This window comes from Centruroides vittatus, unplaced genomic scaffold (genome assembly GCF_030686945.1).
Source record: "Centruroides vittatus isolate TY-2023 unplaced genomic scaffold, ASM3068694v2 contig_709, whole genome shotgun sequence".
NCBI classification, from domain to species: domain Eukaryota; kingdom Metazoa; phylum Arthropoda; class Arachnida; order Scorpiones; family Buthidae; genus Centruroides; species Centruroides vittatus.
In genome coordinates this window covers 6,132-150,310 of record NW_027122450.1, presented here as the reverse complement: position 1 = coordinate 150,310, position 144,179 = coordinate 6,132, and the positions used below count along the sequence as shown (strand labels likewise).

The following is a 144,179-nucleotide window of genomic DNA, read 5'->3' as shown; positions in this document are numbered from 1 at the left end:
TCTTCACAATTAAATGATTTCATATATTAAAAGTAGCCTATATTAATGTACCACTTTGTAGATCGCCATTCTTTTTTGATTTTCAAACATATTTTAAAAATTTAACTCAGGTTTCTCGTTCCTTTTTTTCAAATTTAGTAATATCTGACAATTGTGTAGTTAATTCATCTGATTTGTTTAGTTCTTGCAGCTCGGAAAAATGGACACATTATCGTGGACAGAGAACCCATTAAATGTCGTGTATAGGAAGAAAAAGACGCTAAATTAAACACAGAATTCTGTGTTTTGAAATGCCGTGAACGTGGAGCTGCAGATGGATATTGCTGTTTCGGAGGCTGCTTTTGCCAAGATGTTCCAGATGAACAAATAGTGGACGATAGTCCATTTCGGAACAGAATTTGTAATTATCTCACAGAATTTTCCAGAAAATGAATAAGGAACGATATCAACACTCTCAAAACATTCGAGACGAAACGAGAAGATTGACTCCTCACATTACAATTTGTTATTGAATAAATGAATATTAAAAGATATGAACACGAAATAATTTAATTTATTTCGCGTTGACATTTGTGTACAGAAGCGAAATAATACTTAACAAATAATACGATTTACCCAATTTCTCAAATATTTTATCCATTTATAATAGTTTCGTATCGTTTACATCGACATTTGAATCTCCTTGTAATATTGTATTGAGACTACTACCAGTTACACCAAACATAAGGTATGCAGTACGAAGCTGAAATTAGGAAATCATTTCGAGAACTAACATTTCTCGCGAATAATTACAAAGAAAATACTTCAAATATCTGTAGCATTAATATATTATATAAAGTTAATTAAATTTCATATCAACATTCTTAAAATTTACTTGTCATTAAAGAAACTGAAAAATTCGTAAAAATAAAACATTTACACGATTTGAAGTGAAAAATACAATACAAGTTTTATTATTTTAGCATACTTGTTATGTTTATCGTGGAAAGTCGAGCAGATCAATCCAGGAGAATGAGGCGTCCGGACTTCCTGTCTATCAGTATACTTTCCTCGCGGTCCCAAAAAATAAGTATGAAAAATTTCGTACAGATTGTGCAAATAAACCAAGAACAGAAAGACACAAACATTCTGCCTACAGTGATAGAAAAAAGGTCTCATATGGAGATTTGCAAAAACCCCAGAGGGTCAAATTTGACACGACTCCGATATTTTCCTTCTTCCGTGTCCATAACAGTCAGAAAATCAAAACGGACATTATTTTATGAATATTTTATTTCTAAATCATTCGGTTTGTTTTAATTAATGAAGTAAAAGTAATCGCAAAACGTAGTCATGTGATAGTCGACTGAACAATAATATATTAAAATTATTTTAAAAATGGGCTCTTGTTTTCATAAAAATTTAAGATTTTGAAATAACACCTTCAAAAATGTCAGAAGAGAGCTGATCGGTACTCGACAGAGATATTAAGCATATGCACACTTCATCTAGATTGTTCGGAAGCATAGGGTCCTAGTCTCTTATGTTATAAATATAGGTGCAACAGGATGACAGAAAGTCCAAAATGATTTAACAAATACGAGTAAATTTATTCGAAATTTAAGATGTCCATAGTATTTGTCGTGTACTCTAAAATTTACACTAGTTCAATTTCGATCGTTTGTTCTAGGTGACACATTAAAAAAATGTGGCCCCTTTGAAAGGACGTAAATCCAGAGAAGGATATAATCGGTTTTTTATTAAGTGTTGGGGGAAAAAATATAAAAGTTTCTTCACATGAGTTTATGCGTTAATTTTTTTTAATAAAACGAACGTGAAAAATTTTATAGCCTAGAAAAAGTTCACTAAATCAGGGCTCTCACGATAATATAACTTCTTTCTGAATCTAGTTTCTGTTCTTAACTAACATAGCTCATTTAAATCCTAAGCAATACTGACTGATTTCAACTTTGGCCTCAAGATTTTAGCCTATTAGCATAAGTTTTTAGTCGCCTTATTAGTCATCTTGCCTTTGTCTCGGATCAGAAAATACGAGCCGCTGCGAGTTCCAGCCTTCTTCATAATAAGAATAGGAACAGAAAGAAAAAGTTCTTTGTAAATATGTAAATTATTGTAAGCTCTTCCCCAGTAAAAGGTATTAAGAATCTACGTAGTTCATCATTTTTTGGATTTAGTTACTTCGAAGTACATTATTTAGTTAATATAACTGGAGTTGTTATATACTTGATCTTACTGACTTATTATAATATATTGTATGCATTGTATCTGAATAAGTAGTTAGTATAGTTATTAATGTATTTATCTGCTTCCCATCTCACGAATTGACTCAAACTACTCTTCGAGTGGGAGTAGTCACCACTATAATTGAAGATAGAGTGAAGGGAGTTAGGACGCGAGCATTGTTTATCCTAACTGGTGTCAGGACTGACTGAAGACAAAGATTTTACAATCTTCCAGGCTTCCTTTTAACTTTTCAATTATAGTCATTCTGTATAGTGAGCGAGGTCTCACGTTTCCCGTTGTCACACTAGTCAATAGTCAGTTAGCAATCGCAGGTTATTTTTCAATTCAAGTGTAGTTAGTCTAAAATTATCTTTTCGAATGGGCAAGAACAGATTTTTCAAGGCAATCCTGACTGCACTTGGAAGTGAAAAAAAGGGGGATGAAATGGAAATTATGCTGCTGTAATTGTTACTCTGCCAGATCCAAAACTAAAGTGGAAGACAATATTGCCTTCTGACAGTACTGGTTTCCAACCATTTCCAATTGTGAGACCATTGAAAATTGTTATACGTGATTCTTTGAATACGATCTATACATCATATTTGTTCTTGTCGTGCTGTTACGGGATACCTTAAAGAGATTAAACCATTTAGGAATAACTTCAATAAACTAAGCTGTAGTTACAACATTTCTACTCCAACCAAACTTATCAATCACGTATCACAATGCAGAACTAGTATTACGATTAAATAATTTCAAGGCAACATTAACTGTCATTTTCTGAAAATGAGATGTACTAAGTTGCTGTAAAGTAAGTTGAGGTGCTATCTTCAACTCACAATCACTTTGATAGTTAGCTAAATTAATGACACGATGCAGCTCCACGACATTCCTTGGCAGATTATATTTATAAACAGTTTCAACTGATAAAATATTCAAATTATTTAACAGGGCAGCCCAGATATTTTAAAAAACGTCGCGTATCATCTATGAAGTACATAGATCTAAATGAATCATAATCCGTAGCAATATTTTGCATTATTATTTAAGTTGTCACTTTAAGCCCACCATTGACCAAGTGGGTAAAATCACGGAGTACTGATAGTTTGGTCATGGATTTGTACTTAACCAACTTGCTAGGCACGTGGAGTTTTTCTGGTTTGTTCACGTTAATATAACACGTATGTAAAAATTAGTTTCCCATAATGCCCACAAAACTCCTCCGGTAAGGAATCTTCACTTAGCAGATTGCCCATATGTCGCGTTGCTATATACAAATAAATTAAACATTACAGAAGTATGCTGGATAAAAAGTCTTTAAGCTCGCAACCATTTGTTTCTTTGTATTGCAGTGAAAGATCAGCACTGAAAGACAATCTGTTACTTTCTGCAAAAGAATACTTTTCTTTCTTCTCTCTCTTACACCATTTGAAAAAATAACATAATAATAACATACTTCATAAGTTCCCTTGAACAATCTTTCAGTCATTTAAGTATATTTTAATTAATTCGTATAGATATTACAGTATATTTGCTAGTCAAATACGAGGTTAATTTCAAAAGTAAAGTGTTTTATTTTTTTGTAGTACAAAGAAACTTTTATTTTCAATAATGTTCACATCACTTTAAATCTTGAACATTTGTCTATTTTTCTACATAATCACCATCTCGGTCGATGCATTCTTGTAGGCGCTGTGGCAATTTTTGTATGCCTATGTAATTCCAGCTCGCCGCCATGTCTGGGACCCATCTAGCGCACACTTTTCGATACTGCAACTTTTTTGTTAAAATTATATGAATGATTCTTCGAGAAACCCCAAGAACCAAAATGCAGAGATCATTCAGATTGATTCGCGAATCTTCACGCATGATTTGCTCAAGCATCGCGATTGTCTCGTCGGAAAATGACGGTCTCCCGCTTCTTTCTTCGTTGTGAATTTCAGTACGTTCAGCTGCAAACTTTTTTCACTACTTCAGGACGCTTTTGACAAATATTCACGACTCGCCATACACTTTTATCAATTGGTGATAAATTTCAATCGGTTTAACACGAGATGGCGGCGAGCTGGTATGACATGGGCATACAAAAATTGCCACAGCGCCTACAAAAATGCATCGACAGAAACGTCGATTATCTAGAAAGATAGATAAATGTTCAAGCTTTAAAATGTTATGAACATTACTGAAAAAAGTTTCTTTGTATTTTTTAAAAAATAAAAAACCTTACTCTTAGGATTACCCTGGTATTTATGATGAAATTTCTTAAAGGTTATATCTTTCAATGCCACTTCAAAACAATTGTTAAATTTTTGTGAATGTTTAATTAATCTGATATTTATGACCAAGAGCATTCAAACTACAAAAGCAAAAAGAATAAACTATGTGATACTAGTTTAGATATCAGCATATGTTATTTTTGTAGATAGTGTGAAAATTCAGAGTAGAGAACACTTTTATTTTAATCAGTTAAAAATTTATTCAATTCATCAACAAATTAAAGCGACATTTTAACGTCGAAATATGACAAGTTTTTTGTCACTTTGCGTAAGAAAAAGAAAGAAAACTTACTTTGGGAAAAATGTTATAACACATTTCTGTCGAACGTCTGTTTATTTGCGTTAAAAACATATCCCTTCAGATGTTACGAATACTAAAAGCCGATTAGATAAGAATTTAGAATAAAAGACAGAGAAGTCAAGGGCAATCACCGATAATAAGAACCTGCTATAATAGAAGACAGATGACCATATAGAAGCCATGCAATAAAAAAAGCAGATGAACCAGGAACGACCCTGCCATATAGAAGTGTGGACCCGGGCATAAGAAGCCAACGAACTCTTTTCAATACAGAAATCCAACCCTCTCCGAAAGTAACTCCATGCATCAAGAAGATATCGAGTGACCGGAAGTATTATTATTTGAATCAATTGTAAACTCTCTCATCTACAGGTGTATGTAGCTTAGCTACTCAATAATTTAGTTCATTCCGTTTTGTCGTTTCGTACCAAATATATATAATTATTAAATTCTTTGTGATTTGTTATCTAACCTCTCTGATCCTTTGACTTTTACTGGCCTACGATCGCGACTTTACCACTCGACAATTATACAGCCCTACTTTTAGTCACCTGGTGGATGAAATTGGTGCTGCTGGTAAAAATTCCGGCCTTCCTATAACTAATGAAGTTCTTAATCAGGTGGAATAGGTTCTTAGGGCAGTGGTGAATTTGAAGCTCACAGAGAATAGCCGGCCACCAGGTTGTAATACGTTCTACGGACTTCAATAGATGCCAGTAGCGTGTGCCTACCATCTTCTTTAGCACGCCTGATATTGTCAGTAATATTACGTAAGGCAGTGATGGTGGAATTCCCCGGCGTAAAGCCGTGTTGGCAGGGGATAAGGGCGTTCTTTCTCCCGAGGAAAGTGAGGATCTTGGTGATGACAGGCTGGTCATCACCAGGATCGGAAGCAGACTAATAGGCCTATAGTCACTCGCAGATTGGGGAAAATCATTCGGATGTTTCTTGATGAATTTAATCGATGCGATTTTCCATTTTTTCGGGAAGTATCCTAAGGTAAGGTAGCGGTTATAAAAAGCGACGAAGGTTGCAGGTATGGCGGAAAAGGCCTCTTTGACTATCCTCCCAAAGATTTAATCAAATCCAGGCGCCTTCCTGTTGTTGATCAGATTGATGGCACGGTTTGTCCCTAGAAGTAAACAGGCAGTAGTCAGTTGGATTGAAATGCTGATAAGTGTTGGTACGAGTTTCACGTTGAGTTTCAGTATCTTTGTCAGGATTGTCCAGAGGAAAATGACAGCCATCGGTGACAGCGGGAGCGAGTCCTAACGACTCGACAGAACAAAAGAGTTACGAGTAACACCCTCGGACCCCATATTCTCACAATAGTGTAGTCGTGGTTACAGAGTATGTTGGTACTCCGAAAACTTACAGCCCGCCAGTTCATTAGTAAAACTGTACGCGGCTCGCTGGTAGACTCCGAAGTACACTTGGACTTGCATCCTAAAAACATTGCTCCTCACCGATTTATTGAAGGCTATAATTTAACACTACACAAAGTATCGGATGTGAAAGTTGTCTTTAAAATAACGGCCATAATGTTCGTAAAGTGATTTCTAATCAATTAAAGTTTCATTTTCTTCAGGACAATCATGTTCTCCTACTTAAAGAATTATATCAAAAAAAAAAAAAAAACTAGAAAATATAAAACATACGATTCTCAAGTATTAAATACTGTAAATATGAAAACAAGAGATAATAGTTATCTATGAAAAGTATATTTTCAGTTATACCTATATAAAATAACCGGAAATAAAGAAAATATCGAATATCGCGATTAAATTAAACTTAAATTTTTCACCTTTTCAAACAACAAACGAGTGTTGGAACATTCGTATTTGTGTCATAAACAAGCATTTTCACCATACAATACCACTTGTATTCTGACAAACATAATACATTATACACAAAACGATAATCCTAACTAATTTCTATTGTTCTTTGAAGAATGGACTAATAAATATGTATTAAATAATATTTTACGATTTTAAACATATTTTCAAAACAGAAAACTGAACGATCCATGCCGACAATTTTAATGATGTTTTCAATTTTATACAAAAATATATTTTAAAATGTAAAATGTTTAAATGTAGAAATGAAATATACTTACATACGCCTTTATTAATACAGAAAATATTATTTACAGAAAAAGAGCTTAAAATATCAAAAGGAATAATTTATAACAACACATTATACTCGTGACAATTGCTTTTTTTTGTAATTGTTTGTAAGTTACTGAAAACATCGGAAGAAATTATAATTTTTATCAAGTCATTTATGAATTCATAAGTTAATCGTCTCGATTTATCTTCCATTACATTTGAAATAAAATTGCTTTATTTGAAGTCATTTTATTTTTTTTTTTTTTTTGTCCGTAAATCCAACTGTTAAGTGTTTGATCAGATAATACGTGAAATTGCTATCAGAATTTTTACACGTGTATTGAGCGCGTGGAATGACATAACTTGACGTGTAATTTTCCTGACTTTTTAACTTGATTTTTATTATTTATAAAAACACGATAAATTAAAATATTTATTTTAAACTGTTTATCGAGTAGCAAATAAAATATATTCTGCCAAATCAAGTTCATCATTCAATTCGTTTCTTTAGATGTTAGTGTATACTCGACCACTCGTCACCCATTGAATCACTTACGACTTAAGATGTATAAAAAATATTTGGTTCAGTAATTTTTTTACACAAGGCGACAACTGGACGATCTGCCCAGATGGAACGCTTACTGGGAAGACTTCTATAGGAAACTGGCCTCTAATTAGGTGTTAGATGGCACGCATTTTACGAGCAATCATTTGCATTCGTAATTTGATGTAAATCTAAACAACGAAAAATTCAAGAATTGTCGGCAAAAGTATAGGTCAAGTAGCAGTAAGGTAGACAAACTCCACCAAAGAAATATTTTTAGTAAAATAAGTATACAGAACCTACTTAAATAGTTGCTTTCCTTATCTTTATATTCGTATAAAGGCTAGAAATTTTTCGCCAATTTTCACAATCTTCTAGTAAAGTTAAATACTGATTCATACAAGTGTATTTGTAACTCGGCTGCAATTTAAAAAAAAAAAAAATAGTGTATAACTACATATTCATCGCCTTCCAATCTGTCGATTTGTCGTCTGGCTGTCTGTTTTTCTTTGATTTCAAGAACAGTGTTAGGTAAATTGAAATCTGAATCATACCTGATAAGACGTCGCGCGGTAGACCCCAATTACTCTATAGGAACCTCCAATGAAAACCGGAAATCACATTTTTTTATAACTTGATTGTTTATCGTTCTCTGAATTTGTTGTATTTCCTTCGAAACTAGCACGAAATTGCTGTTGAGAATGAATCACACAGGTGCTCTCTTTTTGATGGAAAAAGTAAGTTATTCGTGCGTTTATTTGTGCGTATGTTTGTTATTTATTGTTACCTACTTTTTCCATCAAAATGAAAATTCTTGTATGATTTGACCTCAACTGGAACCTGGTGCTAATTCCAAAAGAAATACACACCTTTTCAAAGGTAACTTTTTACCGAAAGGAGTTACAGAGACGACCGGCACGACTCGATTGCTAACAGGAAAAGTATGATGTTGAGGCGCAAAACACTACACAGGTCACAAGATAAATGGTGCGTATAAACGTATACAATATGAACAGGTAATAATACAAATAATTACATTAAAAGAATAGTTAACGAGTTATTGGCACGACAGTAGTTAGGCTACAATACAATGATAATTATTGACACGACAATAATTTGTATGGATGACAATAGAATGACACCACAGTAGCAAGACGCAATGAGACAATAAACACGATAAGATTATGAACAGACAACGGTATATTACAAATTAATAGCAAAATGCTGGGTAGTTAATTATTTACAATCACCTGAGAGAGTTCAACGAATTTCTTAGCTAACCTACTGAAGGCCTTATATATTTCATTAGATGAGAGTATCACATTGTAGTCACAAGGCCAGGTGTGGCCCGAATCTTCTACTAAAAACCTTGAGTCTAATCTCTCTTTTTCCAGGGTGATGCAATCGTAGATGTAATGAGCACTGTCATCTTCAATCTGGCAGATCGAACATAGATTGGTGTCACTGGAAGTAAACCTGTAGAAATATGAGGCAAACTTTCCATGGTTGGTTATTAGCTGAGTCGCTGGAAAACTAGGGGTGAATCATTTAAGAGAGAAAAACTGTTGTATGTTGAGAATGAACTTGTGGGTCGTGCACTGATTTTCGTGGGTCCAATTATTCTGCCAGATTTGAAGACATTCTGTCTAGAGTATGTGGCGTAGACACTGTTTACTTATTTTGTTGTAAATGATAAGGGTTGAGTTACTAGAGCTTGTCGCCTTGGCTAGGAAGTCGGCTCTCTCATTCCCTACCGTCCCCTGGTGGGTACGGGTCCAGGAGATGCTGTAGTAGTTGTTAGAATTGGTAACGAGGTTACTGATCTCGCAGGCGAGATGATGTAGCGAGTTACTCCCAATGATGTTACAAGCAGATAGGCAGTCGGTATATATGTGGATAGAGGTGTTAGCATAGTTAGCAATGCTCCAAGAGATTGCCGTGCGTATAGCTGCGAGCTCCGCTTGGAAAACAGAACAGTTCCTGTCCAAACGAAAGCAGTCGTGATGAATCTCCCTGCTGTCTTCATAGACAACGAAGCTGCAGCCAATGCTATCGTTCGTTTTGGATCCATCAGTATATAGTTCAATCTTGGCCGGGTGTAGGGAGGAGGACTTTATCCCAGGACATGGTGTGTTGCAATATCGGTATGGTCTTTCAATGGCACTTGAATGGATGCATCTGTCATTGGTTTGAATGTCGAGGCCCCATCTGGCATGGTGCAGCTTGACATTCATGGAGATGGTCAGATCAATGGGGGATTTTCTTGCCAAAATTTGTAGGCTATGAGCGGGGGCTGTGCGATACGCCTTAGTAATTAGTAGCAACACCTTTCTTTGTGAAGAGATAAGTTTTCTTTTAGGGTGCGCAGAAAGTGCACCCCACCCCCAACTGCCACAAGTGTACGTAATCATAGGAACATATATGTGGTCATGGATGGTGCTCATAGCTTCACCGGAGAGTCCCCAGCTATTCCTCGCAACCTGCATGAAGGCTTGCGTAATAAGTCCAGTTCGTTTAGTTATGAATTCAACGTAGCTGATCCCAAGACAGCCTGTGGTCCATAATCACACCGAGATATTTAATCACTTTTTCAATCTTGATGGTTTCACCGTTCATTTTGATGTGGGGGGCGGCGATAGAGATTGGGCTTGCCCGATCTGTTGTAGACAATACCCTTAGTTTTCGCAGGGTTAAAAAACAACTTGTGCTCCGTGCCCCACTTATTGACCTTTCCAAAAATTAAATTGGCTCTGTTTTCCAGATCTGCACGAGAACGCCAACCCATAAGTAGTATGACATCATCTGCATAGGCGTATAATTTATCCTGGCCAAAACTTTCCCCAAGAAAAGAGTTGAAAGTGATATTCCATAAGAGTGGCCCACAGACAGAATCCTGCGGGCACCCTCTTGTAATGCACTTTTGAATGGAGTGTTGTCCCCAATGAAGTACAGCTTTTCTGTTGTGGAGATAGTCCTGAAGTAGGTGGAATATATTAGCGGGACAGTCGATAGCTGTTAACTGATAAATGACAAGTGGCCACCAAGCTGTATTGAAGGCCTTAGAAATGTCGACACTTATCCTCAGGACATATTTGTGATCATCAAGTAGTTGGTCAACTGTATCAACGACCGTCCTGATGGCATCCTCTGCAGACCGTCGCGGCCTGAAACTATATTGTGCATCGTTCAGGAGATTGTAGTGCTCAATGTACCAGCAAAGCCTATCATAAATGTGGCGTTCCAATACTTTGCCAAGTACCGGCAGTAGAGAGATGGGTCTGGTCTCAGAAGAGGAACCAGCCTTAGGGACTGGAACTATGCTGGCCAGTTTCCAACTCTCAGGGAAGATCCCATAGCGTAAACAGGCATTGTACAGGTTGTACAGTTGATGAGGGATTATGTTCCAAATATGCTTAGCAATTTCGCTGGTGATCTGATCTAGCCCAGGGGCCTTGCTTCTAGACAGGTTAGAGAAGACATCTTCAATTTCTTCAAAAGTAAAGGGAGGCGTAGAGTTTGATCTGGATGGAGCGTTGGCCTCAAGGCGCAGTTGTTTCTGCCAGGCGGTGTCGTCCACGTGATTGTCATCGGGACAGTAAGCGTTTATTTGTACATTCAGAGTATGGAGAAAGTCACTACGTATAGTACTCTCAGTGTTGCAAGCAGTTAGAATTTTAGTATGCCTTAATTTATTCGTGAACATCTTGGAGATGTATTCCCAGGAGTTGTTTGACGTCTGTGTGCAAAACCTTTTCCAACTCTCAGTTTTTGCAGTTTTGATGGCCTGTTTGTAATGCTTCTGGTTGTCAAAAAATGCAGCCCTGTAAGTGTGTCTGATAGAGTCGTCTCTACACCTCTGATACCTCTTTCTAAGTCGCCTGTTAGTTTCTCTTAATTGGCTAAGTTCAGGCGTCCACTATGGGACCCTTCTTCTCTTAATTGTCCTCTTAGGGATAAACCTGTTGCAGGCTTCATTCATTATGTCAATGTTCTTATTAATTTGGAGTCTAGTGTTGTCCGGGTCATCCGAAGAAAAGTCCACAAGATGAGCTACCAGAAAATCATGCATTCCATCCCAATTAGCACCAGAACAGCAGTAAGACAGCCGTGGGTTAACAATAGGATGGGAACTGTTGTTGTCAGTAAGAATCTTAAACTCAATAAAAAAGTGCTCGGTGAAGCTGTCCTCCAATCCTGGATCCTGGGAAATAGCCCACTGCTGCAGGCAGTGATGTCTATCCAACTATCGCTCCTGTGTGGTGAAAAAGTCAGTGAGGATAGTGGGTTATTAAGAATGAGGAAATCGTTGGTAGAACAGAAATTTTCAAAGAGGTCACCACGCTTGTCTATCCTCTCCCCACCCCAATTGGGAGAGTGGGCGTTAAAGTCACCAGCAGTAATCAGGGGGGTGTCCCTAAACTTATCAATAATATTTTGGAGATTATTAATAAAGTCCACAGAGTTAGCATCATTGGGGAAGTAAATATTGCAGATGATAATCCTGGAGTTGTTGATCATCAGCTCGGTTGTAATGATGTATTTACTGGTAAAAGTCTTGTGGTGTAGAATCGAAAGGCTGGTATTAGGCACAAGAGTAGTTGCTCATGGAAAGGCGTCCGTTGTCCTCAGAGCTGGGCAGAAAGTGGGTAAGCATGCTGGAGAATAGTTCTTGCAGTACGGCTCTTGTGCCAAGATCAGATCATATTTAAGATCTTGTTACTGAGAAGAGAAGTGGCGGCAATACTCCTTCCTAGGTTTATCTGCAATAAACTGATATAATTATAGTCACTAAAATCCATAATCAGTGTGAAGTATTAAGTTGTTTTTGATTTTAAGTTGATAGGACCATCGCCATCCCGAGCATTGTGATTATTGTTGTGGTTATTTTTATCCCGTTTACAGTTGCAACAACAAGGTGTCTTTTCCAAATTGGGGCAGTCCCTGTATAAGTGCTTTCCAGCACAATGTCTGCAAGTAGGATCTTTTTTTCGGCAGTTTTTAGTGGAATGGTTATATTCGCAGCATCTGAAGCACTGCAATATAGGACAAAAGCCGGCAACACGGAAGCGGGACCATTCGATGTTGAGTTTTGTTAGCTGTAGTAAGTGTTTCCTCAGTTCAGGAGAAACTTCTACCACCCAGTTTCTATATGGACTTTCCTGTTTCCCCATGTTAAACTTAATCTAAAATTGTTAGAGAAATTCTTCCTCGGAGAAATGCTCGGAGAGGCTACTATTTTGTTTATAAATTAATTAACCGTATTTTGTATAATTTTGCGCACAGATTCGCTTGTCTGATTTTTCTCCTTATCATAAATCAGTAAAACATCTCTTGGTGCTTGTGGAGTTTTGATGTTACGTGCCTCACTTCTTGCAATGCCAGATTTAGCGATGGTACTGTACAAAAGTGCAGTTGGTTTGGGAGGCAAAGCCTTCTGCTCAAGGGCAGTCAGCTTTTTTAAAACAGCTTCTTGAGAGAATAGAACATCTTTAGTCATATTCTTTTCAATAAGAGCGTCTACCTTTTCATTCAACTCTACAAGAAGTTTTCCAGAGGAGTTCTCAATGAGATAATTAACAACTCTGTCAAAACATCCCATTATAAAATCCACATTGCGCTTATTTTCAATATTAGAGCCCTTGTTGTCATTAATGTACTCTTTCAGTTTCTTCAGGACTTCATCGCTGTAGGAAGTCAGGCTCTGGTGATGACTGCAGCCCTTGAATACAGGCTGCTTGATTCCAGGTTTACGAGACCCTCGCGTAGCCATTTGCAAGTACACACACACACAAAAAAAGTGAATCCAAATGATATATAAAGCCAGAGAAACGTACCAACCACGACCCGGAAAACCGGCGAAACAATCAGACAAATTAGGGTCAGTTAGGTGAATGCAAGTATAACAGCGGCAGTAAGATGTCAATGGAAGGAGCTAGGAGCCTGAAATTTGCAAATCGTGGAGAGAACAAAGCGCAGTAAACGCCAATGCAGTATCAGAAGCACCGGCGACACAGAAAGCCCGCAATTAGGCCCGTAAAGCAGATAGGAAAGACTGTTATAGAACAAAAACGGTAAGTCAGAGAAAAGAAGCAATGACACCGTTAGAAAGAACGAAAAATACAGCATCGAATGATATATAAGACGCAATAAACGACCCAACTAGGACCCGAGAAAGCGGCAAAAAAGAGGCCGAATTAGGGTCGGCTAGGTGTATAACGTGCTTTCTAACGGTGTGATCGGTTCTTTTTTCCGTTTTCTCGTTTACTTTTTATAACGGCTTTTGTCTTCACTTTTCGGACACGTCGAACCGTCGCGGCCTGAAACTATATTGTGCATCGTTCAGGAGATTGTAGTGCTCAATGTACCAGCAACACTGGTACACTGGTACTGGTACATTCGGACGTAACACGTGGTCGGGTAAATGACCTGTGTTTCTTTGTTAACGGTAAATTTCAAGTGCTAATAAAACTCGAACGAACGAAGAAGCTAGGAACCTGAGAATTACAGGTCAAGTAGCGCATTTACCAAAAAAGGTGTCAATAAAATATGAAACACGTCGGCGTCCCGAGAGGCACGCAACTAGGTCCGAAAAGTGAAGACAAAAGCCGTTATAAAAAGTAAACGAGAAAACGGAAAAAAGAACCGATCACACCGTTAGAAAGCGTGAAAAACCCAAAATAGAGCGATATATATCGTATCCACTCACCTGTGGAAAAAAAACCCGATGGCGGATGCTCGGAGCTCCTATCTCTCCAACGAAACGTTCGATCCGAGAAAAGGTAACACCAATCCAGAGAACGTCTAAAGACGAATCCAGAGATGTATAATATCACACACTTACAAAGATAGCCAAGGAAAAACTTCGCGAAAATCAGAGTTTACGAAAACACCAGATACTGTATCCATGGAAAATGTTAATAAAGTAACCGTGCATTATCAAAAAACTCGAATTGAATTTTTATTAATGAAGTCAGGTGGCAATCTGCCACGCCGCTTGTATTTTACATCATGAATAGGTTGGTATCTATTTAAATTTGTTGACGATCTATAACAATAATAATAATCCAAAATTAATGTTATATCTTTGTTTACTATCATATCAATTATTTTTTTTATAAAATAACAAATCTCATCCAAGGTAAACAAAATCTAGTGTTTGTTTAAACTTACATGAGATGGGCGTCGTTTCCACAAGAGCGTCGGAACACAACCGCGCACAGCACTTTACCTCATAAGGTGAAATTGACGACTGACTGACTGAGCTGACAGTGCTGACAAAGACAGTCACAAATAACACGATCTCATAAACAAACATCACAAAATAACAATATGGCGGCGAATGCATTTGTAAATATTGTCTCTTAACAGAGTAAGGTTAAAAGTCACACAGCCTTGTAAATTACCCCCACCTGCGTTGTTTATTTGTAAACAGAAGGAAAAACAAAAGAAGCATCGCTCGACTAACCTTTTGAAAATAAAATTATTACAATGCAATTTCGACAAGCGTGTCTCGAGTCTTGACCCAAAAGTCCCGGGACCCGAGACAACTAAATTTAGAAAAAGTCCCGGGACTTCGAGACACGAGACGTCCCGTGACCCAAACCCTAATATTGAGCCTTGGAATACTAGGAAGAATAATGTGTCGTGTTTTGATAGTATGTTTGGGAAAATGAATTCTCGTAACTTTCGAACGACGAAAAATTGATGATTTTCACATTAGAATTTGTAACTAAATAAATATTTCAATAGTATGAACATTAAATACTTTTAATTTGGTATTTGTTTACATAAACAAAATAACAATTTAGAAGTTGCGGCCGACGTTTTCATTGCGAAAACGTGACGATTGAGACAATTGACAGTTACACAAATGTAGTGTCAGCAGTCCGAAGCTGAAATTCGTGAACGGTGTTCCTTCTTGCCTTTTTATAGAAGTAATCGTGATGAAAATTATTAATACTTCAAATTTATTCAGCATTAATTTTGAGTCTAACGAGCATTTATTTATTGTGATATCGTCACAATGCCTAGCTGCAATTTTTCGTCACAGTGTTCTCGATCGTTTTAGTTGTGTCCTTGTCCCTGTACATCAAACATTTCCTGTTATCAATAGAGTCGTGTCTACATAAAACGGAAGTTCGTATACAGTTAATCGGAGCCTCTTGCCCCAAAGCTTTCCACGTCTCATCCGGATTTTCTTCTATCTATTTCCGTTTTCCAGATTAAGGAAAGACCCAGACAGTGAGAATTTATAGATATAACAATTTTTTTTCAAATAGCAGCCCAATAAAATATATAGTTTTAAAATGTGCCAAAAGTAAATATAGGGGTACTTGATTGAATCAAACGAGCTCAATCTATATAGAAGTCTTCAAGTCTTGACATGTGTAAATTATTTCAAAGAAGTCTTTTTCCACTCAGAGAAAGGGTGCTCACAACGGACACAGTGATCGGAATTGTCAAAAAATATCTGCAGCTATGCACGTATCTGGTAACATCCCGGACAATAAATGATAGAAAAAAGCTTTTAGTTTATGAACCTCTTTTATTTCTTAAAATTTATCTCTAATTGCACTAGGGACTTTTAATAATAGATAAGAATAAAGTACCATCATTAAACATTACTTTCACACAATTTTCGAACTTAAGTGTAAAAATAACAATTAGAAAATAATAAAAGCGTGATAATTTACATATTAAATTAATATTTTTATAATTTTGATCATTTTCAGTAAAATAATTTGCATAGATTCACTAAAAATTTACATGAATATTGAAAACTTTCATGCGACAAATCGCATGAATATTCAAATTTACTTGTACATTTATTAAGTTTTCATTCGAAACAAACTGGGATACATACAATTAATACATAAATATTGACTAAACACCGGAATTTTTACAGAAATTTCTACTCTTATTTTTACCTCTTCATTTATACGATTTAATTGTAAAATTTAAAAACATGTCGGGGCCGTGGATGGCGAAAACTTATGCAAATTACAATTGAATATAAGCGAGAGTTTCATATTTTCTTCCTTTTTTGTAACTTCACCTTTCAAATGTTGTAAATCACAGTTAAGGATATCTCATCGTATCGAAATGCAATCGGAACACGTCTACGAAGAAATGAGACCCTCTCACAGAAGAGGAATTCAGTTTATCGATAATCAGTGTTGCAGCACGGTTGCTGATAATAGGAATTCGGAAATGTCACGTGGAAGAAACCTCGTGAATTTTGTGAAAAACTATACGAGTCCCTATCACTTAGCCTTCATCTACTTCCCTCTTTCCTTTATTTTCTTGGTGACGTCCTCCTATCTGCTTTCTCCGTTATACGATCCTGGAAATAAGAAACGTGATTTGGCTACGTTCTTGTCCGTCATGTTTTCGGTTCTTGCGGTCACGTTGCTTGTCGTTTGGCTACTCGTCTTATACAAGTTGTTCACCGAACAGTGTGAAGGTTACAGATTTTTGTTCTACGATCGACAAGACGAAACAAACGACGAGCCGTTACCCGATAGAGTCGTATTCAGAAGAAAGAAAGACCTGGCAACACGTGAATTTATAGAAATGGAAGAAGAATAGAAATCGTTGAATTATCAGAAACGGGAAATGCTTTCTTCAATTTAAACTGTTCTGAACATGTTAAATTTCAATCTCGATTGAAATTCTAAATGAAAAGATGTAATTCTGAGTTTTTGTCGTTCTGGTCTAATTGTTTTTAATGCATTTTGTGGTATATTTTGTTTTGAAGCATATAGCAATTAAAAAGTTTTATCGAATTAGATTTTTTTTTTCTGAAATATTGTCATTATTTTCTGTGAATTCTATATTACTATTGTGCCAGTATCTTATTGAAAACAATGCAATTCTAATGTTATACTTACTATAGATTTGAGACACGTGGATCAAAAGGAAATTTTCTTTTTTGCACATTCATCACGGTATGCATTTTGGAGCAAATCCCTCATCAGTCACAACATAGGATAAATTACTGAAGATTGTGCGTATTCTTTATAAGCTGGCTATTACTTGCAACCTTGACTGCGCTAATTTACTTTATTTAGATAGATAAAATTCAATGCACAAGTATAACTACCACTGTCACTATACCAGGTGATCGTAATTAAAGTACCCCTGTTTAACAATTTCTGTAAAATGATCTAGCAATCCAAATACAATCAAATCTGGTATGGTGAAAAAGAATAAATTAGTACCGGTGGAGGGTGCTCGCCTTTCGCTTTACGAATCGTTAAAGATGTTACCACAGCTATTGTCGAACAATCAACGAAGAATGTTGCCGTGCACTTTTAGTGCCAGGCAGATTGGTGTATTCTATGATACCATATGAAGTTAACGAGAAAGTTGATGCTTTGATGAAAATTCCTCGTGTTTTACAACAATTTATCAAATTTTATTACAATTATAAACTTACATTACGATAAACCGTGACATCTTTCCCATCAAGTAATCAGATATAACGAATCATGTGTTTTGGAGTCAGAGACGTTAATCTTAACACGAAGAGATAATGTTTTACAATAAAAATGTTTAACAAGTATTCAAAGTAACTTATTTTCATTCTTGATAAGACATTGTCACCTCTTTTGTATCTTTTATAATACGCAAACAAATACAGTAGACCCTATAACACGAGTTCATATAACACGGATTCGTATAACACGGCGAAAAAATTGCGATCCTGTTCGTATTACACGCTAAAGAAACTCGTATAACACGATAAAACGTCATCGCCGACTAGTGTAAAGACAGGTTTTGTCAATTCTGGACCAATAGTGGACGAGCAGCCGAACTACTTGCTGCCGTCCAGCGCCAGACGTATATAGGAGAGTTTAGGCCGGAAAGTATTGATAAATTTTTATACAGTTCTTGCGAAAAAACATTTACAGTATTATTCAACGACCATAAAAATTATATTTGTATGAATGACGTCTTCAAAGTTTAGCGAATTCTTTGCAGAAAGAATAACTTATCAAAAAACAAACGCCCGCCGTTCGATGAGCCGTTATGCGACGAAAACAAGCTTAGGCAATGGCGTAACGGCGCACACTCGGTAAGTAATCTTACAATTTCTTTTTTATAGCATAGTTTATATGAATTATTTCCAAAAAATTATACGTGTTTTGTAAATGTTCGAGACAAATTAGTCTAGAATCGATTAATTTTATGGAAGAAAACCATTCAAACAGCCGTAACCCCAAAACTGTACACGCGCCGGGCTGTGGTTGGCTCATGTATCAAGGGACTCGTACAACACGGATTCATGTAACACGGAACGTATCTACCGTGTTATAAGGGGGTCTACTGTAGTTTCAACAATTTTGTCATCGACGTTCGTCTTCCGATAAAAGTAATATAGAAGAAATAACTGAATTTTTATAATTGTTTGCCTATGATAATAAATGGAGACTACTAACACTACACAGGCCTTTATATACAGCAGTGGCGTGCCGTGACATTTGATGATAGGGAAGCTGTATATCTGTAAGAAGCCGACATCCAGGGGCAATCAGTTAATTGCGTTAGTGATGGTTTAGAGTCCATTCGTATTCGTTTGTTCTATAAGCCAGTAAAAACCGTAGACTTCTCTAAATGTATTTTTAATATCACAATTACATTCCGAATCGCTAGCCACGATGTAACGGCTAAAATTAAAAATAAAATTATAAAAACTTACTTGGTGAAATAAAATGTGTGGTGGATATGCACACCTGGTACAAAATATTCTTCAATTATATTAATATACTTTAAAAGAAAATTATAATTGCATATGTCTTTGTAAAGAAACGTACTGTACATTAAAGTAACATAAAATCTTTACTTTTTAAATCTGAAAACAATCCACTTAGTCAAATAGCTCCGTACCAGTGGCTATAAGAGACAGTCCTGGTAGGTGTGCAATGCGTGCATGCATGCAGGCTGCAAAATCCCGAGAGTGCCGATACCGGTCAATCTCAAATGCCTCTTTTGTCGCATCACTAGTATATCTGAAATGATACGACAGGGTTGTTATAAATTTTAAACGTTTCTCACCGTAGCTGTAAAAATCTAAATACGTTAAACTTAATAGACTGTCAACGTTTTATTCTGCATCTCCTTATAGATGGAACATGCTAAATCCTAATATAATTAACATTAAAATCTGTAATACAAGATTCCCGGGAGAGCAGAATATAGCAAATATTTTAATGGGTGTTTTTAAAACTTCTGTCGAGTATACAGAACTGTCATAAAAACATACCAGTAAATTCCTATCGGTTGGGGTAAGTTATAAAATCTACTAGCGAATCGCATAATGGGCGAGGGTTTTTTTCACGTGTAGTATAAAAATCTGTAATAAGATAGGTTCAAATATAAATACATATTGTGCGATTATTTTCATATTTTAGAAAAAACAAGGGAAGCGGCGCTTTTCACCGCTTCCAAGGACAGCAGGTCACTGATATACAGGAAGTCTCGCATCAGTGTAATTTTGTCAAGTCTTTCAGATGTTGATGAAAGATTAAAATACCAAAAAAGCTATCATTTCGAAGAGGCATTTATTTATGATATTGTTAGACATATTCTAAGATACAATTTCAGAACCATGTGTGCACTGAAATGTTAATTTACATCGAAACTCGATACACGTATATTGTAACGTTAAACTCCATTTTTGACGAACGTAAAAAGTGTTTAATGTTTAGTTCATATACATTCTCAGTGATATTCGATAATTTCCATAAAAATTCTTTTAAAAGCTTAAAGTTTTTGGCACAATTTTATTGGAAAGGTAAGATTGAGCGAGATACAGTAAACTATGTGACAAAGAAATTCGCGGATACGAGGAAAAACAATTATCACGTGTAATTAAACTTAGACCTGATATGTAAACTAATTAAAATTCGTTCTAATTCGTTTGGATTTTCACGTGTTTAGATACCGGATATTAAATTTTAAATATTTGATGAAACTAAATGTTATCTAACATCATTACCATACGAACTCCATTTATGGATTGTGAAAATAAGAAAAACATTAGATTAATACTTTTATTTACATTTTTATATTTTAAAGAAATTTTTATAAGTCGATTCGGATAGAAAAAGAATACTTGAAATTTCATGAAGATATATTTCTTCCATACTATAACGCCCACATTGGATACAAGGATATCCTCTGGTCTTAATAACTGTTTTATTCATTTTACCATGGTATTTTCGAGTGAAGATCTTACTATTTTAGTAGAAATCATATTTTTTTCCATATTTAATTCGTATTCCGTAAAGTACAACGTGAGTATCGAATGGTACATCTGCACTTGGAGTGATTATAACAAGTTTATTTTTATTTCGTTAATGCGATTTCTTTCGTTTCAGGTTTGGATGATGATTCTACTTGGATCATTTAACCTTTCGACCATGACCGTGATTAAAATCGTGGTCTTATCCGCTGCAGAAGAGGCTGCAATTGTACATTTACTGCTGACTAACATCTTCGTCGTTGTCTCTCTGGTGATTTGCAAACTAATGAAAGTTGTGGCAAAGTAAGAATTACTCGTTTCTATATAGAAACTAGGTACGGATAATTGTGATTAATTTTTCTATATTTTAGAACTGTTTTTATTGGTAACGATCGGTGGTACGAGCCGGAAATCTTGACGTTGGTATTTGTTCAAACGGCATTTCTTCACATTTTCGTGAATTGGATTGACAAACGGATGTGGACAAATTCGCTAGACGATAGTTTTCAATCGGCACTTTATTTCTATCGAAGGAGATACGGCGATGGATTAGAAAACTTAAATCTTTAATTTATAAGAACACTTCAACTGTACTTATAATTTCTTGACCTCAAATCATTTTAAAAATATATATTTTATTGTGCGAATATCAAGATAATTAAACACTATGTATTTTTCTGTGTTAATTCGTGTATTTCGTGTTTCTTGTATAGCAAAGATTCGATTTGGTATATATAAGAAGGAATATAAATAAAAATATTAAAATTTTTACGACTGTAACATTTACTTAATGTTACAACAAACTTCCATATCATTTCGTGCCTGCACAAATACGAAAGGAGAAGAATGGCGGAAAGCATGTTGAAAGAGGAAATTCTAGTTACTAGGACGTAGAAAAATATCCCATTTTATACAGTCTTGGGTAAGAAGAAAATAAAAATGTTAAGGAATGAAGCTCGTATCAGCTTGAAGTTTTTGGTAGGGAGATTCCACTGAGTTTGAGGATCTTTTTGAGGGACACGGTCATGTGGTTTAAGCATAGCTCAGAGATTGTGAGATAAATTGAATTTGGCGCTCTAAATGTTCAAAGGAGAGTTCGGTGACCAAGGTCCAGTGACAAGCGATCATCAAGAAATTTCCTTGGTGAAGGAAGACAACTTCTTTTGTGAATTCCTTTTGTTCGCAATAAAGTGTCATCGTCCTGAGACAGAGACTTTGAAGAAGGATATAAACATGGAGACAAAACATGTCGAAATTGTCGCTGCGGTGCGTGAAATGTTTCGGATAGATTGATGACATTCAAAATAAACCTTCCGGGGTTATATATTTCTTCCCCTGTAACAGGAAAATGGTGTTAGTAATAATTGAGCCCCTCGACCTTTTTAAGGAAATAGGTTTCCTAAGTGAATGAATAATGATAAATTTAAATGATTAGGTTATGTTTGATCGAAACGGGAGAAAGGGGCTGGGCGCTCGAGGGGTACGGAGATAGACCGATAATCTAGACGCGTAGGTCGTGTTGCGCGAAAACAAAATGACTCGCACTCTGGTATTATAGAATAACAATATTTATTAGATGATTAATTGGATTTGTATGTCAGAGTCTCTTCTATATTATGTTTCTACTCTCGAAATGCAAATAATGCCCTATCAACATGTTATAAATCGTTTACAGGCTTAAGGAGGAGGATGACCGACTGCGAGTGGGTCTCGGTAGAACCCAAGATCGATCAGCAACTGGCCCTTGACTGCGAAGAGCATAGGGTGGAGTGGTCTCCTGTTCTTCTTCCGTTACCGGTTCAGAAACTTTGCTTTTGGGCTTGAGGTCATCTCTCTCACTTTCGCTCTCGCTATCCGGTTCTGTATGTTCTTCCGGTAGCGAAGGGAGTATGGAGGACAGAGTGAAGTCATCCTCAGAGTCGGATTGCTTGTCGGGTGGTGGCGTGGCCGTTAATGGGGTTTTTCCCTGTGATACCATAGGATGATCGACGGTCGTGTTAATGTCATCCCGCTCTCTTCTCGGTCGCTTTCTTTTTCTACGGGCTGCAATTATTCCTCTTGTGCTCCGGTTTTGTCGCTTTCCTCTCCTTTCCCTTTCGGCGGTAGTCACTCGTTTTCTTCGGAAGTGGTCTGAAGGGTCTGAAGGGCTTTCATTTAGAGTAGTGATCTGAGAGGAGTTTTTCTTTCTGTTATTAGTATCTTTTCGCCTCCTTCTCTTCCTGCGCGGCCGTCATAATGTGCAAAAATGGATAGTCTTCTGATTGAGTAGAACCACCTGAGCATTAGCAAAATCTAGTGTTAATTGTAGGGCTTCGATGAAGTCTTGTCCCAATATCCTGTCACACGGGTTTGTGATCTCAACTCACATGATGGCACATGGCATGGAAACTTTCTTTCCCCGTAGTTAACCGTGGGTGTCACCGTTCCAATAGCGGTGGTTGGCTTTCCTAAAAAATTTCCTAATTTTTGTCTAAGTCCAAATTTTATAGGTGCTTTCCCCTTCAATTTGTTTACTAGGTCATTCGATATGAGCGTACATTCTGCTCTAGGATTGATTTGCATCTTCACAGGAATATTATTGATATAAACTAATATAATAGGTTTAAGTCTTAAATAGGTTGTCGTTAGTCCTATCCTGCCTTTCCATTTCGTGTCGCTCTTCTCTCCTGATGAATGTGTTTGAGGAGGAGAAAAGGTTCTACCGGAATCAGTATAGTGTCATTTCCGCTCAACTGTAGAATTTCTTCTAGATCTATTTAGAGGTCATTGACCTTTAATACTCTGCACTTGGCCTCTCCAGCGATTCTGATCCTCTGCTAAAGACTGGGATCTGAATCGAACCCTATTTCTATCATTGTTTAGGTCATTATTGTTATTATATCAGTTCCGGTTCCCGATTTTGATTAGGTCGATCGAACCGGCGATTAGGGGCGTCCGACCAATTTTCGTCGCGCTTAAGAGGCGGATTATTATAAGAATCATTAGTATAGGTATTATTAGTATAGGCTCTGCACTGGGTTTGGCGAGATATAAGATCTCTAGAGCCGGATTGGGGCGAGTCTTGGATTAAACTGTCCATTCTAGCTTTTAAGTCCTCCATTGCTGAAGCTAGCTGTGCTAAATCCTCCTGAGATGAGGTTTTATCACTCTCCCTCACTGTTCGGACAATCCCTCTAGGATGCGCAGTTAGTTCCTCTATGGTTTCCTCGCTAATAGTGGTCTTTAGAGCATCGTCAAAGGTTTCAGGTTATCTGCTCATTATCCTCTCACGGATCTGTATATCAACCCTGTTTAAAAATTGTGCCTTTAGTCTTTCATCTAGCTCCTTCCTTTAAACCCTTTCAATAATAGCTGTTTCCGCGGCATTTGCGCCGGGCTCGGGTTTGATTTCTATCTATGGAGATAGAAATCAAACCCGTGCTTGGAGTGTAGCTGCATATGTCTGTACGTCCTCATCCCGTATTTGGATGCAGGCATAAAATTTAAATAATCAGAAAGTAAATGGCTTGCGTTCAAAACGCGTTATCATCAACCACTTAAATTTGTCGAAGTCATCGACCTCTTTACTTCGTCGGTCCTTCTGGACAAATTTTCTAGCATACCCGTAAGTTTTAATTTGACCACTGCCAGCATCTGTGCTTCGGACCATGCCGCTACCTTTGTAACATCGGCTAACGAATCAAAAAAATCCGTCACCCGAGGGTCTCTTACTTTTCCCGAGAATACGGGTAATAGGGGTATTATTGCCGCCTAGGCCTCCCAACCTAAGGAGATTCGGTGCTGGATTAGGATTTCCGTGGCCTGCCCTAGCCACATCGCAGGGATCGTCCTCCATTGTTTATTTTGTTAGGTATTTCAACTAGGTCTGAGAGATTCTAGTACTGCCCTACTCCTACGATTCCTAATTCAACTCAATTCGATTTTTCTCTCGACTGTGGCTACTTTCGCCTTATCGATTTTTCGAAAAAGTTGAACCTCATTCCTGACACTAATATGTGAGATCCCGGGAGAGGGAAGAAGAAATCTTATCTCCCCTTTCGCTGATGGGTCGCTGACCCACTCACTTGTCTAGGAGGGCTGTTATGTTGATGGCGCGTTAAGCATTACGTGAGTGGAGAAAAAGGAAAGATGGGGTCGACGATAAGGCAAAGCCGACAGTCAAGAAAGACACAATTTTATAACAAAACAAGATTTATTAAAATCGAAACGAATAACTACACTTCTATTCTCATATACGCTAAAGGGGTATCGAGAGAGAGAGAGTTTCGAAATATTGGTTCATACCTCCTATGAATTCCATAAAAGACAGAGACAATGAATGTTCATTATCCGTTATCTGGACGATGGCACTTAGAACTTTAGAAACTCGTAGACTGGACAATGGCACTTGAAAATTTAGAAACTTTCGGGTTCGGTTCACGGTGCAGTGCACTTCGTAATGGAGAGAGGAACGGAGAGCTTTTAGGGGGAAAGGAAGCGTCTTTTATAGATTCTTGATAAGAAAATCGGTCACATGATCAACAGTGGATTACAATTAGGGCAATAGGTGTTCCCGGTATTCAAAACAAAATGACGAATTTGGACGCCAATTGTAAATTATCGTGCAAGTTGATCTACATGTTGCGAGGGAACAATAACTTATTGACAGTTAGGGGACGATTGTTGCCAGTCAAGGGTCAACATTTTCTCGGTTACGGAATTTTGTTGATTAAGCCGTTGTATAACAGGAGTGAAATAATTTAAAAATTTAGGTTCTTAACTTCCAGATTTCACACTTTCATTATTATAATATATTAATATAAATTAAGTAGTATAATTATATTTGTTATTATTTAACTTAAAGATTACATTATAATTATAATCTTACTAAAAATTTAAAGTTAATTATTTCCATCTCAAGTATTAAACCGAACCAAAATTTAGTTTACTACCTAAATGTGTAAGAAGTTTTACTGATTTATAGTGACCAGTCTAAATAATAAATCTTTCTTAAGTATTTTTAAAAAATGTTTATTTCTTTAAATAAAAAACCATAAATTGCTACATAAATAGATTGATAACACTTTATTGCGCCAAAAATACATCTGCGCTGGATCCGTGTTGGATCCGTGCTGGATCCAGCTGGAATGATGTTGGTGCAGCAAAGATCCAGCTATATTGAAAACTCTGCTGGATTGCAATCAATAGAATTCTGTAAACAAATTATTTTAATAGTTTTTAAATTTATTTTCTTAGTTTAAAAGTTACAGCACCAAAATAACACTTTTAAAATGTAATCGACACGCTCACCTGTAAACAAAGAAACGACATTTAAAGTTTATTCTTCATTATATCAATTCCTTTTTATTATTTGTCTTTTTACACTTCACAATAATATACCGATTACGTCATATTTTTTTCTACACCTCTCATGTCAATCACAGCGTGACTTGCGGCAAAATTTAAATTGAAAGACAGGTTTATCTCTTTACATAAATACTCAATATTTTTAAATAACACTTTCAAAAGAGCTACAAAAGTGGCGGTTGGCTTTTGATAAAGCTATTAAGCATATCCAAACTTTTCTTAGAATAGGACACTGAGCTACTGAACATTCTATCTTTTGTAAATCTAGGTGACAACAGACCGATGGAAAGTCGAAAACGATCAATCTAATTTATTCGAAATTTAAGAGGTCTGTGGTACTTGTAGTGGACATTAAATGTTTTAAATTTCATTCACATCGATTCATTGGACCTGGAGGTATTAACGGTCAAAGTTGACTCTTTAACATTACGCGTTGTAATCAGCTGTATAATAAATAAATAAATGCTGCTAATTATATATAATATTATAAGGAAAATATTTATTGAATTACAAAAGAATGGACTTTTTGTAAACAAAAAAAACCAATATTTAAAAATTAGCAGGGTGGTGATAAAATATTTTTGTCTGTTAACGTAATTTCAAATTATATTTCTCAAAAAGTTATACCGAGTAACATTTTAATCTAAAACAAGTAATATAAAAAAATTCATTTAAAGTCAATTTTTACTTAGGTCAAGAAAGAAAAATTTTATTCTAGTTACTTTTTATTAAATAATTACAATTAATATAAATATGTATATACATTGCTAAATATCTTATATAAGAGAAATTTTTTCTCCCATATAAAACTAAAATTAATTAATTAAATTTAATTAATAAATTAATATTTGAAAAAACAGTGTTAACATCAAGTATCATCCACTACAAGTTTTAATAAATGTATTTGAACTTTAGTGGATAAATAAAAGTATTTTATTAACGATTGAAAATTTGAACAAGATATATAGATATATACATAGGGAGAGTGTGAACTAATAGTAGGAATTTAATAAATAAATAAGAATTTTATAGATGTAGTTCTGTAAAATTTAAAATTATTTAGAATAATTTGTAAAAAAGTTCTATTGATATCGTTATACGTGCGTATATTAGTATCGTGTGACGCAAACCACCTTTTCGTCAACCGAGACAAAAAAGTGGCACGATTCCCAAGAGGTCCCAAACTACTGAAAATTTGTGACTTCTAGCCTATTCTGCAAATATAAAAGATACTATTGAACAATATTTGTCTATTAACTCGTACAACTTCGCGTTATGTTAACCAAAATCCCATTCCTTCTTTTCAAGACCAATCTCTGAGTGCAACCAGCTCCACTTTGTAGGAGCGCTCATCTGACTTTGAATCCTAATGTTTGAAGCTCCTTGAGTAATTTACGAAGCCCTTTTTAATTCCACTATTAGTTCACACTCTTCCTATATATATTTATATATCTTGTTCAAATTTTCAATCGTTAATAAAATACATTTTATTCATCCACTCAAGTTCAAATACATTTTTTTAAAACTTGTAGTGGATGACACTTGATGTTAATACAGTTTTTTCAAATATTAATTCATTAATTAAATTTAATTAATTATAGTTTTATATGGAAGAAAAAAATTTTGTTATATAAGATATTTAGCATATGTATATACATATTTATGTTAACTGTAATTATTTAATAAAAAGTAACTAGAATAAAATTTTTTTTTGACCTAAGTAGGAATTGACTTTAAAAAAATTTTTTTTATATTACTTGTTTATAATCTGCAGGCATCGCTGTGATTACAAAATGTGTAAACAAAGGGATGAGGAAGAGGGAAACAGAGAAAAACTGACAAGGACTTCCGAATTATTCTATAAAATATACAAGTAATTCGAGTTAATCTCATTTTCAAAAAAAACCTTACGAATTCAACGGCCAATTATTTAAAAAAGATTTCGGTTCGAAATTTCAAAGAATCGTCCGTTCAATGCTTTTTCCTCGTCAAGAGTGAAAAATAAACTATGTATAACTAGTTTACTTATCATTAGTATATATTATGTTAGTACCGTAATCCTTGTCGATATACTTCGTAATCACCACCGCACAGTAGAGATTTTTACGTATATCGATACACAGCAAACTTGAAGCCCTCGACTCCATCAGCAACTACTTGCTTAATTTTCCTGACAACATATAAAAGTTTTGTGAAGCCATCTGTTACGAAATTTTATTTTTAAAATGTTTTATATTTTTAACTATTATAAAATGGCAAGAAGCTTAATTTTATGCATAAGACGAGTTTTATAAAAAATTGTAAAATCGAATAACGAGTATAATCGTTATTAAGTCCGACTCTACTCGAGATACAAGAGACGACTCTTTTTTATTCAGCACCCCTCGACCTACATTTATCAAAATTTAATATAACCTATCACTCTAATACACAAACCTCCTGCATAGTTTCAGAAATTTTCGACAAAAACCACACAAGAGTTTTAAGCAGCAAACAGGGTGAATAAAATTGTGCTTTTACACATGCAGTAACATGCAAAATATAGCCTACATACAGAAAAAGCTTTCGAATTTGTTTTGCATTTCTCCAAGTTTTCAGGTTCTCCAGTCAAAAATGTAGAAATCTTGAGGTCATTATTTGACCGATCGCCATACTTTTTCTGTTATATATAACAGAGCCAGAAAAGTACAACTGTACGCATCCCGCTAATAATCTACAAATTTCAACGGTCGTCATATTCGTAAAATGATTTTAAGTAATTAAAGTTTCATTTTCGACAGGAGGATAATATGTAGGTCATATACTTAAAAATTATATCATCAAAACTAGAAAATATAAAACAGTCGATTTTCAAGTACTATATACAGATAATATGTAAACAAGAGATAATAGTTATTTGTAAAAAAAATATATTTTAATTTATTGCTATCAAATATAAACAAAAATAAGAAAAATATCGAATATCGCGATTAAATTAAACTTACCTTTTCCAGTTTTCCAAACAACACACGAGGGTTCGAACGTTCGTATTTATTTGTGTCATAAACAAAATCATTTTCATTAAACAATACCATTTGTATTTTGACAAACAGAAAACATATTATACACGAATGAGATAATCCTAACTAATTCTATTCCACCTACAGGAATGGGATTATAAATATGTTCGTAGAACGTAATAAATACAGTCAAACCTGTTTTTATGCAATGGATAGAAACCGCATAAAAAAACGCATAAAAAATTGCACGAAACTTCACGAGTGGCTATAAAAAATAGTTTTCGCTACACAATTAAAAAAATATTTTTTTTAAATAGGGACCGCATAAAAAAAGTCTCACATAAAAAATAACTCGTTTTAAAATCGCAGTCTTAGTCTCTAAGAAAATTATCTTCCTCTTCGCTTTGTTTTTGCCTTTATTCATTTTCAGGGATTACGTCTAAACATAAAATAAAAATCCTAAAATTTTATATCTAAATAGAAAAAATAATACAGTACATTTACGCTTTGAAATGAATTTTATCTTTATAGTCTAGGAATGTGAAAGCACTTTGAAGGTTTAATTAACATAATTAAAACAGACGTAGAATTTATTAACAACAGATGTCAGCACTTGACTGCATCGTCTTGCCTATTGTCTGTTTTACATATTTTTCTCCAGGTGGTGTTTTGTTGACTTAAAAAATAAATTATTGCATTTTTCGCATATTCATGCAATAATATTACTGTAATAAGTTCATTTATGCTATAATAAGTTTATCTGGCTATAATAAGTCAACGTAAGACATGACGAATCGCACGAGACTAGTCGCCAACTATACCGCACAAATTAAAAATTCGCATTAAAAAAATCGCACAAATAAAAAATCGCACAAAAAACCCGCACAAATAAAAAATCGCACAAAAAAACCGCATAAAAAGAGGTTTGACTGTATTATTTTACGATTTTAATTGGAGACTAACGTTTTCAATAACACATTACGCGTAGATTTTGACAGAATATCTGAAATAAAATAAATATATGATGTTTTGATACAGCTGAAATAGAAAAAAATGAAAAATTATTTTAAATATTCTGAAACAGATCGTAAAACAAAATTATTTTCAAAAATTAAAACACTCAAATAATAGAAGAAACCTTGAAAACATCTAACAATGTTTTATTATGGAAAAAAATCTCAAAATTGCAGAAGTTTACCCACTTGTATCGTTGATAAGATACTTACCATAAAAGTGGTTTTGTAAGTTTAACTTCTGCAATTTTGAGAAAACGCAAAATTTATATAAAATTAAAATTGAAACAGTCTTTTGTATACAACATATCAGTTTTTCATTTCCATTAACTTCTTCCACTATCTCCTTTATCTTATTTTAAATTATATAAACATTCCACTGTACAAATTAATAAACTAAATTATGATAGAATAATTTATAAAATAGAGATTTTGAAAAATCCACTGCAAGGTCCTAATAACACGTGATACGTAAATTAATTATTAACATATGTGACGTTAACAAAACGTAATTCAGCTGCTAACATGTAACCTATGAGAGTTTTTATCAAAGTTGATTTTTATCGATTTCCTACGGCAAAGGACAGATTTCCGGTTTTTGTAATTTGTGTCTTGCAGGCCTCATTCTTTGTTGTTACCAGTTCCACGAGAGAGGACAGAAGCCAGTGAATGGCACTAATCAACTGAAAATACAAATCGATTATGTTCGCAACAATATTTTCAAAATGTTTTTAAAATCAATTTTACTGAAATTATTCAGCAACTCAAGTAATATAAAAATAAAAATTTAAATATCACGTACTCTGATGAGGAAATTCTTTTTCATACAGAAAAGTTCTCCGACAGATAAACTAATTGGTGTTCGTCCAAACCGTTTCATGAAATCCAAGATCTAAAAAGAATAAATATACAAGTAAAAATTACCATTGTGTTAAAAATATTAGTATACAAAAATGAAAATAAAAACTACCTTGAGTTTATACAAAAGAGAACAACGACTCAAAGATAAAATGTTGCATTCGTAGAAATTGCCGTACAGCTAGTTAATAAACAAGTACAATAAATAATTGTAATGACATTCATTATATCTTACGTTATTTTATATCTCACCTGCGCATTTAATGTTGAAAATGCGTAAGAAACCACGATGCTTTGAAACAACACAACAAAAAAATCTTCTAAAAGTTCTCTTCTAAAATATGGATAGAAATCGAAGAAAATCACAAGACATATACTAAAACTTGTATAATAAATGGCATAACCATACATTAAAGGAAAGAAATACTTCCCCATTTCATTTATATCTTCGATAAACAACCAAATTCGGGAATGACGTCGTAAGATATTTTCGAAACTTTGAACATTTCCAGGAACTTTAATCAACTGCAGAAATGTAGAATTTAGTCGCTTCAAGTAGTCAGAAACGAAAGAAAATAGAATAATCTGAGAGAATGCGAAAATGAAAAAATTATACATTATAAAAATTATAAAAAGAGTAATATCGACATGACAAAAAACTCCTTCGAATAAAGACTTTTTCGACAAAACAGGAAATATATATAAATCGATGTAAGAAACGAAGGACATTATGTAGAAAACAAAGAAAATCGAACCGACAACGAGTAAAATGAAAATATTTTGATACAAATTCGGTTCGACGTCGCCAGCAATTTCGATCAAATTCGGATATTTAACTCTTTTAAAGAGACTAAATTGGAAACAGGTTAAAGTGGACGTCATTAATATGGTCACCATGTAAAACTCGGCCGTGTCAGAAAAATGCGAGAAAATTTCGTCACAGATGACGTCGATTCGCAACGTCATAAATAAAGTTAAAATCATGTTAAAATAGAAAAAAAATTCTACCATGTTCTGGTAAAATTTGCAGAAATTACGGTGGAATTTCTCTTTACCTCTATATTCCTCGACATAATGAATTGCTGTTATACGAGATATCTTCTGTAGGAAATGTAGAATCTCCATGATTTCAGAATTGGTCTTATTGCCAGTGAAATTATTTAGCTATGGATTCATTCAAACGGATCTTATTCAATTAAATGCAATAGGATGCTGAAGTACGCAGCTCTCATTCACTGGCGAAAATTATTCTCACGTTTTCTGTTACAGCACTTGAAGAGACCGAATTCAATTCAGTCAGCTACACAAATACTTAAATACATAAATTAATTTAACTTCAGATAAACGGAATTGCAGTTATGTAGAGATTTTGTTTGTATTTCCACTTAAACAAATCGAAGGAAATTTATCTGGCAGTAAAGTACATACGCCAAGTAATAAACTTAATAAATTTTTTAGATTCGTTTATAGAAGAGAAATTCATTTCTGATTAAATGGCTTGCTGGAAGTTTATGTTGTTTGTTTTCATTTGTAATTTGAAATAAATCATTCAAATTTGTCATTTTATTGGTTTACATTAGAATATAGTAGAAATGAATTATTGATTCTTGATTTTATTGATGAAAAGCGATCAAATTTTACAGATTTATTGGAATATCATGTCTGAATTTACGTGCAGCATTAAATTTTTGAAAACGTTATACATGAAATTTATGAAAAATTAACCTAAATAGCGATATTCATCAATGATTGCGAGTATACTTTTCGAACGTAATATATCGAATATTAATTTCAATATGTATATATCGAATATATTAAGACGCCGCTTAACGTGGGGGAAGCGTTCCAAGAAGACAAAGCGATAAACAAAGTAATTTTAACATAGGGATAGGGGTACAGTGGACTAAAAATAAACATGATTTACTTTAAGTTATTTTTATATTAATTTGCATAATAATATATGTTAAATATATTATTATGAATCCCTCTCTCCCCCCGTGGGGGGTAATTTCGAAAAATTCCTTTTTTGTGTATGTTCTCGTGACGTACCTAACTGTGTACCAAATTTCAACTTTCAACTCCTAACTATTTGGGCTCTGCGCTTATTATTATTCTTATGTTGGGTGTAGTGGTTTATACTCGGTTGACACCAGTGGCTGTGTACTATGCCAGACCAGAGTCAAGGCATAGCAACCAAAACAAAACTAAAATTAAATATATGTGTCAGTGTCAGTATTCAGAAATTTCCTAACAATATGGCATATATTCAATATTGTGGCCTTCTGTAGTGTGATGTATGTATTTTTATTCAATTGTAATGTTTCCAGGCTTGTAATGCGTGTAGTGTCACACCACTACAAGCCTGCTTGTGTAGTGTGTGTGGTATCACACCTGTACAATAGAGAACGACAGGTACAATAAGCACCCTATCCATCCTCCACAGATGCTTTATTTCCTGAACGAGTTCTGTGTACTTGCTGATTTTTTCAGTGCATGTGTTTTGTACATTGTGAGTGTTTGGAACAGATATGTCTATAATGTATGTAATTTTATTGTGTTCGTCAATGAGTGTGATGTCTGGTTTGTTGTGGTAAATTTTTTTATCTGTGATTATGGCTCTGTCTTAATATATTTTGTGCGTGTTGTTTTCTAATACGGTCTGTGGAATGTATTTGTAGTATGGTTCGGAGATGGCTACTAATTTGTGTTTCTTTGCAAGCTCTTGGTGTATTATATTTGCTACTTGACTGTGTCTGTGTAAATAATCTGTCTGAGCTTGCTACCAGAAGTGATGTGTTGTATACTTTCTGGCACAACATGGAGTTTTCTGCATGTGTTATTTCTGAGTGTTGTATCTTTGAATATGTGTTTTGTTTAGTTTTTAGTATTTATGACCTGATCCTGTGTGGGCAACATGAATCCTTCTGTCTCCCCAAAGAGGCATCCCCGAGCTAACCAGCTGTTTAACGAAGTTTTTCAACAAAATCTTGGGCCAGGTAGTAAGGATGCCTGGTATGAAGTGCCTTTTGAGCCCACATTTGCTTAATGGTGTCTATGCTTTTTATATGTTGTGTTGTGTCTATATGTTGCGATAATATCCAATTGTTTTTTCAGCCGCATTAACAAATGCTGATTTCAGTATTTGTCATTGAACTTCCGGATTTGTCACAAAGTAGCCTAACCTTAACAAATTGCATAAACAGAAACATCTTAATTTTGACAAATGCTATAAAGACCGGACCTTAGAAAATTGGAAGAGGATTGTATGGTCAGATGAATCCAAAATGAATATAGTTCAGATAAGCGAAAATGGGTATGGACCATCGGTAAAGTATATAACTGAGCGAGAAGTACAAACAACATTGAAATTTGGTGGTGGTAGCCTCATGGTCTGGGACTATTACTTATGCTATTTTTTATTTTCCATGTTTTATACCTAATAGAATGATAGGCGTTATTAACACTAAGATGCTTGACAGCTATTTGTTAAAGTCTGTTGATTATAACCACATCGATAGAAGCATTCGTTTGTCGGCAAAATAATGATCCAAAACACGCATCCAGGAAAGCTTTGTGGTCAAAATATTAGCCCGCCTCAATCTTTTGGTCTCAACCCAATTGAACACATCTGGTCCCTTCTTAAACGTCGCTGGTCTGACTACGCATCTCTGCCTGAAATCATCCACCAATTATGGAAACATGTACGAAATGAGTGAAACGAAATAACATTGCAGAATTACAGAAATAGTTTTAACTCTATGCCTGATTGCATTAGGAAGGTTTTAAAGGACAAAGGAGGCTAAACCGATTATTGAAGTGTACTTTTTCCACAAATATGATAGACTTTCAAAATTCCAAATCACATGTTCTTTGTGTATTACTATTATTAATAAAACAATCACTTTGTTCAGATAATTATAAATTCGTACGTAAACATATAGGTATGGAAATACAGTTTTTCGTACATAATGTGCGTTGCAACATTTTCCAATTTTTCTTGCTTTTTTGGGAAGATTTTGGATGGTAATAATTGAAAATATGATTGTCCAATTAAGAAAAATATAGAATTCCCTTGTTTACTGCTGTTTAACTCTAATGATTAAAATGTCAATGTAGGCTTGCTTGTTAAACACAACTGAACATACAATAGTTTTTCTATAGAATCGTGGAAAACTTTTGTATAACGTTGTTCACATGCTATTTTATAATGAAAAACAAATCTTGCAACGAGTTACGTAACTTCCTCGCTATTATGAGATTTTATTTTAAAAGAACTTATACTATTAATCATAACAACAAATGGCACCAAACACAATTTAATAAAAATTATGTGTAATGCCATCTGTATAAGACTTTAAAAATTTTTTATATATTTTTAATTATTATAAAATGGTAAAATGCTTAATTTTGAGAGTAGGGTGAGTTTTATAAAAATTCCAAATGCTAATAAGGAACAACATCTTAATTAAGTATGACCCCTCTTCAGATATGACACAAGACACCCCTATCTCTCCATTTCTTAGACCTTTAATTCCCAAAATTTAATGGCACCAATGCTCCTTATATACAAAGTACCATGCCAAATTTTGTTTCTTAATCTTTATCTCATCCTGAGATGTTTATTTTTTAGTTGTGAAAATGCAATACTTGGGCAATTTGCCTAGGGAAATGCCTGCCGCCTTCAGAGGTATTTTTAACGGTAACTGGACCCTAACTTGTGTAACTAGAGTATTAACCAATGAGCATCAGCTTATCTATATATATAATCGAGACGAGATAATAATAATAATAATAACTCTCTCGTGGTCACCATCTGGTCATGGTGAGAAAGCTCAATAATTTTACTGATCCATAGGGCAATGCAGGCTGGAGCACAAGCTCCTGGTAGGGCCACCCATGTCACTAACGTCTATGGAGAGAAATGAAGCTAAAAATAACCACACCCACATTCTGTAGAGATATTTATTATGGTAATAACCAAAGTAAAAAATCAAAGTATGGTACCGGCTAGGACGTCGCCCGGGTTAACAAGGTTCGCGTCCGTGGGTTAGGCAGAGGCTCCCACGAAAAATAGGCCACAGTCTTATTTGGTTACCGGTGACGAAAGCAGCACCGGCCCAAGCATGGCTACTGCAATGCCCTCAACAGATGTGAGGAACCAACCCAGCCTTGGTGTTTCTGTGGCAATGCATCCACAGACCACAAACACTGGAAAACCACGCCAACAAATGAAATAGACAGTAGAAATGAACGAGTTTATCATCCGTACTTTCTACACGATCACAAAACTCGAAACAAACGTGACAGCATACAGACAACAACTACACCATAGATTCACACAACAGTATCCTCATCTCACTGTCACCTAACAAATGGTTGTTGATTAAAAAAGAACAATTATACACAACAACCTTATTCCACAAACAACACTTGAACTTATCAAACAACAGGTTGCTGATCAAATACATCAACAGATAGAAACATCTAACATTAATGAAGATCATGTAACCTGTCAGGATAATCCAGCAAGAAGCATTGATAATAACACACATACAACAATAACCACTAACGATACTACAGACACTTCTTTATCCATCACTGATAACATAGAAATGATGAAGTTAATACGCTCTCAATTATATTTCAGGAAACACTCACTGAATATACAGGTACAGATCCCAAACAGAGACCACTAATACCAAAAATCAACACGTCAAAGAAAGCAGGAAAAACACTAAATTATGTAAACACTCACTCACTACCACACTACATTCATTCAATTACTACACTCTCAGACATTCATACATTATTTTTTGCTGGGGCAGTCACAGTAGTGACACACCATGGACTGAAAGTACAATCACAGACAAATACACAAAAAACACAATTCTGAATGGCAGAGAAGAATAGAAATACAAATTAAAGACATTAGACAGCAATTAGGAAGGCTGACACAATACACTAAAAACAACGTAACACCCAAATTAAGGAAACAGCTCAAAAACATTTTCAGGAAAATAAAATCACATACAAAACATGAACATCACAACACACGCATTAGAGAATAAATTGATACACTAAAACAAAAGCTTGCTGCCAAAGCACGTAGACTCAAACGATACAAAATATGTACACTACGAAAACAACAAAATAAATTATTTACAAACAATGAAAAACTCTTTTACAGACAAATTAATAACAAAGCAAACACTGATACACAGCACAGTGGCACACCAACAGAAGAAGAACTCGCAACATATCGGTCTTCTCTTTGGTCCAGTGCTGTCACGCACAATGCTGATGCAGGCTGGATCGAGGAGGAGAACAGAAACTTGCACAACATACCAACTATGCCCTGTGCTAAAATAAACATACATGATTTCCAATACACTGTTAACAGAGTACACAACTGGAAGACACCTGGTGTAGACAACATTCACAATTTCTGGTACAAAAAGTTTACATCACTGCACCAGGAACTAGCTAAACACCTAACACACATCATCATCAATCCACTAGACATGCCAAATTTTCTTACTCGGGGCATCACCTACATGAAACCTAAAAACAACAATTCCACAGACTTTACACAATACAGTCTAATTACATGTCTTCCAACACTTTACAAATTATTGACATCCTGTATCGCAAACAAAATATACAAACATGTTAAAGAATACAACATTCTAACGGAACAACAAAAAGGTTGACGTAAAAATCACAGGGGATGCAAAGAACAGTTACTCATAGATTCAGTCATTCTACGGCAAGCACACAAACAACACAGAAACATACACATGGCACATATAGACTACAGAAAAGCCTTCCACAGTGTTCTACACAGTTGGCTGCTACATATTCTACACATGTACAAAATACATCCATCACTCATCGCATTCTTTCAAAACACTTTGCAGCACTGAAAACAACACTACATCTCAGAGTTAGTAACACTTCCATACAAACAAACCAAATTTTTATTAGGCGAGGAATTTTTCCTTGAGTCCTCTCTGGTTCTGCCTAGCCTTGAACCCATTACACATGTTAAACAACACACAATATGGTCATAATATCAGACATGAAAAAACAACACTGTCACATCCTATGTACATGGATGACATAAAACTTTATGCATCCACACAAAAACAACTTTATCAATTCCTACAAATCACACAATCATACACCAAGGACATACAAATGGAATTTGGTCTAAACAAATGCAAAACACTTCACATAGAAAAAAGGAATCCTAAAGAAAGAACATTTTGCACTTAGAAATGGAGATGTTATCGAATCCATGAAAGAGGGCGAGTTCTACAAGTATTTAGGATTCCAACAGGCCAAACTAACAGAACATACACAAATAAAGCAAAGATTAATTAAAGAATACCAGAGTAGGTTAAATTCTATTCTCAGCACACAGTTAAATGCAAAACATACAGTTAAAGCAATAAACACATATGTCATCCCAGTACTCACATATTCTTTTGGAGTTATACATTGGACTCACACAGATCTTGAGCAACTCCAAATGAAAACAAGAACAACACTTACTAAGTATAAACAACGTCATCCTAAATCTGCCACAGAAAGATTAACCCTTCCACGTAAAGATGGCGGACGTGGCCTGATTGACATAGTTAACCTTTACTACAAACAATTAATGTCACTGCGAGAGTTTTTCTACAAAAAACAAGAAACATCACAATTACATAAAGCAGTAACTCTAGCAGACTCGAATAACACACCATTAAACTTACACTCACATCATGTGGACACAACACAACATATAAAAAGCATAGACACCATTAAGCAATCGTGGGCTCGAAAGGAACTCCATGGCAGGCATCCTTATGATCTGGCCCAGGATTTTGTTGACAAAACTGCGTCAAACAGCTGGTTAGCTCGGGGATGCCTCTTTGAGAATGCCGGAAGGATTTATGATCGCCTTACGGGATCAGGACATAAATACTAAAAACTACAGAAAACACATAGTTAAAGATGCAACACCACACAAATGACACATGCAGAAAATGTCACATCATGCCAGAAAATATACAACACATCATTTCTGGTAGCAAGCTCTTGCCCCAGACAGATTATTTACACAGACATAATCAAGTAGCAAATATAATACACCAAGAAACACAAAGAAACTCTGCAAAGAAACACAAATTAGTAGACATCCACGGACCAGACATCAGTAAGCAGACCAGACATCACACTCATTGACAAACACAATAAAATCACATACATTATAGACAAATACATTCCAAACAGTCCCAATATACAAAACGCATGCACTGGAAGTATTAGCAAGTACACAGAACTCGCCCAGGAAATAAGGCATCTGTGGAGAATGGATAGGGGGGCTTATTGTACCTGTTGTTCTCTCGTCTACAGGTGTCATGCCATACACACTACAAAAAAGCCTGGGCACATTACAATTGAATAGAAACACATACATCACACTACAGAAGACCACTACATTGAATACATGTCGTATTGTGAGAAAATAGAATACAGACACACACACTGATACACTTCTTTAATTTCTCTTCTGGTTACTATGCCTTCACTTTGGTCCGGCATAGTACACAGACACCGGTGTTAACCGAGTATATGTCATTTAACTCAACATAATAATAATAATAATCAGCGCAAAGCCCAAACGATTAGAGGTTGAAAGTTGAAATTTGGTACACCGTCAGGGTACGTCACGAGAAGGTATGCTAAGAACGGATTTTTCGAAACGCTCCCCCACGGGGAAGAGGGAAAGGATTAAGGCTTCTAAATACATTACGGAAACCAGTTGATAATAAAAATAATCAGCGCAGAGTCCAAACAGTTAGGAGTTGAAAGTTGAAATTCGGTACACAGAAAATTTGTTAAACATCATGTAAAATATGATTGTGAGTGAATATGCAAATTATTAGTTATGACGTAGTAGTTAGATGTTTCTAGTCGAAATATGCAAATTAACTAATAGTGAGTCGTTAGCGATAGTGTGGCGTAGCATGTGTAGTGTAACCTGTGATAACTTTTTCTATAATATTTTATTATTAAAAAGATAAATAGGTAAATATATTTCACACAAACATTATTATTTTTATTTTTTTTTAAATATCATCATAATTTTTGGTAAATTTCAATTTATGTAGTTTGTTGCTTATACTGTGATAATGAGTTTTGAAGATTTAAATTTCTCAGAGTTTTGGTCAGTTTGTACCGTTCACAAATTCTACCTGTTAATGGAATCTAAAAATTTGGAATTAGGTTTGGAACCAGATTAGGGTTGCCAACATTTGCCAACTACTGGCCTGGAGGATTGCCCCCCCCAAATAAACAGTCACAAGATTTTATTTAGTCAACAATTATATTATCATATACGAGTACAGTATATATATTTATATATAGTATTACACAGTTAACAATCCAACATTATTTTATATAGTAAGTATAATTGTAATGCTTCTTATTTCTTAAAATTATATTTTTTTTCTGATTTTGCTACTTGCAATAATTTTTTTTTGGTCATGTTGAAATAAATAAGAATGAAAATCTTCGCAGCTCATGTCGAAATTAGTTCGAATGCCTAACTCTGCTTTAACGAGCTCCACTCGCATTCTACTTCTATCATTTCTTCACGCAGATTCCATTATAGAAAAAATTCTTTCCACAAATGCATTGCTTACAGGTACGCTTAGAACTTTGCCAACAATTTGTTTGATTTCAGTCATATCAAGAGTTTTAAAACTAGACACCCATATTTTTTCTGTTGATAACACCTCATTTCAAAGTTTTTCTAAATTGTTATTTTGAATTAAAATTATTTTGTCATATAGAATATCTTCATTATAGTAATAAGTATTAAAACTTTATCACAAAAAAGGATATTTTAAAAAATTACTTCTACAGACAATTTCAATTTTTACTTAGAAATAAATAAATTCATTTATTATAAAGGAGACAAACAAAAATTTATTTGAAAAACACAAATATTTGTTTTATTTGGGTCTCTAATTAATAAAAAACAACGAAACACCATTTTAAAATGCATTTTTATTCAAATAATATATTTATAAATAATATGTAGCCAAAAACGCAGCCAAGTCAAATTTCTCTAGCCGAAAAAGTAGCCAATGCGCCAAATGATATTTTTTTTATGCCAAACTGATAAAAGGATAGCCAAATTTTGCACAAAGTAGCCAAATCTGACAACGCTGCCTATGTTAGCGAAATATGGCGACCCTTCCAGTAATCTCGATGATATGAGTGTTTAGTAATGAAATGTAGATGATGCTTATCGTAATGATGATTTTGTATGCAAATTTTCAACAAAAGTTTTCGATCTGGAAATATGAGGAATAATGTGAATGTTACAGAATAATTAACAAACCAATTTTAAATTTTAATATTAAAGAATAATAAGTAAAACATTGATATTCCTGGTGAAATTACTAGTAAAACTGGAGACTGGATAAATGTCACCAAAACTGGAGTCTCCAGGCGAAAATGACACAGTTGGTAACCCTAAACCAGATGTTGATAATGCCTTTCTATTTGCTGTAAAATTAGGAATACAACAAATTGATTTAGTGTGCATTTTATTTACAAATACCTGTAAATTATACTAACGAATTAACAGAAAATCTAGTTTTCTAAGATGTACCAAATGTAGAACTAAGTATTCTGCTTACGAAGTTACATTTTAAAGCAAATTTGGCAATATCTTGTGGTGGACTTTTGTCGTTCATTTGGCACTCTGCTTGCAATGTACGGCAACTGGAATGTATGGCATTCGGCACTATCTGACTCATACAACTATTTGTTTATGTATAAAGTAAACCTGGCTAGCTAGAAAACCATAAGAAAGATTTCGAATTTTTGTAACATACTTGAGTATGACATATCCATAGACTGGAAAAACACCAAAATGGCTTGAACCAGAGAAGGTTCCATCTGCACCCGTTTATAGAACAAATAATTACGGTTGAACTTCAGATACGTATACTGCCATGGCGACGTTATGGTTGCGCTTCCGACTGTTCGTGCGCTCGACTGCCGACGGTTCCCCTCCGGGAGCCGTTGGCAAGCCGTCATGTGCTAAATGTTACTAGTTATTGATTCACGGTAGTTATTGAACAGAAGAAAAAAAAGAAACGTCAACAAAAATATAGATAATCTAATCTAAGCTAACCTAACAGAAGCGCCGCCATGACAGTATGCATAAGTGGAATTTAACCAAAAGTAGAAAACATTGAAAAACAGATAAAGAAGAAAGAAACAACAACAAATTTGACTACAAAGAAAAAGAAAATAACGTCTACAATAGTAGCTGAATCGACAATGTCAGGGGAAATAAAGACCTGCAACGAGTGCAGAAAAATAAACGGTTAATGTTACCCTTGGTGCCAAAATGGCGACAGGGAAATTTTTTCCTACGTTCTAGACGGCAACAGGGAAAATTATTTTTCCCTGCATTCGACATGGCGGCCGCGTTTCCTGTAACCTCGAAACGGAGACACGCTGTGTTTGTGACGAGAGAGGAAGCTCTTTGGTAATATTATGACGTAATGCGTTGGTACCGAGATCGTCGAATTATGCAAATTTCGTTTGCAGGGAGTGTAGAAGAGAGTGGTTTGTTGCATGTTTAGTGTTAGCCTCGAATTTTTTTTACAATATCAGTTCTTTCCGAATTGCTAAAAAGGTAATTATTTTAAACGTAAAAAAGCGTTCTTCTCGCATGTTTTGTTAGATTTGTTTTTTTTTTATTTTTAAAGTAAATTCGGTAATTTTCTAGGCGGTTACTAATTTCGTGCATGTCATGGGCGACGTTGATTTGAGTTCGAAAGAATTCTGGACCAAATGTACTACCAGGAAGTTTTATAAAATGATAGAAAGCGATTATTTGGAATTCGAATTGAACCCGGCAATTGATAATGCATTCAAATATGCGGTCAAATTAGGTATACAACAGATAAATTCGACGTGTTTTACGTGCGATAAGACATGCAAATTATATTACAGAAGCGAAAGAAATGAATGTCGTCTTAGATGCAGTTCGTGTGGAGTTAAATATTCATTGTACGAAGAAACTTTTAAAAGTAAATGTGGTCGTCTCTCTTGGGAATGTATCTTGTCATTATATGGCACTACCTATGTCTAGAATGTAGTGCGACGATTTCGTCTTTAGCATCCGGGATATCTGGAAAAGCTAGTGTAGATTGGTCGAATCACATACGTTTGGTAATGCTAATATCACTAAGCAACATGACGAGCTTCAAAATCTGCAGGCCGAATAAGAGCGAGATCGACGAAACAGTCATTTGCAAAAGGAAGTACGAAAAAGGCAGTCGACAAAATGGGTTGTCAGGTATATGACAAATCCGAACTCTAAATTGGATAGTTTACAAATACGTTAATTCAGGAAGTTTAATAATAATAACCGACGAATGGAAGGGGTACAACCACATTGACGACATCGAAGGCGTAAATGTAGAACACAGAACTGTAAATCATTCGGAAAATTTCGTTAATCCGAACACAGGCGACAACACTAAAAACATAGAACGCTTATGAGGGATACCTAAAAAATAAAAAACACCTGCCGAAGCATTACACTAGCGATTTATCAGACTCATACATGTATCTGTTCATGCACAAAAAGTTCATGGACTGGTTTAAAATACTCCCAGAGAAAGATTTCACATTTTCATCAAACATCTGGCAATGATTTATTTCGGGACAGGAAAAAGTCCGAATTGGATAGAACCCGAGACAGTTCCGTCTGCACCCTTTCAAAATGTAGATAAGAAGAATACAAAGAAATCAAAGAACGGTCGGGAAAAGGAAACGTCAACCACCGCGAGTAAAAAAATAAATACGAAGTCATCGACAGTAGTAGCTTATGCGAAACTAGGGGAGATCTATAAGAAACGAAGATCAAACTTCCAAAGTCGGGAAGAAATGTAAAAAAGAAAAATAACAGACAATTAGCGTGAGTAATTTTATTTTGGCTACTAAAATTGTTTACGGTAGCTTATTATAGTATAGGAGTTGCTCGGTCACGTTGCGAAACGCGCAGTCTCCAGAGAAGACGAAGATGGCGACCGGAAACGCGGCCGCCATGTCGAATGCAGGAAAAATAATTTTCCCCATCGCCGTCTAGAATGTAGGGACAAATTTCCCAGTCGCCATCTTGGCACCAAGGGTAACATTAACCAAATAAACAAAATCAAGAAAAAAGTAAGATCGAAAGTAAAAATAAGCATTAACGTGAGTAGGTATACAGTTTTAATAATTTTGCTATAGTAGTATATTATAGTTAGGTTGTCACGTGGTCTCCATTCAATATATCGGTTACTTCGAAATCTTTAAAGTAATCCAAGATGCCGACCGGAAGCGCCGGCATCTTGGAACTATTGGTAACATTAACCTACACCGAAAAAAATACATGGAGTGGTATACAAAGAGAAAGCGGGAGAACTGGACAATTAGTTATCAATATATTAAAGAAAATAAGATTCAAAAGTGACAATGAAGGAGTTTCATCTACAGTGATAAGAGAGATTTCACTGTTGAAGAAAGTAAATCATAGCAATCATCAATAAATCGCTTAATTTTAATGTTTTTTCAATATTGTTTGTAAATTAATTCAATAAAATCTAGTTTAAAATAAAATATAAATTTATGTATGAATACAAGTATTATTCTCTAAATGTAGATGAAATCAATATTAGTATTTTTTGGAAACAGTATACTATAGCTAGTCTTTATTATAAAAATTATATTAAAGAAATACTCATTCCCAAGATGCAATCTTAATTTGCAATTATGTAAACAACAAAATCTGATGACAGAGTCAAGAGTACTAAGATGCTATTTTTTTCTAATATATAATATAAAACATTATATAAAATGTAAAAAAAATTAACTTTTAGAGAAATTTTATTTTTAAGATAAACTTATTTATTTTTTGATTATTACTGTACTTTCAATTATTTAATTTAATTGTGAATATGTTTAGTAAAATTAAGATAATATATTAAAAATATTTTATTTAACATTTTTACAGTTTAAATTGTAAGAGGGAAATGATACTAATTGCATTTTTATATATATATAGATGATTATTTCTACATATATAGCCTATTTAACTGAATATTTGTTTTTCAGTTTAGATGATGTACATGTACTGTACTTCTGGAAAGAAATTGGCTGTGTTTTGGTTATTGAATATTTAATACTGGATTCGAGAACATGTTTGGGGAAGTTTAATAGTGGACAGTATGTGGATGAGATGCTTATCAAGGTAAACAGTTTTTTATTTTAATATATATTTAATATCATTTGCTAGGATTTGTATACACTTTCACAGATTTTAGAAAAATCACTTATTTAACTGATAAGAATTACATCTCAATTCAATATTTTCAGCAAAGGAATTCAATGAGGTGTAATTCTTATCTTCATGTACAGTTCAGTTCCAGTTTACTGGTACAGTTTGTGTTTATTACTTAACTGAATACTTCAATTCTAAAATTTACAAAATTTTATTTATTTTCCTCTTTCAAAATTTTTAAATTGGTCTTTTCAAATTAATAAGTACTTGGAGTAAATGGCATTCAAATATGTAAGCCAATTAATTGGGATGTTACCAGCTTTGTTATCTAGGCTTGAGGTTGAAATTTTAATATATAAATACAGTATATTCCACCTATTTTAATCAAAGATATTATCATCAGTTGGTTAATATTATTGAAATTAGCAGGTTCCAAAATGTTTGAGTTATAATACACTTCAAAAACTTTGCTTACTGTAATCAGAATTCAGTCATTTGTATTGTTATATTTGGATAAATAGCATGAAAAGAAAACAAAATTAACAGTAAGTATATGGCTAGCATGAAAAAACTTATCATCAGTCTTAATAATTAAAATGATGAACTGTATTTTGTGAGCAAGTAACCTGTGTTATAATTGCTGGCATTATGCAATTTATGTTTGTCAAATTGGTAGAAGACAAACAATACCGAATGAATTTTTTTATTGATTTGATAATAACTATAATTAATAAGTGTTCAGATTTATACATTATTAAAAGGATATGTTAAAACAATTACTTACTCAATGAAACCAAAATTTCTACTAACTTTATCATTTTATTTACTTTGCATAATGTAACCAGTTTAGGTGAGTATCAAAGTGATTACAATTTCAATTTAATAATTTCAAAAAGACTTTCTGAATGCTTTTTGCTTAAACGAGACATTTCCTCTAAATCATTCCAAATTTCAATAAGCTTAACAGTTTATTTTTCAGAAAAACCTTTTTGTCGATTTTATTTACTACATATTTATTTTATATTATAGTCATATAAAATGGACTCTCTACAAAATGGAAAATAAATATCTGGAACAAAATTATTTGCTACATAATATAATAAGTAGGAATGATTAAACATAATCTAAAGAAAGTAGAATTTTCCAGTATAAAACAATATTATGATTATTAACTTCTAACTTGCAAATTTGAATCAGGATTTACTTTGCAGAAGCAAGAGCTATTCTATTATTTTCTTCTCGATGTGCTACTTTTTAGACAAGTTGAATATAACAACACAAAACCACTGTTTCTTTTAACTGCCTGAGAAAAAATAAGTATTTAATTTTTTTCTTCAGTAAGTTTAATAATAATATTGTACATCTTTTTAGAGAAATTTGCATTTTAAAAAATAGATTGAAATTTATTAATTTTACCAGATTTATGAATCTTTATTTGAGAAAAATATTTTAGGGCAAAATGCTTTCATTTTTTCCATTATAGCCAGACAAAAAAAAGCAACTATGTCATCTAATAAATTTTTGGAACTAGCCAGATATTTGTATATCAGCATTTCAGTATTTTGAATGTGATTGAAGCACAAAACACTTGTTTTTTTTGAAAAAAACAAATTTTAAATAACGTTATCATGTATAAAACAGATATCTGTCAGAAGAGAATATTGTAGCATGCTACATTGTAGATATACACTAGATATTAGAACATTATCTCTCTAAGTACATATGGGCGATTTGCTATAATTTTTTTTTAAATCTGTGAATAAATTATTCGTAATCGAATTATATATATATACCGTATATCTCGGCATATAAGACAAGGTATAAATTTTCGTCGAAGTTTTATACTTTTAGCATATATCTGTCCTTACTTACAACTTACAATTAAGCAGAAGAGTCCCGAAGGATACTACTAACTAGTTAGTTTTATTGTACATTTAAAACAAGGTAAAAAGTCCTGCCCCGCAGTGAGCATTGCAGGAGCATGCATATCTGTTACATAGTTCTACCGAGTTACAGTAGCACTAATGAACGAAGCAAAGGGAAAAGAAAACAAATTTTAAAAAAATTTTTTAATTTAAAAAATGATAAATAAAATAAAAATAAAATAAAATAAAAAGAAACACAATAACAATAAAACACCCAAACAAAATATGCAGCAGCATGCTGCAGCATATAACAGATACTTATCAGCAGGAATATTTTCGCAAAAGAAGGTTACAGTAAATACAATAATTCCGACAATAAGTGTTCAACAGCATTTATCCCGTGCAGAAAATTTGTAAGAAAGATATGAGAATCTCATGAGTCCATATATAATATGCGTACAATTCAAAAACAAAGTCCACACAGCTAGTAATTATAAATATCAATTCCAACACTTTAAACCCAAAAACAGAGGAAGATGATGAAGCTTACATATTTCTTACAGTCAGCAAACACAAATGTATATAGAGAAGCAATGATCTACTTGTATCAGTTGGTGTGCTAATAAGCAAAGGTTGCATTATGAATTAAACAATTTGTGCTTTGTAAATGATTCCATAAAACATTAAATTAATCTTCAATAAAATTTCGAAATTGACGGTTTTTTGCTTTTGTGCGAATATAATTTACAATTTTTAATACTGGTGTAAATACGTGCTCAAAATTTAAGTGTTTTGCAATTAAATGTTCGCGATGTAAAATGCAATGAATAGGGATAAAGTCCGGAATGGTTTCATCTTTTTTTTAAAAACCCAATTAAACCTATGTTTTGGCCCACCATTGCTGCAGCTCCATCTGTAGCAACACTAACTAACTAACGTTTTGGAACTGTTTTAAGAACATCATCAAGTGCTGTTTTTATATCAACGCCGCGTGTAGTATCTTTAAGAGCAATCGTGTCTAACAATTCTTCGCGCGCTATACAGTCATTCGTAACGAATCGAATAAAAATTGCCAGCTGCGATAGATCAGTTACATCAGTAGATTCGTCCAGGGCTAAACTAAACTCTACACAATTATTTATGTCTTTATGCAATTGTTCCAATAAATCTAAGTTTATTGCTGAAATACGACGTTCAATTGTATGCCGTGTGGTGGGAATGTTCTTAATCGAATTTAAAAGTTTCGTGTTATTAGGATCTAAGATCTTAATGATATCAACAATATTTTTCTTAACAAAATCCTTTTCCGTATATGGACGTTTATCGCGCGCGATATTCCGTGACATTATAAAACTAAGTCTAATGATTTTGCTTTTCCCGTAAATCTGGTCATTAAATTAATTTGACTGTTTAATGACAATTTTAAAGATTTAATCTTCTTAGAGCGAAGTTCTGATTTTTCTGGAAATTAAGCCGAAAAGTCCAAATGTAATTTATCGTGGTGACGCTTTAAATTTCCCACTTTCAAATTGTTTATAGTTGTTTTACATATGAGGCAAAAGGCTTTACTATCTTGTTGAATAAACGCATAATTTTCCTCCTAGTCGTCATTAAAATTTCTTTTTTCATCGATGTATTTTCGCTTTCTTTTTATATTCACATGCCATGTTCAAAGGTATTCTAAAATAAAAATTTAAAAACGAGTTCATTCGTTTACTTAATAAATCTGCAGAAATATTACTTTTTTGTCAAAAATGTTCGTTTTCGAGTAAAGTTAACACAACCAACAATACTAACTATAGAGACAGAGCGTTTACTCGACTTCAGCGCTACTGCAGAATCAGAATTGGGATAGAAGTTCACAAATAAATATGAGGCAACTTAGATTAATAATAGTAATATTAAATTTTACATGCTATTTTAACGGAAACTTTTTAAAGCAAGTATAAACATTTCCGATTCTTATATGCAATTCATTTAAATATTTATAAGAAAAAACAACACTTAATATAAAATGAAATAATAGCTTTTTTATAATACAGTCAAACCTGTTTTTATTCGGTCTTTTTTTGTGCGAATTCTTATTTGTGCGGTATAGTTGGCAACCAGTCTCACGCGTTTTGTCATGTCTCACGTTGACTTATTATAGCATAAATGAACTTATTACAGTAATATTATTGCATGAATATGCGAAAAATGAAATAAATTATTTTTTAAGTCAACAAAACACCACCTGGACAAAAATATGTAAAACAGACGATAGACAAGACGATGCAGTCAAGTGCTGACATCTGTTGTCAATAAATTCTACTTGTGTTTTAATTACGTTAATTACCAGTAAACCTTCAAAGTGCTTTCACATTCCTGGACCGTTAAGATAAGATTCATTTCGAAGCGCAAATTGAAGGTAAATGTACTATATTTTTTCTTTTCTATTTGGATATAAAATTTTAGGATTTTTATTTTATGTTTAGACATAATCCCTGAAAATGAATAAGGGCAAAAACAAAGCGAAGAGGAAAGTAATTTCCTTAGAAACTAAGACTACGATTTTAAAACTAGTTATTTTCTATGTGAGACTATTTTATGCGGTCTCTATCCACCGCATAAAAACAGGTTTGACTGTAAGATATATATATATTTTTTAATAATAAATAAATTATAATTGTCGTATTAAGTAGCATAATCTAAATTTAAAATTCAGAAAATGCTAAAACGTTTCCTAGTTTCAATTGTCAATAAGGAAATATAAATTTCAAAACTATTAACGTTATAGAAATTGTTATTCATTATATATTCATTTTTAATGTCGATTTGGATAAATAAGCATCACAGTAGAGCATCGTTTATCAGACCCCCCCGATCAACCGTTACATCGGTTAACCGACCGCGTTCTAGTCCGCAAATTCAAATGTCCGCTAGTGATGTGCCGCTACAATATTTGGCTATGTCTTGGCTATTTTTGTTAAATTTTTGCGTGTTTTAGCTGGCAACACTGGCTCGATCATAAAAGGTAGGCTAGTATTTAAACCAGGCTTAATTTTCTATTTTTCTTTATTTTTGTATTCATTTTGTGCAAAATAAAAAAGATAATTTTTAACTATACAATAGCGATGATTTTTTTTAAATTTTGTTAGTTTTAACATCGATGAAAATTCAACGCGAAGTAGGTTAATAGCGATATACTAATTACATGAGATATACTAATTCACTATACTAATAATGTATTTTTTCATACTTTTCGGTTATCCGTTTTTTCAGTCATCCAACCAACCCGTCCCCAATTGAGTCGGATAAACGATGCTCTACTGAATGATTATTTTTCTATTAATGTTTTCACGTATTATGTTATCTAATAAATATTACATTTATTTTTTAATAAATAATGTAAAACGTTGCCATATTTTGAGATTTTTATTTCAATCGATATATTATTTATTTTATATTATTCAGGAATCATACATAAAAAATAATAAAAGCAAACTTAAAATAAAAACAAATTTGGTATAAATTTAAGTATCTTGCAGTGAGCCACAAGTATACTAGAAAAGAGCCACAGTTTGGCCACCGTGGCTCTATGCTATCATTAAGGGAATCTAAAGGGTTGAACTATACTTTATTTCATGAACAGTGTGTGTGCAGACAACAAGTTTTTTAATTACTTAAGAATGTCAAAGTCGTCCTCCTTTGAATTATTGTCTTTAATAACGAGTGACTGGCTGTGCCACCGGTCGCCCTGCACGTGTCGTCGACTGAGTCACCGGTGGCCAAGGTCTGTATAAGAAGGTCTGGACACGCGTGACCTACTTCTTGAGCCGCCATTTTGGGGTAATTTGAGTTGCATGTTTTAAGCAAACTTGTACGAGCAGTCAGTTTTATACGACAGTAATTGAACTAAACTTGCATAAATCCAGTGATTTCCAGTCAAAAATATAATAATAATTTCGGATAATTATGCAATTCCAATTTTATATAACTTTTCGATCAAATAGTTTAAAAGAAAAAATCATCCATATCATTTGTTGTCGTGATTGAAACTAATTAAATGAGTGCTAAAACTGATGCAATTACGTTTACAGGCTCTTCGTAAAGTGATGCAATAATATCAAAGAAAAGTTAAAGTAAAACGAAGAATATACAATAAAGTTATCCAAAATTTTATTTTAAAGCATTTACCAACACAATATTAATGCATTAAAAAAATAAATACTGGACTAACGTTTAATTAATGAACATTTTTGGCTTTATAAAGGCTTACACGTCATATTTTCCTAATTACATAAAATTTATCAAAAAGGATAATATTAAACACAATTTGATGATATTTTTAACAGAGCTTATCTGAGACATAACTTCTTTCTCTGTAAACACGCAAAAAGCTGTAAACTCTGTAAACCCATTGTTTAACGTTTTGAGTACGTATATACGTAATAATAGTCGACTCACGCAGGAACTACTTATGGTGATCTCTATCGATATGCTCCAAATGGACGCTGCCGCATAGAATCACGGGAGCGTGTCCTGACCTCCTTATACAGACCTTGCCGGTGGCGCAGCCGACTGCACAACCTGGCGGACTTGTCTAATAAGGCCCTTAGTCTTTTAAATTGAGATACCTAGATAAGGGGCCGGCGAAATTTTCCTCCGCCCCAGGCGGATGACTCCCACGCTACGTCACTGGATCAGCGATCATCATCTGAATAATAACACTATATAGCGTATACGAAATTATATCCTATTTGTAATTTTTCGAATGAACAAATTTTATTTTCTTACACTGCCTTGCGATTGTTGCAAACATTCGCAGTGATTCAGCATTCGGGTAATGACCTTGACTATTTACAAAACCGTCGTATGGACTATTCTATTTTGTGGACATACCCTACTCTCTACTAGTAAATAATTACGGTTTGTCCGTTTTTCATAATGGTTTTAATTTATATAAATTTCAATCTAATTTCTTCGTATCTGTCGTATAAGACGACCCCGGAATTTGATGGCCTTTTTTTTATAATTTAACTATCGTATTATCTGCCGAGATTATATATATATATATATAAATATTTGGGTATACTATAGATTACTCCCTATAGAATTTCGTGTGTTTGGGTATATATCTGAACTCAGGGGCCCGAGACGAGTTCAACGATACTCTACTTTTGGACCAGAGACGAAAAATAAAAAAAGTTATCATACTTTTTTACGGCGATCGCGCGATGATAGGGAGTCGCGTCGCTCTCCGCTAAGTCGGCCTCGCTATCGCGATCGGGAGTCCCGTCGCTTGCCGTTAAAATTGCCTTTAGTAGACGTTTCCCCCTTTTTTACTTTGTTCAAAAACTACCGTGAATCGATCACTAGTTTAGCACATGGCGGCGTGTGGTGGCGCCCGTACGAGAGGTCAGTCGGGCCGCCATGTTCGCTGCCATAAGTAACATTAACCGAAATGGCGATCGCGCGATGATCGGAAGTCGCATCGCTCTCTCCGCTCTCGTATCGCGTGTTTAACGCTCCGGGAGATGACCGTAGTCCGACGTCACGGTTTGCAGACTTTACCGCAAGATGGCAATACTAGCAACTACGGTGCCGTCTGCATGAGATCATTAAAAAATGTGGTAACTTAAAAAGTGTGATAACTTTTTTATTTTTCGTCTCCGGTCCAAAAATAGGGTATTTTTGAACTCGTCTCGGCCCCCTGAGTTCAAATATATAATCAGTCCTGAAATTCCGTAGGGAGTAATCTATAGTACACCCAAATATTTTAATAAAAATGCTTTTTATATTATCTTGAAAGTAATAAATTAATAAGTTCTTTAAGCCTATCACATTTACATTTGTTTTGTTTAAGAAATCGTATTTTGCACATTTTTGCATCCACGATCACGGTCTTTTTGAAAGATGGTATAATATATTGTAAAGACGATTAGCGATTACTGTTTAAAAATGAAGTTTTTAAATCTAATTTTTAAACTTTTAAATCTGTACTTATTATATAAAATGCTTTTCGGATTTAATCTTTTCAGAACATGTGCTACTGCAGCGTTATTTCTGCTTTCAAGTGTGCTGTAAAAAATAATACAGCCCAACAGCGCCACTACAGCTGAATAACTATTTACAGCTGTTAATGGTCCTGCTGGGCTGCATTATTTCCAAGAATTAGTTAGTAAATTGCGGTATGTCCATTATCGAAACTTTTCACTTGTCCTATTCTTGTTTCTTTATCTTTCGGTGTTCTTAGAGACGTTATTAGGATTTTTAATGTAAGTTCTAGTGTTTATTTTTGAATGCTAATGTAGTGTACTCGGGTTATACTAATACTTTTGTTTACAGGAAATCGTACTTCAACATTAACACAGATTTAAACTAGGACCATCCACGTAGAGTAACTGGCGGATAATTACAGAATCCGTGGCCGTAGTTCTGATTTTTACTACAAGATGTCGCTACTTCGTGATGTCAAGAAGCTCCACAAGCGTAATTCTAATTTACGGTTAATGTCCACTATGTTCGAAAACTGGTTATCTCCGTGTGACAACAAGTTTTCTTTGTTTTTTTGTGTGATGTTATCAAATTGTATTGACATAAGTACATATTTTATGCAATAAATTGTGGGTATTTCTTCATACCTATAGCTATTCCGTTTAAACGTTTACAAAAAATGGCGTGCATCGCTTTCGGACATTTTTGGGTATACAGTCGACAATTTACATGTCGTTTCGTATTAATTAATTGATGCTCTAAAACTCTAATTGGGAAGTTTCTTCTATCTGTTTTCGTTTTTGATTTGCACCGCCAGTCTTCCAAATTTCGCCACTAGGGGCGTTGATGTCGTTTACGTTAGGAGCGTAGTCGCTTTACTCTACAGTTATCTCACTTGCATAGCTGTAGCTTTCTCCATTCTCAAGAATTTTCTGGTTAAAAGGGACTTTCCTATGCACCCTGTATACATTACATGGTGATTGCATCATACGTAGAAGTACAGTAAGACCCCGCTTTACGCGGAGGATGCGTTCCTAGACGAGAAAGCGCTGAACGAAACAGCGTTAAACGAGGTCATTTTAACACAGAATAAATATGGATAGGGAACATGTGACAAAAAAACTAACCAAATTTTACTTTAATTTTAAATTATTTTTATATAAATTTGTATAATAATATATGTGAAATAACACACGAACATATGCACATAGAAATGTAAAGTTTATTTTTTGTGATGATCCTGGCTTTTCTAAACGTTTTGTATTTTTGCACTAAAGTCGTAAAGTTTCATTTGTCGCATTTTCCTTCCTTAAGCAAATGTCGGTAGCAGAAAATCGCATCCAAAACGCCTCGTTTTGCTTTTGCACTCTTTTCAAAATCTAAATCGTTTGCTACAATTTGATCAACGATTTCTATTATCCTTACCAAACTTTTACTAAAGAAATCTGTAAAAAAATTTTTTCAGTTCTTCGTTTTCAGAATCTTTATTTTCTAGTTTTACGCGAATTCGTTGTTTTGCCAGTTCTTGAAGGCCGTCGTTGGTAAGGCTTTCAGCAGAAACCTGCAGTAACTCAATATCCTACTCGTCTACATCTAGTCCTGATGTATCAATTAGGTTTACAATTTGGTCAACCTAATAATGCAGCGATAGGCTCTCCTCGTTGAGAATTGTTGGATACCTTCAGCCGTAACTTCTTACACATTTTTGCTACCTTTTTCTAATTGGTTCGTGTTCGTATATAATAGTGTTATATACGAATCAATGATATGCCGCGATAATTTAAATCGGCGTAAATTTTTAGGCTTCGAGCTGACCGCGTTATATCGAATCAGCGTTAAGCGGAGTCTTACTGTACAGTGGGTGATCGGTTAACGAACAGTTCGGATAACGAACACTTCACAGAACATACAGAAAAAGAAGCGACATAAAATAGTGAATACCGATTGTTCTTCCCTTGTCTCCAGGTGACAATTCGAAACTTTTTCGAGCTCTGCAGATTGAAACTCTCCCTTGTAATTCCAGCTTTTTATTTACCTTTCTGACAAATAATTTTTTATAGTCTTCGCGAGACTGTCGGGCGGGTAGAGGAGAGCGGGGCTAATTGTCACAGTTTTAGTCATTTTTAGTTTTAGGGTCAATAATATCAATTTACTTCTCAATGTCAGATGTGGTAGCTGCATATTCGTAATGTGAATGAATGTCTCTTTAATCCGAATAAATAAATCCGATAGACTTTCTCACAGCTATCAGGTTAGGTACTCCTTTATTGGAAATTACAAATGCATTTCCGGCTTATTTAGTGTTTAAGCTTTTCCTCAGTGTAATGCTACAGAAGTATTAAAAATAACAAAAAATTTAGTTAATTTACAAGAAACGCACGTGTAGATGATCTTTACAGACACAAAAAAAACTTTTTTACATACCTTTGAAGGCAGAGGAGCGCCTTTCAGATTTTTAAGATACAAACATTGGTGTGTGTTGGGTGACAATAGTGCAAAGTGAAATTGACACGTAATTGACAAAAGTGAGGCGTTCTAGTAAAAATCTGGCAAACACGTGGGTAATTGTCCGGTGACAACAGTTTAAAGTTTACAGATCAAATTGACGTAATAACCCGTAGAGATACATTTTTTAATTATTATTCACAATAACAGTGATATATTAACAGTAATATTGTTGTAGGTTATTAGATAACAGTATGCATAATTAATCATTTTGTACAACGTATGGGATACATACCAATATGATATTTACTGATATATCATTATAGAATGAAAGGTCTTCTTTTATTTAAACATGGTGTATTCTTTTAAATCAAAAATATTCGAAATACCATTAAATAAAGCAAGTTTTTACATGATATAAGTAATTTATTTGACAATTATAAAAAACAATACATACATAAAGTTTTATTTTTATTATCCCCAGTATTACATTTGTAAGCTGCATACGACACTACCATTATGGATTATTTTTTCTAATCCTTTCCCTTATCATATTACACCATTGTTCAGAGATTTGCATACCGTTTCAGAGACTAATCAAATTATCTTTATTATATTTTATTATAAGGGAACAAGGGAAGACCAATCGGTATTCACTATTTTATGTCGCTTTTTTTTCTGTATGTTATGTAAAGTGTTCGTTATCCGATTACCCACTGTACACAGGACTGGATTTACTAATCCAGGGCCCTGAACATAAATTCGGTGGGGCTATTTTTAAGAGTAGGCAAATTTAATGATTTAGAAAATTTTCACAAAACACTGTACTGTACGTACCAGAGCTATAATAAGCCATTTAGAGATATAACCTTTTTACATAAGATAGAACTCGATTCAAGCATTCTCTTAAAATAAATGTATTATTTAGTAACTGTTATTTTTATAATTATAATACTATTTTTCATAGCAAAATACAGCGTAACGTAAAAAAAGTTATTATATTTAATGATATCGTGAAGCACAATCGATCTTTTTACATTTTCGATGGGCGCCGCCATTTTGGATTTTTAGATTTTTACTTAAAATAAATGTATTACTACGTAACTGTTATTTTTATAATTATAATACTCTTTGTTATAGCGAAATACAGCGTAACGTAAAAAAAGTTTATTATATTTAATGATATCGTAAACAACAATCGATCTTTTTACAATTTCGATGGGTGCCGCTATTTTCGATTTTGAGTTATCACTTAAAATAAATATATTACTTATTAACTGTTTTTCTTATAATTATAATACTATTTATAATAGCAAAGTACAACGTAACGTACAAAAAGTTATTATATTTAATGATATCGTAAAGAACAATCGATCTTATTACATTTCGATAGGCGCCGCCATTTTAGATTTTTAGATTTATACTTAAAATAAATGTATTACTCCGTAACTGTATTTTTATAACTATAATACTCTTTGTTATAGCGAAATACAGCGTAACGTAAAAAAAGTTATTATATTTAATGATATCGTAAAGAACAATCGATTTTTTTACATTTTCGATGGGCGCCGCTATCCTCGATTTTGAGTTATCACTTAAAATAAATATATTACTTATTAACTGTTTTTCTTATAATTATAATACTATTTATAATAGCAAAGTACAGCGTAACGTAATAAAAGTTATTATATTTAATGATATCGTAAAGCTCAATCCATTTTTTGACATTTCTTATAAGCGCCGTCATCTTGAATTTTGAGAGTTTTACTTAAAATAAACGTATTACTTATTAACTGTTATTTTTATAATTATAATACTATTTTTAATAGCAAAATACAGCGTAACGTAAAAAAAGTTATTATATTTAATGATATCGTAAAGCACAATCGATGTTTTTACATTTCGATAAGCGCCGCCATCTTGGATTTTGAAATTTTTACTTAAAATAAATGTATTACTTATTAACTGTTATTTTTATAATTATAATACTATTTTTAATAGCAAAATACAGCGTAACGTAAAAAAAGTTATTATATTTAATGATATCGTAAAGCACAATCGATCATTTTACATTTTCGATGGGCGCCGCCATCTTGGATTTTGAAATTTTCATTTAAAATAAATGTATTACTTACTAACTGTTCAGTGAAAATCTCAAAATCCAAGATGGCGGCGCCCATCAAAAATGTAAAAAGATCGATTGTGCTATACGATATCATGAAATAGAATAACTTTTTTACGTTACGCTGTACTTTACTTTTAAAAATAGTATTATAATTATAAGAATGACAGTTACTAAGTAAAACATTTATTTTAAGTGAAAATCTTATGATCCAAAATGGCGGCGCCCATTAAAATGTAAAAAGATCGATTCTGTTTTACGATATCATTAAATATAATAACTTTTTGTACGTTACGCTTTACTTTGCTATTAAAAATAGTATTATAAATATAAAAATAAACGTTTCTAAGTAATACATTTATTTTAAGTGAAAATTTAAAAATCCAAAATGGCGGCGCCCATTGAAAATGTAAAATGATCGATTGTGCTTAAAGATATCATTAAATATAATAACTTTTGTACGTTACGCTTTATTTCGCTATTAAAAATAGTTTTATAATTATAAAAATAACAGTTACTAAGTAATACAATTATTTTGAGTAAAAATATCAAAATTCAAAATGGCGGCGCCCATCGAAAATGTAAAAAGATCGATTCTGCATCACGATATCATTAAATATAATAACTTTTTTTACGTTACGCTGTACTTTGCTATTAAAAATAGTATTATAATTATAAAAATGACAGTTATTAAGTAATACATTTATTTTGAGTGAAAATCTTAAAATCTAAAATGGCGGCGTCAATTCAAATGTAAAAAGATCGATTCTGCTTCACGATATCATTATATATAATAACTTTTTGTACGTTACGCTGTGTTTTGCTATTAAAAATATTATTATAATCATAAAAATAAAATAAATGTATTACTTAGTAACTGTTATTTTTATAATTATAATACTATTTTTAATAGCGGAATACAGCGTAACGTAATAACAGTTTTTATATTTAATGATATCGTAAAGAACAATCGATCTTATTACATTTTCGAATGGCGCCGCCATCTTGGATTTTGAGAGTTTTACTTAAAATAAATGTATTACTTTGTAACTGTTATTTCTATAATTATAATACTATTTTTTTATAGCGAAATACAGTGTAACGTAAATAAGTCATTATATTTAATGATATTGTAAAGAACAATCGATTTTTTTACATTTTCGATCGGCGCCGCAATTTTGGTTTTTAAAATTTTTACTTAAAATAAATGTATTACTTAGTAACTGCGATTTTTATAATTATAATGCTATTTTTAATAGCGAATACAGCGTAACGTGAAAAAAGTTATTATATTCAATGATATCGTAGATAACAATCGATCTTTTTACATTTTCGATAAGTGCCGCCATTTTGAATTATGAGATTTTCACTTAAAATAAATGTATTACTTAGTAACTGTTATTTTTATAATTATAATACTATTTTTCATAGCAAAATTCAGCGTAACGTAAAAAAAGTTATTATATTTAATGATATCGTAAAGAACAATCGATTTTTTTACTCTTTCGATGGGCGCCGCCATCTTGGATCTTGAGATTTTTACATAAGTACAATAACCAAAAAATCGAAATGTTTGAGTTGTAACTCTTTTGCTCTGAGCAGTCGAAATATTTTAAAGCCAATTAACAGCAAGAAGATTTTTCATAGACTTACTATAGGAAGGTCGAGTTTCCCGGCAATATTTATTGCTAGATACTTTTTAAAATATATTTATTCGCTTAAATATTGTCGAATTAGCTAATTTAATGTCTAAATGCATTAAATTAGTTAATTAGAGCTGAAAATCGATTTAAAAAACGAATTTATTGCGATTGTTTACATTTTACTTGGAAGGTTGGAAGCGAGGCTTTTGCGGCAATTTTTTTTTCACAAATCTGTGATTCGTTAAAGTAATGTCAACAAAGACAGAAGATACCCAATAAAACTGTAGAAAAAGTTTCCCATTGATTTTTTTTCAGTCAACTGTGTAGTTAACTGCGAAGATTTGCTGTAGAATGGTAGGGGTTCTTTTTACTGAATTCATTATGGCCCAGGAGTGGTAACAAAACACTTACACTCAAACCTGTTTTTGTGCGGTCTTTTATTGTGCGATTTTTCATATGTTCAATGTGTTTTGTGCAATTATTTTTGTGCAATTTGATTGAAATTTATATACCGCACACGAAAAATCACACAAAACAAATCGCACAAATAAAAAATCACAACAAAAAAAAGACCGCACAAAAACAGGTTCGAGTGTATTGGCTTAAACAAAGTCAATCGACCTACAGAAGAGCGAATCAAAGCTAAGATCGCAGGAAAACTCGAATATAACGCAAAGTAATCGAATTTTTTGATTAATTACGTTTAAAGGCGTATCTCGCATCACCAATTAACAGCAAGTGACGTGACATACGCCTAAGAACGTATACCAGCATGGAAGACGTTAATTAATCTGATATTTATGACGAAGAACATTCAAGCGAAAAGAATAAACTGTGTGTTACTAGTTTAGATATTAGCATATGTTATTTTTGTAGATAGTGTGAGAATTCAGGAGTAGAGAACACTTTTATTTTAATCAGTTAAAAATTTATTCAATTATCAGCAATTAAAGTGACATTTTAACGTCGAAAATGATACACGTTTTGTCACTTTTCGTGAGAAAAAGAAATGAAACTTACTTTGGGAAAGATGTTATCACACATCTCTGTCGAACGTCTGTTCCGAATGCATCCAGAAGACATCGAGTGACCGGAGGTATTATTACTTGAACCAATTGTAAACTATCTCATCTAGACCTACGTCAGTCGCTATGAATCGTTCTCTTACTTAGGTCGCATGGGTCTCTGAGACCCCCGTTTTATTATGAAATTATTAAATTTTAGTTATTGCGTAAAAACTGCAGTTTTTTCGTTAAATTCTATGCTTTGCTTCCTATCTAGTAGTATAAATTACTTCTGTATTGAAAAATTGCCTTTTTAATGTCTATTTTTACGTAATTTGATGAAAAAAATACAAAATAATAAACACATCAAATTTCAACTCGCTGTAAGTTATCTCACGTTTCACCGATCGTAATGGGGTTTGTTTGCAAATGAGGAAGAAAGATGATTCATTCAGGCGAAGTTTGTAGAAATTTACTGCTACTGCCAAAAGATTTTTTAATATACCTCGCGTTATCTCCTACCTCGAGAGTCGATAAACGTTAATTGTTCTATGGCTCTATTAACAAATGCTTTTTTCTGGAATTCAAATCGACTAATTGTAAACATTTTTATTTCATTTTATTCATTATAAAGTCCTCTAAGATTTAATGGCTGATTTCGTTAGATTTTTACACATGAATTTTATTTTTAATATTTAATGTGATATTGTCATGTGTTAGGCTTAACTAGATTACCTAATGTAATAAATAGACATTGCTCAAAGTATTATAGGAAACATCGAAATTGTTTGCTGATAGTTTAGATATATGTTTTTTCTGCACAAAATGAATCAATCGAAAAAATAATGAATGGACCATCGAAAATTCGGCAATTTACGACATGTTCTCGATTCTGTAATTTTTCTTCATAATATAAAACAAAATATTCACATAATAATACTTAAAAAATGCATCCATATCAATACCTGAACGTTATCAAAATGCAATCATCAAAAATTTTATTATTTTCACAATTTGTATTATCATAATTTATTTTTGAGTTTTTTGTTGCGTGTTATGTAGATCGTGCTAACTTTTTAGGTTGACGGCTGGATGGCCTAGCGGTCAAGATGGCAGCCTACCGCTCTGGGGGACCCGGGATCGAATCCGAACGGGTCGAATAATCCTCAGGAATTTTTCGGGGGATGGTCTGTTCGGATATGTCGGGCCCCGTCCCTCACCACCCGGTCGCCCCATTGTGGGCCTGGCCGAACCCATAATGGGCCTACTTTAAGAGGCCCTCTTAGTGCCCACAGGGCGGAAAGAGTTAAAAAAAACTTCTTAGGTTTGTTTTGTTACGCCACGATGGAAAATGAATAAATAATAAATTCAGATTATAATTAAAAGTGTTTTTATCAGATTAATCTAGATCAGGGCTGTCCAACTGGCGGCCCGCCAAATTATTTTTACGGCCCGCGAGTACATTTTACTATGAATAAATTTATGTTACTAAATTATTATTATTAATATTAAAATTATTTTACTATGTGAAAATTACGGCCACAATGTTCTCATTAATATATTACGAATATTTTTAAGTTTTCTTTTTAGTATAAATAAAATATTTTTTTAATTAACATAAACTGACTTCATTTATCAACCTTCTTGGCCCCCGAAATGTTTTGTGAAGAAAATATGGCCCGCGGGCTATGATAAGTTGGACAGCGCTGATCTAGATTATTAGATTATAGAATAATGATATCTATGATGCGATATGATTGTCCCGTAGTTGTAATTATTTTATTTATATCTAATTCCATAATGTTTAGGGTGTAATTAGATAACTTTAGTTTTTTATTACGTTTGAACGAGTAAACATCTCAGAATTGTCTAGTAAGAAATTGACTACGATAAGACAAGCGAATTTATAGCGATTGTTTACATTTGATTTCCAAGATCATTACCGAGAAGGCAAAATATTTCCCGGCAATTTATAGCTAGACTGTTTTCACAAGTCTCTGATTGCTTAGTAAATGTAAAAAAAAGGAACTTGCATCGCCTAATATATGAGAAATAATCATAAATTGATTATAAAAGTGATAAATAAAAATCATATAATGAAAATAAAATAATAATTAAAATAATTAAAAATTAATTATACATTACTTTTCAAAACAATATTATAACAAAAAAACAAATATATAAATACATAAATGAATAACGCTATCATAAGATTTAATAAACACCGCGCGACAACTTGAACGCGATAAAGTTATTGCGACACTCGCTATCGGCAACGGCGACAAATTAATTGCTGTTTTTTACCCCCCATTGTGAGTCGCATGGGCCTGTCAGATCCAAAATATTTTTTTTTCCCCAAAAATGAGCATTGTTATTCAAAAAAATTTAATAGCGTGTTAATCGGGTTAGAAAAATACAGGAATATTATTTTTTTCATATTTTTTGAAAAGTATTGAATATTAAGAAATGTTAACTAAAGTTCGCGCCGAGTTCGTGAGACCCGCGTGACTCACCTAAGGCTATAGGTGTATGTAGCTTAGCTAGTCGATAATTTAGTTTGTTTCGTTTTGTCGTTTTGTACCAAATATATATACTTATTAAATTCTTTCTTATTTGTTATCTAACCTGACTGATCCGTTGACATTTGCCTATAATCGGAAATTACCCGCGACTTTTCCACTCGATAATTATACAACCTTGCTTTTAACTATAGATCTTAATATCGCTAGACAGGGCACGAATTCCTACCTTAGCTGATGTCAGGTCCTTGACAAGACCGAGATCTCACGATCTTGTTGTCTTCCTTAATTTAAATAATAATATTTATATCAAGTGGTAGTCTCTTTAATCCGATTAACGGATACCACTTGATAAACATAAAATACAGCTAGTAAAGAAAATTTAATAAATAATAATATATTGCTATCCAGTGACAGCGTAAGTGGGTCCTAACGACTCGATAGATCAAAAGGGGTAACACTCTTCTACCCCATATTCTCACAGTAATGCGAGGGTCTGAATTCCCCTTCCCTTTTCGTATCGTTCTTTTTATTAACTTTAATTTTATGGAAGAATTTGAAGTAGGAATTTTAAACAGGCCTTCCAAGGTTAACGACCGCAACGATCTTTACGAAATAGTTGTTAAAAAAATATATATCAACAAGGAGATAATCGTTGTTATTACAGTAACTCGATAGACGATAGATTCAACAAGACGGGAATAAGCGATGTTTTCATCTCCCCTTTGTTGCAGGTGACACGTGGCCGCAGCAATAAATCACATAGATCGTCGTCAAACCCGAAATTGGACATAAACAATATCGAAATTGTAGACAAAATTGCAATAGTTATTGTCAGCTACACGCTAATTGATGGGTGAGAACTGTCATGTCTATAGAAATTTATATTTTAAGTTCACCTCTGCGAAGCACTTAGGTCTGTAATTTAAACAAACGTCTCAATTCCCGGCGTCCACAATAGCCAGATCCAGACATGAACACACCAACGGGTGTGTGTATAAATCCTGACTGTATGACGGTTCACACCCCTTGAAATTGATATAAAAAGGGCTCGCACCCCCACAAAAGGGGGTGACGTCAAGGATACTAGACCAGGATTAAACAACTTCCTTCCTCCCTGCCTTCGACTGTAGTTGACGCCGACAACAGATAGCGAAGTAATTCTTGACTTATTATATAGAAATCTCTCTCCCCCGCAGTTGATCGAGGTTTAGTTAAGAATAGATAAAGGGGATTAAAAGCCTCTCGCTGATCGCGAATACGAACGGCATAACTCCGCTAACCGCCTTATTAGAGATTCCGTTAAGGATTATTGTCATTACTATTACCTTTATTTTTATTATTATCATTATTGTCATTATTACTAGTATATGTATCTTTTATGTAATATCCTTATTAAATCTGTTTAGTATCTTAAATATGTGTGATTACTCGAACACGGCCAACCCCTTATCGACTTATCCGCGACCTCCCACTCGAATTTTGCCCTCCTAAATTGCCATTTACTGACCACGTGAGCGGGACTCACCTCCCCGTTGTCGGATAACGGGTTAAGCCTCGTCGCTGAACCCCCGATTCTCACAGTACGTGTAGTAGTGGTTAGTGAAGTATGTTGGTACTCAGAAAACTTACAGCCCGCCAGTTCATTAGTAAAACTCTACGCCAGTGTTTCTCAAACTTTTTGGACCGCGACCCCCCTTCTGCACTTAAAAATTTCAAAGGACCCCCAAAGAATGAGTATGTGTCGAAAAACATCCCGGAGGGAGGGGGTTAGGCTCGTATTTAAATATTTATATTATTTTTATTATTTATATGTGCAATTTATTCAAATAAAAATTATTTTATATAGTTTTTTTTCTGTTATTTCTAAACATGAATCCATAGTAAATTTATAAAATATTTGAAAAAAATTACCCCCAAATATTTTTTCACGACCCCCACTTTGAGAATCACTGCTCTACGCGGTCCTCTGGTAGACTACGAAGTACACGTGGCCTGCATCCTAAAATCATTGCTCAACACCGATTTATTGAGAGCTATAATTTAACACTACACAAAGTATCGGATGTGAATGTTGTGTTTAAAATAACGGCCATGATGATCCTAAAAGTGATTTCTAACCAACTAAAGTTTCATTTTCGGACAAGACAATAATGTTCATCTACTTGAAGAATTATATCAACACAATTAGAAAATATAAAACACTCGATTCTTGCGTACTAAATACAGTAAATGTGTAAACAAAAGTTAATAATTATCTATAAAAAGTATATCTTGAGTTATACCTATCTAATATAGACGAAAATATCGAATATCGAGATTAAATTAAGCTTAAATTTTCCAGCTTTTCAAACAACAAACGAGTGTTCGAACATTCGTATTTGTGTCATAAACAAGCATTTTCTCCAAACAATTCCATGTGTATTCTGACAAACAGATAACATAAATAGACAGAAGCGATAATCCTAACTAATTCCTATTGTTCTTTGAAGAATGGGTTCATAAATATGTATTAAATAATATTTTACGATTTTAATCCTATGTGAGTCGAACGGGTCTCGCCAACCCGGCGCGACTTTAGTGAACATTTTTTAATATTAAATATTTTTCAAAAAATCTGAAAAAAATAATATTCCTGTATTTTTCTAACCCGATTAATACGCTATTAAAATTTTTTGAATAACAACGCTCATTTTTGAGAAAAAAATTATTTCGGATCTGACAGACCCATGCGACTCACAATAGGGGTAAAAAAAACAGCAATTAATTTGTCGCCGTTGCCGATAGCGAGTGTCGCAATAACTTTATCGCGTTCAAGTTGTCGCGCGTTGTTTATTAAATCTTATGATAGCGTTATTCATTTATGTATTTATATATTTGTTTTTTTGTTATAATATTGTTTTGAAAAGTAATGTATAATTAATTTTTAATTATTTTAATTATTATTTTATTTTCATTATATGATTTTTATTTATCACTTTTATAATCAATTTATGATTATTTCTCGTATATTAGGCGATGCAAGTTACCTTTTTTTACATTTACTAAGTAATTAGAGACTTGTGAAAACAGTCTAGCTATAAATTGCCGCGAAATATTCTGCCTCCTGGGCAATGATCTTGGAAATCAAATGTAAACAATCGCTATAAATTCGCTTGTCTTATCGTAGTCAATTACTTACTAGACAATTCTGAGATGCTTACTCGTTCAAACGTAATAAAAAAACTAAGAGTTATCTAATTACACCCTAAACATTATGGAATTAGATATAAATAAAATAATTACAACTACAGTAGTGAACCGAAAATTGGAACCCCGGTAATTGGAATCGCCGGTAATAGGCACGATTTTTAGTCGGACTGCATCGTGCTGAATCGAACGTTTTTGATACTAAATTTACTTCTAAAGTATAATTTTCATGTTTTTATATTTTTCAATATATTTATTTTGTTTGTACAAAATGCAGAAATAATTTTTAACGATACGATATTTTCGATTATTATTATAAAAATTTTCGTTAGGCTTAAAATCGATGAAAATTCAACACGAAGCGACACGCAACGGAGAAAAATTTGAACATTGGACAGGTTAATATATTTTTTCGTACATAAACCGTAATCGGAACAAATCCCTAATCTGAACAACCCCAGTCCCCAAATTGATTCCGATATTCGGTTCACTACTGTACTCATATCGCATAGATATCATTATTCTATAATGTAATAATCCAGATTAATCTGATAAAAACACATTTAATAATAATCTGAATTTATGATTTATTCATTTTCCATTGTGGCGTAACAAAACAAACCTAAAAAGTTATCCCGATCTACATGACAAGTAATTATCAATGAAATCGCTCCGTTTGATAGCGTAGCGACTTTTTTGTCGCGCGATACACGACGGATCACAAAAAAAAAACTCAAAAATAAATTATGATAATACAAATTGTAAAAATAATAAAATTTTTGATCATTGCATTTTGATAACGTTCAGGTATTGATACGGATGCATTTTTTAAGTATTATTATGTGAAGTTTTTATATTATGAAGAAAACAAATTACAGAATCGAAAACATGTGGTAAATTGCCGAATTTTTGATGGTCCACTTATTATTTTTTCGATTGATTCATTTCGTGCAGAGAGAACATATATATCTAAACTATCAACAAACAATTTTGATGTTTTCTATAATACTACGAGCGATGTCTATTTATTATATTAGGTGATCTAGTTAAGCCTAACACACGACTATATCACTTTAAAAATTAAAAATAAAATTCATGTTTAAAAATCGAACGAAATTATCTATTAAATCTTAAAGAGGACTTTTTAGTGAGTAAAACGAAATAAAAACTCTGTCAATTAGTCGATTTGAATTCCAGAAAAAAGCATTTGTTAATAGAGCCATAGAACAATTAACGTTTATTAACGACTCTCGAGGTAGGGGATAACGCGAGGTCTATTAAAAAATCTTTTGGCAGTAGCACTAAATTTCTATTAACTTCGTATGAATGAGTCATCTTTCTTCCCCATTTTCAAACAAACCCGATAACGATCGGTGAAACGTGAGATAACTTACAGCGAGTTGAAATTTGATACGATCATTATTTTGTGTTTTTTTCATCAAATTATTTACAAATAGATATTAAAATGGCAATTTTGTCAATACAGAAGTAATTTATACTACTAGATAGAAAACAAAGCGTAGAATTTAACGAAAAAATTGTAGTTTTTTTACGCGATAACTAAAATTTAATAATTTCATAATAAAAAGGGGGGTCTCAGCGATCCATGCGACCTAAGAGAACGATTCCTAGCGACTCACGCAGGGTTTTTTAAACATATTTCCAAAACAGAAAAGTATACGAGATCCAGGCCGACAATTTTAATGATGTTTTCAATTTTATACGAAAATATATTTTAAAATTGAGTAAAATGTTCAAATGTAGTTTATTCATATAGAAGTTTTTATTTACAGAAAAAGAGCTTAAAATATCCCATTAAATAATTTATAACAAAGCATTTTACTTGTGACAATTGCTCTTTTTTTGTAATTGTTTGTGACCTTTCGTCTTAACTGAAAACATCTGAAGACATTATACTTTTCATTAAGTCATTTATGAATTTATAAGTTAATCGTCTCGATTTATTTTCTATTAAATTTGAAAGAAAAGCAGTATTATTAATTTTTTTTGTAGACATTTTATTTATCTTCTCGTCCGTAAATCCAACTGTTACGTATTTGATCAGATAATACGTGACATTGCTATCAGAATTTTTACACGTGTGTTGAGCACGTGGAGAGACATAACTTTACGTTTAATTTTCCTGACTTTCTAACTTGATTTTTATCATTTATAAAAAAACAACAATAAATTAAAATATTCATGTTAAACTGTTTATCGAGTAGCAAATAAAATATACTCTGCCAAATCAACTTCATCTTTCAATTCGTTTCTTTAGATGTTAGTGTATACTCGATCACTCGTGACCTATTGGATCACTTACGACTTAAGATGTATAAAAAAATATTTTGTTTAGTAAATTTTTTACACAAGGCGACAACTGGACGATCTGTCCAGACGGAACGGACTTCTATAGGAAACTGGCCCCTAATTAGGTGTTAGATGACACGTATTTTACAAGCAATTATTTTTATTCGCAATTTGATGTAAATGTAAACAACTAAAAACTCGAGAATTGTTGGCAGAAGTAAAGGTTAAGCAGCAGTAACGTAGACAAACTGCACGAAAGAAATATTTCAAGTAAAAGAGAGTTCTTGTATGATTTGATCTCAACAGGAACCTTGTGCTAATTCCAAAGGAGATACACGCTTTTTCAAATGTAACTTTCCCGCGAAAAGAGTTAGAGAGATGACCGGCACGACTCTATTCCTAACAGGAAAAGTATGATGTATAGTAACGTACTGTACATACAGGCGAAAGACATTACTGGTCTTTAGTCTAGTGGTGCTCAAACTATAGCCTCCGGATTTGGCCCGAAAGCTATAGTTCGAGCACCACTAGACTAAAGACATACCTTAAAAAAAGACAGAAAAGCACGTGTGCACAATATTCAGATTATGTCGAGAATGGGCAAAAGTGTTAGTTTTATTTTTCTATATGTAATTTTAAATAGTAAAATGGGAATTATACATTAGATAAAAAGAAACCAGGAAACCAAACCAAGCTCACCTTCTGTGCTACGTAAAAGAGTCAATGTGTTTGATCCTTTTACGTAGCACAGAGCTTCGAATTTCATCAAATATTATTTTAGTAAATAATATGTATATTAGCTTAATAAACGTAACCATTATATGTTACACTTTGGCATCTATATAAGTCAGCAGCGAATTAATTATACTACCGCATTCAGACTGTAAACAAAAATTTACTTGCAGTCAGATATAATTTATAAAATCCCGTATAAATCTGTCTAAATTTCAACTTCTTTTAACACACACACATACATACACATAAGATACTGTATCGATGGAAAATGTTACCGTGCATTATCGAAAAACTCGAATTATTAATGAAGTCACGTGAAAGTCCGCCACGGCAGGTGTTTACGTCATTTGATAAATTACAGATTTCAAAATTATTTTGTATTATTTAATATAAAAATTTCCTATTGGATAAACAGCATTGTTTGTATCGCGATACTGATTATAATGCGCAAGACGTAACCACTAGGGACGGAGCAAATTGTATAAAAGAGGAAGAAATCGACAGAGTTCGATAATAAGAGGAATTTCTCGAAGAACAATCGATTAGAACCATGCCAATCGTCGTTCTGTTTCTCTGTTTCGTGGGAACAGGTGAGACTTTGCTGTTAAATTTTGGTGGTTAAAGGTCGAAAAGTTGGGGAGATAAAGGTCGTGTGTAATTGTAGTAGGGTCGAACTTAATGACGAATTTACTGGTTACTTGCATTTACAATTTTTTTAAAAACTCATCCCTACCCTCAAAATTAAGCGTTTTGCCATTTTATATTAGTTAAAAGTATAAAAAGTTTTTTAGTATAATATATAGCAGATGGCGCCATCAAATGTTGCCTGGGAAATTAATCTATTCTTTGCTGGAATTTTTAGAATTTCAAATTTATTTTAAGAACTTAACACGGGTTCCTAACCTTTCATTTTAAATGAAATATTATTTAACAACTGTATAATTAATCCGATGATTTGTTTTAGTTGTTGCAGCTCAGAGAAATGGATTCATCATCGTGGACGGAGAACCCATTGAATGTACTGTGCAGGAAGGTGAAACCGAATTTTGTTATTTGAGATGCCGTGAACGTGGAGCTGAAGGTGGTTATTGCTGTTTACAAGGCTGCGTTTGCAACCAGGTTCCGAATGACGAAGAAATATTGAGCCTTGGGATACTAGGAAGATTTTGTCGTTTTCTCATATTTATGGGAAAAATTCTCTAACATTCAATGACGAAAATTGATAATTTTCACATTACAATATGTAACTGAATAAATATTTAAAAAATATGAACATAAAATAATTTAGTTTGGTATTTGTTTACATAAACAAAATAACACTTTAGAAGTCGCGGCCGACGTTTTCATGGCGAAAACGTTAAGCTTGAGACAATTGACTGTTACACAAATGTAGTGTCAGCAGTTTGAAGCTGAAATTCGTGAACCGTGTTCCTTCTTGCCTTTTTATGCCAGTAATCATGATAAAAATTACTTCGAATTTATTCAGCATTAATTTTGAGTCTACGAGCATTTATTTATTGTGATGTCGTCAGTGTTCTCAATCGTTTTAGTTGTGTCTTTGTCCCTGTACATCAAAACTTTTCCTGTTGGCAGTAGAGTCGTGTTGGTCTAAAACGGAAGTTCGTATATAGTTAATCGGAGCCTCCAGCCCCAAAGCTTTCCACATCTTATCCGGATTTTCTCATATCTAACTACATTTTCGAGATTAATTAATAATAAAAAAGTATTTTGAAATTTTTGGGTCCTGTTTATGGAATATAAAGCCACACAGTTGCTTGATATTTTAAATGAGTTTGGTGGATTTCGGTGAAACTACGGAAAAGTTATCCGAGTTATAAAAAAATGGAACCAGATTTACTTCCCTCGTTCTCACTAGATGGCACCACGTTCTAGCTCTTCTATCGCCTAGCTTCAATTGTTTATGTTTATCACGCAATGTTGTAAAGGAATTTTGCCAATTTTTCGATTTTTAGGGATCCTCTTAGCAATAATGATTAAAAATAATTAAGAAAAACAAATTAGAATAAAAAACTGATCAGTTAGTTGATATAAATTTCACAACATTGAGAGGAAAAGATGAAGGGGATAACTACCATTTTCTCCTTTTCAATACTGTTAGGTGTTACTCTATCCATATGACGTAAACACATACAATTCATAATAGACAAGAGAGAAGGAAGACTAAAGAATAACCAATCAAGCTTATCCTTCATTACCTCAACTTCCTGTGAAATCAAATCATGATTGGTCAGAAAAAAAATAGAACAAAAAGGGGAGAAAAGGGAGTGAAAGTGAAAGAAAAGGAAAGAAGAAGCAAAAAGCAGAAAGTGGGCGAAAAAGAAGAGAGGAGAGGAGAGTGAACACAACATCCAGAAAGAGTCAATTCTGAGAAAAAAGAACCATTTTTGTCATTTTTTTCAAGGTGTGGACTTTATGATTTTATTTTTGTATTAAAATACAGTCGATACTGTTAAATTGAGCTACCAGTTAATTGGGGCAGCCGCTTTTTTGAGCCAAATCTCAAAGAACGGAAACCAAACTAATGAACTAATACATAATTTAAACACTTAATTACGACAACTTTTCTCTTAATTGGGACATTTTTCTGTATGTATTAATGTAAAAAATTAATACATAAAGAGAATTAATACATACATATCTGTATGTATGTATTAATGTTAGTATGGGTGTGCGTGTCTTTGTGACAATTTTGTTCACTCACTATGAAGTTCAATAATTCCCGTGATTTTTGTCGAAAAAGTTTTGAAATTTTGCAGTCTGATCGTGTATTAGAGGGATTGTTGCTATTAGATTTCGATGGATAACCTGGCGTTAGGCGCGGGGGGGGGGTTAACACGGTGGGGCGCACGGGGTGCACCTGCACCCCATACGACTAAAGTTGTTACTGAAAAAATCAAAAATTTTTCGTGGTTTTTTGTTTTTGACGTTACTGGGATTGTGTTTCTGATGTATTAATCAAAAATACTACTCAAAATACATCATTTTTGTTTATTTATAACGAAAACAAAAAAGTATTACGTTTCGGGAATTTTTCAGGGAAAAAATCGTCTACTTCAAAAGTCTGTTTTTCAAACTGTAAACAAATCTGTTGCTATCTAATCGTTGAATCGTCTTCCCGTATGTGTTTTTTAAGTGTTCCAACCATTAAATGCTTTGTCACAAACCCCGGGCCAAAAATATTTCAGTATTTCCAAAAATACATCCCCTAAAACTCTACAGCAACTAGAGATAAAAAAGCAGATTATTGGCAGATAACATGAATAGTTAACTTCTTTTACACTGTAACTGGTTACCTTCTTTGTCTGTTATTAGATACACCAGTAAAAACAATTGTCGGTAAAATTCCCGCGAAATGTCACGCCCCCGCAGACTACCACTTCCTTTTTTTTTTTTTTTTTTTTTAAACTCTTTCCGCCCTGTGGGCACTAAGAGGGCCTCTTTTAGTAGGCCCATTATGGGTTCGGCCAGGCCCACAATGGGCGACCGGGTGGTGAGGGACGGGGCCCGACATATCCGAACGGACCAACCCCCGAAAAATTTCTGGGGATTATTCGACCCGTTCGGATTCGATCCCGGGTCCCCCAGAGCGGTAGGCTGCCACCTTTACCGCTCGGCCATCCAGCCGTCCAACGCAGACTACCACTTTAACTTACGTAAACAGTCGCTATAAAATCGCTTGTTTTAATCGTTTTTTTCACTTCTAACTTGGTAACGAGAAATTGTTTGACGTTATTTAGACAAATAAATATGTTTTCAAGACAATTTAAGAATAAATGTTCCCAGAAAACTCCACTTTTCAAACTTTCAATGCTAAGTCTATGGGACACCTTTGTTCTGTTAATTGGTCTTAAAAATCTTATTTATACGCCTTCTATGCTTTTATTTGTCATTTGTATTATGACTGATTCGATATCAGGTAATGACCGTTTTTTCAGTAACTAACTCGGCTCCACCCCCTCCAGTGGTCGCGCTAATAAAACTTTCTCCGTTAGGCGCATCCCTACCCTCCAAAATTAAGTGTTTTAATGTTTTATAATAATTAATTATATAAAAATGTTCCTTCATAAGGTATTGCAACAAATGACGCCACAGTAGTTTTATAGTTGTTGCCAAGAAAGTTCAGCTTGTTTTTATTGAATTTTATATATGGCAACAAAGTTAATGATGCTCAAAAAAGTTCGCTTGTTGCAGGTCTTTTGTCCCTCAGTTATATCATCTCTACCTATTAACTATGACATCCAAGAAGAGTATGGAAGTAACAAAGCCTAAAAGGAAGGTTGTGGTATTGAGTACCGAGGTGAAAAAGGAAGTTACAGAAAAGTACAAAAGCGGTACAAGTGTGGTGGATCTAACGGTGGATCTAGTGGATATTTAAATTTTCCTATTCAAACACGTTTACACAGCAGCAAATTGTTATACCAAATTCAGACTGAAGAAAAATCACCTAATAAAGGCATAGCAATAATAGCAAGTACTGCTATACTTTTATTAGATTTCCTCTCATTTTCTCCGATTTCCAGCATTGTTTTCTTTGTAAGTATTCATTTTGAATCTTCACTACTCGGGAGTTGTCATATTTATGCGATTAATTATGTGTTTTCAATATAATTAGAACCTATTGCATTGCTTACGTCTTTAAATATCTTTCTGGTGTGCTTAACAAACGAATATTTCATATCAATTTCAAAATTATTTATATTACAACAAGCTGATAAGTGACTTAGGGTCACTTATCAGCTTGTTGCTAGGTCCGAAATGCATTATTTTTGGAAAAATAAAGTGCTTTTCTAAGGCTGGTTTTGTGTCCTGCAACGTTGTAATAAGTCTAGCAATAAAGAAAGGCCAACATAGGGCTCACGATAAGAAATTATGTCATTTCAAATAGATCCAGATCCAAATTACTAATTAGTAAACGATAATAACATTAGCGTTATCACTTTTTCACGAAACTAACGATTGCAACGGAAAATGCATAATTCATTAATAACAAACAAATTTAAGGCAAACGTCTTTAAAGCATTAAAAACGCTACACATCTCCGTTTCTAATACATGCAGATATTAAATTTGGAATATTGGATCATAAGAATTTCCAATAATTTCAATCACGAAAACACTTAAAATTCCAGACTAATGTAATGTTCATCGCATTCTTCCTTAATTGAAAACTGTCGTAAATGAACAAACAACTATTAATTCCATCGATACACTTAGTCCACATCATACGTGACTCAAATTCGATAAAAAATTTCAGTCTCGCTTAGCTTCCATCAGATTTTCTACATTGAAATGTAGGAAATTGTTAAGGACTTAATCGAAGCTTCACAGAACCGAATTATTTCGAAAAGTGTCATTTTCCAAATATTATTAACAACGGAACAATCTTAAACAGTAAAGAAAACATTCCACAATTGAAATTTCTTCAATAAATCCAACATCCTGTATTTTGCGACTAACAGCCGTAAAATCCAATGGATTTGAATGAAGATGCCGGCTGTCCTGTTTGTCTGATCCACTCTGTTCTTCGAGCGTCGAAGGTCTTTGCTATAAATATAACGGCGGACTGCCATTGCCAAAACAATGGGAGAAATGATAAATTTGGCGTGTTGATTGACAAAGCTTACATCTGTTATGGAAGAATAATAGAAATCTTCTTGTGGTCGTTGACACTTCGACAGTTGCTCGAAATCTTTTTCCAAGACATCCCGTGCGCCGATTGGGTGTACGTTTTCGGAACTGGTAACGTCATTCTCAGATACATATATACCATTCTATATTTATTTTGTTCTTTGATATTCAGCGTGTTTAAAAGACGGAAACTCTCATTCCAATACAAGAAAAGTAGTTATAAAGAAGAAGTTACCTTATACAAATATTTCGAACAAGTTGCATTAATTTCGTTTACGGCATATTTTATTTCCATACTTTCCTGTTGCATTATAGGCGATTTGTTGTTATTTCCCATTGTGACGTACCGGAAGAGCGTAAGAGAAGCGGTGTTATGCAGTATTATTGGGAATATCGCTTTCATATATGTATTTGCTATCCTTTTCTTAACGTCCTTGCAGACATTTATTCTTGGATATATAATACATAACAGACTAAAGCGATTGTCGACAGACACGAAGAATTTTAACCCAAATAACGGTTGTCTGGAGATATTCTTAAACACGATTATAGAAAAGCACACGGAAATAATAGACATTTTTGATCGAGTAAACGAAATGTATAAATATATCTTTCCTTTAATATATACAACGACTTTGCACTTAATTAGTTTTTTCATCTACGTAGTGGCATTTATCGACATAAATTTGTTTCTCACAATCGTTATGTCGGGTTTATGCATAGGTTTAATTTCCGTATTTCTTATCACTTCTTTTTCTTTGTCACATTTAACTTCTCAGGTAAGTGCTGTTTTCAACTGTAAAATACTGACTTTGTTGCTTTAATATTTGATTATTCTTTACTTTAATATAAACTAAATAATGAAAAGACCCGTTAACTATTTTTCTCTTTTCAGTTGTATGACGATATCATCGAAATCAGAAGATTTTCCTCTTTTCACTTGAAAATTGAAACCAAACTGAAGGTAGTACACCTTTGTAAATCTGACTTTTGTTATGTTAATACTTATTGTCTTTAATTCATTGATTTATTAATTAGTTTCTAGACTTTATGAAGCGATTTGCAAAGACCCCGATTGGCATATCTGTCGGAGGATATTTCTTCATCAAGAAGAATTTTGTCATTAGAGTGAGTACCGTTTGTTATCCTTCACTGTACACGATGACTCTTGCAGAAATACTAGAAAATCCTCTCGAGCATTTATGAAGCTATTTACCCGCAATTATTGAATATTCGGAATAAGATTTAATCGTGTAATTTTAACTGGTTTATCAAGGTAGAATTGTCTTTAAGATAGTCCTGAAATTTAAATTTTTAATTTTATAATTATTAAACAAGGTTTTCATATTTACATACAGCGATTCTTTGAAATGTTCGGCAGTTACTAAATTAAATATTTATTTCTATATCGAAATAAGCACGAACATTTTTGCCTAATTAATGAAGATTTATTTTTCAGGCTTTAAGTGCACTTCATTCCATTTTGTCGACGTTAGTGAAGTTAGGTAAGGAGAAAGCAAACGAATGCAACTTGCACCAAAGACTTAACCAGAACGTATCCGATTCTTTCAATATTTTCGTAATTTTTGATAATTAAGACGATGGTTTAGTTGTTGTCGTCAATAATCTTTTACAATTATCAGGGCTGTGGAGTCGGAGTCGTCAAAAATCCCCGACTCCGACTCCTTTTACTTTCCCAATTTGTTATGTATATAAAAAACCGAAAAAGTATTTGGATCCAGTGGCGTAGCGTGGGTGTCAGCCGCCCGGGCGGAGGAAAATTTCGCCACCCCCTAATTTAGGTATAAGTAATGAAAAATTCCGTGCTCATTTCAATCGGTCAGAATCGTACGTGCGACAAAAATATGAAATGAAATGGTTCAAATTTTTACAAGATATTATTATTTATTGTGAAATTTTGCCGCCCCCTAAAAGTATCGCCCGGGGCGGGCTGCCCCTGCCGCCCCCACTACGCTACGCCACTGTTTGAATCGTGTCACATTTGACTTAAAGGGCGTTAATGCTATTAAATTATGGTTCTTTATTACAGATCGACCGGGTAGAGACATAGAAAGGGTCATGTGTCGTATCTCCAGTGTGGTCGGACTTAATGAATATTTTACTCGTTATTAGCATTCACAATCTTATAATATAATCGAGATGGGTTAATAATAATAATAATATCGATATTAAGCTCAGAGTTCAAACGGTTAAGAGTTAAAATCTGGTACACAATTACGATACATCATAAGAATGTACACTAAGAAGGATTTTTCGAAATTCCTCTCGCGGGGGGAAGAGGGAGAGGGTTAAGGATTACCCCGTTTCTACCGTACTATTTTAGATGCGGTATTTTGCGTTTTTGAGAAAAATCGTACTTTTAGACCCATCTAAAACTTCTCTAATTAGTCTCGGAAGAGAGAGGACCTAATTCTTGCACCCAGTGAAAACAGGAAAAATCGGCTATAATGTAAATACAGTAGAACGTCGTTTATCCGAAAGCCGGTTAACCAAAAGTTTTTCAGTCCCACTGTGTGGTGCTGAATCGAACGTTTTTGATACTAGATTAACTTCTAAAGTATATTTTTTTTTCGTTTTTATATTTTTCAATATATTTACTTTGAACAAACTAAAGAAATAATTTTTAACGATACAATAGCCTCGATTATTATTATAAAAATTTTCGTAAGGCTTAAAATCGACGAAAATTCAACACGAAGCGACACGCAACGGATAAAAAATCAACACGAAGCGACACGCGACGGTGAAAATTTTCAACATCGGATAGGTTAATATATTTTTTCGTACATAATCGGTTATCCGAACAACCCCAGTCCCCAATTGATTCGGATAAACGACGCTCTAGTGTATCTTAATCTTCGTTATCGTTACTTTTTGCGTGAGCAACATCTGGCTCATCTGCTACTTTTCTTTTTATAAAACTCATCTCTACCCTCAAAATTAAGCTTGAGTTCTAATACCAGTGCAGACAGAAAAGGAAATCTTACAAAATTTGAAGATGATATTTATTATGCACTGGAAAAAATAAATCACATTGACCACTTTTCGTGTTTGGATGTTTAAACGGCAATATCCAAAATACAACATTGATTGTCACAGCATTGTCACCAACCAAGTTTCGGTAGAGCGTTTATTTCCAGCTCTTAAAATTATTAAATACGATTTAAGAGCTTCAGTGAATGCTGACTTAATAGAAGTGATTGTAAGGAGTAATTTAGTTTATAACAGAGATGAAAAACAATAAATTAATCAACGTGGCAAAATAAGCAACCATTTTTTTCACCAGTCTAAATGCTATATTTCTCATTCTTGACTTAGTTTAGTGTATCTGTATACTTATGTATTACCCAATATACTCGTGTGTTATTTACTGTACAACATTTTTATTAAACTAATTTGTTTTTATACGAATGTATTTATTACTTTTATTCATACACGCTTGCCAAATACCAATGCCATCATCAAACGAGTAAATACAGCAAATGTGTACTTATATATTCAGTGTGTCGAATTTTAATGTTTAATTAATTTTTTGAAATGGTTTTATATTGTATTTTTCAAAATAATAATAATAATAATAATCGGAATCGTCGTCATTATTACTTTTCCGGCTGTTATACAGTATAGACCTATAACAAAGGAAAAGAATGACGATCGGTCAAAAAATGACTTTCTCGAATTTTTACTCTTTTGGACTCGGGAAGCCTCGAAACGTAGAGAAGGTTTACCAATTTAGTTCAACCATTTTCAAGCTTACCCATAAAAGTCCTCCCGTAAGGCATTATTCCCCGCATAACGACTATCACAAACGGATACAACTACTGTTTCGTGACAATTGCGTCACACTTTACCACGGGGCGATAGAGTCTAGAAGACCATGCCCAACTAGCTGATACGATACGAAATGAGTAAGAAACTTCCCGATCGCTAGTGGAATAAAGTGAAGTCACTTCGAGGGACGTCTTCATGCAATCCGCTTTATGCAATACTGGCAAAAAGATAAAAAAAATAACGCAAAATATATCACTAAATCTTTACTTATTTTATGAATTTTCACCAAACTGTTTCCATCGATTTAAATGTAAATTTGACTTCAAATAAAATAAAATTAACAGTTTTATAAATTGTGCTAAGTAGCGATTTTGGTACTACGTAGAGAGATATCTGGTAATGCAATGTAAAATATGTACATATGTCAAAAAAAAAAATTTAGATCCAAATTCGTTTCCTATTTTCCTACCTATGAAAAAAGTAATAACACTAGCAACTAGGAAAACTTTAACTAAATAAGGAAAAAAAAGCTCATTATACCAGATTCGTTAGTTATATTTGTCTCTTAGTTACGTTCTAAATTAGAGTTAATGTATCAAAATACCGATAGCTGGCGCTCGAGTCGCTTTGCGGTGAGAAGTTGATTTATTCATATGGTTAGTAGACAGTTTTGCCGTTTATTTGCATTTCTGTAACTTTTTTCTTCGAAAAAAAAAGAAACAGCAGCATGCCGAATAAGTGTTTTGTGACTGGGTGTAAGTCTGGCTACAGCAAATTTGGTGAAAAATGACCACTTCCGAACCAGTTTAATAAGTGGATAAACGTATAAGTCCTGGGAAAAATTTAAAACTCACAAGGAAATAATGAATACAGTATATCTGTTTAATAAATAGGCGTACTTGCATTTTTCTATATAGATATATAATGAAATACAGTAATAATATAATTGGAAAAATCATAGCCTATCCTCTAATGCAGGTCTGGCCAACCCAAAGTGTTTCGCGGGCCACTTTGATCACGTGTAACATTAAGGTGAGCCACAATTTAGGCAAACATGCTTTTAAAAAAGTAAAACAAATACAAAATGAATAAGATTTTATTGTTGTGCCAAGAGTTCGTACTCGCACTTGCGCATTATAACAATGACACATGCAAATTTTCATTAATTTGTTTTGGTATACACATAACGGGAAACAAAAGTTGTAATAGATATATATAATATCGCTTAGCGGGCCACACAATTTAACGTGACGGGCAGCGGGTTGGCCAGGCCTGCACTAATGCATTTAAGCAGCCAGAGAAATTTAACTCAAATAAAGGCAAACTTTATTTTTCCAGAAAATTTATTAATTTTAATACTGGGCCTACGTGAAGTATACAATTTTATTTGATTCAGTAATAATAAACAGTATTTGGGATGCCACACACACTATTTTTGACAGCTAAAATTGCATAAAATGACCTGCAAATTGTGTCTACATATTTTACTAGTTTATACGATATTCTGCACCATTAAAAGTAGAATATGAATGCAGATTTATTGATAAACAAGGAGAGATATCAGAATAGGCTATGTGTAGGTCTATATATGAATGCAATATCTGATAACATGTCTTTTAGACTCAGTATCGTCGCTATCACAGCCAGTATCTAATAACACTGTTTGAGTTCTTGCCATCTTACATTTACTCTATTTGTCAACAACTAATTCATTATCTGCCTGTAAATATGAAAATTGACTTTTAATCTCCTCTCTCTAACATAGGCCCACCACTGGCTAAGCGATTTCGGTCCCTGATCACTGTTGTGGGTTCGCGCCTCATCAGGATGGGCTGGCCACGTGGAGTTTTTCGGGTTCTCCCCACGTCTGTTACGCTTGAATAGTTACCCTTCAAAGACCTGACGGAACTTAATAACCAAACAAACTCTAGTCTGTTCCTAACCTTTTTTTGGCTCAACTTTAATTAATAAACACAATATCTATTCATTTGTAAAATTTCGTCGGATGACAATAAAGTTTAACTTAAATTGAATACACAGTCTGTGAAAAGGGAATACAAACTTTTGACCACCGACTTTTCATTGTTTCTACTATATAAATAGCTCTATCGTCCCTAAATGGCAAGGATGGAAATAAAAAAAAGACGTCTGTGACATTGCCAGTTCCGATTTTTAAACTTGTGTTTTTAATAGGATATTTATTCTATTTTTAAGGGAAGTTTTAATATTGACAGTCAAGTAGCCGAAAATGAAAGGTCGGTAGTCAAAGGTTCGTATTCGGAAACATCGAAAGTGAATAAATGGCGATTCCTTTTTCAACAGACTGTCTTCAATTAAAAAAAAAAGGCCGAGTTTGGCTGTGCTTATACCAACGTTCGCCGCAAAGCGATTACAGCGCTTGAAATAGCAGAAATATTTAATACTCCACTTTCGTAGCATTACAGCTATTGGGAGCTGAGAGACCAGTATATCTATCCACTCAGATTATACCTATGCATGTAGACAGAAATCGGAAACGCAATGGATATTAAATGATACATACTTATTTAACACGTGTCGCTCATTAGTGTCACAAATTCAGGGGCAGATCTACTTAGGGACTAATAGGGCTTAAGCTCTGGGCTCCGAGTGTCAAGGGCCCACAAAAATTGAATTATCATCATAAATTTTTAATACTTTTTCATTATACTTTTTATATAACATATATAAATCATTTATATATTATACAGACCTACAGCCACCCCACATTTATAAGTATAAATCATTCAAAAATTTCGGTAGAAATGGTCTTATTAAGCATATATTCAATAAAAGTACACCCTTTATAATGTGCAACTATTCGTAGAAAAATACATGAATTAAGTTTAAGAGGGATTACGAAAAGTATTGTTTATCAATTTACACAGTAGAGAGGGAGTCAAAAATAGCTGAAAATCTGTAATATAGGTCCCAAATTGGTAAATTTGCCAGGTAAATTTTAAACATTACAACGTCACATCCTCTTCGAGCAGACTGACATCATCGGAATGTTTGAATTTAATTAAAGTTTACGTCCTTGAAGTGTACTCGGACTCCCAGTGTATTTTCCTAAAAGGAAATGTTTTTTCTCTGAGAGTTACCAAATTTCCTTTGTAAGTCGCATAAAAAAAGCCCCGGATGCTAGAATTGACATAAACATCCTCATTTAAGAACTATTTTAGCAGAAAATTCTATAATTTCGACAGAAGAAATAATTTCCCAGTATACAGTCGGACGTAACATACGGAAACACTAGCTTGATACACAGATTAGTGTGGAAACTTCCTCAAAACGGGCGGAAGTAAGAAATTATAAGTGTTTTATAGAATGATTTGACAAAAATGGCTTCTAAACTTTCGTTAATATCATAATTACTGTGCGTAATATAAATATTACAACAATAAATACTTTGTTATTCATCATCGGTCATTCGAAACTAAATAGTAACTTTGCTTTTGTACATGTTGCAATTTCTATTACTAAACAGGAAACTACATTCGAATTTTTTAATATAAACACGACTGTAGCCTATTTTGGTGTCATTTTAACAGCAAATATCGGAGATTTTTTTGATAAAATATGAATAATCGCTTACAAGTAAACTTTCCTTTTCTACAGAAAATGAAAACAAGTAGGAAGTGTCTACCTTCATTTCAAAGGATGAGTCACACTGTCGCTTGCATACGAGATTCATTTCACAAATATGTAAATATTTATCATATTTTAGACCTTCGAATTAATTAACCTGAAAACTTAAAGAAGGAAATCCGTAAAAGGTGAGAAGTAAACATTTCCTTTTCTTACACTGTGTATTAATGTTATCGAATCGTTCGTTTGTTGTGTGTCATATCGTGTGATTAGAGGTGATCTTAAAAGGAATATCACCTTTGTATTTTATGTGAATATGCTATCTCTCTTCGACGTCTCCAATGACACTTCTCCTTTATCATTCTCTCGTCACTTTTAGTGTCAAATAGTAACACTTTTTAGGGCATTTTACTTCCATTTTGTGTAGTTCGCCTGTTCTGTTTAACTGTAAACATTCCTTACATCGTAGGTGTAACTACAATAGATTCAATTCACCATCAAGAGTCAAAATGTAGACAGTCGACGAGCCAATTTAAAGTTGAAAATGTATAATACGGTTCGACAGCTAGACGTGAATTTACATTATACATCCTCTTTCATCTTAAAGGAAGTTAGAAATTCCACAATTGCGTAACCACTTAGTCACTGATACGATTAAGATACGAGGGAAAACCGTTCCGCTGTTTATTTATTCATCTAGTAACATCGTTGTTACGTTCTTCTGCAGTAAGTTAACGAACATGCCACTAGCGTAACTCTGATCGTAACGTTTTGCAATAAATTAAGGTTTAGTTCTATTCGTTGTTATAGTTTTCATGATGAATGCAACGATGGGAGTAGGTGACGATTTGAGCGAAGCAGAAAATTTTACCAATATGACATCAACGGACACAAAGAAGTCTTCTGTAGCAGACTTCCATTCTATAATCATCGTCTGCTTGGCACTTTCTCTCATCTGTCTGCTGATCATAGGTGTAGTTTACAGCATCATTTCCGATTTTAGGAACATTCACGGGAAGATACTTCTGTCTCTATCTGGAAATTTGGGAGTAACGTACACGTTCCTCATCCTAGATCTGATGTTCAGAAGGAAATTCTCACCCATCGCTTGCGTATCCATAGGATTCGTCGTCCACATCACCTTCCTGGCTACGTTCTTCTGGACTAACATCATGGCTTACGACGCATGGAGGACGATCACTAGAATGAAACCGAAAAAGATTCGTACGAACAAGAAGCGATATCTCTGTTACGCCGCGTATGCTTGGGGTGCCACGCTGCTGATATCACTCCCTGCCGTTATTTTCGACAATACGGATTTTATACCCGTCAAATATCGTCCAAATATGGGTGTTAAACGCTGTTGGTTAAGTGGTACCCCCGCTTTCCTTATGTACTTTAATAGTCCGGTTGGTTTCGTGCTGTTCACCAATTTGATATTCTTCCTGATGACCATGAAAACTTTGATACAATTAAGAAACACAACCACGATTCTACACGTTAATAAAGACAAACAGAGGTAAATGTTTTATCGCTTCTTTCTGTTGTTTAATGATTCTGTAACTTCTTCTATAACTTCAGTTTCAATGTATTACTCTATGCCTATCATTTTATTTTTTATAAATATTCTTTAAGAAATAACAACACACATTTTCCTTACATTTTAGGTTCTATCTGTACATCAAACTGTTCCTGATCATGGGTCTGATATGGATCACAGAATACATTCCTTGGCTTTCTGGTATATACAAACTATATGCCATAGCTGGAATATTAAATTCTCTTCACGGTGTATACCTCTTCGTCATATTCATCTGCAAGAGAAGTGTTTTCCGAAGTCTTCGCGATTTGTATAAAGGTGCAAAAGTGGACAACTCTAACTCTCGAAAAATCTCTCAACCCACTCTCGGTACATCCATAAAGGGCAACAGCAACAGCGTTTTCTATTGTAGCAGCAGCTCCGAAAATACAGAAAAAGTCCGTATTACACCAGAATGAAGTTCACAAACTTATTCTTCAAGTTCCCAATTTATTATTGCAACTTGGATTCAGCAGCCACTGATCCTAATGGTGATTCGTGACAAGGTCCTTTGCATCGAAGCCGTACACTTTCTTGCAAGATTCGCAATCGAAAATTAACGACTTTTAGTTGTTCTACTCGAAAGTACAGGTCATCCGTGGCTCAACGGCTCGAAGTTTTATTAAGGATACGAATTTTTGTAAAGAGAAACGTTAATGAAATTTTAGCAACTCAAAATAGTTCTCTGTCCAGTTTTGTTAGTGTTTGTGGATTGTTCGTTTCCTTTGTTTGCGTCTAAATAATATATAAATGTGATCAAATATCCTTTATTGTATAGTATGAGGCTTTTCTCGCCGCAATAAAATGTTCTGCTTTATCAGAATGATTAAAGAAGCACAATTATTAAATAACACAAAAAACAATAATTATTTATATTAAAAGCATCCCTTAAATAAGAGTTTTGTACTCATGAATATGGAAGCTCGAAGAGAATGGTACTCAATTAAGACCAAACGGTGTATTTATTCACGTTTCGATGCACGAAATTTTTCTTAAAATATGCAAAATTAAACAAATTGCATAATTACTGTAATTTCAATTGTGATATTGGCAACGGAGGGAAGTTTTAACATAAAAAATAAGAAAGGAAGAGTGGATTTTCTGAATAACTTCCCTTCTCGCTTGCTTCCTCGTTTCTATTTCAAGATGGAAGTGGAAACGAGGAAACGAAACAATTATATTATATTTTTCAGTGTTTTCACACGTATGAAAATAACTGAAGTCATTTATGAATAGATAAATCAATTTGCGACACATTGAAGAATACTAATGCGGATCGAGGAAAAAAAAAAACAATTAAAAATGTTAATTTACTTGTTCTCACTTGCACACACATTTGAAACTGTTATAAAAATAGAGAAGTCCCGTTCGATTTTCCCGTAGGTGATTACCGTAATAGATAAAAATAAAACAGAGAGGAAGGTCAAGTTCACTTTTTGCAATTCTTAGAAATCGCTGACAGGAAACTGCAACTTTTCCTTATTCATTTCCAAGACAACACGTGACAGAACAGACAAGCGTAACATCATTGAACTTGTTCTCTTAAACACTATATAGTGCAAACACACGAACACTTGGCAATCTTCACCTTAAGTTTGTTCAATTTAGTTGATACGTGTACCTGTTTTTTTGGTACACGTTTCGGGCTTTTGTAAGGCCCTCCTTTGCCAAGTGTTCGTGTGTTTGGACTATATAGTATTTAAGAGAACAAAACAATTACAGTACAGTACAGTACAGTAGATTCCATGTTTGTAAGTTATAAGCAGTATGCCTAACATTGTGTGCTCGACTCCTCGCATTGACATCTTTTATAATTTATCACAGTACCTATAAACTATAGGCCTATATAGTGTTTATAGGGCCAGAAACAATACTGTTTACATGAAAGTAGCTTAATTTCTCGATCACGTTAGCTGTTATGTAACATCCTTTGTTTTTATCAACATAGGAATTTCCGTGTAATAATTTATTTTATAAATTGGGTATTATAAATGAGATAAAGAATGTAAATTTTATTCTTTATCTCCCATGTTTATGAGATTTAAAGGCTAGAAAATTCCACATCACGCCTATAATCTAACTGTGACAAAATGTGGACCAAATATCTTGGGTTTATGGAACTAAAGGGTGAAAAAACACAACATGCTATTGATAATTATTAACTCCTTAATACTATTAGCACGTGTATGTGCAGTAGTACTTACTGCTGCACATACACGTGCTAATAGTACGAGGAAGCATATATACTCTAGCTTTATTGTGTGGCACTTATAACGTAGTAACACCCCAGAATAGTAAAATGTCTACAAAAAAAGACAGACAAAGCAGTAATAGTATTGAAGTACAGTGTTGACAAATTACACTTTTCTGTACAGCAGGAACTTAAAATGCCACTTCAGGTATGTGATGACATTGAACAGTTCATTGAAATGAAAAAATGGCATCTGTGGATATTGTTCACACAATTGACTAAGTGACAGTTAATTCATGGCTCCTAGAAAGAAATCATCTTCTAATATCACTAAATCTGCTAAAGCTCCTTTTATACAAGCAGAGAATATCTACTTTAAGAAAACATGATAGAGTAATGAGTTCTAACAGAAAATACTGGAAAGAAAAAATGATAGTTACCTCCGTTAGTTCCAATAGTGGTTCATCTTTGACCGGTAAGATCCCCAAATGGCTGAACCAAAGATGTAAATAAAATGCCAAATTGCTTTTGTTTTCTACTAAAAATGTGGTGTGGCACTTTGTTTAAACATGAATTACTTTATTAATTTTTTATACAACTTGAAAATATCAACCAAAGAATAGTGCTGTATTTCCTATGGTATATTGTAAGACATCTGCTACAAATTTCTATCAAATATCATCTGATACAGTTTTCTGTATTTCTGTTAGATATAACTAATAAGTCCTCCTTTGCTGTCTTTATTCAATTATTAACAGCTTTCTCCCATTACTCAAAATAAAAACTGTTTATACTTTCAATTGTTACTTTAGATAAGAATCAGTTCTAACAATTGTTTTTATCGCACTTAACAACACAACCTTGAAATGTTTATGTTTAGAAACACAACTCGCAACTTCCACTTAACTTTTTTAGGTCACACTTTCATCAAATATATTTGTGTGTCATAAATAGGAAGCTTATATCAGTGTTGAAATGGTTAAGAATGTAAAGAAAATCCTCAGCATTTATAAAAATATAATATATTATCATATACTTTCACCAGATATACAGGAAAATTGAACAGTAAATACATAAATTAGTTATTAAAATTTACATTAAAACCATCCAATTGTAAAAACTAGTTACAATAAATACTACTTATAAAAGATTCCTTTGGAATCGCATCACGCTAGTAAACAAATTGTTAAAATCACATCAAAATGTTTCGTTAAGGAAATTCCACGGTCGAATTAGAAATTTTAAATATCGTAAAACGTCCACAGAAGTTACAAGCCTCGAGTAAAAAAGTTACTTCACATTAACAAGTGAATTTACAAGTGAGAACAGCGAGATTATTATTCTCTAGTTTGTTTATTACTATTAAAAATGTGACTTGCTACAAACTACTCTAATTAACATCCATTTTATAAGCTATCGTTGCTTAAAATCATACGAAAATAATTAATATAACCATTAGGTAAGTAGAAAATTGTGCAAAATTCAGATAAAAAAACATTTAAGTAGAAACAATATGACACTATTCATAAAAACTTTGACATATATAACAACAAAGACATGCTTCAAACATTTCCTTTCAATGCCTTATGAATAAATACAGAAGTTAATTACTACTAAGTAAAAAGACATTGTAAATTCCAACAAATTTGAATAATAAGTAATGAAAGAAAGCTCCAATTTTTTCAGTCCTGAAAGAGTTAAAGCTTTCAATAAAAGAAAACACTAAATGCGCTTTAAAAAACTGCAGCTCAAATCACACGAGAATAAAAATACGAACAAACTCCACAGGTTAATGTTTACTAATGTAAATTTCATAAATTCTGTATAAAATATTTATATTATAAACCTAGACGTGGTTTTGTAACTATGTCACTTGTGGCAAACTACATATTTAACAACCGGTGTACTAGTCGTGACAGGTTTGTCTACCTCTGACTTAAGAGCAAGCCATAAACTTTATCTGCAATCAGGCAGAGAACGAGTCGGTGGATCCTTTCTGGATATAATTATTCAAAAAAGGTGGAACGACAACGTTGTGCACTCTCTCGGAACAAATATATAAATAAATCGAGCACGTGTTTAAATATATTGGATCGTTAACAATAAACAAAGAATACTTTTAAAACAGGTATAACAGTACTTTAAAATGAGTGTAATTTGTGTGATAATTTAAAATTAAACAGAAAACAATTCAACAATCCTTTAAAAGTATTGATGAATAAGCAAAGTTTGAAAGTAATTTTTTGAACAAAATATCACATAAATGCTAATTCTTTAGAGATTCCACACTTAAATGTCAACATAAGATTCCTACTTAATGAAACATTAATTACAATAGAACCTAGTTTTACTACCACTCCCTTTAGAACCTTCCGCTGTTATCTCAGACGTAAATTTTCTGTCAATGACTACACAAGAAGCTGTACTTTTTTGCCTTCTCTATGTGATACAGTAGTCCCTTGTTATATGATTCGTTCGGATATATTATTTTCTTGTCTTCTAAATATAAAAGTGCTTTCGTCAATAGTGGATAGATCCTAGCATCGTCATAATTACTGTATTACTAATTTAATACTTCGTGAAATCTATGTATGAGAAAATGAAAAAGATATTTAAACCTATCTGTGTGCGGAATCATTTTTCAAATTTATTCCCTGAGGATTATTTTATCAAAATCTCAAGTTTCCATTTTTATATATTAAGAAAGAACAAAACAGGATTATGAGAAACCAAGAGCGATTAAATCATCAAAAATACATTTTGGTATATCTTAAGTCCACCACTTCTTGCATGTACTTCTATTAAGTGACTTAAAATTAAATTTTTCAATATTAGTAAAAGAATATATTAAAAAATTTTGTAAATTAAAATAATTCTGATGCTTAATACAAGCATTTTAGTCGAACACATCACTGTTTTAGTGCAGGAAATATGTTTAAATCTGTGTAAACCTCATTAAATGGCTGCATGAAAAGTGAATAAACATGCAAAAATGATCGGAGATACAAAAATGAAATAGAACTTTACAAATAAGAAAAGCAGTTTACTGACATTTCTAGCAGATGAAGTACAATATCCTATTGAAATGACTGTCAAGATATTAATTCTAACTCTATAATCTTCAAGATAGCATTTGTAACCAAATAGTTTGAACCTTATCCATTAATAAGTTTAGAAAAGTGTAGCAACTTTAAATATATAAAAATTAGCATAATGATCTACATATTCCTATAATAAACTTTGCTTCTGTAAAACATATCAAATCATAAAGAATTCTCTGTAAAAATAAGTAAAATATTCTGATTAATGTTTCACATTTTGTTTTATAAATATTGACTTATCATCTTCATCCAAACAAACTTTTTATCATCATCATCATGAATAAATGACCCTCCATATTCAATTTGAAGTGAAATAATCTTAAATATTTGGCCTTTAATTTATTATCTTTATGGACGATGTATTATAAAATCCCAAGTATCTTTCCACCTTAAATTTACTATGTCTTCTGCTGACAATGGAACAGTGCCATAACAAAACACTCTAAACTGCCAAAAGACGTGGAAAATTCCAAACCCCCAGAGTAACATCCCAAAGTAAAATATTAATTTCAATAAGGAGGATTTAAAAATGAAGCAAACTACGTAATCAACATGTTCTATCAATGCAGCAAGCAAAACCAGTTTATATAATAAGAAGGCAAATAATGATGCAGAAACAGAGTTCGTTCCGTAAAAAAGTAAGGAAGAAAGTGTAGTGCGTAACCACCGAGGCATATCTGTCCCACCAAACAAAATTTATTCCAAATTTCTTCTGGAATGTCGTAACACAATCTTTGCCTCCTCAGAAGATAAAATGTCAGGAGTGAAAGGTAGATAAACAACCCTATAGTTGCCGAATACCATATTACGACATTTCCTATTAAATGAATCTGTGCATTACTATGAGGGCTGACCCAATAAGCGATGCCGCGAGTTAGAAACAGCCAGTCAATGGGTTCCGAACTGTATAAATGATCTTGCACGTTTTCTTGATTGACCACAAACATTTTGTATTGCAATTCGTAAAATTTTTCTAAAAATGTAAGCTGTGTAGGCTGTAACGGAACAAATTCTGCCATGCCCATGTCACGTTCCCTTTCTTTCTGATCGGCTTTCTTTGTATATCTATGTTCTTCTACATTCCATATTGTATCGTCTTGGTTAACATCGCGATCCGTCACGACTTCGTGCTGATTAAAACCCCATTCCGGCAGCTGTTTACCACTAAATTTCAAAGCCTGAGTAGAATTAACATGAATCAAACGAACATGAGAGTGAATCGTATGCCAAACTTCACCTTCCGTTTCCCTATTTATAATGTCGACCATCCACAAATTTTGTATAGGGAATGAGATATTATAATCAATATAACAAGACACTTCCTGATGTTGGGGAGACATCGGTGCTGCAACATCATGACTGTTTAAAGCTCTACTTGTCATTCCGTGTATTAACTGAATTACGTCGCCGTGCTTAATTTTATCGACGGGTTCCGACACGACGAGATCGTTTTTCTTGGGCCGTTTCACGATCCACCAATTATTAACATCTTTAAAACTATAGCAAGTCACCTGCTGTTGATGAGAACTTCCACGTTTGTCGGGATATCGCAGAGGATAAACGTGCGGATGAGAATGTAACCAACAGGCACGACCGTGAGTGTGACGTAACGTGATCTGGGAACCGTGGACGATCTCCAACGGTTGTCCTTTCGTAATAGATGCGAGACCACCCTCCAAACTTGCCTGAAATGCACTAGTCATTATATTATCATGTGGACCCGCTTTAATTAAAATGCTTAAATGACAATAAAATGTCAGTAAATATAAAATTAATGGCACTAATACGGCAACTGCACTTTGTGCTACTAGTTGCTTGATAAGGTCCCAATTAGAGAGTTTTTTATTTCCTAAGAAATTCCAAAAATCCCACATTAAAACTGCCACAGCTAGCGCTGCAGAGAAGATTCCGACATATTTAACGCAAGTGGCACAAGTTAAAGAAACGATCATTAACAGCAGCCAAGTCCACCAACCGACGGTAAATGGTTTCGTCTCTTTACGAAACTTAAGTAGACAAAATATTCCCAAAGCAGAAAAGAACATGAGTATGCTCTCCATGAGTATAAACCTGGACTGAGTAAGTATCGCATTTTCGAATATAAAAATCAGGGCCGCCAGCACGGCCGTCTTGTTACTGAGACCCAGTTCGACGCACAGGTAATAGACCATCGGAACGAGAAGAGTGCCAAAGGCGGCGGGCACCGTGCGAAGGGCCCAGACGGGCACGTCCGGCCCGTAACTTCCTCCAATGCGGTCGAACTGATTGTTTCCCTCGTAGCCGGCGACGAAGCCGGCCAAGGCCACAAGTTGCTTGCCCATCGGCGGATGAGAATCGAAGAAAAATGTCCTCTTCATGTACATGGAAGCAAACTTTCCGTAATGTAACTCGTCGAAAACTATACTCCTGGGCTGATCCAGCCTCCAGAATCTGGTTCCAAGAGCGAGGACAAATGTAAGTAACAGAAAGGCATCTATCTCTAATTTAATCACAAATGGCTTAATGCTTTGATTAAACCACGTTTCTGATTCGTTCGACGAAAGAGAATCGTCAGATTCCGACGAACTTTCTTCATTCTTGATCTCGTCCAACATTTGACGTGTCAACTCTTGACCTTTACCTTTGCCATTCATATTTGCGCTTCGTATTCCCGAAATTCGGCACTTAACTCGAACTTGATAACTTAAACATCGAATATAGAACTTTAAAGAGTCATGACTGGTCACGTGTCAACACGAAACTTACAAAATTTTAGCTTACCACGTATAACATCTTCGCCATACTACGCTGCAATCTAGGTCAAGTAATTAACGTAACGCTCGTCCCGATTGGTCGATCTCGGAGAAAATTAAATCGTTTATCCAATAATATGTTTGGAAATGCAAACGTCGTCGCCTACGGGGAGGTGTGACGAACTCTAAAAATACATTTCATATAATAAGAAATTACTATATAGAATAACAAAAGTGTCAAATAATTTCAAATTAATAAATCAAATGTAATAATTAATAATTATTTTTTCATATTAGCATTTTATTTGTATTTGAATTTAATTACGATATTATCTTACCACCTGTTTTAAGATGTCGTTTTTACTTTCGGAGTAATCGATGGAAATTTTTTTTTATATTTAATAATAACAAAAAACGAATTTTATACAATTTCCTTGTCGAAACAGATCATTTAGCACTCCAAAGAAATTTTTATACGACAATATATTGGAGAAAAAATAATAAATATTTAAATAATAATCAAATTTCGCCGATCACAGCGCCATTAATAGTGGTCACTAATATAAACTACTGTATTTGTGTATACACAAATATATGTTAGTGGTCTCCGTTGCCGCTCATAGCGGTGGTGACCGGACCCTAAACACTGGGAAGTTCGGTCGTGGGTTCGCTCCGCGACTCGGACAGGCTGGCTGCTAGGAGTTTTCCGGGTTTTCTCCTAGCCAATAACGACTGAATAGGAGGCCAGTTCCCCATAAAAGTCCTTCCGGAAGGCACAGTTTCCCGCGCGTACGTTTAAGCCGTGTGATAAACGGCTGGCTCTTCGGTCGCGAAGCGATCAATAACTGCTCTTCGGAGGAAAGACGTATTAAGGCTATAACCTCCATATGAACCTGAGAGGAGAAGAATAAGAACAAATATATGGTATAAAGAAAATTATTATAGAAATCTTAATAAACAAATTTTAGAAACAAATAAAGAACATAAATAATAATTATTATTTCATCTATTTCGAAATAATTTGTTTTTCCTTAGTACATGTTGCGATTTTTAAATACTAAGACATCACCTTCCTGTATTCATGGCGCCCTAATTTCATAGAATTTTTCACCGTATCCATATACGTATTATTCTTATTGCCTCTTTGTTCTTGCTGTTTTCCATTTCTATTCATATATTGTCTACTTGGACTTTGTTTATTAATAGGAATTATTATACCGGTGAAGTTTACGATTAACAAAAAGAGGAGATTTTAGTCAAAAATCAAAAATTATTTTCAGGGGTAATCGGCTATGTCTGACTCTAAGCCTGCACGAACTCATAAAGAGCTTACTAAGAAAAAAGACCTCTTAGTGCCCATAGAAAACCGCGAACCCTTATTCCTACTATTTTTTTTTTTTTAAAGTTGTATTTGCTTTTAATTACAGCAACCGCCGTAAATCCAGTTTCGCACAGATATGACATCACAAACGGAATTATAATTTGATGAACTTTAGCAATTGTCTGAGAATATTTATTTTTTATTGATATTTAAAACTCACTTTGTTACAAACACCAGCCAATAAGCGTTCTGTTTTCTGAAAAAAATAAATTCAAATAGAGTTTTGGCATTTAATAGATCTTAAATTTATGGAAATTACATCTGCTCTGAAAAATACTGCGTGTTTTTTTAGCTGAGGTTAGACCAGTGATTCTTAACCTTTTTTTCGTCACGGCACACTTTTAATAATTTAAAAATTTGGCGGTACACACGGTTACTTCGGTAAGTACCGCAAGACAACCGGTGACGTCATAACAGTGATTTATAAACGCAGTTGGTTATGTAGGTAACATTTTTTAAACGCCATGGTAACTACCGGCAGATACCGGTAACACCCGTTACAATTTCCAAACAGGCCCTAGGTAGATAGAACCGATTGAACTACTTGTCTGACGTCGCTTAAGTATGGGTATTTGCAGTGGCGGCACATTTCAAAAATCTCGCGGCACAGTAGTGAGAATCACTGGGTTGAATACCAATTAAATTTATTTGTTTTTGTTTGAATGCGCGTATTATTATTCGTAGAAAGAATGATATATATATATTTCTACTTGAAATAATCAATAAAATATAATTTATTTTTAAAGTTGAATAATTTAATAATTATATATTAATATTATGCCTCGCATGGCAGTGAATTATAATTAAAAATTATCTTATATTTCTTTCATACAATATAACACTCGATCACTAATCTTTGTACTCGGGTTATTCCATTTTAGTTCTAAAAACCATCCACGAAAAATATGTACAGAATTATATAAATAATATTTTATTTTATCCATTTAGTCTAAATATAAGTCAAAATTTCTCAAATCCTATAAGAAATAATTAATTTATAATTTTAACTATCGCTTAATCTTTGTATAAATGAATGAACTGCGAGCATATATAGCATTCGGAGTAAGTAACTGAACGTTTCTAGGTGCAGAATAAGGAATCGCGTGTTCGTAAATTACTCCGAACAAAGAATTCAATTTCGGAACATTAGTTTTTAGCATCATCTCTTAAGAATAATTAAATAGCGAAGAATATGTAAGTATTTTTTCTTAGATTATTAAATTCATAATTAATAAAGTCTTCGAGAATTCATTTATTTTATATTAAAAATATTTGAATTTATTATTTAATTTTCTTCAAATATCAGTTCTGTCGTAGCCAAGAAATTGAATAATTTAATGAAAATGGCACGTGAATAACACGTGTTGATAAAAACATATTTTTAAAACACTTTTATATATATTTTTTATCGATTAAAATCTTGCACAATTATTTTAATATTAAAAAAAAAATAAATGTATTTTTTACGTGGTTTCTCATTAAACAATAATTGAATGCTTTACAAAGTACCCAGTTATTGGTTAAAAAAGAAATTTACCATATTAAGATTCAAAAATTGTCACTGGCTGGAAGACATTAAATCTGAACCCGATAACTAATTCTGTTTGCAATGCTCCTGAAATAAATCATTCATCGATCCTCGAAGTCCAGACTTCAAAACGACTAAGATATCATTGCCATTGCGCGAAATGTGGGCAACATACATATAATGGATGATGGATGTAGACCTGATAAGCTACATCATATCAGATCGATACTGTATATATTTTCTGACAAGTAAAACACGTCATAAACCCGGTGAAGAAACTTTAACAACGCTAATGTTTTTGGTTTTACTGAGAAACTCTCGGCGGTTTCGGTCTGAAGAGAGTCTGTCGATAAGACCAAATACGTTAGCATCGTGAAAGTTTTGTCACTGGATTTAAGAGATTTATTATTATTTGTTACATACGTATCTAGATATTCTTTGACAGAGATCACACACTACATCTATAATACTATTTGGTGTATTTGTGTTCGCTCTACTTAATGTTTAAAGCTTTCATTTAAAAATATGGAAAGTGGGAATATGAATGTTAATAGTAGAAGACGTTTATTGTGTTATAACAGTTTTAATTGGAAAAACATTAAAATGATATATATGATCGAAAATTAACAGGAGGTCCATCAAAGTTATCAGCAAGACAAAGTTACAATTATTAAGGAAAATTCTAACAATGGTATAATCTTTGTCGTCATATTTAGTCATTCCTGTAAACAAGTCAACCCCTTTACGCATATTTAAAGACTTTGAAATGGCTACAGTTTAAGAAGAGAAAGAGCCAGCTATTTCTATGTTGAAAATCAGTACTTATGGTATTTTATTGTTTGCTCTAATAAAGCGGTTTTTGGTGTTTTACTAGGAGAAATGTTTTGTTCACGGTTCACTACTTTCAAGTTTTTTAATCTCTTTTTTTTATGACAAATAACTTCTTTAATTTATTGAATATAGTTTAGAAAATTTATCTTCTAATTCGTTTTTTTATTCTGGATATTAATGCACTTAAGCAACTTTGTTATCTTAAAAATAGGAGAGAAATTTTCTTACACTGTTTAAATGAACATTATATCAGCAGCTCTTTTAGAGAAGAATTCTGCATAAGAAGTACTATTCTAAGGATTTATCTTTAACTGTACAATACATCACCATCCAGGGCGAGACGACAGAGATTTTCTTTCTTCTTTGTCTTTGCTTTTTTAATGTTTATATGCAGTCAACATTTCATGATCAACCTCCTACTCTGATATTTCCTTTATTATTTTATCTAATTCTGCCCAATAGTTATCCTTGACATGAATCAAATGCCAAAACTCTATCGGTCTAGTTTAAGGCTAATTACTAAATGAATTATGTACCAATTTGGCTCTAGAGGTAAGCGTTAGGCGCTGTCATACGAGGTGGCGCCTAACGCTTACTTGTAGTGCCAAATTGGTATGTAATTCATTCAGTAATTAGCTTTAAACTAGCCCGATAGAGTTTCGGCATTTGATTGGTGTCTAGTCTTACAATATATCGGGTTTAGCGATGTTGTTTATAGTTATCCTCTTATAGAAAATAATAAAAGTTAACTCACGCCAAAGTTGCATATATTTCTGATAATTAGCACTGAGTTCAGCGTTAACGTAGATTCTTCTTTTTATTGCTGAACTCAGTGCTAATTATCTTTATTAATTTCTTTTATTGTAGAATTCTTCTTTTTCTTTTTTAAAAAAAAAAAAAAAAAAAAAAAAAAAGAAGAATCTACGTTAACGCTGAACTCAGTGCTAATTATCAGAAATATAGTTATCCTCTTCTTCCTCCCTCCTGTTTGGAGAGCATAGACACATACTTTTCTGAAAAAACATCCTATCTTTAGCTTACATTTATAATCCTGTTACTACTACTGATTACATCACAAACACCATTTCTTAACTTCTTGTTGACTATAATACCTATTCTATTTCTCCCTTTTTCATCTGCTCCTCCAGAGAACAGTTTATAGGCATTCCTCAGTTCCCTTGCTTTATCTCCTTTCCACCTAGTTTCCTGCAAGCATAAGATTCTTGGTCTTCTTTGTGGCATCAAGTCCACTGACTCTCTTCTTTCCAGTTATTGTCTTAATGTTTAATGTTCCTATTCTAACATGAAATACCCTCCTCTTTTCCTTCATTGAACTAGCCTAACTTCTTTAGTCAAACCTGTCCTTGGTTTGGTAACTCAAGTTCCATTTCTCGCAGTTTTCAGGCAACATGAGTGTGCATCAATTGCAAGGTACACTCAAACTCTTGTATATTCTCTGTTTATCTATTATTCTATTTGCTTTTGGCATACAGTCTGTAACAAAATTATAAACACAGTATTAATAAATTACAATTAAAAATTGTTTTTAATGTTTTGAAACTCCACTTTTTCATGAAATTAGTTGAAATATTCTATCTGGCATTGGTTTTACTAATTTTTTTCATTTTTTCTTCAGTTAGTGCCTCCCACGCTTCCATAGTTTCCAATTTTAGTTCATTTACACTGTTATACTGATTGTTTTCTCCACAGGCAGCAAATGTTAGACAGCCCCATAGATTTTTGATGGAATTCCCATCTAGAATTCTTGATGGCCAATCAATTACCTCAACAATTTTATCTTTTTCAAGCCATTGTTTTGTTGATTTTGAGGTATATACTATTGATTACCGTTCCTCCTCTGTGCTGTCTACTCATTTTCACACTATTTGATGCCACTCCGAGATCCAGGACATTTTTTCTTTTGCCCATTGAAGTCTGACTAATTGGTGCCATTTGGTTAATTTTAGTTTGTTTCATTTTTAGGAAGTTTACAGTTTGATTATTATTTAGGGTTCTCCAAACAGTCGTGTACGATACTTTGGTTGGTAGAGCAGCTGCAGCTTCTCTCAATGACATGTTTTTGTTTGTTATTAATTTAAATACTTGGCATCTATGTCTGTCAGTCATGCTTTTAGGCTTACCAGATCATTTAATTTTTCCATAATGTCGTTTTTGCTGTAAAATATGCCTTATGGCAAATCTAGAATGATTCACACTTGCTGCTACTTGTCTTAATGACTTGCCAGATCCATGTAGTAAATATATTTCACAAATTTCTTGTTCTGTTAGACTGCAACCTCGAGGCATTGTTTAAAATCCTTTCAAAATTTCTAAACAGTGTTTAAATTGCCATCCTATTTGATTTCAAAACTATTATTGCTCAATAGAGAGCAATAATAGTTTGTTCTATTGTTAGTAATAAGAAGAACAACTTAAATTATTATGTATTTTTAGTCATTTTTAAGCCTGTGTTTATAATTTTGTTACAGACTGTGTAAGTCTTATGGTTGGATGCCGTAACTGACACCAACCTCATCATTTATTGAGCTTGAGACCGGCATCTAATAGACAAGCTTGCCCCTCGGAGGTTGGTATTTAAAATACTTCATTTTGTTAAAATTATAGAAGACAGTTACTTAAAGAGAATTTAGATCAATGTAAATATTTCAACATCGAAAAAAAGAAGCAACAGGGCTCTGTAAACTACAGTATTTCTTGAGATTTTTTGAAATATACAATATAATTAAAAGAAAATGAGTGGAGAAAGATGATTTTATTCTTTTGTTGTTTAATTGCTACTTGTTCTCCTGATAGATCCTTTAATGATAAGCATAAATTTTGCTGAAAGAGAACAAATCATATAAGAATCACACCAGTAATTGATTACCCCAACTTTATTATACAAGGAAATGCATTTTGGACCTCCTGCCTCTCTTTCAGTGCCGTAACTAGCCTTTTATGCGCCTAGTGCGAGCATCTGTAACTACGCCCGAAAACTGACCCAAAACTTGGTCCAGGTCATTTCTACGTCTCTCCAGGGTCTACGCCCTGTGCCTGGGCACCGCTGGCACCGCCCTAGTTACAGCACTGCTCTCTTCAGTTGTTTATTACAGATCTTTGACTGTTTATTAAAATTATGTTAGTGACCACTAGATGAATCAACTTTGTATACATAAGCTGTTAAATAAAATGAAAATTAAGTTAACCTGGGGCTATAATAAAATATTTGTTTATGTTAAAACTTTATTCTTGCTGTACTGTACTGATTTGCTTGTATACTGTACATTCCATTCAGAAATTTTGCCATAAGAGTGGTTTTTGGCTAGGCCTCCTGTATTTATGGGAAAAAAATGAATTGACTGGTTAATATACTGTGTATAACTCACATAGAAACCTCAGTGTCTACTCCATCTCTCTATTTACTAATCACACAAACATTTTCAGCCCCATTTAGGGGTTTTCATTGGGTAGTATGACATTCCATCAAACCCAATGCTTACAGAATAAATTAAAAGTAAAATGTGTTCTTCTGGAACATTACATTGGTGGAGTGATGTAAATATTTAAATAAACTCTGTGAGTTTACTTATCATCAATTTTATCATTTTATTGAATAATCAGTAAATACAGATTACTAGTTATTCAATAAAATGAAAAAATTGATTATTTAAGAATGGATGCCAATGAATTCAATGAATCAAACTGGGTTTATGTAAATATGCACTAAACAAAACCAATATCCAGCAAGAAACTACAAAAATCTACAAAAGCAAATATTTTCACCTGTGTTAAACACTCATTGTCAGTTTTAGTTGTTTCTTGCTGATTGGCACCTTTGTTTATCTTAAATCACTTTAGTGAGCATTATCATTGACGCTTTGATCCCACGAAAGAGCATTTCTACTCTGTGTGAAAAGACATTTCATTCTGCATGCTGAGTTAGAAATTTTAGAGAGAATGGAAGGGATTGAGTGGAAAGAAGTCTGGTTTTTATTGTTTATACCTTTGAAGGAAGCATTGGAAGGTTTAGTATAGTCAGGAAGAAGATTAAGTATGCCAGTTAGTGTAATATGGAAAATATCAACTTCTGAAAGAATGAGTACTACAGTTTTTGTAATAGTGTTTGTCAATGGCTTTCACTGATGCAAATAACTCAATGCAAAACTAATAACTTCTGCTATTGTAATTTTTAAATTATAAATACATGTACTCCTCACTTTACAACCGAGTTCCGTTCCGACGACTACATCGTTAAGCGAATTTGTCGATAAGCGAGGAGCTTACACCGGGAATATAGGATCGTTGTAAAATTATACAAATTATGCAACAAACTTCAAATTTATTCATAAAAAGTCTATTATAGTGCTCTATTAGCCTATTATAGTACACTTAGTGCGCATGTCACCATTCACCACTGACCGACACTCAAGCTGAGAAAGGGGATTCCCCGAATTGCAGGTCAAAATTTGATTAGTTGTAAGTGCAAGGGGTCATTAAGCAGATAGGTCGTAAAGTGAGGAGTACCTGTACTACGAATAACATTATTACTTTGTACACCTCTTGTAGTCATCATCTATTTATGCAGTGACACGACCTTACCATACCATTACAGGCCATGTATACTTTCCTGGAGAGATAGTATCAACATGTTATAAGCTCTCACTAGAAGTCTACCATAGTTTAAGCAATATTTTTTCATAGGAATACCTTTCGTTCTGTAGACAATATGCCTTTAGTATAAAAGTACGAATCATTGTTTTACGCTTTACTACATAATCGTATAACAAATACTTCTTTTTACATTCTTTAGATGGCTAATCCAATGCAAAAAACTGCTACTTAGATTGAAACATTCTGAATCTGGATTTCATTTGAAAGTTTTTGTTGATAATTTAATGGATTCTATCGAAAAACTTCCTTCAACATCCATACCTGTCGTCACTAAAGAGTTTGTCATAAAAAGTAATATATATTTTGTCGTAATGTTAATATTACAATTAAAATATTTTAATTTCATTTTTAAGGTATGTAACAATAACATATTTGAATAATTTCAGGTACTGACGATAATTCAAGCAAATTATCAACTGTTGTAGAGACTGAAAGCTTTATACAAGAGAGTGATTTGAGTAAGAAATTTTTTTACTAATAAATTGGCATTCGAGCATATTTCTCAAATACTGCTTATTGCTCAATAAGTAATACAGTAAACCACTGTTAATGTGGACTAATAAATGGTGAAGATTATCCGAATTTATGAAATTCTGAGTTAGAGAGGATTTAGCCCAACAAAAAAATAGTACTTTACTAAGTATTATTTTTTTGTTGGGCTAAATCTGATGGGTCGATGGGTAACCATAATGACAGAGCAGGTCTCTAAAAATCCGATGGGTTGATGGGTAACCGACACAGAATGGTGGTCGGTACGTTCTTCGTTAACCTAACGGGTACTTTACGTGAATTCGTGGTTGAATTGCCAGGCCTGGACCTATGTGTGTACCGAAAGAAGTAAAACACAAGGGAAATAAAAAAAAATCAATTATTTAATATCAATTCAAGTAATGACTATTTACAAAATTAGTACCAACCAAAACAATTTATTCAATGGAAAATCAACAGTTAATAAGAACTGACAAGATCAATTCAGCTACTTAGCTAACTTATTACTATTCCCCCTTGAAACTCGACAACAAAATCACTTAAAACTATGTACGTCAGATCTTACGAAATTACAATCCTAATCATCACTTTGATACTTGAGCCTGTTTCCTATCTTCTATCCTCCCTACGATCTTTCTCTCTCTTTCTCTCTGGAAATCAACTCTATCACCTTGGAATCCCCTTGATTGCTTTCCGGACTTTACTTCGTTCCTTGCTATCTTACTCGGTGCCATTAGAAGCTCACCTCGGTCTTCTTCTGTTGACATACTGGCTTTATACTATAAGATGACGTTACAAGTTGTCTGGGATCACTCCCCTCGTTTACATACTTACAACTAACATTTACTTTTATTTCTTCCTGGCAGCCCAGTCTCTGACAATACTTGCCAACCATTTACACTCCTTTTTTTCTTTTTAACATTTTTCGGGATGTTTAATTTTCATACGGTTTACCAAGTCCCTATCTAGTGCTTGTGGTGTTCTCTCCTCCCCCATACTGCGGACTTTGTTTTCCACTTGGGAACACAAGAGTGCGTGAGTGTTTCCTACGGTGCTGTGCTTTAACAGTGAGTTGGGTTTTGTTTACTATTTCGGTTTTAGTTACTAGGGTGAGTGGTGAGGAACTTTTGTCCTAACAAAACATAGGGTGCAAGGGAAGTGTATCATGACTCGGGCACCACTTGCAGAGGGGTGCCCAAATGGTCTCCAAGACAAACTATATATGTTTCTGGAGAAGGGAGGGGGCGCCAATAAAGTGTCGTGCCCTGGGCGCCAGTTATGTTCGCTACACCACTGTGTGAGATGTTATATTTTTCAGTCCTTGATTTAGGGAAATGAGACATCTCATCTATATAAACCATATCTCTTCCAGACCTACCGTCTGTTATTGGGACACTTATATACTGGTTATTGCCATTGGGTCTAGCTTATCTTTGTGTTTTCTAAGGAGGTCATGGTGGTATAGTAAATGTGCCTGTCCATAGCTTTGGCATTCTTCATATATGTTATTGAGTTGATGTTGTTTGATTATAATTCACAGTCTGGATTTATTCACTATTATTGATTGGATTATTGTCATCGTTTCCACTTACAAATTTATTGACCATCTTATTTATTAACTTGGGCAGATGACCATGAAATACAGCCACGATCTTCATAACATCTATAAAGTAATTATCAAAGCAACAAGCTGATGTATTTACTACAGAAGAAGCCCAACAATCAATAATCTCCTTAAAAACGACAAAGATATGAGATGAAACTTGGTGTATAAAGTGTGCCAATAGTACATGGACAGTTGGAGGAGGATGTCAAGATGGATTGAAACAGTGCCGAAATTATAAATGCAGCAATGTAACATGTAGTCTAGATCATGTTAAATTCATATAACCTATATTCTAAATGCAAACGGTTAATGTTACCTATGGTAGCGAACATGGTGGCCTCGTCTCTGAAACAGTGGGACGGACATTCTAACCTAACCTATTCTAATAATTTGGTTTGCAATAATTATGTTAATTTATTAGAATAGGTTAGGTTAGGTTATAACGTACGTACCCACTGTTTCAGAGACGAGCCGCCATGTTCGCTACCATAGGTAACATTAACCATGCAAACAAACTCATCCTTACCGAGAATTGCGAAATATACTGTGCCACATAATACTAATAGATATCGTGTTTCATAATTTTAAAATATTTTAAAACCATTTTATGATAACTTTTTAATATTTTCACCATTTGACAGTTTACACAAACTGAATGCATGCAAATAAATTGCCAATCGATTGCTAATGGTAAATGATACCAAACAATACAAATTAACAATAGCCGAAATTAAATATCATCATTTAATAACATGGTAAATGTTATCGTGTAATATCATTTAATCACTTCAAATTGTTTTATCAGTCGATAGCATTTTACATTAGTCGATTGATCATTTAATCGATTGATCAATTGAATCTATCTAAAAACCACTTCAGGAATAATAAACAATTTGAAACAGAAAGAGGACGAGAAGGATAAACGAAAAATGAATTATTTGAAAGTTGTGTTTGCTGTTTAACAATAATAATCACAAAAGAAATTTCAAATTGCCTTTTAAAAATTAATACAAATTTATTTTTATTTTTCAGCAGATACAACAGTTCCTCTCTTGCAAGTTAATGATCCATCTGTACAAAATACAATTTTAGGTAAGTTGGAGTTAAAATAATAAACAGTTAAACATTTTATTTTATTTATTTATTGTTAACACCGGCCAGACGACCGCACAATATGATGTTAATGTGCCTCGGAAGATCAGAATTCGTACTTATTCTCGATGTGCGTAATTTAACGTAGGCAATATAAATTGGGAATTGTTTTCCATTCTTCATCCATCTGACTAAACCAATTACTTGACAGGTCTGACTAACAATGGATCTGTTAGTCAGACTTGTCAAGTAATCGGTTTAGTTGTGGTTGTACAACTACAAGGTGCAGGTGCCTAGTGATAATCAATCATAGCTGCTATGAAAACTGGAAGAAGTTGTTCAATCTCTTAATCTTTTAGAAATTATTAAAGCTTGAAAGTCACTTAAGTTGTGTTTCTTTGCTAGTTGTTATCTCTTTTTAGATTTTTCAGAAGTAATTAATAGCATTGTAATTGTAGAGGTCTCTAAGCCTATTAACCTCAACCTGGTTTGGATGCCATTCTAAGACTGTTGTTCTGACATCTTCCCACTTCTTCGAAAAATGTTTAATAGCAGATATCGACATTAATTCTCTTTTTCGGAAGAAAACATATCTCGCCGACTTTCTTGGTCTTCATTCGAGAGTTCTTGACGTTCTTCTGTCATCAGATCAGTTTCAGGTTCCATTATGAGCTCTTCGATGTTGTTTATTTCTCAGATGTAATTTTTTTTACTTCTTAAGCTGCTTGAGTCTTTTTGATTATACTGTAGCTTTCTTAGATAAGATTGAACTGTGGCCTACTATAGACCTGTTCAATCCATACTGCCCAGCAACATTAGGCATCTTCTGCCCACTCTCTACCTTTACCATTATACTCTCACCTTTTGAAAATAAAAACTGACGCAAAACTTAACGAGTACTCGCCCGACAGTCTTGCGAATACTTTAAAAGAATTGTTTCTGTCAGAAAAATAAAAGGCTGGAATTTTCTTGGTTTTCAAGAATGCGGGTGTGTAGCATTCTTGTGGTTGCTCCTATGTAAGTAATTTCCTCCCCTGATAATGTGTGCTTTAGTAAAATTTCGTAAACTCCCGATTTCTCATTTAATGTGAGAAAATCTCTATTGTTGCACAACATACGTCTTAAGGTTGGTTGAGAGACTATGGGTAATAGCAAACCCTGTTTCCTAAATATGCGTGCTATTTTTAGGGATAAATGGCCGAAATACGGTATTGGAGGCTGTACTAGAGTGAGTTGTTCTTTGTTGCAGAGGAAGGATTTTGGAAATAATTTATTCTTGACCCGGTTAAGGAGATAAAGAAATCTGGAGTTAGAATACCCAGCATTATGTACCGCCTTGTTGATAAGCTGTAATTCTTTATCTATTAATATTTGGGTGGATGGTAAGAGGAGCGCTCTCCGAATGAGAGAAGTAATGGCAGAATTTACCAAATTTGTAGGTTGGAAGACAGCTGCAGGGATAATATATGGTAAGTTGTTATTTTTATGGTACACTGAAAAATTGAGGTCAGGAGATCTATAAATTTCAAGATCTAGAAAAGAGATTTTGGCATTTTGTTCCTCTTCCACAGTGAACCTGATGGTGGGATATATAGACGTTAACATTTGAATGAACTTGTCTAATTCTTCTGCAGAACCATCCCATGCAAGTAATATGTCATCTACATATCATAGATACAAGATAGGATAGTGGATTGTTAAAGAAGCATGGAAAATGCGAAATTCTATGTTTCTCATGATAATCTCTGCTAAAATGGGTGACAGGAAGGAACCCATTTGGCACACCTTGGGTTTGTTTGTATATATTACCATTGAACTGAAAGTAATTGTTTTCCGTGACGAGTAAGAGAGCCTCTCGTAAATGTAACACATGTGATGTTGGATAACCAGAGTTCAGTAATATGGCATTTATAAGCATGACGGCTTCAAAGTGTGGAACTGATGGATATAGGGAAACTACATCTATTTTATACCAGCGGAAGGAAAAACTAGGATAGCTATTCAATTTAGAGATTATGAAGTTTTTGGCATCCAGAGCGGCTGTAGTTACCAATTCGGAGGGTGGGATCAAGGAAGTAATGTGTTTTGCTAGTGCAGCCTCAAGAAAATATGTTGGGTGGGAGCGTTTGTTAACTAAGGGTCTTAACGGCCATTCAGGTTTGTGTGTTTTTGCTTCGAAGAATAATCTTGGGCACGCAACATTAGATGGTGGATTGAGAGGTCCTGCTAACGTAGCTGTAATTCCTGGGAGTGCTATAACCTTCCGTGTTTTCCTTAATATTGAAGTTGTCGGATCCTCATTCAGTATAATCAACTTGGATTGTTCTAGAAATTCATTGGCTCTTGATAAGAAATCCTGGTGTTTGCATAGAACAAATCTTTTATCCTTATCAGCAACTAACAGATTTAGATGGTTACTTCCGAGAAATAATTTTACTGTTCGAACTGAATGTATATTTGATTTGTTCACTTTCGAACGTCGTTGTGATGCGATGCTTGACAATACGGAGAGATCCAATTTTTGTTGTAAAGCTGGACAGCGAGTGTTCTTTATGGCTGCCATGGTGGGAGGAATTAGTAATTTTGCAAATACAAAGGTGCCAGATAATATTCACCGAATAATTTCACGTGGACCAAAACACATACCCGTTCCAAAGTTGGATTATTCGCAACTAATTCCTCCCACCATGGCAGCCATAAAGAACACTCGCTGTCCAGCTTTACAACAAAAATTGGATCTCTCCGTATTGTCAAGCATCGCATCACAACGACGTTCGAAAGTGAACAAATCAAATATACATTCAGTTCGAACAGTAAAATTATTTCTCGGAAGTAACCATCTAAATCTGTTAGTTGCTGATAAGGATAAAAGATTTGTTCTATGCAAACACCAGGATTTCTTATCAAGAGCCAATGAATTTCTAGAACAATCCAAGTTGATTATACTGAATGAGGATCCGACAACCTCAATATTAAGGAAAACACGGAAGGTTATAGCACTCCCAGGAATTACAGCTACGTTAGCAGGACCTCTCAATCCACCATCTAATGTTGCGTGCCCAAGATTATTCTTCGAAGCAAAAACACACAAACCTGAATGGCCGTTAAGACCCTTAGTTAACAAACGCTCCCACCCAACATATTTTCTTGAGGCTGCACTAGCAAAACACATTACTTCCTTGATCCCACCCTCCGAATTGGTAACTACAGCCGCTCTGGATGCCAAAAACTTCATAATCTCTAAATTGAATAGCTATCCTAGTTTTTCCTTCCGCTGGTATAAAATAGATGTAGTTTCCCTATATCCATCAGTTCCACACTTTGAAGCCGTCATGCTTATAAATGCCATATTACTGAACTCTGGTTATCCAACATCACATGTGTTACATTTACGAGAGGCTCTCTTACTCGTCACGGAAAACAATTACTTTCAGTTCAATGGTAATATATACAAACAAACCCAAGGTGTGCCAAATGGGTTCCTTCCTGTCACCCATTTTAGCAGAGATTATCATGAGAAACATAGAATTTCGCATTTTCCATGCTTCTTTAACAATCCACTATCCTATCTTGTATCTATGATATGTAGATGACATATTACTTGCATGGGATGGTTCTGCAGAAGAATTAGACAAGTTCATTCAAATGTTAACGTCTATATATCCCACCATCAGGTTCACTGTGGAAGAGGAACAAAATGCCAAAATCTCTTTTCTAGATCTTGAAATTTATAGATCTCCTGACCTCAATTTTTCAGTGTACCATAAAAATAACAACTTACCATATATTATCCCTGCAGCTGTCTTCCAACCTACAAATTTGGTAAATTCTGCCATTACTTCTCTCATTCGGAGAGCGCTCCTCTTACCATCCACCCAAATATTAATAGATAAAGAATTACAGCTTATCAACAAGGCGGTACATAAATGCTGGGTATTCTAACTCCAGATTTTTTTATCTCCTTAACCGGGTCAAGAATAAATTATTTCCAAAATCCTTCCTCTGCAACAAAGAACAACTCACTCTAGTACAGCCTCCAATACCGTATTTCGGCCATTTATCCCTAAAAATAGCACGCATATTTAGGAAACAGGGTTTGCTATTACCCATAGTCTCTCAACCAACCTTAAGACGTATGTTGTGCAACGATAGAAATTTTCTCACATTAAATGAGAAATCGGGAGTTTACGAAATTTTACTAAAGCACACATTATCAGGGGAGGAAATTACTTACATAAGGCTGGAATTACACGGGAGAGTTTCAAAGTTTGGAGAAATACTATTCAATCGGTATATACTGGGTTGAGCGTCTCCTGCACTTTGAAAAGTTTCAGTTTGTTGCCCAAAGACAAGGGAAGATCAATCGGTATTCATTATTTTACGTCGCTTCTTCTTGTGTTTGTTCTGTGAGGTGTTCATTATCCGGACATAAAAATCTTTCACGAAAGTATTCATTATCCAATTTGTTCCTTAACCGAACTGTTCGTTAATGGATCACCCACTGTATGTTACAAATTCAAACATTTAGGGTCATGCAAGAAGTATGCTACCATTTTAAATTACTATAATTATGTTAATTATTACCCAAGAAGTACTTAATGTACACTAACCAATAGAATAAATTCTGAGTTTTGTCTACCATCTGCATACAAATGTCTTTCTGTCTGTTGCCTCTAGGAAGTTCCATAATTATCATTGTGTAACATGAATGTATGCCTTACATATTGGATCAGTTTGAAATTATCTGTGAAACTCAGAGTTGTAGAAAATCACGTAGCACAATGATGACCGATTATGACTTTTTGACCTGCAGATCATAAAATGCTTTTTTTGTTATGATGTTGTCATTTTTGTTTATAGCACTTCCTATAGATGGCAGACAAAAACACATCTGTTTACAAATGGTAAATAAAACTTGGACATTTACTCTATTAATTGATGTACAGTACATTGCATACTTAGGTAATAATTAACATAATTACAGTAATTTAAAATGGTAGCATTCTTTTTGGAAGGTCCTGTATACATTCTTTTCTTTTTATCACAATTAAAGACAGACAGACAATCCAATACAGTCAAACCTTGATTTTTGAACATACAGTCAACTCCACATAAGTCGACACCTGGATAACTCGTCATCATAGGTTAATTAGTCAGCTTTCTGTTGTCCCGGCCAACTTACATAGGCGATAATATTATTAACGTTAAAAAACTCTGTTTACTCGACATCGTTTAACTCATCGCCACTGGATAAATCAACATACTTTTTCTGTTTCACAGTTTTTTTGACGTCTGATAAGTCGACTCTCCCCCTGCAAAATGAGTTCACATCACACAGCTTATTGTACGGTGTGAACTCATTTTTTCAGGAGGGGAGTCGACTTATCAGACGTCAAAAAAGTGTGAAACAGAAAAAGTATGTTGATTTATCCAGTGGTGACAAGTTAAACGATGTCGGCTAAACTGAGTTTTTAAGGTTAATAACATTAATGCCTATGTAAGTTGGCCGGGATCACAAAAAATTAACTACGTAACTGACGAGTGACGAGTTATCCTGGTGTCGACTTATGCAGAGTCGACTGTAATTCATTTCTAAAAGTTGTTCTAAAACCAAAACAAATTTTTCTATAAGAAACAAAATCCCCCCCCTTGTAAATCTTTAGCAATACTGATTAAAAATTATTTACAGAAACAAATTAGAATAAAAAAATGATCAATTAATTGTTATAAATCTCACAGAATTCAGAGGAAAAGACAAAGGGGATGACCATCGGTTTCCCTCTTTTCAATAGTGTTAGGTGTTACTCTATCCATATCATGTGGACACACATAATTCATAATAGACAAGAGAGAAGGAGGACTAAGAATAACCAATCAAACTTATCCTTTATTTCCTCAACTCCCTCTGGAACCAAATCATGATTGATCAGAGAAAAGAATAAAACATAAGGGAGAGAGAAAGAGTGAAAGTGAAATAGAAGGAAAGATGAAGAGAAAGCAGAAAGTGGAAGAAAAAGGAAGAGCAGAGAGGAGAGTGAATACAACATCCAGAAAGAGAGTCAACTCTGAGAAAAGAGAGCCAACACAACAGTAGAGAACTGCACCAAAGGGCAGTGTTAAATCTGGAGGAAAGAGAGAGATAAGGAAAAGGATAAAATGCAAAAGGAACAGAAAAAGAGATAGAAGGACTTTGAAGAGAAGACAACTCTTTTCCTGATATGTTGTGAGTTGCAAAGTTTTGTATACCTCTTGTTAGATACCTCCCGTTTTACAAGTATAGAAACAGTCTAACTTTCAAAAACAGACTTTATATTTAATATTAATTTGAACTAAATTCTAATGTTATGTTTAGTTTTTCTGTAATAAATTTTCCTTTTTATTCTTAAGTTGGTTAAATTGATTTTGCATTCATCCTCCTGAGAGGTTCATTCCTTGTCTTTGTAGTGACTCTTATCCTCGTGCCTTACGTATTTGCCTTTTTTTTGTCTAAATTGGAGGTGTGTCAGATAATAAAGACTTGGTGGCAGGATCCTAACTTAAACCCCCAGAATTTGATTTTTGATGGCTCCAAAGCAATATCTTTCCTGCATACACATTGACATTTAATTTAAATAGCATTGTCATTGATGATTCATGTGGTGACATCTAATGATGAGAGGTGATCTCAGTGCCAATAACTTCTGAATTGGTAGTCCTGTCATTGATTGGTTGGGCCGTCTACTTTCTTTAATATAGAAAGTGTAGGGAGTTGACTATTTGTCTCTTTCAAATCGGTGACTGACTCTTGCTGAGTAGCTTGTTTGGCAACCAAGTTATCATATGGCAGCTGGTGCAATACCACTATGCATCGAATCGGCATATGGAAACCTTGTTGGTCCGGCTGTGAACAGAGACAGCTCCTTTAAACGCCTTTTTGTTTTCCTTGTCAGTTAACTGATTCACCAATTTGCCCTCGCTGCCAGGAGCAGGAGATGACTATCCATTTATGGTTGTATTGCCTCCACTACGCTAGTGCTTGAAACAACCTGAGCGCGTCACTGAACATCAGCTTGGAACACATCAGCAGTTTGTTTCCTATTTGTGAGCCTTCATCAACCACCACCCTCGCCATCACGTGGTGGAGCTAGAGAACCAAGTCACCCGCACTGACCAGAGTGTGCAATCTAGTTGGAGAGAGTCGAAAAGGCTAGTATTTCTATATAAACTGTGTTGAGAAGAAGAAAGAAGAAAGAAAACTGGTGCAATTATGAGTTCAGAATTTTGTTTGAAAATTGAGCTATTTGAAAACTAAGGTTTGACTGTATTAGCATTGATTCTGTAAAAGAAAAGAGTAACATATACAATATATTTTCTTTAAGGCTCCAAGAATGTTTAATGTATTTTCTGTTGTACCATGTAAAAATTCCTTTCATATAATTACTTAATATAAAATTGATACTGGCATTTATGCTTAGTGGTTAATTGTACTTTCTAGAAAGTAGTAGATAAAATAGATTTCAAAACCATAAAAGTTTCTGTGGAAATTATTTTGTGGGATTTTTATTAAGGGAACGTTTACCTTCCATATGTTACATCCACAGGGATTTTTTGGCTTTATTCATTAAACTGTAATATTTTGGTGGAGTTTTATCATACGCACTCGATACTTAGTCTGTTCTCCTACCCGTACAATTACTATAGATGATGTAAAAATCATTGTAGTATATATTCTGTGAGTAGATAAATGACAAGAGTGTCAGTTGCTCTGTAAAACCTATTTACTATTTTCTTTTTTCCTTTTCTTGAAATACACAACTGTAGTGATAGTTTCTTGGTTGCTAAGACAATATTTTATCGTAGCAGTTTCTAGACCGTAATCAAGTCGAGGAGAACTATTCGCAGCAGTGAATTGGGTTACAATGTCGTCGAGTCATTTCACCCACATCAATGCTGCCAATAAATGTTCTATTTGAAAAAAATTTGAACAGTCAGAACAGGAGCGATGTAGAAGTATTCATGGTAATCAGTGAAATCACATATTAGCAAGTGGATGAAACCAAATTTTCAGGGATTCCCTAGAAATGCAACCAAGTAATTCATATATTGAGGGCATACATATCAAAGATTAAAGATAATGTAGAAACATACTCAGATCTTTTACTCTTGATAAATTGAGAATTTGTTGCCACAAATATTAAATAATTTGTATAAAATCACAGGAAAATATAACTTGCGTAAAGAAATGCTACATGAATAAGTTACTGTAGAAGAGGATGCAGACCACAGAGTAAGAACGGAGATTTATTTGTACCATGTGATTGGAAACTGTTACGTCGTTTTCGCACTGTTAATGCAAACTAGTTTTTCGGCACGAGCGTTGAAAATTTATATAATTTTGAAATATATATCCTTTAAACTGTTATTTTTATGTAATTTAGTATGATTGTTGTGTGATCCAGAATTTTAAATATAAAATTTTTTCTCACGAGAAATGCACTGAAATTTTTAAAATCTGTCATCGATTTCCAGTGTATTTCTAATCAAATATAGCATAAAAATATAGTGTCCAATTGTAAAATTATGGATAAACCTATACATTGCTACAGTTTGGTAATAAAAGTCATTCACAACATTAAACAAAATAAATCCCTTTTAATAAGAACTATATTCAAAAACACTTTTGTGTAAACTAATTAATCTGCATCAGTTAAAACTTCAGGCATTAGTGAGGTTCAGGCCGAAGTTTAAAACGCGAAAATGCGTACATCAGACGTTCGGCACTGCTTTCCCGTAATCCTAGAAGTCTGACAATGGCGCTTGGAAAGTCGGTGGAATCGTGCTCGACATTCCAAATGCCATTGTCAAACTTCTAGGCTTACGGGAAAGCGGCGCCAAACGTCCGACGTACGCATTTTTGTGTTTAAAACTTCGGCTTCAACCTCGCTATTAAGAAGAATACAGTTTCAAATTTTTAGACTATATTTAAAATATATCTGTTATAATTATATACTACAAATAAGTTGAAGGATTTTAAGATTATTCAAATTTTACCAGTCATAAATTATTTTAAAATGTGTAGGCATGCAGTTAGCACATTTTTGAGGTTGAGAATAAACTGATTAATAGTAGATGAATTAAGATTTTACGAGTAAAAGGTTTACTGGATTATTTTTTATCTTTAGGCAGTTCAAATTGTTTCACAGAAGGCTGCTGACTGTACTGTAGATCTTCACACTTTTTCTATGTCTGAAATTCTCCACTACAAAATAAAAGCTATGGCACCAGTATAATAAAAAAGAACTGTATTGTTGCTTAGCAAAAAATCTTATATACTCCTGTTAATTGTAATCTTATCACAAAGAGTTGTCCATCTGTCCATAATCACAATTTATCTGAATGCACTGATTTGGTTATCACTGGACAAATTGTAAGTAATTAAGTGTGACCTAGCATTAGGGTCGATTTACGCACAACAGTGACGTGCCGGCACAGTGACCGTTTGGTGCAGTAAGCGTCGATAAATATCACACGTAGCCAATCATAGTTTCATCTACGACACTTGTATGATTGACAGAATACAGATCACGTGTCGTAGACGAAACTCCGATTGGCTACGTGTGGTGTTTATCGATGCTTACTGCACCAAACGGTTGCTGTGCCGGCACGTCACTGTTGTGTGTAAATCGAACCTTATGGCTTGCAGATGTGGATCGTAGTGTTCTAGAATGGAGTCGGTAGCATTCTGTCTAGTCAATGAAACTATAATGTTATTTGGGATTTTATGAAACTCCTAAAGGCAATATACGATACCATAAAGCTATTTCTGTGTAAAATTATAGAGATTCTATTATTCATCAAAACTTTGATAATGTGTTAATTGCTTACCTACATCCTATAGAAATAATTTATGCTCATCTTTTAAACTATATAAATTAAAAACCCTTCAATTTGTTTGTAGTTATATGTTTTATTGTATCAGATATATTGTTAATCTCAAAGTAAATGTAAGAATTTGAAAGTTGTGTTCTTAATGTTTGAAGTTTTTAACTAACAAGGTTTAATTAGTTTAGGCAAAAGTTATTTTTGTATGGTTCTCATTAAAGGAAATTTATTTTGTTTAAGGTTGCAAGAGTTTTGATTGTTGTTGAGATAAAGCTGTTTGTAAGATGTTCGGAAAACAACAAAAAGTGAGAAGATGTGTTGTTTGCAGAAGAGTCGCACCAAGACACGGAATGTCGTTGTTTCGTTTTCCAACAAATGAAAACAGGTAAGTCTTTTACTTAGTAATGATATACAGTTTGATCCCAATTTATGAGAATTTAATATGACAAACTATTTTCTTTAATATATCGCTCCCGTTTGTGAGACAAAATATTTGATACAATGAGCCCAGTCTAATATTACAAAGTGCAATGAAATTGAAATTCCTGCGTCATGATTAGATCGATTAATTAAAAAGTGCGTTTATTTACTCATTTTTGCTCATTCTTTGTTTGCTTATTGTCTTAATTAAGGCCGAACAACCACTGGATTAATTGAGGCTACTTTTCTATGATTATATTTAATTAATTACTAAATAATTTGCCACTAGAGAGAATATTCTGGAAGAAAAGAATTGGCCCGGAGCGTGACTCGAATCCGCAACTCCCACTTACCGTGCAGATGCATTGCCAGTTGCGCTACCCGAGCCTCTGGTCCGATCTCCTCTTCCAGACGTATATTTAAATACAATATAACCAACCTTGGTTACACGTGGTGCCGACTTGGGACATCTTCGGCGCCCTCGTCCTATAAACTATACTAAACAAATTTCGACCATCAGAAATAATTTTGTCCCTATTTGATATTTTAATTTACCTGTGTTTTCGGAAACAAGGTATGCTTGTAAATTGGGTTCACACTACATAAGTTAAAATTAACTGATAATATGAAAACAATATGAAATATTGATAATTTATTTTAAGGTGTAATCTTTGGATTGAGGAATTGATTAAACGAAATGATTTACAATATCTTAATTATCTCTCACCAAGAGAATTAAAACTGAAGTGGGTGTGCGAATATCATTTTGAAGATAATTGTTTTACAAGCACTTACAGAAATAGACTTACAAATTTCGCAATTCCAACATTATTAGATAGTATAGAAGTATACGAAAATCAGACAAGCTTCAATCCATGTCCGTCTGCACAAGAGGTAATAAACAATTATATCAAAAATTTAATTTTATAAGAATAAATATAATATATATATAAATAAAATATTAAACATGTAGATTTTTTATAAAAATTTAATATAATAGGATCATTTTATTATTAAAGTTTTTATTCAATATATTTACCTGCTGGGTTAATGTTACCTTAGGTAGCCAAGATGGCGGCTCGTCTCTAATTCCATCAAGGAAACAGTGAGACGCACGCTCTAACCTAACCTAACTTATTCTAATAATTTGGTTGCTAATAATTATGGTAATTAGAATAGGTTAGGTTTGAACGTGCGTCTCACTGTTTCCTTGCTGGAATTAGAGACGAGTCGCCATCTTGGCTACCTAAGGTAACATTAACCACATGTTGTTATTAACTATGATGATAACATCCATAAATACATGGGTTGCGTTCATTTAACATTGGAATTGTATCCAGTTGTTTTGCACATTTAAAACATAAATATAAGGTCTTCCAAAGAAAATTCTACCATTTTAAATTATCGTAATTATGTTAATTATTATCTAAGAATTTCTAATTACATTAAAACATTAGAAAACTTATCCTTGTTTCACATATGCCCATTACAGTTTTTCAATCCATGCATCTCATATCACGTGGGATATATCCAACCAATATTCAAATTTGGGTTAATGTTACCCTAAGTATCGAAGATGGCGACTCGTCTCCGATTCCAGCAATCAGAAGCAAGGAAACAGTGGGGACACACGTTTCCCAAAACCTAACCTATTCTAATAATTTGATTGCTAATAATTATGGTAATTTATTAGAATAGGTTAGGTTTTGGGAAACGTGTGTCCCCACTGTTTCCTTGCTTCTGATTGCTGGAATCGGAGACGAGTCGCCATCTTCGATACCTAGGGTAACATTAACCCAAATTTTTCCCATGCTCACTATGGCATACCCATTGTTACTCCTCCCATAGCAGCCACAATTTTGCTGCTCCTCCAGAGCACAAAATGCCTTCTCTGTTGTGGAGTTGGCATTTTCATTTATGACACTTCCTAGGGGTAGTAGAAAATGAGGTGTTTGAATGAGGATGGAAGATGAAGCTTAGGCAGTTACTCTATTGATTGATGTATGTCACACACTTCTTGAATAATAATTAACATAATATTGCAATAATTTAAAATAGTAACATTCATTTTGGAAAACAAACAACTACCGTTTAACATTGGGCTACTTTTCCATGATTATATTTAATTAATTTCTAAATAATTTGTCCTAGAGGGAGGCTATCTCTCATTAAATTTAATAATTATAATTCAATTAAATAATTTAGAATATTCTGGAAGAAAAGAATGCGAATCTTCAACTCTGCTTATTGTGTGGATGCATTGCCAGTTACACTATCCGAGCCTTTAGTCTGATTCTCTCTGCCAGGTATATTTAATTATTCTCCTCCTCCTTCATGTATATTTAATTATGGAAGAGGAAATTGGACTGGAGGCTCAGGTAGCAAAACTAGCAATGTGTCCACATAGTAAGCGGGAGTTGTGGATTTCTAGTCTTACTCCAGGCCGATTCTTTTCTTTTTTCTAGAATATTCTCAATTATTTAATTTAATGTTGGGTACTTTCAAGAGATTAATTTTTCATCATCCTACCATTTAAACCAAAATTTCTGCTTATTCTTGCTATTTCTGTAGCATTCATAATTTTTACAGGGACGGGTTGCTAACTTGATGCTCAACCCTCCTCCTTTCGCATCCAGGCTCAAACAGTTGTTAGCTAAGGTGGTCGTACAGACTTCTTTGTAATTATGTCAGGAATTAGGCAGAGTTGTGTCCTGACCTCTTTCCTCTTCCTCATTGCCGTTGATTATCTCGTGATGGCAGAAGAGTCCAGTGCATGTATTGGGGTTGGCGTCCACTGGTTTGACCGGGACCGTCTTGGAGATTTGGTTTTTGCTGATGATAGCACCCTAAGATTAGAAAGCAAGACTGCTATAGCAGGCCATGGCCTCATTGGGTCAGCAGACACACAAAATTGGCCTCAGGATAAACGCCGTGAATACGAAAATTATTCATGTATGTAACACTACCCAAACGTAAGGAGCACAACAATTAGAGGAGGTGGAGAGATTTACCTACTTGAATAATGTTATTTCCCAAAATGGTGTCACGGAAATGGACGTGAAGTGCCGCATCAGAAAAGCAGCGACAGTCTTCTGACAGACGAACAAAATCTGGTCCTCACCATCCATCTGATTGAGAATCAAATTCTGCCTGTTCACCTCTATTGTGATTCTGATAGCTGTTTATGCTAGTGAGCCCTGGAAGATATCAGGAAACATCAATAGAAGGCTTGATGTCTTCCAGCAGAGATGCCTACAAGGAATCCTGAAGATCCTTCATATCACCAATGAAGAGGTTCTCTGAAGAAGTGGGATGTTCATAACATAGTTGCCCATAGAAGAGTTTGACTGCAGGCCACATTTTTCATATGGAGAACATAGGATCCCTAAGACAGCCACGAAATGGGTTCCCTTGGTACCAAACGACCACGAGGACACCCCAGGAATGCTTTGCGTAGAACTTTTCTTAAAGATTTGAAGATGCTCAATATGACTTGGGAGGAAGCTGAAACCCTTGCCCATGATCAAAATTGATTGAAAAAATTTGCTACCCGGTATGCTACCTAGCATTGGAGGTATTACTGCCACCATTTAAAATTACAATGAAATATAAAAGATATCTGTATAGAATGGAGGAGAGAGGAGAGTACAGTGCTGCATTCTTGGGACTTACAATTATTAATTATCCTTAGCTAGAGGGAATAAGCAACTCCTGTAATTCTCATTACTTCTCAAGATTCAAAGAAGGAGAAAGTGAGCATTCAGCAAAACTGAACTAACTCTGATAAAGATTTCATCACGTGTTCTGGGTTCTGCTGATTTTGTCCTATTGTTTTTGCAATTCATTAAATTTTAGTCTGTTGAATTGAGGCTCACCTGTGTATTCATAATTAAATTAATTATTAGTAATATATTGAAAATTTATAAATGAAATGTTAATCTGAATTATCTCAAAGAATATTTTGTCATCTTATATTTTTTTAGTTATAATAGACATTGATTTTACAGCAATTTCTTTGGGAGTTAAAAATTGCCAATTCACTTACCCAGACTCTTTGAAAAAATGAGGAAAGGTTGATTCTGACTTTGTTCCCATATCAATTGATTCATGATTCAGTTAAATTACTAGTTACAGATGTACAGGCCCACCATAAGCGGGTGTGGAAGGCGTGCACTGCACGCGGGCGGCACATCCAGGGGCAGCAAATTGGTATTGCTGGCAAGCTCAGCGTAGGTAGTCATAGTTAAACAGGGGCGGCATAATTGGTATTGCACATGGGCGCTCAAACAGCTAGCGGCGCTGCTGCAGATGTATGAATTTGATGGGCATACATTCTAGGCGGTAGAAACGTCAGCTGAACGAACTTTATTTGAGTTAGAACAAAGATGAAATAAAAGTTTTCATCGGCTGGATCGACTCGTACATCTAGATCCCGAATGCCGATCGGACCAGGACAAAGGAAATTGGTAACGAGGCTTGATGTGTTTAGTTAAACTGTCCCATAACAATTTAAGGCAAAAGTCATCTAGGATTACAATCATATACAAAAGTTTTACATTAAGGTTTAATTTTTATCTATACAACCAAATTATGTGGAAGCATAGAGAAATTTTTAGTCAGTTTTTGTTCCTTCTTATATAGACTTGTTATTGCTATGGGCATAGTTTTTACCATCTTACCAATCAAGATTGGTGGCTCTCTTGGACACTAGAGAATTTTAATTTTCTATGTGTAAAATTCATATTAAATTTGTTGTTCTACTTTTATATATCCAGTTTTAAATGAAACAGTAAACAATAACAATGAAAAGGACTGAGATTGGAAGTGGAAAGAAAAGCAAAGAAGGAAAGGAATTACTTGGATATTAGCATAAGGAGAGGAAGTAGCATCAAGGTGTTTGAAGAAAATAACCAAAGATTTAAAAACTGGTTTGGTACAAGGTAGCAGGATTCAGAGCTTGTTCGGATGAATATATATGTATTATAGTGAATGGGTTGATGAATGTAGATTAAATATTTCATTCTCACAAACTGGACAAGTAAATAAAATAACAAACACACTAATGTTATTTTTTTCTTGGCAGAATAGTAAAAATATAAACGTAAATAAATGCTTTCAGTTTACTTCTAAGACCTGCTTCGGGTTGTTGAAATTGCTTTGATATTAAAAAAATGGAATGCTCCAAACAAAATTTGTATAAAATCAAATTCAAACTTTGACCAGTGGGGTGTTTCCATTTGTAGTTGAAATAATAAGTCCTTTATCTTCTCTTTGTATGCCATATCAGATTTCTGATGATGGCAACACCTGGTGTAGGTTAGTAAGTAGTTAGTAATGCACCAAGGTGTATCTAGGGAAAGTTACATCCAGAGTGGTTTCCCATTGCCTTCTCTGGTGTATGATGTTACACGAGGAGAAATGCCTTCTGGGAGGTCTTGTAAGGGAAACTGGCCCCTATTCAGGTGTTACAAACATGGAGAAAACCTGGAAAACTCCACGTGGCCAGCCCGTCCGAGTGTGTCGCGAACCCACGACTTAACTCCCAGTGTTTAGTGACAGAACCGCTCGGCCACTGGTGGGCCAACTCCTTTATAACAATGGTAGAAATTTGATTTTATATAAATTTTTTTGGAGCATTCCATTTTATTTTTCCAGCTGTTATGTATACATAACAAGGGAAAGTATTGGAATCATATCAAATTTGACCCTCCAAGTTTTGAGACCTCCTGAATCCAAAAATGTCAAAAAAGGCCAAAAGCAATTCTGTGGGTGTGTGTTGGCACCCACTTTGCTTAATATCTCAAGATGGGGTAAACATTAACAAACGAAATTTGGGATGGTGGCTTGTATATGAAGGGCATTGATTCTATTAAATTTTGGCGGTAATAGGCTGAGAGGATGGGGAGACAGAAGGAGGTTATGTATCTCAAGAGTGGTAGTACTTAATGAAGATTTTACTCCTTATTAACATTTACACTTTTTTTTATAAAAGTCGCCTCTACCCTCAAAATTAAGTTCTTTGCCACTTTTTTAGTAATTAAAAAATATAAAAAGTTTTTATAATAAAATCTGATAACAGATTACACCACACACAATTTTATTGTTATTTTTTGCTTAATAATATGAGTTTTTTATAAATAAACACTCATAACAGCTGGGAAAGTTGCACAGCTCTCGTTGCTAGATTTTTGTCTATCAAAGCAATTTCAACAAATCGAAGCAGGTCTTAGAAGTAGACTGAAAGTGTTTGTGGTTACTTTTGCGCCATTCTGGGGAGAAATGTATGGTTAGAGGATAAATAAAGCTGATTTCTCGACGAATATTTGACTTTATGCATTATTATTATTTTATTTTAATGTCAAGGAGTTGGTATTTAATAGTTTTCAAGATTTGAAAATAAATTTATGGCACTAAAGTGTTACGTATGAAATAGTGACTGTTCAATAGCTTAATATCCAAAATAAGGACTAGGAATAAGTAATATTATTGTATAGTGTTCAAACAATTATCTGTTACAATATTGACTATTAGTTACGTTATATTATTGTCTGTATATAATACAGAGTTATTTTAGTTTAAAATTAAATTAACAGTTTAATATTTTTAGGAAAATAATGCAGAAACAGAAACACAAATGTGTAACACACCTCCTTCACCACCCAAGGTAATTATAATTTCTTGCTGTAGTTGTAAACACAATGTATATCATATTTAGGCTAATGTTACCTTAGGTGCCAAGATGGCGGCTCGTCTCTGATTCCGGCAAGGAAACAGTGGGGACACGTTCTAACCTAACCTAACCTATTCTAATAATTTGGTTGCTAATAATTATGGTAATTTATTAGAATAGGTTAGGTTAGGTTAGAACGTGCGTCCCACTGTTTCCTTGCTGGAATCAGAGACGAGCCGCCATCTTGGCACCTAAGGTAACATTAGCCCATATTTATTAATGAAATACATTGTAGAAATATGTTTCTAGGGTAATTTATGTATTTTCCCATAATAGTTAAAATAAATCAGTCTGGCATTTTCTTTATTCTGGAAAAAATCATGCGATTATTCTTGAAACTCCAACTGCTTGACTAGCTTATCAGTTATTGCAAATGGAATTGTGTGTAGCACTTGATATTTTGTGGTAGATGACTTAAATTTTAAATTGGTACTAGCAGGCCCGCCGTAAGCAGGCATGCAAGGCGTGAACTGCACGTGGGCGGCATGTCCAGGGCTCAGCAAATTGGTATTGCTGGCAAGCTCAGCATAGGTAGTCATAGTTAAACAGGGGCAGCATAATCGGTATTGCACACGGGCGCTCAAACAGCTAGTGGCGCTGCTGGGTACTAGTTACTCAGAGTTCATGATACATGGTGTCAAAATTGCCACTTGGCAATATTTTTATTAAAGCGGCGATAAAAATATAATACTGGTGATAGCAAATGGTGATAAAAATCCTAGTCCTCTATTTCGACATTCGGCATGAAATTGAATCTCACTTCGGAAAAAACGGCAAAATGTCGAACTTCCGTACAATGGGAGTCCCATGCACCCTGCACCTAGCAATTTTATGACGTCATGTGGTAAGTTTGACCAGAAAAGTAGGAAGTGATGTCGCAAACCAAACACAGTTTTGTGCAATGCCACCTAGCATTCCAGAGTGGGATTTTTCTATCGACCGACAGAAATTTTGGGAATTTTTTGGGATGACTTTTTTCAGTAGACTGAAACAAAAATTTTGACACGACAGAACCTGTGAAATACTGTTTAAACATTGTGATTAAAATTGTTATTCTGAATTATTCATTAAAAATTATTCAAAAACGATTCCTATTGCTAACAGTGAGAGGGCCAGATGTTTCGGTTCCTGATTAGAATGAATTATGATGAGCATGTAGCCTTGAACACAAACAGCTTTCTTGTCCAAATATTAGGGCCCACTTTTCAAATGTTTACAATAATTGGGCCACTAAAAATTGAGTGTTTATCAGATAAATCTTCAGAAGTTTTGTATCTCTGAGTGCCAATAGATAAGATGCTAGGTACTGCAACTAGACGATAAAGTTCAACCATTGGAATTTTACTTTAGTTCAGTTTCTTTATGTGTAACATTATTATTTTAACACAGCATTGGTATTATTATTACTATTATTATTTTTGACGTTTAAAGCGTATAAAACGAGATTAAAAATTGTGATATCATTTCCTGTTTAGTGAAAACAAGCCTCTGTAGATTTAATTCTTTTACGTCGCTAAATAAGACTTTTTTTCTTCACATTTATTTTCGTGTGTTACATACTATGTCTTTACAAGCAAATAAGCTTAGGACGTTACTGCACATGGAAGTAAAGGACAAACTGATATGAAAATACAGTAGCATGCATAGTCCCAGCATTTTATTTTTTGAATTGTTAATATTATAGACAATTACCTCATGTTTGTTACACTTCAAATGTGACAATACTGCCACATATGGCAATAAATACAAAGGAAATTTTAGAAATAATAATAGTAATGAGCAGTTATTTATTGTGACATCTTCACAATGTTACGCTGCAATTTTTAATCATATTTTTAATTTATTTAATTTCAAATATATGTTTTCAACCTCAAATTAGTAGTGTCTTGCCCTTGTACCCTGTTAGATGACCTGCATGACTCTATTGCTATCTAACTCCTTTTAGGGAAAAAGTTTTTTGAATTGAACTAACGTGACTTGTGGTTTGCATAGGAAGTTCATATATTAATCAGGGCCTGCTTCCCCAAAGCTTTCTAGATTGGTCTCGGCTTTCACTTAACTAAGTCGGTTCTCGAGATTAAGGAAGGACAGACAGACAACAGTAGGAATTTATAAGTCTACAATTTTTGAAAATTGTGTGAGGCTCTGGACAGGTCTGAACCCTCACTGAAATTCACATTAAAATAAATTTTTAAAGGAAAAAGATAGAAGCTAGAAATAAGTTTTTTGTATGTAAACGCGATGCAAACTTATAAGCAATAGAAGAATGTAAGTCCCAAGATCGATCATCTATTATTGGGGGATTGAATTAAACATTGATTTTGACCTCTCCCACGATCTAAGCTGATATCTTGTTACACTTAGTAACGAGTGATCAACCTCTTAGAAAGTGAGAAGAGGAAAAGTGACCGATAAGAATGGGAGATTGAGGATAGAAATGAATAAAAACCAGGAAATTCAAGGATGTGACACCTTCTACTTTCAAAAGTTTCAAGTGTCAGACCAATTGTGTGTCTCATGTCCATCTTTGTCTCTGTCTCCTGAACTTGGATTGACATCTTCCCATCACCTGAAGTTGACCTCATTGTCTTGGAGTCATTGAGACAATTGTCATTTGCGAACCAAGGACACTCCTTTATTTGGGACTATTTTGGAAAGGAAAGAGAGACCCAGAAACCGTTGCTGACTTAGAACTTCCAAGGTCGGAAATCTTTCATTTCAAATAAACGGTTTCTTGTAACCATAGAGTCTGTCTCTGTACTGGTCACACCCATATGTGACCCTCTCGACCCATCATTGGTCATGACCATTGCATCCCTGTCAGACCTTACAATTGTAGCTGAATAATAATATAGTAAAATAATAATGTTACACATAATAACTAAACTAAAATTTCAAAGGTTTAAACTTACATCGTCTAACAACAGTGCCTAGTGTAATCATTCGCTCATCTATCACCACTCTTGGATATGAAACTTCCAAAGACTTAAAGACAAATATATTTTCAGATGCCCATTTTTTCAAATTGCCAAAGAAGTGGGTCCTGTTATTTGGACAAGGAGCTGTTTGTGTGTAAGGCTATGTGCTCACTAATATTCCGTTCGAATCGGAGACCTGGTCCTCTCCTTAAAAGTGACAGTTTAACATGTTACTTTTGTTTTCCAGACACCAAACTGATAAGGCTACTCACACTTACATTAATTAGTAAGTAAAACTGGTGGAAATAAATAATTTGAAGTGGTAAAAAATTAAAACACTGGTGAAATGGTGGCAATATTTTTAATTTTTCCAGAGCAACCCCTGGTTACTATGTTGAAATTTTCTTATAAACATTAAACTGGTTGATCAAATTACTTGAATTCTTTTAGGAATCTTGCCAGGAATGTGTAATTTAATCACAAATATTTAGTTTAATGCTCCTCAATGTTTTACAATAACGTTTCTAGCAGTCCATAGTAGTGTTGCCACCTTTACAAAATCGCTGACCCAGACGGCAGGTCAGGTTTGTTCGAACGGAAGTTCCTGACGCATGCGCAATGTCATTTTATGATGCGAAGAATAACATGCTTGCCGTTCTAAATCAGTTACAGTTAGGGACTAGGGACTTGCGTAGGAGTAATGTATGTGACCTAAATTAAGAAAGAGCAGATAATTTAGCTCCATAGAAGGTGTGTATGGATGTACAAGCAAAAAGAAAAAAAAAAGGAGGCGGGTTGCGCATCACATGTTGGTGAAAACAGAGTAGCATGGCAGAATGGCGAGTGTGAGGTCTTTCGCAGTTCAAATGGTGTAAATTTATAAAAATATTTGCAAGAACTTTGTTTCATCGTAATTTCACAATTTCTATGAAATTCTCGGACAAAATTAATAGTTCATCCGGACAGTGAGTCAATTCCCGGACTGTCCGGGTGAAAACCGGATGGTGGTAACACTAGTCCATACTGTTTTTAAGACACTGGATGAGCATAATAGATCAGAGGTGTTGTTGAATTAGTACAGTACAACTACTGTTAATCTGACAAAATGGCTAATTTAGAAAAGTTTTGGAAGCAAGTGTGAGCCTGCAGGTTTTGAGGGCATAAATTCGAGAGTTAAAAGGGGGTTCATGACCCGCAAGTTCGATAGGAAATCGATTGGATGTTGATTACACATCTGATTCGATCAGAAAGAGAAAACAAAAGTCACAGTCATCACGAGTCAGCATATTAGTCATCGAACATTGAATAATAGACTGGCTCAATGCCAACAATGATTGGATAAAAAAACCTGATTGACTCTGGAAAGGGCGCGATCGTCCAGGAAGGTCTGAATCCAGTGTCTCCAGTCCTGGACATAAGACTGATGCCAGCTTCCATAGTCCAGAAGGTTGTTGCATACAGTCATCGGACCACCTATCAAGGTATATCGACTTTGTAAACTCTCCCACTAGAAGTTAGGCATGTGACCGCTTTATTGGTTAGAGCGCAATTAGCGATAGGGATATTTTACCTGCATTTTAGCAGTAATTATCTGTATCTTTATTTTATGTGTATCTTTAGTGTATGTTCGCTTTTGTTAGTTAATAAACCTTTATTGTTATTTGTCAAACCTGTCTCCTGTCAAAGTAAGGACGCCTGTCGACTTACCGACGCACCTCACCACTCACTTTTGCCCTCCTAGCCATCCAACGACCATGAGGTCGGGTTTTACCAATCTGTGCAGCGTAAGTGGTCAGCGAGGTTTCCCCCTGACCTTCTGTGTATCTCACACAAGGATGTCAGAAAATCATAGGTGTACTGTACCCGCATTAATTAATACTTTACTGTAATCAAATCATTAATGACCCAGATTACTTCAGGCAACATTTTGGCTATCGATTAATTATGTAAAGTGTATTTTGGTGTAAAAGTAATCAGTTACCTAGCTTCTTGTATTCATTTTAATAATTAGATTAAGTTTATAATTAAATTTACTACAGTAAGTACTGGAAGAAAAGTAAAATTCAGGACAGGTCTCAAACTTGCAACTTTTGCATACCATGCAGTTATATTACAAGTTATATTGCATGGATTTCTGTCTAATATTTATCTTTAAATCAATTAATTTAAGAGATACAAAAAAATGTACCCTCCGTAACCAATATCAAGCGTGAAAATTCAAAAACACTACGACCTGGTGTGGGAGAAACGTATGTTTTTATTAAGAGATAGAAGTTGTAGAAAATTAATCTGTAGGTAACTTGTAACTTGATATAATCTGGCATTTAATGGTTTGAGGACATTAAATCTTTGAGCTGTATATATTGTACAGTACTGTATGTTAACTAATGGTTGTTTTTTTTTTCCAGGTTAAACCAAGAAGAAGAAAAATAAAAAATTTGATGGTAACAGTTTCAAACTTAAAAAGACGTCTGAACAGTAGAACAGGTACTACAAACAACAAATCCATTTTAGTAGTACTAGAAGTGCTAAAACAAAAACTATCTTTCATTGCAAAGGGTTTTGTCTTTGCCATTTAAGAGTATTGAAAAACCCATTATCAAAAATAAATTTTTACTTGACATATTTTACATTCTCTTGTTTGATAATATAAGCGTTAATTGTGGTTTAATGTATATTACGGTGACTCTCTATAGTGATGTCTTGGGTTATGAGCCTCCAAATAAACATGCAAACTGCCTTCATATTCATGCTCTGAAGCATTTCCTAGATGTTTCAAACATCTAGCAGTGCCTCTGAGCCAGTGCCTTAACTAGGGCAGTGCCCAGGCACAGGGCGCGGACCCTGGGGGCGTAGAAATAATCTGAACCAAGTTTTATATCATAGTTTTGGGGCGTAGTTACAGAAGCTCGCGCCGGGCACATAAAAGACAAGTTACGACACTGCTCTGAGCACGATTATTTCGTACAAAAAATAGCTTTAGTAATAATGACATAAACAAACATCTGTTCATTGTTACAATTACTAGTTGTTTCCTTCTGGGTACTTACTCTCAAGTTATCATGAAGTATTGACTCCTAGTGCTGCAAAACTAGTTCTAATGTATTATTGTTGCTATTCATCCTATAACTTTTAAGAAATTTCTATAGTAGTAATACAAATCTATGTCTCTATCTTACTCTGTGGTATAGATCAGGGGTTCCCAAACTACTTATCCCCACGCCAATTCTGCCCTTTAAACTTATTTGACACAAATCATTTATTCATGATAGAGAAAGATAAATTTTTGGTATGAGTAGAATATACAATATAATTGTGATCCATCTACCTAATTAACGGACTTATGTGCAGTTTAGCCTGTTAATTGAATGCTTGGACACTGATGTAGATGACCACTTGGGTTTTTTATTAAGTCATAGAAATTTTTCCAGTTGAATTTTTTCTTTCTTGATGTAAATCAACAAGCAATACAAGTAATTTTCTCTGTTTAATCTACAATGTTTGGCATATTCCTAAGTTAATCTTTCATTCAGCTTAGTAACACAACTCTTTCTCTTATATTTAACACTTTTACATTTTTGCTTTATTTTTACTTCATTTACATATTTGCCTATATTATAATCTTTGTCTGGATAATTATTTTATATATTCCTTCTACTTTTATTTAATTCAAATCAATTACTAATTAAGTTATTTAAAATATTGTCACATTTTCAACATTTTTTTCATATAGCAGTTTAAATAACTTAAAACTATTTCCACAATTAACTTCTCTTTCGCTGCTACTATCTACTTTGTTGAGTTGTAAAGTTAATAAGTATTTACTAATATAATAAAGGTTGATCCTCTCACCAAATATCACATTAAAGGAAGGAAAGCTCACTGAGTATGGTGTTAACAGTTTTTTATTATTGCTGGCACTTTCAACAAACTTATGTTTGTTGTCGTCAGGCAAACAAAAATTTAAAAATAGAATACGATGTTCTAACATGATTGAAACACATATAACAGCTTTTAATTTAAATGAGCATGCTAAAAACTTTGATTATGCTTGATGTTATGATGTCGTGCAGTGTATGCGTGGATGTAGACCCTTGTTAAAGGTGTGATAGCAGATATATATCACTGTTTAACCATTTATATAGGGCAACCCATATGTTGAGCAGGCCATTGTGACTGCTTGTAAATGAGATCTTGCCCTACCTACTTTTTAGAAAAGATGCTAGCTAAGTTGCTTTGCACACTGATCCCAGACTCTCTTATCCTTTGATGCGCACTTCTGAAGCCATAATGCTAGTCAACTCTCTGCTCCTCAAGAAGGGCTTTAATGCCCAACAGATACTGGATATACATTATGCACTGATCTTCGTCACAGAGCACAATTATTTTTGTTTCAATCAGAAAACTTATTTACGGAAACAGGGAGCCCCCGTGGCTTCCCCTTTATACCTGTTCTAGCAGAACTGATCATGAGAGAAATTGATACACAGAACATTTAATTCCCTGCTTGTCATTCACTACCTGCTGTTGTATTTGCATTATGTTGATGTCCTCATACCTTGGGAGGACACAGACGAGAAATTTCTTACTTTCAAACAACAAATGCCCACTGTATACCCCTGTATTAACTTCACTTGGGAGAAAGAGATTGATGTGGCAATAACATTCTTGAATTTGTGTAAACATAGCTCCCCTGAAGGGCTACTTTTCTCGGGTTACCATAAATTTAATAAGGTGCATCATATCATTTTGGCAGATGCTTTCCAACCTCTGTGATATGTTGATGCCTCTATCGTTGCCCTCATTAGAAGAATGTTCTTGTTAGTGTCAACGCAAGTGCTTGTAGACATTGAGTTAAACACTATTAGTTTGACAGTATGCACAGCTGGCTTTTTACGTGCTAAGTTCATGCATGTGTGTAACATGGTCAAAGAATCTCTATTTCTAACCACAACACTACATAACGAGGGAGGTGTCGGTAGTTCAACCACCATTACTGTACCTTGGACCTCTTTCCATACGCGTTTGCCACGTATTCGGGCAACAACTTTCTCCTGCCCCTATCTCCGCTACCAAATTTGCACAGACTCATCTGCAATGATTGGGATAAATTATTCATCTCTGAAAAATCGGGTTTATGCTGTACTATTGGAGAATCCCAGGGATGAACATGAAATACAGTACATTGGACCACAACCCAAATGCTCACTGGCCACCTAGCTGAGCCCCAGGATGATGTGGTGAAGGGAAACTTTGCACAGAGCTTGCAAAAAGGATGCTCAAACAAAGCTACAACCCGTCATGGGCTCAATGCTACTCAACTGTTGTAGCAACTGGAAACTTGTGTTTATATAGGAATCTCTCTTCACAAGAACCTTGGAACCATGTAACACTCCCATGCTTGACCTGCCAAACGTATGGGTTGCCCTATATAAACGGTTAAACAGTGATATACATTTGCTATCACATTTTTGACATGGATCTATATCCACGCATGCATTGCATGACGTTATAACATCAAGCATAATCAAAGTTTTTGTTTCTTTTAGGGGTATTTACTAAATATATATATATGAAATACACAGGTTAGGTTTTTATTACATGCAGCTGAAAGAGCCTTTACATTGATTATTAAGATGAATTTTTGAATATGTTTGTCTGTATATAGCAATGAGACATGTGATCTACCAAAGATGTGACTACCGTTGAGGAAACTGGCTCCTAACATTATGAAAACTTGGAAAACTATATGACCAGCCCATTGGTGAGGCAGAAACCCACGACCAACTGCTGGTGTTCAGTGGCTTTATCCGCTTGGTCACTGATGGTTATTTTTGAACATCTGAATATGTTATGAAAACTGCAGAATAGAGTATTTTGCCAAGAGTCACTCCTGGCTCTGTAGTTGTGTTTAATATTTTTGGTCATAAGAGGAGGTTCACTATCCTAACAGTGTGCTGAGATGTAGCAGAGAGAAATTTTAAATGTGTAAAAGTTTTAAAAGTATGTCATTAAAATATTGTAATCTATTTTGTATTCTCTGAAACAATGCAGCTGCAGTGGCGTAGCGTAGTGGGGGTGGCAGTTAAGGGAGTGGCAAAATTTCACAATAAATAATAATAATACCTAAATAAGTGGGCGGTGAAATGTTCCTACACCTTGGGCGGCTGACTCCCACGCTACGCCACCGTGCAGCTATCAAACTAAATTTTTCAGATTCCGAGTTTTTATTTATGTTAATAAATGTTAATGCGTTTATGTTGTTATATAATATAAAACAAATTCATCCATTACTTTGATTAATGAGAGTACACATTTCAGATCATTCATATCCAATAATGACTATAAGTAAGAAGATTTCAAAGATGGACGAAGATTCGTCCTTCCATTCGCAGACCGAACAGGTATTTAATAAATTGAAATTAAGTAATTTTGTAATTGCAATAATATGTAATTCTGAGCTTGATAAACAATAGCAAATTAAACTTTTATCATTTTTTCATTTTATTAACAATAACTTGTTTATATTTGTGGTTGTCAATTAATTCTTTTAATGATTTGTTTGTACGAGTTGACAGAGAGTTTGGGAATTTATGCATTGTGTAGATAAGGCTGCCCGCTGGTTTTTGTTTCGGCAAGAGCAAAGCCTATGTGAAAGTTGTTTAGTGCTCCATTTGTTAAAACTTAGTGTGCCTGAACTTTATGTAGTACTTATTATGTACAGTCAGGTACATCAGCACTCTGTATATTATCCTAACTTAATGATAATGGGAATATACATGGTGTTTATTTTCATGAAATTATATATATTTCTCTCTCTCTAAATTTTTGCACACCAATAGGCTGATTTTGGAATGCAAAGAGTGAGGAATAAAAAAAAGCATTTCTATTAAGATTGTAGACAAAGCTAGCTGCACTTTTATGCATTTATTCAATATTCATTCCGTTCACAATAATAGATTTATAATATTGGCTTTCCCTTCTAATCATATTATCGCTAATAAAAACGTAGAAAGTAGAAAAGCAGAGTGATAGTCGGCAAAACAAAACATTGCACTTGTTCAATACCAACTGTGCCCATTTCTGGGAAGATAGGGTGACAGGATGGGATAGATGTATAATTGTTGTCAAATTAATTTATATTTTGTAAATATAAATTTGTTAGTAACTTTTATTATAATGAATATAAGTTATCCTGAAAATTCTTGAAGCTTGACACCATGTTTTGGAATTACCAGGATTAAACTTCTACTTGATAATTTTTTAATTAGTCTGTAAAATATCAAATTATCGTTAAAAATATTTTCTCGAAAATAACTAATATTGTAAAATTCCTTTAATAAAACAATACCCAATTTAGGAAACCGAGAATCCTATTAATGCCGAGAATACTTCCGACATTACTCAAGTCGAAATTTTATCAGAAAAAGGTAAGAAGTTTAATGAAAGTTACTTATTTTACTGTTATTAATTTTTAGTTAGCATACATTTACATTTGTATATGTATATATATAAGTATATTTGATACTGAATTACAGCAATGCTTTAGTGCATTCTGCTCCATTGAGCTGGCAAAACTATACATTTAAAGGTATATAAAATTGAACTTTTATATTAATTTCAAATAATTGTGATCATATATTTCAATAATCAATGCGTAAAACTTCAAATGTCGAGTCCTCTTTTTCAAAGTTGGAAACAATGATTAAGAATATAGTCAACTTTGAAAAGAAATGAAAGTTTTCGACTACAAAAAGTGGCGGACAGAATGCCCAATGAGTTAAGATCAGATGATTTTGTATGTTCAGTTCTTTTTCTTGGGTTGCCATATGGTTTGCGGTTGCTAGATATTTTTTGGAAGCTTTGCTCGTGATGTTTGCTTTATTGTTGGGAAGTAGACAAATGTTTTGGTGACATTTCCTTTGTTGGAGGGAAAAGAGACGAGAGCTCGCTACACTTAAGAGCTGCACATCTATCTCTTAATATCTTCTATTGATGGAATTTTATAAAATTAGATTAGATTATACATAGAATTAATTCTAGAAGAAAATTACTTTATAAAGTCATACAACAATTCTTTAATTCAGTGTTAACCATTTGCTATTGTTTTAATGTTTACACTATTCAGACAGAGCATGAATTTGTATTTAAAAATGAAATTGGAGCAAGTACTACATTATAATAAGATTCTTATGCTACAGTTTTATGAAAATCTATAAAATTGCTAGTTTTGTGTGTCTTATAATTTTTTCTGGATTGAAAAGATGCCAGAAAATAATTGGTTACTAAGTATAAACTTTTAATAACTTTGAAAGATTTATGATTTTATTAAAGACAACCAGAATGACGAGACAAATAAGGCAGAAAGAAATCAGTCTGTGACAGATGCAGAAGTTATGCTGTTAATGAAACAACAACAACAATTGATCAAACAACAGGGACAAATGTTGCAAGTTCTTCAGGTAAAAATAATCATTACTTCAAATTGATAATTTAATAAATATCAAATTCAAATTAATTTAATTGTAATTAACAGGAACTGAAGGATATCCAGAAAGAAATACTGGGATTAAAACGAAAAAATCACGAATTAAAACTGACAAAATTACGTATAGCAGCGCAGCAGGCGGGTATTAAAGTGATAACAAAAGCAAATAAATGAATATTATTGTGTACATATACATATATTTTAAAATTAACAACAACAAAGTCAATTTGCAATTTTAATAAATGTAATAATTATAATAAAATAATTGTTAATTTAATTAATATACGAGACACTTTCGCTAGAAGTTTTTATAAAATTTGTTTATCAAAATGATATGTTTTCTTATCTAAAAAGTGACTTTGTATACAAAGAACATTACATTAGTTAACAATGTTATACTTTTATTTGGTAATGACTAAAATTCAGATGGTCTAAAATAGTAAGGGCTGTTTAATTTTGGTGGTTAAAGACCCTAGACCTTTAACCACAAAAATTTAATAGCATGGTTTCTCTAATAAACAAACCTCCCTGCAAATTTTAGATTTAAACATTGTGGCAATTGAATTGAATTGAATGTAATTGAAACAAACACAATAAATAAATTTTCTTTTATATTCAAACATAATTAAGTGAGATGACAAATAATTTTGGTAAGTTTTTATTATAATCTATCTTGGCTATTAACCAATGAGCATCAGCTCATTGGTTAATACTCTAGTTACACAAGTTAGGGTCCAGTTACCCTTAAAAAAACCTCTGAAGGCAACATCCCCCTAGGCAGATAGCCCAAAGTATTGCATTGCCCTAACTAAAAAACAAACATCTCAGGATGGGATAAAGATTAAGAAACAAAATTTTGCACGGTGCCTTGTATATAAGGGGCATTGGTGCCATTAAATTCTGGGGTTAAAGGTCTAGGGAATGGGGAGATAGAGGGAGGAGTCTTGTGTCATATCTCGAGAGGGGTTGTAGATTTGTTTTTCATTATAAAATTACATGTAAGTGACGTTATACAAAAGTTATTCTATAGAAAAACTATTGTCTGTTCAGTTGTGTGTAACAAGCAAGCCCACATTGACATTTTAATCATTAGAGTTAAACAGCAGTAAATGAAGAAATTCTATTTTTTCTTCATAGGACAATCATATCTTCCCTTATTACTAGCGATGCTAAGTTGAATAATCCAAATCATATCAATATCAGGATCTGAAAACCAAAGAAATAGTTCTAAAATTATATTTTATTTCAGTCAAATAAGGAATTTCAATATATTTCCACTTAAATTGTAGATGTACTCCTTCATACTTACAGTAAGTGTCAAAATCCTCCCAAAGAAAGCAATAAAAATTTGAAAATGTTGCAATGCACATTAAGTATGATATTTGCATACCTATATGTTTACGTACTTAATTATAATTATCTGAACAACGTAATTATTTTATTAATAATAGTAACATACAAAGAAGATATGCATTGGGATTTTGAAAATCTATATCATATTTATGGAAAAAGTACACTTCAATAATCGGTATAGCCTCCTTTGGTCTTTAAAACCTTCCTAATGCAATCAGGCATAGAGTTAAAATTATTTCTGTAATTCTGCAATGTTATTTTGTTTCACTCATCCTGTATACATTTCCCATAATTGGTGGATGATTTCAGGCAGAGCTGCATAGTCAGACCAGTGACATTTAAGAAGGGACCAGATGTGTTCAATCGGGTTGAGACCAGGAGATTGAGGCAGGCTAATATTTTGATCAAGAAGTTTTTCTGAATGCGTGTTTTGGATTATTATGATGCCGATAAATGAAAGCTTCTATCGATGTGGTTATAATCAAAAGATTTAACAAATAACTGTCAAGCATCTCAGTGTAAATAACACCTATCATTCTATTAGGTATAGAACATAGCATTCTGGGCTCAAAATAAGTAATACAGTCCCAGACCATAAGGTTACCACCACCAAATTTCAATGTTGTTTGTACTTCTCGCTCAGTTATAGACTTTACCGATGTAGTCCATACCCATTTTCGCTCATCTGAACTATATTCATTTTGGATTCATCTGACCATACAATCCTCTTCCAGTCTTCTAAAGCCCGGTCTTTCTAGCATTTGGCAAAATTAAGATGTTTCTGTTTATGTAATTTGCTAAGGTTAGGCTACTTGGCGACAAATCCGGAGGTTCAATGGCAAATACTGAAATCAGCAATTGTTAATGAAGCTGAGAAAACAATTGGATATAAAAAAATTGAAAAAATAAGCCATGGATGAAAATTGAGAACTTTTGAGATTTGGGCAATCAGAAGAATGTTAAAAATCAAGTGGACTAGTAGACCACTAACTACAGGATGTTACAGATGGCAGATACTAAAAGAGAATTAATAAAAATAATAAAGAGGAGAAAACTAGCATACTGTGGACACATACTGAGGGAGAAAATATGAAATCCCCAAACTCACATTAGAAGGAAAGATTAAGGGATGAAGACAAGGCTGGATGGATGACCTTAAGGACTGGACAGGACTAGATACTGAAGAAATTCATAAGACTCACAATAGAGATTCGTGGTATTTGCCGGCCACCAACCGCTGCTAGGAGACGGCCGGATGGCCGAGCGGTCAAGGTGGCAGCCTACCGCTCTGGGGGACCCGGGATTGAATCCGAGCGGGTCGAAAATCCCCAGGAATTTTTCGGGGGTGGTCCGTTCGGATATGTCGGGCCCCGTCCCTCACCACCCGGTCGCCCCATTGTGGGCCTGGCCGAACCCATAATGGGCCTTCTAAAAGAGGCCCTCTTAGTGCCCACAGGGCGGAAAGAGTTAAAAAAAAAAAAAAAAAAAACCGCTGCTAGGAGAAGGCACAGGCAGAAGGCTACTTGGGCTTTCAAATTGTTACGTTTTATGCATCTGCGGATAGTTGAAGTACTCACTTCTATTCCTAAGCCATGTTCCAATTGCCTCTACTTGTGAGATGTATCGCAACGTCCACTCGTTATCAAACGTTTCTATTTTGGCACTCAACTTTTTTACATTCCAACTCTTAAATTTTCGTGATATGGTAGCTCACTGTTTTTATTCCAGATACACTAGATGTATATCGGGAGAGTTGTACGGTACAGCATATAATTAGTGTGGGTATTGAGTGGGTAGATTAAAAAAAAGTCTTAAGTGTTGCATTGAAATAAACCATTTTATTGTCTCAAATTATAAATGTTACGTTAGGCGTGTTGCCCCAACCTAAAGCCCATTATCATGTCTTAAAAATATACAATAAGAGCGGCTAGAAACATTAATGATGCTTTCAGACAGGCACTTCTTACGTTACATCTTATCAATGTCCTGTCTCTTCTTTACGTTACATACAAGTGTTCATACGGGCACACGCACTTTGACCGTTAGCCAATCATGTTTTAACATTTTTATATCCTTTTTTTTTCAAGACTATAAAATGGGATATTTTTCTACGTCCCAGTAACTAGAATTTCCTCTTTCAACGTGCTTTCCGCCATTTTTCTTCTCCTTTAGTATTTGTGCGGGCACGAAATGATATGGAAGTTTGTTGTAACATTAAGTAAATGTTACAGTCGTAAAAATTTTAATATTTTTATTTACATTTCTTCTTATCTTTATACCAAATCGAATCTTTGCTATACAAAAAACACGAAATACACGAATTAACACAGAAAAATACATAGTGTTTAATTATCTTGATATTCGCACAATAAAATATATATTTTTAAAATGATTTGAGGTCAAGAAATTATAAGTACAGTTGAAGTGTTCTTATAAATTAAAGATTTAAGTTTTCTAATCCTTCGCCGTATCTCCTTCGATAGAAATAAATTGCCGATTGAAAACTATCGTCTAGCGAATTTGTCCACATCCGTTTGTCAATCCAATTTACGAAAATGTGAAGAAATGCCGTTTGAACAAATACCAACGTCAAGATTTCCGGCTCGTACCACCGATCGTTACCAATAAAAACAGTTCTAAAATATAGAAAAATTAATCACAATTATCCGTACCTAGTTTCTATATAGAATCGAGTAATTCTTACTTTGCCACAACTTTCATTAGTTTGCAAATCACCAGAGAGACAACGACGAAGATGTTAGTCAGCAGTAAATGTACAATTGCAGCCTCTTCTGCAGCGGATAAGACCACGATTTTAATCACGGTCATGGTCGAAAGGTTAAATGATCCAAGTAGAATCATCATCCAAACCTGAAACGAAAGAAATCGCATTAACGAAATAAAAATAAACTTGTTATAATCACTCCAAGTGCAGATGTACCATTCGATACTCACGTTGTACTTTACGGAATACGAATTAAATATGGAAAAAAATATGATTTCTACTAAAATAGTAAGATCTTCACTCGAAAATACCATGGTAAAATGAATAAAACAGTTATTAAGACCAGAGGATATCCTTGTATCCAATGTGGGCGTTATAGTATGGAAGAAAGATATCTTCATGAAATTTCAAGTATTCTTTTTCTATCCGAATCGACTTATAAAAATTTCTTTAAAATATAAAAATGTAAATAAAAGTATTAATCTAATGTTTTTCTTATTTTCACAATCCATAAATGGAGTTCGTATGGTAATGATGTTAGATAACATTTAGTTTCATCAAATATTTAAAATTTAATATCCGGTATCTAAACACGTGAAAATCCAAACGAATTAGAACGAATTTTAATTAGTTTACATATCAGGTCTAAGTTTAATTACACGTGATAATTGTTTTTCCTCGTATCCGCGAATTTCTTTGTCACATAGTTTACTGTATCTCGCTCAATCTTACCTTTCCAATAAAATTGTGCCAAAAACTTTAAGCTTTTAAAAGAATTTTTATGGAAATTATCGAATATCACTGAGAATGTATATGAACTAAACATTAAACACTTTTTACGTTCGTCAAAAATGGAGTTTAACGTTACAATATACGTGTATCGAGTTTCGATGTAAATTAACATTTCAGTGCACACATGGTTCTGAAATTGTATCTTAGAATATGTCTAACAATATCAGAAATAAATGCCTCTTCGAAATGATAGCTTTTTTGGTATTTTAATCTTTCATCAACATCTGAAAGACTTGACAAAATTACACTGATGCGAGACTTCCTGTATATCAGTGACCTGCTGTCCTTGGAAGCGGTGAAAAGCGCCGCTTCCCTTGTTTTTTCTAAAATATGAAAATAATCGCACAATATGTATTTATATTTGAACCTATCTTATTACAGATTTTTATACTACACGTGAAAAAAACCCTCGCCCATTATGCGAGTCGCTAGTAGATTTTATAACTTACCCCAACCGATAGGAATTTACTGGTATGTTTTTATGACAGTTCTGTATACTCGACAGAAGTTTTAAAAACACCCATTAAAATATTTGCTATATTCTGCTCTCCCGGGAATCTTGTATTACAGATTTTAATGTTAATTATATTAGGATTTAGCATGTTCCATCTATAAGGAGATGCAGAATAAAACGTTGACAGTCTATTAAGTTTAACGTATTTAGATTTTTACAGCTACGGTGAGAAACGTTTAAAATTTATAACAACCCTGTCGTATCATTTCAGATATACTAGTGATGCGACAAAAGAGGCATTTGAGATTGACCGGTATCGGCACTCTCGGGATTTTGCAGCCTGCATGCATGCACGCATTGCACACCTACCAGGACTGTCTCTTATAGCCACTGGTACGGAGCTATTTGACTAAGTGGATTGTTTTCAGATTTAAAAAGTAAAGATTTTATGTTACTTTAATGTACAGTACGTTTCTTTACAAAGACATATGCAATTATAATTTTCTTTTAAAGTATATTAATATAATTGAAGAATATTTTGTACCAGGTGTGCATATCCACCACACATTTTATTTCACCAAGTAAGTTTTTATAATTTTATTTTTAATTTTAGCCGTTACATCGTGGCTAGCGATTCGGAATGTAATTGTGATATTAAAAATACATTTAGAGAAGTCTACGGTTTTTACTGGCTTATCGAACAAACGATACGAATGGAACCGAGATCACACTGACGCGCAATTAACCGATTGCCCCCGGAAGTCGACTTCTCGCAGAAACCGGCTTCCCTATCATCAAATGTCACGGCACGCCACTGGCTTACGATAACATTTATGAGACAAGGTAATTATATTGAACTTGTTTATTTATTTATTAAATACGTCGGCTAATCCATTAAAATACATTTAGAGAAGTCTACGGTTTTTACTGGCTTATAGAACAAACGAATACGAATGGACTCTAAACCATCACTAACGCAATTAACTGATTGCCCCTGGATGTCGGCTTCTTACAGATATACAGCTTCCCTATCATCAAATGTCACGGCACGCCACTGCTGTATATAAAGGCCTGTGTAGTGTTAGTAGTCTCCATTCATTATCATAGGCAAACAATTATAAAAATTCAGTTATTTCTTCTATATTACTTTTATCGGAAGACGAACGTCGATGACAAAATTGTTGAAACTACAGTAGACCCCCTTATAACACGGTAGATACGTTCCGTGTTACATGAATCCGTGTTGTACGAGTCCCTTAATACATGAGCCAACCACAGCCCGGCGCGTGTACAGTTTTGGGGTTACGGCTGTTTGAAATGGTTTTCTTCCATAAAATTAATCGATTCTAGACTAATTTGTCTCGAACATTTACAAAACACGTATAATTTTTTGGAAATAATTCATATAAACTATGCTATAAAAAAGAAATTGTAAGATTACTTACCGAGTGTGCGCCGTTACGCCATTGCCTAAGCTTGTTTTCGTCGCATAACGGCTCATCGAACGGCGGGCGTTTGTTTTTTGATAAGTTATTCTTTCTGCAAAGAATTCGCTAAACTTTGAAGACGTCATTCATACAAATATAATTTTTATGGTCGTTGAATAATACTGTAAATGTTTTTTCGCAAGAACTGTATAAAAATTTATCAATACTTTCCGGCCTAAACTCTCCTATATACGTCTGGCGCTGGACGGCGGCAAGTAGTTCGGCTGCTCGTCCACTATTGGTCCAGAATTGACAAAACCTGTCTTTACACGAGTCGGCGATGACGTTTTATCGTGTTATACGAGTTTCTTTAGCGTGTAATACGAACACGATCGCAATTTTTTTCGCCGTGTTATACGAATCCGTGTTATATGAACTCGTGTTATAGGGTCTACTGTATTTGTTTGCGTATTATAAAAGATACAAAAGAGGTGACAATGTCTTATCAAGAATGAAAATAAGTTACTTTGAATACTTGTTAAACATTTTTATTGTAAAAGCATTATCTCTTCGTGTTAAGATTAACGTCTCTGAGTCCAAAACACATGATTCGTTATATCTGATTACTTGATGGGAAAGATGTCACGGTTTATCGTAATGTAAGTTTATAATTGTAATAAAATTTGATAAATTGTTGTAAAACACGAGGAATTTTCATCAAAGCATCAACTTTCTCGTTAACTTCATATGGTATCATAGAATACACCAATCTGCCTGGCACTAAAAGTGCACGGCAACATTCTTCGTTGATTGTTCGACAATAGCTGTGGTAACATCTTTAACGATTCGTAAAGCGAAAGGCGAGCACCCTCCACCGGTACTAATTTATTCTTTTTCACCATACCAGATTTGATTGTATTTGGATTGCTAGATCATTTTACAGAAATTGTTAAACAGGGGTACTTTAATTACGATCACCTGGTATAGTGACAGTGGTAGTTATACTTGTGCATTGAATTTTATCTATCTAAATAAAGTAAATTAGCGCAGTCAAGGTTGCAAGTAATAGCCAGCTTATAAAGAATACGCACAATCTTCAGTAATTTATCCTATGTTGTGACTGATGAGGGATTTGCTCCAAAATGCATACCGTGATGAATGTTCAAAAAAAAATTTTCTTTTTGATCCACGTGTCTCAAATCTATAGTAAGTATAACATTAGAATTGCATTGTTTTCAATAAGATACTGGCACGATAGTAATATAGAATTCACAGAAAATAATGACAATATTTCAGAAAAAAAAAATCTAATTCGATAAAACTTTTTAATTGCTATATGCTTCAAAACAAAATATACCACAAAATGCATTAAAAACAATTAGACCAGAACGACAAAAACTCAGAATTACATCTTTTCATTTAGAATTTCAATCGAGATTGAAATTTAACATGTTCAGAACAGTTTAAATTGAAGAAAGCATTTCCCGTTTCTGATAATTCAACGATTTCTATTCTTCTTCCATTTCTATAAATTCACGTGTTGCCAGGTCTTTCTTTCTTCTGAATACGACTCTATCGGGTAACGGCTCGTCGTTTGTTTCGTCTTGTCGATCGTAGAACAAAAATCTGTAACCTTCACACTGTTCGGTGAACAACTTGTATAAGACGAGTAGCCAAACGACAAGCAACGTGACCGCAAGAACCGAAAACATGACGGACAAGAACGTAGCCAAATCACGTTTCTTATTTCCAGGATCGTATAACGGAGAAAGCAGATAGGAGGACGTCACCAAGAAAATAAAGGAAAGAGGGAAGTAGATGAAGGCTAAGTGATAGGGACTCGTATAGTTTTTCACAAAATTCACGAGGTTTCTTCCACGTGACATTTCCGAATTCCTATTATCAGCAACCGTGCTGCAACACTGATTATCGATAAACTGAATTCCTCTTCTGTGAGAGGGTCTCATTTCTTCGTAGACGTGTTCCGATTGCATTTCGATACGATGAGATATCCTTAACTGTGATTTACAACATTTGAAAGGTGAAGTTACAAAAAAGGAAGAAAATATGAAACTCTCGCTTATATTCAATTGTAATTTGCATAAGTTTTTGCCATCCACGGCCCCGACATGTTTTTAAATTTTACAATTAAATCGTATAAATGAAGAGGTAAAAATAAGAGTAGAAATTTCTGTAAAAATTCCGGTGTTTAGTCAATATTTATGTATTAATTGTATGTATCCCAGTTTGTTTCGAATGAAAACTTAATAAATGTACAAGTAAATTTGAATATTCATGCGATTTGTCGCATGAAAGTTTTCAATATTCATGTAAATTTTTAGTGAATCTATGCAAATTATTTTACTGAAAATGATCAAAATTATAAAAATATTAATTTAATATGTAAATTATCACGCTTTTATTATTTTCTAATTGTTATTTTTACACTTAAGTTCGAAAATTGTGTGAAAGTAATGTTTAATGATGGTACTTTATTCTTATCTATTATTAAAAGTCCCTAGTGCAATTAGAGATAAATTTTAAGAAATAAAAGAGGTTCATAAACTAAAAGCTTTTTTCTATCATTTATTGTCCGGGATGTTACCAGATACGTGCATAGCTGCAGATATTTTTTGACAATTCCGATCACTGTGTCCGTTGTGAGCACCCTTTCTCTGAGTGGAAAAAGACTTCTTTGAAATAATTTACACATGTCAAGACTTGAAGACTTCTATATAGATTGAGCTCGTTTGATTCAATCAAGTACCCCTATATTTACTTTTGGCACATTTTAAAACTATATATTTTATTGGGCTGCTATTTGAAAAAAAATTGTTATATCTATAAATTCTCACTGTCTGGGTCTTTCCTTAATCTGGAAAACGGAAATAGATAGAAGAAAATCCGGATGAGATGTGGAAAGCTTTGGGGCAAGAGGCTCCGATTAACTGTATACGAACTTCCGTTTTAGGTAGACACGACTCTATTGCTAACAGGAAATGTTTGATGTACAGGGACAAGGACACAACTAAAACGATCGAGAACACTGTGACGAAAAATTGCAGCTAGGCATTGTGACGATATCACAATAAATAAATGCTCGTTAGACTCAAAATTAATGCTGAATAAATTTGAAGTATTAATAATTTTCATCACGATTACTTCTATAAAAAGGCAAGAAGGAACACCGTTCACGAATTTCAGCTTCGGACTGCTGACACTACATTTGTGTAACTGTCAATTGTCTCAATCTTCACGTTTTCGCAATGAAAACGTCGGCCGCAACTTCTAAATTGTTATTTTGTTTATGTAAACAAATACCAAATTAAAAGTATTTAATGTTCATACTATTGAAATATTTATTTAGTTACAAATTCTAATGTGAAAATCATCAATTTTTCGTCGTTCGAAAGTTACGAGAATTCATTTTCCCAAACATACTATCAAAACACGACACATTATTCTTCCTAGTATTCCAAGGCTCAATATTAGGGTTTGGGTCACGGGACGTCTCGTGTCTCGAAGTCCCGGGACTTTTTCTAAATTTAGTTGTCTCGGGTCCCGGGACTTTTGGGTCAAGACTCGAGACACGCTTGTCGAAATTGCATTGTAATAATTTTATTTTCAAAAGGTTAGTCGAGCGATGCTTCTTTTGTTTTTCCTTCTGTTTACAAATAAACAACGCAGGTGGGGGTAATTTACAAGGCTGTGTGACTTTTAACCTTACTCTGTTAAGAGACAATATTTACAAATGCATTCGCCGCCATATTGTTATTTTGTGATGTTTGTTTATGAGATCGTGTTATTTGTGACTGTCTTTGTCAGCACTGTCAGCTCAGTCAGTCAGTCGTCAATTTCACCTTATGAGGTAAAGTGCTGTGCGCGGTTGTGTTCCGACGCTCTTGTGGAAACGACGCCCATCTCATGTAAGTTTAAACAAACACTAGATTTTGTTTACCTTGGATGAGATTTGTTATTTTATAAAAAAAATAATTGATATGATAGTAAACAAAGATATAACATTAATTTTGGATTATTATTATTGTTATAGATCGTCAACAAATTTAAATAGATACCAACCTATTCATGACGTAAAATACAAGCGGCGTGGCAGATTGCCACCTGACTTCATTAATAAAAATTCAATTCGAGTTTTTTGATAATGCACGGTTACTTTATTAACATTTTCCATGGATACAGTATCTGGTGTTTTCGTAAACTCTGATTTTCGCGAAGTTTTTCCTTGGCTATCTTTGTAAGTGTGTGATATTATACATCTCTGGATTCGTCTTTAGACGTTCTCTGGATTGGTGTTACCTTTTCTCGGATCGAACGTTTCGTTGGAGAGATAGGAGCTCCGAGCATCCGCCATCGGGTTTTTTTTCCACAGGTGAGTGGATACGATATATATCGCTCTATTTAGGGTTTTTCACGCTTTCTAACGGTGTGATCGGTTCTTTTTTCCGTTTTCTCGTTTACTTTTTATAACGGCTTTTGTCTTCACTTTTCGGACCTAGTTGCGTGCCTCTCGGGACGCCGACGTGTTTCATATTTTATTGACACCTTTTTTGGTAAATGCGCTACTTGACCTGTAATTCTCAGGTTCCTAGCTTCTTCGTTCGTTCGAGTTTTATTAGCACTTGAAATTTACCGTTAACAAAGAAACACAGGTCATTTACCCGACCACGTGTCACGACCGTTATACACCTAGCCGACCCTAATTCGGCCTCTTTTTTGCCGCTTTCTCGGGTCCTAGTTGGGTCGTTTATTGCGTCTTATATATCATTCGATGCTGTATTTTTCGTTCTTTCTAACGGTGTCATTGCTTCTTTTCTCTGACTTACCGTTTTTGTTCTATAACAGTCTTTCCTATCTGCTTTACGGGCCTAATTGTGGGCTTTCTGTGTCGCCGGTGCTTCTGATACTGCATTGGCGTTTACTGCGCTTTGTTCTCTTCACGATTTGCAAATTTCAGGCTCCTAGCTCCTTCCATTGACATCTTACTGCCGCTGTTATACTTGCATTCACCTAACTGACCCTAATTTGTCTGATTGTTTCGCCGGTTTTCCGGGTCGTGGTTGGTACGTTTCTCTGGCTTTATATATCATTTGGATTCACTTTTTTTGTGTGTGTGTGTACTTGCAAATGGCTACGCGAGGGTCTCGTAAACCTGGAATCAAGCAGCCTGTATTCAAGGGCTGCAGTCATCACCAGAGCCTGACTTCCTACAGCGATGAAGTCCTGAAGGAACTGAAAGAGTACATTAATGACAACAAGGGCTCTAATATTGAAAATAAGCGCAATGTGGATTTTATAATGGGATGTTTTGACAGAGTTGTTAATTAACTCATTGAGAACTCCTCTGGAAAACTTCTTGTAGAGTTGAATGAAAAGGTAGACGCTCTTATTGAAATGAATATGACTAAAGATGTTCTATTCTCTCAAGAAGCTGTTTTAAAAAAGCTGACTGCCCTTGAGCAGAAGGCTTTGCCTCCCAAACCAACTGCACTTTTGTACAGTACCATCGCTAAATCTGGCATTGCAAGAAGTGAGGCACGTAACATCAAAACCCCACAAGCACCAAGAGATGTTTTACTGATTTATGATAAGGAGAAAAATCAGACAAGCGAATCTGTGCGCAAAATTATACAAAATAAGGTTAATTAATTTATAAACAAAATAGTAGCCTCTCCGAGCA

At 34.0% G+C, this 144,179-nt stretch overlaps 3 protein-coding genes across 5 annotated transcripts; 2 read left to right on the top strand and 1 right to left on the bottom strand.

Annotated features, from left to right (window-relative positions):
- Positions 1 to 82,769: 82,769 nt before the first annotated feature.
- LOC136980554 (probable G-protein coupled receptor Mth-like 3) lies at positions 82,770 to 84,198 on the top strand. Its single transcript, XM_067276685.1, has 2 exons — positions 82,770 to 83,631; positions 83,780 to 84,198. The coding sequence occupies exons 1-2, from the start codon at positions 82,928 to 82,930 to the stop codon at positions 84,108 to 84,110; spliced, it is 1,035 nt and encodes a 344-aa protein (XP_067132786.1). The 5' UTR covers positions 82,770 to 82,927; the 3' UTR covers positions 84,111 to 84,198.
- Positions 84,199 to 89,265: 5,067 nt separating this feature from the next.
- On the bottom strand, positions 89,266 to 91,776 carry rt (Protein O-mannosyltransferase rt). Its single transcript, XM_067276687.1, is given in 2 exon segments — positions 89,266 to 89,576; positions 89,579 to 91,776. Coding segments are annotated over 2 exon segments (2,283 nt in total). The 5' UTR covers positions 91,617 to 91,776; the 3' UTR covers positions 89,266 to 89,331.
- Positions 91,777 to 94,155: 2,379 nt separating this feature from the next.
- Positions 94,156 to 131,995, top strand: LOC136980553 (uncharacterized). Of its 3 annotated transcripts, none has more exons than XM_067276682.1 (10): positions 94,156 to 94,290; positions 103,254 to 103,313; positions 113,415 to 113,559; positions 114,257 to 114,488; positions 120,202 to 120,258; positions 125,651 to 125,729; positions 129,564 to 129,646; positions 130,603 to 130,672; positions 131,577 to 131,704; positions 131,779 to 131,995. In XM_067276682.1, exons 3-10 carry the CDS (start codon positions 113,459 to 113,461, stop codon positions 131,902 to 131,904), a joined length of 876 nt encoding a protein of 291 aa, XP_067132783.1. In that variant the 5' UTR covers positions 94,156 to 94,290; positions 103,254 to 103,313; positions 113,415 to 113,458; the 3' UTR covers positions 131,905 to 131,995. The 3 variants fall into 3 exon arrangements, with proteins under 3 accessions (XP_067132783.1, XP_067132785.1, XP_067132782.1); XM_067276681.1 differs by lacking the exon at positions 94,156 to 94,290 and adding an exon at positions 100,513 to 100,584; XM_067276684.1 differs by lacking the exons at positions 113,415 to 113,559; positions 114,257 to 114,488; positions 120,202 to 120,258; positions 125,651 to 125,729 and adding exons at positions 100,266 to 100,417; positions 100,513 to 100,584 and having other exon boundaries at positions 94,163 to 94,290.
- Positions 131,996 to 144,179: the final 12,184 nt, after the last annotated feature.

Coding starts and splice junctions, on each gene's coding strand:
- LOC136980554 (XM_067276685.1), top strand. CDS start 82,928: ATGATGAATGCAACGATGGGAGTAGGTGACGATTTGAGCGAAGCAGAA. Junction 83,632..83,779: donor GTTAATAAAGACAAACAGAG/GTAAATGTTTTA, acceptor CTTACATTTTAG/GTTCTATCTGTACATCAAAC.
- LOC136980553 (XM_067276682.1), top strand. CDS start 113,459: ATGTTCGGAAAACAACAAAAAGTGAGAAGATGTGTTGTTTGCAGAAGA. Junction 113,560..114,256: donor TTTCCAACAAATGAAAACAG/GTAAGTCTTTTA, acceptor ATTTATTTTAAG/GTGTAATCTTTGGATTGAGG. Junction 131,705..131,778: donor AAATGTTGCAAGTTCTTCAG/GTAAAAATAATC, acceptor TGTAATTAACAG/GAACTGAAGGATATCCAGAA.